Source organism: Globicephala melas, chromosome 12, assembly GCF_963455315.2.
Source record: "Globicephala melas chromosome 12, mGloMel1.2, whole genome shotgun sequence".
Lineage (NCBI taxonomy): Eukaryota > Metazoa > Chordata > Mammalia > Artiodactyla > Delphinidae > Globicephala > Globicephala melas.
In genome coordinates, this window is record NC_083325.1 from 86,119,188 (window position 1) to 86,263,366 (window position 144,179).

Sequence of the window (144,179 nt, forward strand, 5' to 3'; positions counted from 1 at the left end):
AGTTCTTCACAGCAGGCCAACTCTCCACTTTCAGCATTTGATAGAATGAAAGGCCCACCTCTGTTCCTCCACCTAGCTCTGCCCTCACCATATCTGCTCTACTATTTGGGGACTAAACAGGAAATTCCAAATCAGTCTTTTTGGGGCTTAAGATTTCAAAAATGGCTCTTGAGCCACATTCGCTTTTGAGTGCTATTTATTTTGAGCTAAAGTGCTAATGGATTAAATAGCACATTCGGCTTTGAGTGGGGGACTGAATGCTTTAACTTCAAAGCAAAACTCTGAGGTTAAGACTAGGGGCATTCTGGATGAGGGATGAGCTGCCTTAAAAAAATAATAACAATAAAGGAAAAGTAACCTCAAAGCATGCCCTGAATTCAGCCCTGGTTAAACTCAGGAATGCACTTATGCCCACGTTAGGTCACCCTGACTATTCCAAGGATACAAAGCACAGTAAAAAAAAATCAAGGAGGACACCAACATGGATTAGAAATAATGGGTTGGCCTTAAAGTTCGTACAGAAAACCGGAATGAACTTTTTGGCCAACACAATAATAAGTATTTATAGAGCACTTTTGTCCTTTGCACCTTGAAATATCCCGAGGTCCTCTTTGTCAGTGGTCCAGAGGCGGTTCTAGGGTGAAGCCCATTTCCCTCCCAGCAGAGGACAGGGCAGGGCGTGCTGGTGGCATGTGTGGGTGTTTGTGAATGACGATTTACACATGTGGCCACAAGAACCACAGCAGGATCATAGGTAGGTTGAAGAAGACAGTGTGGCTGAAGAATGACCACATTTAAAGATAAGATACAGTTGACCTCAGTGTTTTTCGGAAAACCTCTGGGTCTGCTGTTATCTTAAAGCCATTTGTCTACTGGATGACATGAGTTTGCTCTGCAAGCTTTTTCACACTGTGGTTCCTTACTTAGGAGCTCCTGACATTCAGATGCATATTTGAAATGTATTTCTTTCTCATGCTTTCATCATCAGGGTCTAACCGTATGAGTCTACTTTTCCTCCAAGCTAAGGACATGTTCCCTTCTCTAGGAGGAGAAAAAAGTCGTGAGTCTGTTGGAATGTCAGGGTGAAATCTATTGGTTGGCGTGAGTGGACAAACACAGGGAGAGGTCAGAGCCACATTTGGTAACTGTCTTTACTGTGAAGGATCCAAACATATTTTGATTATTAAAAAGTGTCTTCTGTCTTGTCCTGTTATCATCGCTGGAGAAAAGAGAACACTGACTGTCCCTAATTCCATCAACCTCTTCTTGAGGAGGGATCAGGAGTCAGCAGCCACTTCTAGAAGCACTGTTCAGTTCAGTCAAACAAACCCTTACCTGCTACACAGCTGCCTGCAATCAGGATCTGCCTCCTTTCACCCTGAGGAGCTTCTGTTCCAGAAAAGGCCACCTTCTGATAGAAACCCACTGCCTCTTCTGATAGGCTGGGGCCTAGGGACGGTGGTTGACTTTGAAAGAAAAATGCAAAGTTTTGAAAAATGAATTCAAAACAGGCTTGTAAAAGAATCTTCATCCTTGAGAAATATAATGGATGTTGTTTGATTGCATAGAAAGCCCTGTGACCTGGCAAACACACACCAAGGGAAAGGAGTGGTTCTGGCGACCACAGAAGAGTCAGTTCTGAGGTTGTACAAAGGCGGTTGCACGTGTGCACACATGTCAAGCTTCACGCTGTCAGGAAACTCTCAGGGCTCTGGTCCTATGTTGGTGAGAAACACTGAGAGGGACATTCTGGTGATTTTTACATCCATCTGTTATGACTCTTTAGGTTGTACTCATTTGTGTGGAGTTAGGAGAAGGCTAGCAATGCAGTAAGTGGGGACCACGTGCACAGCTGTCTGGGAAGAGTGTTCAACCTCAGAGCTCAGCCACGTGTGTGCTCAAGAGCCAGTACCACACGGAGAAGAACGACGCTCCCTGCTCTGGCTGATAGGGGCATAAGAGGGGCAACAGGCCTCCTGGACCCTAAGTGGGTCTGCAGGACCTGAGAGCAAGACAATATCTACAACAGAAAGAGGATTCTTTTTTATGAAATAGTATTCATGGTAATAAGATGATACACAAATTGAATTTTTAAAGGATTTTTTCCTTGCTTTTCACTAGTTTTATTTCTTTGCATCCTGAACTGATTATTTAATTATTTTATCCTTTCTTCCCTCTCTCTCTCACTATCTCTCTCTAATTCCCCTTCTCTCAACCTGTGATGGAAAAGTTCCTACACTAGTAACAGCTTATGTGTAAGAATCTTTTAGAAATATGCATGCTGGTTTCTACAGTTATTTTGTAATTAGTGACATTTCTCATTCTGTATAAGATCAATATTTTTTACAGAGTATTTATTTAAAATCACGGTGACTGGCTTTTGTTATAGGCAATATGTGAGAATAGGGACCCATTTCTCCTTAGAGGGGTCAAGATTTACCTTACGAGTAACAGAATCAGTACCAGACTCACCTTGGGAGACCTCCTTTCTCCCAATGTAGAATATTAAAAACAACCATAGATTGACAGTGCCTTACAGTATTCTGTCATAAACTTTCTAAACCCTTCTTGGTGAAATGATGACAAATCTCTAGATAATTAAATGTAACTTGAGATCTGGAATTTATCTGAAACTGGGAAAACATTGCAATAAAGGACATTATCGGGACAAATGACAACATTTGATTATAGATTGTGAATTAGATAGTAGATTTGCAATGTCGTTAAATTTTGTGATTTCAATAATTGTACAGTGATTATGTAAGAGACCATTCTTGTTCTTAAGAAAAACACACTGAAGCATTTAGAGGTAGAGACATGTTGTCTTCAACCTGTTACAAGTGGTTCAGACAAAAAAAAATCTATAAATACACACATATACACACAGAGAGAAAAGTTGAGAATGCAGTGGGCAAAATGTAGATAACTGATGAATATAGGTAAAGGGTACAACATTTCTGAACTGTTCTTGTAACTCTGCTGTATATTGGAATTATATCCAAATTTTTTTTAAGGAAAGAATATAAGAAGAAAGTCTTGTTATTTATTGACTGTTTTTATCATTACCATTTTTCATTTTTTCCAGGACATGCCCTTTCTTTTTAAATCACATTTATAAATTGAATACAAATATAATTAAAGCTGTAAAGATGCTGTTTTTGTAGGTTTTTTTTTTTTAACTCCTTCAAAGCTTGCATTTAAAAATAATATTCCTTTTAGAAACTGCCTTGCTTTGCAGGAATTTCAATAAAAATATTTAGAAAATAGAGGAAAACTAGCATAATATTTTGTTCAAGAATATGCTTTGATTTTGTTCTTTTGCATCCATCTCACTCTCCCTCTGTTGGGTTGAAAACACATGACTTTGGTGTCTAGGCTCTTCATAATCACAAAGGATAAACAGAGTCTGTAATCTCTGGTGTCTTGACTATTCAGGTATTTTCCTATTTTAAGTATTCCAGAAACCCACTCACAATTAAATGAACCTTTAGCCATCCTCCCCTTGTGAAAAAGAAATATAACTTTGTTCCAATTATTACAACCTCTAATAAAATTGTATGTTGCATGTTCGCAATATTTATTAAGCAGGAAATAACCCCGACGTAACAATTTTCCTCTTGCAGGAAATGCTGGGATCAGGGTTCGCTATCTGTGAAGTGACAACACTCGGGTTCAAAATGCAAAATTAGTATCATTTTTTTAAATTGGTCATTGGCATTTAGGGTGGGGCGAGATCCTGGAAGAGAAGAAATAGCTGAAACCTGAAGTGGGGATAATCCTTTGTCGGATCAGATGTGCTTTCCTTATTGACTTCACCCTTCTGCTCACAGGAATCTGAGTTGCTTCATAGATTCCTCACCGATGCGAAGGATCTCTCAGCCCATTTGGTGTGTCAGTTTCAGGCTTTATATATATCTCATGATCTATGTTATTTTGTTCAGAAAAATGAATCAACACCCTCATCGGACCGGCCACAGGGAAAGATCTCCTTTTCCAGTCCTGCCAGTCTCTTGCTTCTGCTGCTTCTTGCTTTATTGTTTGTCTTTAAGTCCTAAATCATATCTTATAAGCAACACAGGCCTCAGTGAACACTATTAATGACAGCGGGGGAGGGGGGGATGGAGTGAGCATTTGAACCTGGAGATCTAGTGGGTTTTTTTGTGTTTTTTTTCCTTTTTCTTTCCTTTCTCTGCCCCTCCCCCTCCTTCCTTTTTTTTTTTTTTTTTTTTAAGAAATCCACCTTCCCTGGTCAAATTCCAAATCCTTTCAAAGCTCAGTGAAGGCTTCTCCTCTCTGGCATACCGTTCTGATTTCAAAGGGAGATCATCTTAAGTGAAAGGGAAAGTTTATTCAGGTGGCAGGAATCAAACAAGCCCCCAGTGATGCGATGGGGGGCTGCAGACAGCAGCCGCAGTCTCTCTCTCTCCCCCTCTGTGTCTCCATCCTAAAGAAGCCTAACAAAACCCCAGAAAAACAGGCCGCCAGTAATCTCCTTGCCTTAGCCCGAAACAGGGGTGACGGCAAGCTGCCCTCTCATTATGGTCTTGGTCTCAAGGTTAGAATTAGACCCTGAGGGTGAGGAGCTGTCAATTAGAGATAACGCCAACCAATGCGCTCTGCAAGCTGGACTCGTCTCCTAGCAACCCCTGCATTCAGGGCGCGGCCTCTACCTCCACCAGCGGCTCAAGAGTCATCCTGAAGACAGTGAAATAACCTTTTCAATTTGAGCAGATGCATGAAGAGTTTTGCTTCCTCCGTCCTCGGTGGAGCCTGGGTGACATTTGACTAGGAATAGATTTGAATCTGGAAAGAATTAAGATTTTCTTGTTTGCCAGTTGCAGATGTTTGAAAGGGAAGATTGAATAGAAGTATCTGGCCCAACAATCAGAAAAATCGAAACGCAGTCTGAGGCTGGATACCTTAGGTTTCCAGAGATGAGTCTGTCATGTTTATGTATCAGCGGACATTGTCTCCCCAGCACTGCCTATTTTATGCTGAGGAGGAATTTGCCAAGAGTTGGGAGTGGAGTGGCCATGGTTACCAGGGGAACTCTGCCTGCCTTTATCCAGCATGGCAGGGCATAGAGAAAGCCGACAGGCATAAATCCTATTAGAATAGCACAGGGTTACGCACCATTGATGTAGGGAACATCGCAGAATTTACTACTAGAATATATACTTGGTACAAAAAAAAAAATCACACACATTCCTTAGAGTTGTCTATTCATTAGGTTTGGGAATCATGTTGTTGATTTTTCTAATCTTGAGCAGAGTGAGGATGACAAAATACTGGGAGATTACTAGGGGGAGGGGGAAAAACCAGCCTTTGATTTTCTATTGGTAACTACAATAACAAAGGGATACCTCAGAAATGTTGTAAAAATAGCAGATGCAAAATAGCCAGCCTGCAGCAGGGTGTAAATTAGGCACTCCTCTCAGAATTAAAGATTTGGTTTAACAAAGCTCTTTTGTGAGACAGCAGCCTCCTGGGCTCCTGGTGCATACCCAAGCACTGGCCACGTGTTTCGAAAGCTCCGCACAGGACTGTCCTCCCAGTGGCCGCTACGGACCAGAGTCCTGCCTCTGCTGTTGTGAACTGGTGGCCTCATTTATGGTGCCATAGTCCCTGAATTTTATATCCACACCTGCATATGCTCTGCAAGTTATCAATGAAGCCATTATCTTTGTGTGTGTGTGTGTGTATTTAAATTACCATCCAGTGTATTTGGGGACAGTAATCAGATAGCCAAGAAGCAAACAAAAGCCATGTCAAGCTGGGTAACGGAGGTGTCTTGGGTGGAGAAGCAAAACTGCATCCTGGGGAAAGTCACTGTTGGGGCAGAAGAATGCAAAATAGCTGTCACGTTGAGGGCTGTGAGTTTATGGACAAGGAGACTGGTTCTGTATTATGCAGCATGATAAATAAGAAATGTTCCCTCTCCCATGTGAACAGCCCTGGGGTGGATGTATTTTCCCCTCCCTACATCTCAGAGTGCAGGTGAGTTGCTCATTAAGCTCAGCTACACTTGTTTTCCTATTACCTCTTGTCAACACAACACACAGAAAAGCTGTTTTTGAAAGAGAGGGGGAAAGGCATGAGGAACTTTGAATGAATCTTTTTTGTGTGTGTCTGTGAATGGGACATGTATGCAATTCTGCTTTATTTTCAAAATCAAATTTCCAGCTTTTAAAAAAAAAACTGGCAAATATAGCACAAAATATCCAATAGCTTAAAATTGAGTTACATGTAATCTGCAGAAATTAACCTTCCCTTATTAGCGAAGAAAAAGATGTTGCAGCTTCATAAATGGTTTCACAAGGTGGGAACGCCTTATGTTATTTTCCTTGTAATTGCACATCAAAAATATTTAAAATAAGCCACTGTAAAAATACACACTGTCAGAGCATTTTTACAAATATTGCTGTAGTTGGTGTTGTCTTTAAATCCCCAGTTTTCTCCATCATGAAGAATATCTCTGTGTTTGTAACATGCTAGTTGGCATCGACTTGAATACAGTAACAAAAAATGGACTTGAAAAGTCATCCATAGCAGTCAACATTTACTTTATTAAACAGCAGATCTGTCATCGCCCCAGCACTCTATGGTGAACTGTCACCACTGGTTCCCTAGGAGATGACTGAACTTAACCTCTTCACTGCTGTATGAATTGAAAACATTCTCTGAGCATCATCCCGGGGCCCATGGCCCACCTGCGGCTCATTAATCTGTGGCCAAGAGCTTCAGTTTCAAAAGGCTTTTGGTCTGTAAAAAAGGTCAAAGATCAGGCTATATCTAGATGTAAATTCGACTCCTCCTGGGCTTTTCGGGTACCTTGTCTTACTAAGTTTTTATTACACAGTGTTGCATGTACAAGAATGCATCTTTAGGGTCTTCCCTGGTGGCGCAGTGGTTGAGAGTCCGCCTGCCGATACAGGGCACACGGGTTCATGCCCCGGTCCGGTAGGATCCCACATGCCACGGAGCGGCTAGGCCCGTGAGCCATGGCCACTGAGCCTGCGCGTCCGGAGCCTGTGCTCTGCAACGGGAGAGGCCACAACAGTGAGAGGCCCGCGTACCGCAAAAAAAAAAAAAAAAGCATCTTTAGTTAACAATGGTCAGGATTAGATAACTCTTTACTCCCCAGTCTTATTGAAGAAATTGATGTCTGCTGACTTCCACGACATATAGGACCAGATCGTATTTCCAGAATTCCAGAATTGGATTTAAGAAATCCAATACTGCTTTTTTGTGTAGGTTTTTATTTAAAAAAATGCCACTTTGAAAAAAAATATGATTTGCTTTCTAACTATACGTTCATATATATAATATTATATATATAAGATTACCGTATAATAGTATTTCTTTATGTACTCAGCCTGCAGTTCTCAGTAGATACCTGTTCAGAGTTACCTGTTGGGGCATGGCATTGTAGAGCATCACTCCAAGAGTGATAAGACCAAATTTTTTTCCTAGTTCTATGTTTGCTAAATGACCTTGAGTAAGTCACAGCTTCTGGAGCCTTAGTTTCTGCATATGAAGAAGGGGCAGCTCCATTGAAGTGAAGTATTTGAAAATGATTATGAGCTTCAAACTTTTCTGCAAATGTAGGTTATTATTTTGATACTTTTTTGTCAGCTTTGCAAGACATTAAAAAAAATTATATCCCAATATTATTCAATAGAATTGCCTATCTTAAAAAAGCACAAAAAGCAGTATTTAGTTGTTTTCATTGCTGACAAGTTTACTTCTGGCTACTTACCCCTAAATGGCCTTCCCGCAATTGGAGAAGCATCCCTTATTGACCACACTTCACTGAAATAATTTGTCAATGCTCGTGTTCTATGTGTTGTTTGATTTTCCTTGTCCAAGGAAGGTAACTAAGATAATTCAGGGAGTGATGCCTTATGGTCCAGGCATGCATTTTATATTTCACCAGCTGACCCAGGAACCCCAGCTTTTTTTTTCCTCTTTCCATTGTCCTTATAGTTGTTCAAGGTTATGTTGACCAGTTTTTTTTAACCTTATAGGATATTCCTAATCTGAAAAACCATTCCTTCAGCCAGAAGCAGCAGTTGGAGACTGAAAAGCTATAATGAACCAGAGAACCATAACAAAGGAAGATATTTATCCCAGGAAAGGATCTGTAATAAGATGCGCACCTCAAACACATGAGCTTCATCTTAAGTGTATTTAAATTAATTTTTTTTCCTGGTTCCAATTCCTAATTTTTAGGAGAGAATTCTGCTGCGGAACAATTTTCCACTAATCAAAGCCACGAAGCCATGGAAAAATACAGTTTAAAGAGTTAGGCCAGGTAAAATGACTGTTCTCTTTTGAAAAGCATACAAAGACTCAGTCACAAAGGCATTGGCTGACTTTTATTCATGATTTTATTCTTTTGCAGACTTCTGTTAGAAAGAGCCTGCAGTTAAAATGTGTGTGTGTGTGTGTGTGTGTACATAAATAAGCAAGTGTGTATGTGCACGTGCATACACACACATACACATACACACACACACACAATAAGAGCCAGCAGATTAACAGAATTCTAGAACAAGGAAACTTCCTTGGAAGTTGAAATCAATTATCTACAACAGATTCTACCATATTTACCTATTTCCACAGAGAGGGCGGTGCATTTTAATTTCTCTTTCCACCATGTGATCAAGCAATAAGCTATTCCTAAGCACGGCCAAAGCAGGGTACCATGTTTCTGTGCTGAAGTGTCACCCATCCCTGTGATAGTGAGCAGGAAAGAGAAATTTAAGGAGATGACTCTTTTCCTTAAACAATACCTAAGCTGATGAACAAAGGCCATTAAGGAAAAGCTTTGCTGGTCATATGTCACCCATGCTTTGAACTTACCATTCCCTTAGATATTTCAGAGACTTATTCATGAAAGGCCATCCTGGATTTGAGTTCAGAATGGACAAGGCGGGGGGCAGGGGGGGCGGGGAGGGGGCTGCTGACTCACGGGGCTGCAGGGACCCCATGGTCCACTGCTAGGCAACAGCCCATCCTCAGCCCAGCAAACAGACAGACTGCAAAAGGAATGACCTCATCTACAAATCAGCTATTTGATATGCAGATCGGACCACAGCCCTCTTCAAAAACAGAGCACTTCTCAGGCAGCAGGTGCAGGGAAGAAGTGAGTGGCCTTCCCTCATTTCAAAAGCTGGGCCGCTTCACTCTCTCCCTCTGGCCCTTAACAATTTCTGAAGCTCTATTATCTTCATTTTTTATTTAGACGGTCCATTTACAGAATCAGGGTCCATCCTCAGCTCTCGGTTCAGAGGCCTAAACTTAAGCCCAGACACGAAGCAGGATTTAGAAGCCACACGAACAACTAAGGGGAAGATACCATCGCCCAGGCTCCTCTTAACAGATAAGAGAACAAAACAAAAGCCCTGGCAAGTCTAGACACAGAGCGTTTCTATACATTCTCCCATACCTCACATTTCTAATGACACAGGTCTCCTTGAAAATAATTATCGATGCCTATAGCAGAAATAGAGTTTGCTTTTCCATTTGTGCTGGAAGTAGCCATGTAAGTTGAGGATGGAATGAAAATACCCACCTCCATTCTTTATGAATAGCTTTCTTTTGTGGTCACAATTGCCTTCAGCACAGTGGTGCCGATGCCTCCTATAAGAATTATGGCTCACTGGGGCATAGGAGGAAGGCGTTTTTTAGCCAACAAGTAAAAAAAATAAACAGTTCATTTCCCCCACCTACCCCCTACTCCCCAGACTTCACACCAGTGGTGAGATCCTGGCTATACTTCATACGGCCGTAAAGTACAATGTAATATAATTTATATTGTCTGTGGTTGCAGGTTATATCCTGAAAGTCATAAACTATTACATTTTTATGGCTCTGCTGCAGCTATTAACTAAATGAAAGAGTTATTCATTTGAAATCTGGAATCTGTGCAATGCCCAAGCTTAAATTCATCAAGATCCACTAGTGTAAAATATGTGGAAATATTAAAGATAAAAGATTATAGACAGTGGGGGCTGAGGGTGGGCGGGGGAGGGGTGTGTGGAAAGCAGCCCTGCAGAACTAGAATGTTATCACACAGCAGTGCTGATACAATTTCTACCTCCATGCTTATTTCTGTGGAATCCAGTGTTCTAGAGTTGAATCACAATCATTGGTTGGGTTTGTGTACGTGTTGTGAATCAAGTAAAAAGATTGTATACTTATTTTGACATATTTCCACAGATCCTGGAGATGTGTGTGTGTTTAGATATAGATACAGAAAGAGAGACATAAGGAGGTGAAATAAAGAATATTTAGCTTTGGAGTAAAAATTTGCACTGCTTTGTAATGACTCAATTATTTTTTTTCAGTTGCTTATAGATTTATTTTCAGGGCCTATGAGTTCATCTTTTTTTAATTAAATATGAACAATTCATACAAAATACAGCCATTCTGCTGACTCTGGAGATATGGGCACATAAGCAGTTTTACACTCAACACATCGATATCAGCTCTACTTAAAAATCTTCCTTAGTTTTGGAGAAATCTTTGCATCGAGAGTCATGGTGAAAACCACAGTTTGAGGGCTTTACTTTAACAAACAAACAAAAAAGACGGAAGCTTGGAAAGAGTGCTGAATGGAGACTGAGATCCTGTGGGTGCTCCTTTTATGCATCAACACAAGAAGTGGTGAAGGGGTTGCTTGAAGCCCCATCCACATTTGGGGTCTATGAGGCTATTTTCAGATAATAACCATTACCCTTTGTTACCAACAGAATGATTCTGTGTCCCACCCCATTCAGATGTCAAAGTCCAACCTCCGGTGGGGCTGTACTTGGAGATGGGACCTCTAAGAAAGTAATGAAGATTAAATGTGGCCATAGGGTGGGGCCCTGATCCAATGGGATTAGTGCCCTTATAAGAGGAGACACTTGAGGGCTCGCTCTGTCTCTCTCTCTCTACACCTGCACAGGAAGAAGGCCATGCAAACACACAGCCAGACAGCAGCCATCTGAAAGGCAGAATCCCTCCCTGCTTGACCTTGATCTTGGACTTCCAGCCTCCAGAACTCTGAGAAAATAAATTTCTGTTGTTTTAGATCCCCAGTCTCTGGTGTTTTGTTATGACAGCTCTAGAAGACTAATACATTCTTCTCATATGGAAACATTTTTTCTATAACATCTGAAAAACAAATGTTTTTTTTTGTTTGTTTGGTTGGTTGTTTTTTTTGTGGTACACGGGCCTCTCACTGTTGTGGCCTCTCCCGTTGTGGAGCACAGGCTCCGGATGCACAGGCTCAGTGGCTCTGCGGCATGTGGGATCTTCCCGTACTGGGGCATGAACCCGTGTCCCCTGCATCGGCAGGCGGACTCTCAACCACTGCACCACAAGGGAATCCCTGAAAAACAAAATTTTAACATGTGTAGAATATGGCACAAGGATACTTCTGAGCAGTTGAAAAATAAAAAAATAAACTAAAATTGTGTTTTGTAGATTTTTTTTAAAAGGCAAAATGTTGAACTGTTCTGATCATATAGGTATTATTTTAAATGCCCTAAAGCCACTTAAAAACAATACTAATAATGGCATATGTACTACATTTACATTGCCTTTTAAAGAATCATTTTAAAATCACTGTGGTATAAAAGAAGGGTAGAGTCTTGGATCACAAGGACCTACTTACTGAGTTGAGTTAAAAAATACAAAAATAAGCCAATATAGATGGGAGGGAAAGAGTTAGAGTAGCATTGAGTGTATGTAGACATTTTAGTGGTATCTTATTTAACCTCACCTCCAGTAACTCTCAGAAATAAGCATCACTCTTCCCATTTTACAGGTGAAGAAAACTGAGGATCAGGGAGAGAAAATAATTCACCCAAAGTTATCAATAAAATTGGGGGATCTGGGATCCACAGCCAGGAGGACTTCCTGGCTTCAGCATCTCACTACATGTCTATTAGCTGGTCCAGTGGTGCAGATGAAGAAAGAGTCTTCTCGATTTGACTATTCTGCACTTCAAGAACTGGGTGGCTCAGGAGGGGTAAAGACAAAGAGGAAGAAAGAGAACATTCTGTGTGAGGAAAAAAGAAATGAACAAAGATGCAGGGTTGGAAAAGCACAGCGTACGTGGAGTGTATGGACTCCATCAATTTGGCTGAATCATAAAAGGAATGCAGAGAACACTTAACCACAGATTGTGAAGGCCCAAACCACCAGGTCACAGAGTTTATTCACCAAAGACTGGTGAGTCATTAGAATCTTTTGGAAATAGAGCTCCCTGGAAGAAGCATTACAACTTGCACTGATAAAAGCAAATTACTTTTCTCAAGGAGACAGGCCATGTGCCTTACAGAATGGTGCATAAGAAAAGCACATGTAGGGGAGCATGCTGAATGTCGGTTCCTTAGCTTTCCCTTTTATTGTACTTTCTATTTGGCTTGATGCCAGTGAGCAGCCATGGGCTATGTGCTGAGCCGAGTCACATCCCACATGTTTGTAAACTGAGACCTGCCATGGTGTGTGCCAGGCTATAAACTAGGTGCTCAGGGCAGAGCTATTAATGGAGAATTACGGAAGCTGGAGCAGGACCAGAGTGCTAGGCACAGAGACAGACTTCCTCTGATTTCAGAAATGGGAGTTCAGACTTGGAAATCTCAGATCAGTGCTCTGAGGACAGTACGGTTGATGAAATGAAGAATTAGCTCTCCCTGGAGAGTGAGAATATAATTGACTTCTTTCAACCAAAAATGGTGCTTATCATTGACAGCACACTGCCAAAGAATGGATGAACATGAATTCTGATCTGAAAGTCAGTTCATATTTAACACAAAATGATATATTCCTGTACATATTTTATTTGAAATAGATTATTGCCCACAGGACCAAAATATTTGGAGAATTACGTTCATTTAAACAAAGCCATTGTCCTGGTTAAAACAAGTGAAAGTGAGGCCCATTCCTACATTCAGGCATAACAGCAGAGTATATGAAAATGAAAAGCGAGACAGTGAACTGAACAAAAAGAATGTGACCATGAGCCCACATTCTAGAAGGATCTCCAAGTCCAAGTTTTTTGCAGAACAGATGGATGCAGGCTCTTATCCCACAGGTATGATATGTCCTACATGCCATGCACACTCCTCACTTGACTCCTGGTGAAGCTTAAGCTGAAACTAAAGGACAAGGTGCCTCCGTCGTGCACGCATTCAGTGGAGTGTTGTGCACTAAGCAGCAATGTGAGGGTCTTGTTTCTAAAGCACGCGAAGCCATCACAAAACGTCAGTGCCCCTTGACTAGGCCCTGCCGAAACACCTGAGCGTTCACTGTGATTTTTACTGATCTACATGCTACATTTCTCCTCTCTCATTTATCCAGGATGATGAGAGAAATCTTTCTATATTTCTCCTAAGCTTAAATTATTTATTCATACATTTTCAAATTTGGCATCACCCCAAAGCACACTTTTTTTTTTTTTTTTTGCCAACAATCTTCTCTTTCTCTTTTCCCTGAGCCCCATGTGTATTTTAAGCAAATTCTCATCCATATGGTCCTGATTTCTGGTCTCTTAATTCATCTATATGTTGTTCTGTTTGCTATTCGATATCTTTTTCTTTAGGTTTATATTAAGGTCTGTATGCTTATTTGGGGAGGGTGTTTCATATTAAGGTTTGTGTACCATTTTTGTTTGTTTCCAAAAATAAAACCTTACTTAGACATGATGGAAACTAGTGATGTATTAATGGATTTGAACATCACTTAATGTGATGCTGGACTCAGGATGCTAAGCTCAATGGAGTAGGTGATGTACTGTATCTCATTTGGTTCTCCCAGAGACCCTGTGAAGAGGTCACCACCCTCATTTATCAGGTGGACCCACAGAAGTGAGCATACCTGAGGCGTAAGGCCATTCATCGGAGGACTCACGATCTAGACCACTCCACCTGCCCATACCCGCACACTTCCCGTTTACCCCACTACCTGGTACCGTATCTAATTTGGAAGTAAGGCAAGTGTTTTATGAATGTATGTTTGTTTACATTCCAAATAAAATGTGCTACATTTTCTCTTTAGGAAGATTCCAGGGAAAATCTTTGCTCCTTTCTGGAGAGCTAAGTTTTTCAATACCCTTTTTGGAAAGTCGGTTCCAGCATCTCCTTTGTTCTTTCTTCCAAGAGACTCTCAGTTTCTCAGCGAAGGACCACCCAACATTTAATACCTGGTTCAATGCATCAGTGGACTCCTGGGGACCCCCTTGGAACTTCAGAAAACCAGGCATACAAATTAGGTCCTTACCTTTCTTGCAATTTTTCTGCCACCTGTTCAAAAAACAACCAACCAACCAAACAACAACAACAAAAACCTAAAAGCAGGAATGATACTAAAGAAATGCTAAAGTAAGAGGTCTCTACAGCAATTGTTGTAGAAATGATGAGACAGCAAGCTTTACACTTTATCCCACGCTCGTGATGTGACAGGTTCTCTTTTCCCTTGTCTCAGTGTCTTTATCTGCTTAATGGGCATAACGATACATGCTAAGGATTCTAGTCACCAATCCCAGTTTGTGGAGGGTGTTTCCACACCACCAAGGAATTCTTGGACACTAACTGGATGTCCTACAATTCAACACAATTCTGACACTACTGACCTGGAGATGATATCAAATCCCACACGTTAAGGGCTCCTTCCTACAAGTCAGCTTCCTCTACCCCTCCACATCAGATGCCAGTTGCAAGTCCAAATTGTCACCTGCACTTCTGACCAACTGACTTTAGATGGGAGATTCCAACAACTCCCTCCTTGGGTTCCATTAATTGCTCACAGAACTCAGAGAAACATTTCCCTTATTGATTACCCATTTATTATCAAAGGATATAACTCAGGAAGAGCCAGATGGAAAAGATGCATAAGGCAAGGTATGGGGAAAGAGTGTGGAGCTCCCATGCTCTCTGAGCTCTCCCTAGATCTCCCCTCATTCACTAACCCAGAAGCTCTCCAAACCCCCTCCTTTGAGGTCTTTATGGAGACTTCATTACATAGGCATGATCGATTAAATCATTGGCCATTGGTCATTGATCCAACCTCCGACTCCTCTCCCCTTTCCAGTGGTCAAGAGAATGGCACTAAAAGTCCCAACCTTTTAATCATGTGGTTGGTTCTCTAGGCAATCAGCCCCCATCCCTAGGTGCTTTCCAAAAGTTACCGCATTAACATAAAAAAAGACACCTTTATCACTTTCTTTACTCAGGAAATCACAAGGGATTTAGGAGCTCTGTGCCAGAAACAGAGACAAAGACCAAAATACATATTTATAAATATGATTTATAGATATATATAAATATAATTTATACATCACCACATCACATGTGGCTTTTTTTTTCTTTTTTGCAAAGTGTGAGATCAACTCAAGTAGAACAAATGCCAACTGCTTGGATGGTTGATAGAATGATGCACATGGGAATGGAGTTGTGGCTGCTTCCTTGGAATTCGTAGCATCCCCTGGGCTTGTGGTTCTATAATGAGGCCTCTCTGAAAAGTCACCTTGGGGTTCTAACTTGTGTGAATTTTCAGAGGGAGAAATATTTTCACAAAACTGTTTTAAGGGCACCCAAGGATATAGCTCTTGTGCACAGAAAGGCTTTGCTATAAGGACCTCTTTTCCAAAGAGCTTCCTATTGTCATCAGAAAAGGCTGAAGGGAGTGTCCATTTTACAAATGAAACCAAGGCTCAAGCCAGGGAAGCAATTTATAGTTTCCTGCCTTCCTGATACCCAGGGCTCATTGTAAAGATAGACACACAGTCATGGCACAGTGGAATGGACATATAAGTTCTAGAAAAGATAATGAGACCATAGTAGCCTCAAAAAAATTATTTTACACATAATTTGGAAGTCATATTTAAGCTGCAGCAGTGAGTAAAATAAGAAGAACCGTATTAAATAGCATTTATTGGGCTTAAGTCGTGTGAAAAGCAGTTTGCTAAATACTTTGCATACGATATCTGAAGAACTCCCCCTACACTACTTGATGGGGAATGTGGGGCTTCCGTGGTAAAAGAAGTGTTTCTGTTCCCAGAGCCAGTGGAGAACCAAGTTTAGACTCAAATCCGGGTCTTTCCTGATTCCAGCATCATTGTATTTTGCTGCTATGCCTCCTGTTCCTTCGGGGATGAGAACTGAAGTTTGGAGGGGAGATTTTATGCTGTTGTCAGGAATCAGGGCAATGCCTACAGTTCTTAGGTTACTGCTGCAGCTGAATACTCCAATTATTCACTTGCTACATTTCAAACTTGAAAATGACTTGTGTAGGTTGCTTTACATAGGAATGACATTCAATAAAGAAAATATATTCCTTGATCTTTGATTTGCTTAACAAGCAGCTTTCAACTTTTAGTTTTATTAATTACTCTGAAAACCTACAGTTTAGGTAAAACTAATTACATTTGACTTTACTCATTTGGTGAGTCCTCTTTTAATATAAGTGGGATTGAAACAATCACTCTCATCTATATGTGTCATATACAAAATGACAATAGGAAATACCAGGAGACATCTATCCACTCCTTCAAAATTAGATCTAACTTGATTTCTAATGAAGGGTTTGCTCTTTCAAGAAATTGCCTTGACACGTCTTTTCTTTCAGAAATCAATTTTTTTGTTTGTTTCTTTTTAAAAACCAATTTCTTAGCCTTCTGGCACCTTTTGTATCTTCTAGGACAAGGAATGACCGATGTTAATTTTACTACGGTGCATGCTCTTGAATTCACACCTTGATCAGGAGAGACACCTGGTATTTGTCACGCCAGGGGGTGGGAAGGCTTGGCAGAGAAGGAGTTAATGGACAGGGGAGGGTCTATGTTCAAAACAAGAGCTCACTGTGAGCTGTCATGCTGGGTCTGAGATTTTGAAGACAGTGAGAGGCAAATGTAGTACTGAACACCCTAATCTCTGTTTAGGTGCAAATCAGAAATCCTAAAGCCAACACCTAAGATATAAAGAAGAAACCAGATATCAAATGGAGAATAGGAGATCAGACACAAGGGTCTCCATGAATTTTACCACCGACATCATCATCCCTGCATGCCCATTAAATGATCACACACTACCTGACATAAATGGAAGATGTTTCCCCAAGCCACACCTGCCTGGGAGCAAGACAAAAATCACATTTCAGGGAAAAAAAGCTTAGATTTATCCATCATCCTAAAAGATGGTGAGAACCCAACCTTTCTCAAAGCTGTGTTACAGGAAGTCTTGAGAAACATGACAAAAGGATACAAAAAGCCTTGATGATCGTTATTGTCAACGTCATGGCACCGCCTTTCCGGCTCTTTCTGCACGATGGGGCACATGACTTTGGCAAGCTGCTTCATCTCTCCCAGATTCATTTACCCCTTATTTAAATGGTGATAAACATCTCCCATGCAAGGCAGATGGAAAGGTTTAAAGATAATAAGGTGTGAGAAGAGCCTGACACATAGCAGATGCAAACATTTGGAGACATTTCTTTCTCTCCCTCTTTCCCTTTGTTGACTTCTACTCTAAAACGTAGCTTAGAATCCACCAGAAATGAAGAGAAGGGCATTTGTCATTTCTGTGCTGCCCTCCTTTACAACACAGAACTTAGGTTATTGCCGCTTGTACTTGAACACCTTCAGCTTCTCAGAGCCTCCGCCGACAGCAGGGAACCAAAACACCCAAACTGGCCAGCAACCATGGGATGAGCTTGCTCTGCCCTTCCCCGTATCAGAGGATCAAGAGATGGAACCTAAATCACAGTTACACGTACTCAAGGTGATTTAATCTCATGTTGGCAGAGAGAACTTTCTGTCTTCATTCTCTGCTAGTGACACACACGTTCCTTCCTTCCTTCCAATAACATGACAGAGGCCCACGTGGCCCAGGGTCTCTGGATAGTAGGACTCTCAGCAGCTCCCGCTGTGGATCCATGTGCTTGTGGGCTACCTTGCACGGGGAGAGGGACCCGAGGGGCAGAGGAAATATGTCACCTTTGATTACTCTCCCTATCCCAGTGCTAAAGAAACAAGATGTGAAGAATGGCCAACCAGCACATTTCCTCCAACCTGTAGAGTCACTGCAACTTGAACCTGAACCCTCCCCTGCTGGGGATCCATGGCAGTCCCGAGAGGCACGGTCAGTGGAATGTCATTTCCTATCAACGGTTGACATGCAGACACGTAAACACTTCAGACTCCACAAGAAAACCAATCTTTATGCAGAAGGAACAGAGGATGGACAGAGCTGTCTCCATGGAATTTGCACTTGGCAACCTGCTGTAGTTAGAACAACATTGGTCTGGGTGGCTGGAAACTTGGTTTCTAAGCTTGGCTTGTATACAACTAGCTGTGTGACCTTGGTTACCCCATCTGTACGGGCAAGAAGTTGGAGAGGGTGGCATCTAAGCACCCTTTGGGATCTGAAATCCCCAACGTCACAGAGCTGCCAAGATCCAGGGCTTGGAGTTGCACAGGCGTGGTTTAACCTTAGCTCCACCATTTACCTCCAAGTCGCCAAAACTCTTTTGAGTTTATAAGCAAAATGGGGAAAATAAGAATGCCTAATACATAGGATTATTGTGAGGATTAAATATGATAACGTAATCGTAGTATTTAGCTCAAAGCTTGGCCTACAGAAAGAACACAACAAATTTAAAAACTATACTTAAATGATTGCTGATAGGAACTGTTGATCTCTGTTGATAAACATATAAATAAGTAGCTATAAAAATAGGTTGTTGAGTGAAGACATTGACATATTGGGGAAGATGTGAGGATGCCCATCTCTGCAAATGCTCTGGCATTGCAGTGTCAGAAAAGGTACAGAGACAAATAAACAAATAGATAAAACAGATAAGCAGGAACCATGGACAGCAGGGCTCCCAGAAAGGATATCTGAGGCCTGGCAGCTCTAGAGTCCTGCGGCTTCCGTGAGGGCACCCTGGCTCTCTGTTCCTTTCAGCGTTATCCTCTGGGGCATCTCTGCTCCAATCACAGCAGCAACTCGTAGAAAACCCCATTTACAGTCAACCGGCATAGAAAAGCCAAAGGAAAGAGTCAATGCAATTAACCCAGAGTGAAGTCCTGCTTGGAAAAAAATTCTCCCACTCTATTCTTGGATTTATAGCTCAAGGTTTTCACTGTAATGGCTCTTGTAAATTAATTGCAGACACAATTGTCTACGGGCATTCTCCGAATAAGTGGCAAGTAGTTAATTGCACCCTGAATTAGCCAATTCGGCCCATAATTAACCATTTGAGGACAATTAATTGCATGCATAATATTTGCACCTGCAACTAATTGGAGACTCATATTGTTCCTGGAAGAAATAAATAAATAAGTAACAAAAACAACAACAAAAGAACCAGGGGCTACTCTTAAAATGGAGTCGTTTATAGAAAAAGGTTCCCTAGAGCTGAGGAAACACTCATCTGTGTCACAGCTGCCTCAGTGGAGAAGCAATTTTAAAACATCCGGGACTAGCTAGGTTTGCAGGACATTATTTTATCCTTTTTTTTTTTTTCTCCCTCCCTATTATTAATGGGAGCGAGGAAAAAAAGGAACTTAATTTCTTCAATTAATGTAATCAAAAAATGTAAGACTATCCAGGTTTGGAAAAATAAAACATCCCACATATTGAAATAACGGTGTCGTTTTAAAAGAAAGGCTAAGTCCTCTTATCTTTGTTATTGTTTCACCCATAGGCTGACTAAATGTGCTTTTAGTCAGGAAGGAAGGAACAAACGTTCCCCCAGACCTCGAGGTCAGGAGAAGAACCGCATATACATCTTATCATGCTTCCACTGGCAGGTGGAGTCTGTGGATTAGCACAATCTCTTTTCAGTCGTTAAAAAAAATAAGCTTCTGTGATTAATAATAACAAGGACAATACTAACAACCATTACAACCATAACTGCAGTCACCACATCGTAAATACTTTAGCCTACACTTTACCTAACCTCACTTAAATTGTTATAACAATTTCAGAAAGACTTTTTTTGCCCATTTTGTAGATGAGAAAATCGTTCAAAAAAACTTCCTAACTTTCCTGATGACAGAGGTACATTAAACTTGTAGAATTTAATCATATCAAGTGCTTAGCAAAGTACCTGAAACATAGTCAATACTCAACTAAGATTAGCAAAGTATTTGCAGCCCTAGTAATTACTAAGTTTATTCTCTTTTCACGGACATGTTGAGGATAGAATTGTAAATCTCAAAGTTGATGTATATTCAGTGTTCATGATGTGCTAGTTAATGTTCTAAGTGCATCAATGAACTCAATCAATGTAAACTCAGTAACAAAGCCATGAGAATTATACCACTGCCATCCCCATTTTACAGATGATGAAACTGAGGCAGGGAAATGTTAAATAGCTTGCTCAAAGAATATACAACTGGCAAGGGGATGAGATGAGGGATTCAAATATCAAAATTCTGGCTCTAAAATGTGTGGATTTAGCTACTGCATGATTTTGCCTCTTATAACCTGGACAGATGGATTTGTCTGTAAAAATGTGTGTGTGTGTGTGTGTGTGTGTGTGTGTGTAAACTTGGATGTGATGGAGCTGTCAAAAACCAAGACGTATAAAAACGGACCTGGGGGCTTCCCTGGTGGCGCAGTAGTTGAGAGTCCACCTGCAGATTTCACCTTCTAGAAGGATGAGTCATCTTAAATAATGTGTACGTTCCCCTGTCTCATCTCCATCAGGAGACCCATCCCATCAAGTCTGGGAAGTAGCTGTAGTACATTTGGTTATTATACACATTTTGGACTGCTTTTATAGATATCTGGATGTCGAAGTTGTAGTCAACCATTATCTTCTGTTTCCTCATCCCTCAGAGATTTTTTTGAACTCATATTATTATACATATTACTTATTGCCTCCCTCCCACGCTGGATTTTAAACCCCAGTTCTGTCTCTGGAGAGAAAGTCAGCACGTAATTCATATGTAAGGGGATCCGTCATGGACTGAACTCTGCAGCAGCCGGTTTACTGTCTGACTTCTCTCTTCCCTAGCATCCTAGCTTCCTGAATAAAATTGGCGAGCACCCTGTGAAGTACATGGCTTAGGAAAGGAGATCAATAGACTGCCATCGCCACCTTCTCTCTCCCCACGTAGATGCAATTCCCCACGGGGAGGGGCTTCTGGGGGAGGGGAGAGGTTGGGGGTCGGGAACAGAGAGAGGATGGAGAGAAAAGGCAAACAAACAAAATAAAAGACTTAGGTCAGACTCCTAGTCTTGTAAGATAGTTACTTTTCCCCCGAGCTCCTCTGCTTCCATATTTATCCTCATTTTAGGTATTACCATCCACAGAAACCTCTAGATTCCAACCTCCTGTCCATCCCCTCCCCCTTCCCTTCCGCTCCCCCTGAAAGGCACACAGCCATGCATCTAGGAGCCTCCGGCCCCCACGTTAGCAGAAGCTCATCCATGCATAATTTATACAGGCCTGCGTCCTCTGACTAATGCCGCAACACGCAGAGCCCTACAAAAGCAATGCAAAGAGCTGCTCCTGGAACAAGAGGCACAAATCAGATGGTGGTGTCCCAGTGGTGTGCAAACACGTGCCTTAATAATGGGAAAATCTCTGCAGCCTCCATGGGCTGAGCTTCAAAGATGCCGGCATCTCCAACCACTGCACCGCTTCAGAGCACGAGTCACAACGGAGCCTCTTCTCACATTATTTGCAAGATGCTCACCTTCCTCGCTCTTCAAACAGTGACCCAATCGCTGCCTGCCAGGCAGTGGCGAGGTGTAAAGTGTGGCCCTATTATGTGGGGAGCTATTATGGAAACAAGGGGATGGGGAGGGGGTCAGGAGAATTAAGAGTTAGCATCTCATTCATTTACCAGTGCCCCCTACCCCACCGTACACGCATTTTAAAACATGGTTGTTTAAAAAAAAATGGACGAGGGCTTCCCTGGTGGCACAGTGGTTGAGAATCTGCCTGCCAATGCAGGGGACACGGGTTCGAGCCCTGGTCTGGGAGGATCCCACATGCCACGGAGCAACTGGGCCCGTGAGCCACAACTACTGAGCCTGCGTGTCTGGAGCCTGTGCTCTGCAACAAGAGAGGCCACGACAGTGAGAGGCCCGTGTGTGGCAAAAAAAAAAAAAAAAAAAAACCCGAGACAAAAAATCAAGACTCTCAGAGAGCCTCTATACTATATTATTGCCCTTGCACAGTGAAAACCAGCAGTATATTAAGGCCACAATTTCTTGTGGAAGTACTCATTCTATGTGGCGTAAAGCAAAATTCCTCCTATAACACTACACCTAGAATCTTGTTTGGCGGCTACATCAGGGGTGTGGAAATATGCCTTTGATTTTTACTGGTCAATATAGAGAATCCTGTGACTTGGGTATGAGTGGGCATGTGGAAACTTGTCAAAGGAAAGAAACAGATATTTCAAATTTGAAAATAAAGTTATGCTCTGAAAAAATAAACCTTTTAAAAATTTCATTTTTTTCAGATTTCTAGTGAAAATATGGCTTTTTAATAAATATTACTGGTGCAGTTGACTATGAACAAAAGTAGTTTATGTCACTACTTTAGGTTAGATTTTAAAGGTCAATTAGAAATTGATTAATGATATAATTGCAAAAAGAAAAAAATAATATCATTAACAAAATATAGAACGATTTGCTTAAGTTCTCAAGGTAGAGGTTTTTATTTTTTGCTTTTTTTCAAAAAGTTTTAATTTTATATTCACCCTTTAAAATTTCTAATTAAACTTGTTTATGATGATTTTCTTCTATATATGGTTTGGAAAATAACTGTGTCTTTATTTTATCAACCAACACATATTTGGCTACATCATATCCGTAATATATCTAAAGTGTGGGTTAAAATAACTAACTGCAAAGAAAGTATAATCTTTTGTGCAGAGAAAGTTTAAATTAATTCAGTGACTGGCATGTGCTGGAATCCTGCTCTGCGCACATTTGAGGAATTATGAAATTCAGGATTTAATTTGTGGGCAATGGTCCTTCATGCCCCCTCACCTACTCTCCTTGTGAAACCATGAGTGGAGAAACAGCCCCACGGCACATGGCATTTCCCTTTCCTTTGCGGTAAAGTCTACGTAAAACATCTGTTGGTTTTACCAAGAGAGAAGCCTCAAGATTATGAAGAGCAGGCATCTAAGCTCTAGTGGTTTTCCAGATGCCTTTGAATTCTACACTCAGGTAAGTGCAAGACCAGTGTCAAACAGGCATGAAGCTGCCCACTGTCCGGATGCTCTGTCCTGTCCAGGGAGGTGCTCTCCTCCAGCCTGTGTCTGCCCACCCTCAGACTTGCAGAGACAAAGTGTTTGCTTGAATTTAACTTTAAGTAATTGTATCTAATTTTTAAGTATTGTAGAATTCAAATCTTGGGGATAGAGTCTTTTTTTGTTATTTCCTTATAATTTATTCAATGTCACAGATAGGAACATTGGAAATTTAAAGCACTTTATCCTGTTCTTAATGGATTTTTAAAAAAACATAGTCATCAAAACGTTATATAATTGAATTTTCCTAAAGCTAGAAATGAGCCAAACCCTACAAACATGGTCTTATATCTAAAGAGCTTCAGTCTCACATAATGCAGGCTGTTTTGCTAACAGAGTTCCAGGAAAAACAATGGAGCTGATGCTTTCAAAAAATTTTCATGTCATGGTGATTACAGGGTAAGTGTAGAATAGGTACATTCTGAGCCTGGAATATCGTTTTATACCAGAAAGTAGTGAAGTGCTCAAAACAAAGGCAAGATGTCAAAGAGAAGCTGGAGCGAGCTTGGGGGCATCAAAATAATTAAACACTAATAGTCATGAGTCTAGAGTTCATGCCAATAATACATAAGAAACTGGGGGCTGAGAGCGGGCAACTGCTTCTGGTAGAACTTTCAATGTCAGCTAGTAAGTGTGAAAAGAATGCAGTAGTTGGAAAATCCATCATTTCTCAAACATCACAGTAAATACTGATTCATGAAAACAATTATCAATTGATTCTAAATCAAGGGGGACATTCTGATGAAGAACAGAGCAGTATTTATTTGCATGGTTTATTGGCTGCAAAATAAAATTCTAAACTACACTGCCAGAGAAATTGGAAAATCCCTTGACCTGGAGATCACGGATGTGGATATGGTGGGCTTCCAGACTGAGTACGCTGAGGAGGACTCAGCATCACCTATATTGTGTTGTGGCCAGAAGATAAGCCGGATGTAGTCATGGAGCAACACCAGGCAAAACCCAACTCAGAAATGCAGCACTAAAATGGAAAGGTGCTCTATTCTCCAAAATGTCCATGTCATAAAAGACAAGGAAAGACTGTAAAATGATCCAGACTAAAAGAGATTAAAGAGACAAAATAAGCAAATGTAATATGAGATTCTAGACTGGATGCTGTACTGTCAAAAAAAAAAAATATATATATATATATATAAAATTAGGTCAGTTGACAAAAACTGCAATAAAATGATAGGTTAGATGAAAGTGTTATATCAATATTAATTTTACTATAGCTTATAACTGTACCATACATATGTATGAAATACACACCAAAGAAAACAATCTCAGAAAACAATCATATGTGTGTAGATGTTTATATGTGTGTGTATATACGTATGTGTATATATATATATATATATATATATAGAGAGAGAGAGAGAGAGAGAGAGCGCACAAATGTGGTATTCAAAATAAATAAATCTAGGTAAAGAGTATGTAGGTGCTTTTTATATTCATTTTTTATTCTTGCAACATTTCTGTAGATTTGAAAGCTTTTCCAAATGCTTCTGGAGAGTTTCAGAATATTATTTATTTCACATAAGAGAAAGCATGAGCTGGATACAGTACACAGTATATCCACAGTCCCGAGAAGCTTCTCGACGGAGCTGGGACTTCAGCCGTGTACCCTCAGCCACTTCACTGAATGACACTCCTCTTCACAAGGCAGTAGAATCTCTCCCCTTTGCACATGAAATCCTCTGAAATCCTCATTTCTCTTCCCTTTCTCCAATGTGGCTTGACTCATGGAAGTGTGGGTGACCACCTTCTGCTGTGTGATGTTTGCAACCTTAGATGTGGAAGCAAAGAATGCCTGCCTGGTGGAAGCTCTGAGCAGCAGGTCCACTGGTGTCCACACGTTTAGACCTGAGAAGTACACTGCCTCACCTGGCATCACTGAGGAGTCTTGAAAAAGAGGAAGCCTTACCACGTGGAGATGTTTGTACTCAGAGACATAAGTAACTAAGGACAGCAGCTCTGGTGAATGTCATCTATGTCTTTAATTATTTTGGAAAGGGTTTTATTAGCTTCAGTTATTTGTTTGCTCTTTTCAATATCTAGTTTTGTGGTTTCTAGTACCAGTGTGGAAAAGTGCAGCTATTGAAAAAAAAAAAAAAAACACCCTTTCACAAATAACAGCTACACAACCTTAGTTAAGTACACAGGTGATTCCCTGCGGGCATAGGAATCTGAAGGAGAACAGGTGATCTTAAAGGGAAGCTGAAGCTTGAATCCAGTAGCCGGTAGGGTGTGTGTCCCACAGTGGTCCCCAGTTTCCCCACCGGGTGGACACACTGGCCGCAGTCGGCTGTGACTCTCACCACGTGCCATGGAACACCTAACACACTGCCCCCTGCAACCCTCACTCGCTCAGAGCATCCACACCCCTTTCCTTTGCAAAAAATCTAACTGATGCTTTAAGAAATGGAATCCGTTCTTGGGACTTTTTCATGTAAGAGAAAGCGATTGTTTACAGGTAACCGTGGAACAATCACCTTTGTCATGAGTACATTAAACCACACACTGGGAGCAATAGCCGCCAACAGCACAGAAGGTTCCAGCTCTTCAGCCTCTTGGTGCCCAGCTTCACGTTCCTCTCATAGTGGCTTCTTCCCATCAAGGTCTGGAAAAGCAACTACAAAGTAGAAGCAAAAACTGTCAGAAAAGCAGGATGATGGGCATGAAAAAGCATGACACTCCTGCACAAACCATTTGCTTCTCCCCCCTCAGGTAGGACGCTGTAACTTGCATACCTGCCACAGGGATGCCAGTGCCTTGCTTTCAAGAACCTTTTCAGGAATAATGGCTTTTTGATTTGTTTAGAAGAAGAAGTGTCTGATGATCAGCTAGGTGAATGTGAGAGGTAGAAAGCCCTTAGCTTAACAAGAAGGGAAAGACCAAATACCTACCAAATAGTGTGGAATATAAAGAAAACCAGACCTGTAATTAAAACCCAAAGGCCCTCTTGCTAATTAATGAATAGAATGGCCTTTCTCGGGTCTAATGCCAGTTTATGCCATCAAAATGTGCTTATCTAGGAAAAAGATGCTCATCTAGGAAAACCCCACACCTCCATGGTAGATGCTGCTATGAATGGAAAGGGGATGAGAACTAAGAGTCTTAAGGGGTCCTAAGAGTTTGTCCCAGACAGATCCGAAAAGCAGATGAAGGGACAAAGCATGAGAAGATCATGGTGCCTCCTTGGGTCCTGGGGAAGTTTACACATAAAAAGTCACGCTTTTGAATGCTTTCACACTCCCTGTTGCCACCCACCACAAGATACTATTATTTTATCTCCTTAGCAAGAACAAGGATTTTAAATCTGCCAGAAAAAAAAAATGGAATAGCTATTGATTGAAGGCTCTAAGAGCCTAATTTCAGTATTACATCAAAATATTCAGGTCCTACCCCACGGACCAACCCCGGCAGTAAACTTTTGGAGAAATAAAGAAAATCAACCATTCTGACTCTAGTTCAGAAAAAATTTAAAAAAACAAATGAGAAGAGTTTTCACTCATTTTTCGTTAAAATCGACAGGCCCCCTGCTACATCACTGGCTGTGGGCTAAGTACTAGAAATGTGCATCGTCAAGTCCAGCCTCTGCCCTCCAGTCACAAAGACCGAAGGCAGAAAGGAGAAGAGGACTTACCTATAGTGTTCTTTCCAAACGAACGTCCTCTATACTTCATTGCTCACGCAGATGCCTACTAGGCCTCATGTTTTCAAAACCACAATTGTCTTTCACTTCATTCTGAATGGTTTTGGGGTAATCTTACAGCACAGTCCTGCCTTTCAGAGAAACACAGGTGGGATTTCTGTGTTCTTTTCAGGTAAGAAGATAATTCACATTTTTGAGACTCTCCTGCCTTTTTCTTCTCTGCCTCAGCTGTGACCGTCCTAACAATTTCTAATTACTTGGCCTTCAGAAGGCTGAGAGGCGGGCGGCTCTGCTCAGAGCACGGCCTCTTTGTTCTGGGTCGCCTCACACGCACCCTTCTCTACTCACATTTATATAGAGAACAGAAAATATTCTAATTAAATCCCATATTTTTCAGATAGCTCAATTCAGTAAACTGACAATGATGTTATCTGTGGGCCTGTTGTCATATTTGATCAAGTTCTTTCTACAGCTATATGATCTCCATAAAACCTCGCTGAATGGTTCAGTTGAGAGGAAATTTCAAACAGAACTATTCTTCTGTTGTTTCCAGGATCTGTGGGGTTAGAAGGGGAGGGGGGAGTGATGTTTGAGAGGCTCGTATTACTCACATGGAGTGATTCTTAAGTGGTTTGTTTTAAAATTTTTTTTTAGAAAACCAACTTCCCCTGATCTTCGACTTTTACTGTTTTGCTACAAAACCCCACTCAGGGCACAAAAGGATGGGTATTTTCATTTACTACTAGAGTGCAAGAATGAGGTGATTTAAGATTGCACCTTCTTCAAGCTGAAATATATCTACTATTTTTCAGGCCCCATAACTGCATCTTCCATGCATTATCTCGTCTGATGCCTAGAACAGACCAAGTTATTAATTGAACTTTGGAGAAGAGGAAACTGAAGCTTTATGCAGACTAAATATCTTGTTAAGGTCACAGCGTAAAGAAAATACCTTGGAGCTTATAGAGAAGAAGGGGAGGAGGAAGTAGTGCTGGGAAATTAAGTTCTGATCTGTGGATCCATATCAGTTAGGGGTCCAAAGGGAAACATACCACAAATAGGAGAATTTAGGAAGTTTTATTAACAAAAGCACTGATGACAGGTCTTTGGGTGGGGTATAGGACTTTGGAGGCTGCTATCAGCTGAGCCATTACTCAGCCCCTCCTCTAAGGACCAGGGTGAGGGGAAGGAAGAGGTACCAGAGCTGCCAGGAGACAAAGATGATGGGGTTACATGCAGCAAGGAGAAAAGAAAGCATCTATGGCTACCTTCACTTGGGAATGGCGACCCCGCAAGGATAGAGCCAAGACCCCCTTCTCTTCCTTCACACTCCAGCGAGGGAAGCCCTCCTGGAGTCCAGAGGGTACAGGAGTCCTGCCGGCAGAGGAGGAGAAGTGGAGAGGGAGTGGTCCTGGAGGGATGGGGAGGAATCCAGGGCGTAGGATCCATTCTCACTTCCCGCCCGTAGCCCTGCTTCTCCCTTCTGCCACCTGCTTCCTGCTAGTGTCTGCTTCCCCCTCTCGGACTCACTTAGAGGGATACAGATGACCCACAATGATGACAAAGAAGGCATCTTCATTTCCAGGGTCAAGCAGAGTGGAGCTAAATCCAGAGGAAAGCCTGTAAACAGGGTGGATGGAGGAAGGCTAGGCTGGGAGCTCACCTCCCTCCTGGGGTCCCTGGCAGTGGCATCACCCTGTTCACCTAGTTGGGTATGGGTCACTTGGCTGAAATCCAGAGCCATTTATTCATGGCTTTGGTCATCAGATTTTATACCTGTCAATTAGAACTCCTGCTGAGGGACATTCCGGAGCTTGCCTTGCCCTCACGGATCACTCCATTTCTGCTGTATTTCATACATTTGTTACAATCATTAAGAAGCACATGCCATGAGTTTGCATTAACTTACTATGTGCTGGAGCAACAGATATAATCAGAACCTGCTCTGTCTTTAAAGAATGTTCAGGCTACTAAGAGAATTTTAAAATTCATATTTAAAAATTCCTACTCCTATAATTCGAATTTACTTTAGGAAGCGTCAAAACCCTGGCTGGTGGGGTAGATCAAATCTATTAATTGTTGAGAGGAGGGGAGATTATTTTTAATCTTTGAATCAGAAGTTCAAGGTTCAGGTTAGTCCCTAGTGCAGAATTCCTTAGAACCACCTTCCTGGAAACCTGGAATAATTCTGTTACAGACTTGGACTCTTGACTCTATCCTCCTCCGGAAAGTGACACTGACCCGTGCTGTCCAATAGCAGATGATGTGTTGCTTGATCCTGTCCATGAATGGGTTCTCGTGTGTAAGTCTGTTCTCGCCAGCAAAATAGCCAACTCCTCAAAGCCCTCCCTCTATTTTCTGAATGCCTGCAGCACTGGAGGTGGTTGCAGCCAATGAGCACTCAGCCATAGATAGATCAGTAGTTTGAAATGTAAAGAAATGAGCAACATCCCCGAGTTACACAGAAGCCAAAGGTAAGGCGAGGCCACCCTGTCTCCAGTACAATGCCCCCTCTCCATCATATCACCCTGGTGTAAAACTCAGTAAGTGGATGCTAATCCCCCCTTGTGTTAAAAGGAGTCCATCATGAAAATGGAAGCCCGCAGGTTTCCAGTACATGTCCTCTCTTCTCTTCAGGCCTCCAGAAAAATAATGCTACCATTTGAGAAATGTTTCTTTGTACGTCTGCATTCCTTACTCTCTTGTAAGCCCCTGAGGAACACAATCCATGTCTTATTTGTCTTAATGTCTCTTGCACAAAACAGTTCCTGATGTGTGAAAGGCATCTGGTACTTGTTCATTGAGAGGATTCTCCCACTGGCTCTTTTCTCTTTTTTATCACTTTTATAAATCTGTAGAGATCTTACAGGTAAGAGATGTTATCAAGGGCCTGTGATATCTTACACATTATTTCTCAGGTGATTCTTACTAAGGCCTTGTCAAAATGTCACATCAATTCCCATTCTACAGATAGGAACTTCGAGGCTATGGCAGGTGGAATAATAGTCCATAACACTTCCTGCTTGAGTCTGTGTCTGGGACGGTTCCAAGTACTTTATACGTTCTCATGACAAATCTGAGACAGGTGAAAGTATGATCTCCATGACTTACTGAGAGAGGAAACTGAAGCACAGAGAAGAGAGGTTAACTATCCGAGGTCACAGAGCTATTAAATGGGGGTGCCACGACTCAAGAATGGTTAGTGCTTAAGTTCTTAATGACCCACTGTCCCTCCTTTGTTTACAGGGAGGCCAAGGGCACAGAGATGGCCAACCACTGTACCTCACTCCTTCTGTGAAGGACTAGCTTTGTGATGTCAAGACCATCTCCTTCTCTCCGACAACAGCATCTCCATCTTTGAGAATTTTACCAACATCCATTTCACTTACACTAACTCTTTCTCCAACATCACCCCCCAGGTCTTGGCTTGTACACTCTGTATAGAAAACATAGATGTAGCCGTCACTCTTTTGCTTTCAAAATGCCAACATCTCTGACTGAATTATCTTCAACCTTTTACATATACCAAGGAAGTAAGTCCATCACCTGTCCGTGCCTGGGCCCCCCAAAAATACATTTCAAATTTTGACATTCAAAGTGATGTTGAGAAAGAGCTCAAAATTTGAGATCTAAGCATGTGCAATGTATCCCTTAATATCCGTGTAACCTTGAATAGTTCATGTTGATTCTACATGTTTCCTCTCTCTCATCTGAAAAACAGTATTATATGATGTAAGACCAATTGCAACAACCATGGTAATTAACAATGTAGTATTATGAAGCCAAATGAGAGTGGTAAACAGGTTCTAAGATTAAGAATGATCAATTAAATGTATGATTGGTATTAATACAAATCCATTTAGTTCCACTCTATCAGAACTCAGACAGAGGCTCCAATGGTGTAACTGTGTCAGTAACCCAGGCAGTAGGATGGCAGTCTTTAGACTCCAATGGTTCATTTATTGGTCAATATATGTATACAGTGGGCTCCCCAACCCCAGAAATAATCCTTCCTGTCAATATGATGTAGGCAAAAGGTCACGTGTTCTGGAATGAAACACAGTTATGTGACCCTGGGCAAGATATTTAACATTGCAACATATCTGTGGATATTTACACTTACAAAATAAGGGTTATAATAACTAGCAGTGTCATCGTGGGAATTAAAGGTGATGCAAAATATATGGTGCCCAGCTCAGGTTAGAGCTGAAGAAATATCTCTTTTTTCCTTCTCTTTGGATAGAAGTATTTTTATGAAATGAAGAGAACACACAAGCAAATTTAAAGTTTCTAGTTATCTAGTGTTATTATTAACAAATAAAATTGCTGGATCTTCTCTCTTCGCCTTTATCAACACTGTGAACATTTTATTGATTTCAAACTCCTTTTGTGAGATGAGAAGACCTCATGAGAAACATCCCCAGCAGGAGGCTTGCATTCTCACAAAATAAAGGAATGCCTGTTTGATTAGAGGAGAGATTATTTATACTAGTTTTCTCAATAGAATACAAAACTCACTCCTTACAAAACACCAAAGTAATTGTGTATCATCTCTTTTCATACCTTATATAAGAGCTACCTATTTACATGAAATAATGGAAGAAAATAGGTTTAGAGAGCTAGATGATTTGGTTTTAAGTTCAGTTCAACAATTTTTACTTCTGATATCATGGGAAAAGCATAATTTTATAAGCCTCAGTCTACTCATCTACAAAAAGGAGATTAAATGAGGTAAAGCGTGCAACAGTTCTGAACACAAATCTCATACATAGTAGGAAAAATTATGACCTACCAGGGCATAATTTGAATTTTAAGAAGCTACATAGACCCTGTAATGAAGAGCAATGTGTTCTGCACAAAATATGCTCTTGGTAAGTGTTTATGTAATTAAACTGAATTAAAAATATATAGATAAAGAAAATTGATAGGAATGCATCAATATATTTTATTATTAAAAAACAAGTGAAGCACATAATATTTGTATATTTTGAATATAGGCATTATAATTGAAGCTTAAAATCTACAATGTTCAAACTTTTTTCTGTTGGTTGATTTATTTTTCACAGATGACCATAAGTGAGATAACCGTTTCATAGAAAGAGTATATAATTTGGAGTCAGAGTTGATTTTAAAGCCACATGAACTTGAGAATTCACCATATTTTATTGACTTGAAGATGTCATTAATTATAAGATGTATTGATATATGTAGCACTGATATGAAAGAAAATACTGCCAGTACACTAAGAAATGATTGCTAATGCATTAATTGCAAGATGAATCCTTGTTTCAAAGATGTTAAGGAAAAATGTAATTCAACAAAATAAATTATTTAACTTCTATGATCCCAAGTTTCTCCAGCAGAAAAATAAGACTGATGATGGCTCAGAGGACATTGAAAGAACCACATGAAAAAAGGAAATGAATGTCCTTTTTAAACTCTAAAACACTCTACAAATATTATTTTTAGACCAAGAGCTCCTTTAATAAGAAAGTTTTGAGATATGAAACATCTTTTGCCCTCCTGGTCTATTTTTATACTAAATGTTTCTTGTTATTTTCTCCCCCTGTGATGCTCTCATTGGTTTTTTATGACATGTCATGACCAAAAAGTAACATATTCTATGTTTATTTCAAAATATAATCATGGAGATCCCCTGAATTTGAATTACTGTGGCTCAGGTGTGGACTTCTCAAAGGATTTATTTAGCCTTTTCAACTTCTAATTGCCGTTAGTATCAATGATTATCCAAATACAAAGTTAGTAGTTTAGTAATTAATGAAGAGAAATTCTATATCCCATTAAGATTATTCATTTAAAACAATTAACATCAAATTTAAACCAAATCCAGAAAACACAAATAAGAAAGCCAAAGTCATAAAACAGCAAGAAAATTATCCAGGACAGGAAAAGAGCTGCACTGTTTAAATAAAAAACTATTTTGGAATTTTTGAATATATCCAGGATATCAGATATGAACACTTTTACAGAACTGTAAAGAGATCCACTTGACTTCAAATTTGGGGACTGCAGAGAGAGAGAAAGAGAGAGAGAGAGAAAGAGAGAGAGAGAGAGTCATGATTTCTGGGATGTCTGCTATACTGAGTGTCAGATGACACATCTAAAGGATTACATGTAATTTGAACGAAAGAAGTTAAATGTTGCATATTCATTGTCTCCTGGGCTTTTGCCAATACTTCTTGGTGTGATAAGCACTAGTGCCAAGAAACATGATGATTAATGTCTTGTGAGTCCCTTCTGTGTTTCTGAGTTTGTACTCCACTCTTGCTGCCACTGGAAGAAATGGTAACCTTTCACTAAATTTGATTCATTTGTGGTAAAGTTCAATGAGCTAATGAAACTCAAATGTTTTGCAAGTTACAAAGAACGTGGAAAGCTATAGAATACCATGATGACAGCATTAAAAAAGTTGTGATATTTAACAGGAATAAATTTTAAAACTAAAGAAAGAGCCGGACGCCTATGCATATTCCGACACGTGTGGATTCTTCCAGGTTTATCTCCTAGATAACTCAGATAATTCAGTCTGCATTAAGATTATATTCCTTCATCCTCAAGCCTCTGATTAGGGTGTTTCCTTCACCTAGAATATTTTCTTCCCCTCTTCTACCCTGTTTGAAGTCTAAATATGTTTCATATTTCAACTCTGTTCTCCCTTCTTCCATAAAATCTTCTCATCTCCATGCAATCTCTCTCCCATAAAGCACTCCAATTACCATATCCTTCATACATCTATAATAGCTCTTATCTCAGTTACTCAGGGATTTAGAGATGTCTGTCTCCCTTATAGATTCGAATTTCAATGTTTTATTCATACTTATAATCCCAGAGTTCGTGCATGTAATTACTCAATATTTGTTGGTTAAATTTGATTTTGAATAATAGAGAAGAAACACCTTTCTAATTGGGATGGGAAATCAGACCATGATTTAATGTCATAAAACAATGATTGTCACAGAATAAATGATACCACATGGTTGCTACACTCTGATGCTCAATGACTGTCCCATTAAAGTTAACTCCACTCCTTCCTTCCCACTAAAGAACAACATAGCTGAATCCAAATCAATGAGAACATTATAAAAGAGAGTATTTAATCTGCAAACCTAGTATTTTGTTTTTAGTAATAAAGTGCTTAAACACACCTCAAATTTTGGCACCCTTGGTTTAGCAATTCTGTAACTGTTGTTCTGTAAGTTGTTCTGACAACTGTTGCCATCCAACAATGCTCATGAATTTCCCTCAGAGATTGCCCCAAACCTCCTCGACTCCTTTCCAGGCACCAGACACTCTCTTGTCTTGATAAAATTATTTTAATCCCTCTTTAATCAATCTATAACAGGTGTTCTCAACTTGGGCACTACTGACATTTTGGATCAGGTAATTCTTGGTTGTCTGGGCTGTCCTGGGCACTGTGGAATGTGTGTAACAGCATCCCTGGCCTCCACCCACTAGGTACCAGTAACAATCTCCAGACCCTGACAATCAAAACTGTCTTCAGACTTCACCAAATCTCCCCTGGGAGAAGGGCGATCTCCCCGGTTTCAGATGACTAACAGAGAGACTCTTCTGGCTAAGCTCCCTTGAATTAGATGACTGAGACTCTTAAAATAACAGAGATGCAAGAAGCCAATGAGACTAACTGGGCAACCACATATTAAAATAAGCCCAGAGCAATTAAGGTCAAGAATAATGTTTCTAAAATATAAACATGGCCACCTCACTCTTGTATTTAAAACTCTCTGTCAGTTCCACATCACTCACAGGAGAACTTCATAAAGCTCCTTGCCATGATTCATAATGTACTCTCTCACAATCTTATCTCTCCAGCTTCATAGCCACATTAAGCTACTTGCAGATATGTGAATGTATGATGTTATTTCATGCCTCCCTCCTTGCAAACATTTCTGTTTCTGAATTTCATATTTTGAAGTTTCTTTGCACGCATGTCTGCTTCCCATCACTAGAATGTACGTTCCATGAGGGTAAACATTTTTTCTCCTTTATTCACCACTTTTTCCCCAGAATCTTACTCAATAAGGTTTGTGGAAGAATGAACAGAAGTCTTTATATTTTGGCTGATACATTGCCTAGGCTGGAATTCCCTTCTCCTCTTCATTGTATTTATTCTTAGAAGTTTAGTCTAACACCAAAATGCATCTGAAGACTTGGATCCTCTTCTTTGATTAGAATGGGCCCTGTGTGTGCCTCGGAAAGATCTTATCATGCTGACTTGTTCACATGTCAATCAGATGCCCTCATCCAACACTATCAACTTCTGAGAGCAAGGACCAAATGGCACCACCCTGGTAATCTCAATGCTTAGAGCTGGTGTGTGGTTCACAGTAAATGTCTCATAAAAAAAAAAAAAAGAATGTCTCTACCACAATTTTAACTTTTCACCTTTGAATACAACTTGATCCATGCCTTGTCTTTCCATGTATTTTTCACGGTGTAAAGCACAGCGACTGGCAAATAGTATAAAGTTAATGAACACAGGATGTTTGCTCACTTTTGAAGCTTTGGCGGAATGTTACACTTGAGATCTTAGTTAAGTGTTCTCAGGAGTAGCAAGGATAGCTTATTGGTTTCAGAGCATTCATTATAGTGAATGCTGTCAGTGTTCCTCTCAGATCCCCTGGGGGCTCCTTCTACTGTTTCAATTTGCCTTTCCCAGCTTCAAGGTGCTTCTATCTCCAAAGGTCTGCACCTGTAGCTGTTCATTGAGGACAGCCCTCAGCCACTGGAGTCTCCTTGATTTTGTGTGCAGAGAGCTGGAAATTCTTGGGAGATCCTCCCCACTGCCAACTCTTGCCCCAAAGCAAAGAGTGTGGGGTTGAAAGCTGGAAGCTCAACAGCCTCACTCAGGTCCAGACACTGTGAGCACAGCTTATCTCCCACACCTCCCAACCTGCAGCCACCCTAGGGGGCTTCCCTGAAATCACACTCTGGCTTGGCTTCTTCCCCTTTCCTGTGCTGGTTCCCCAAATCCTTTACCTGTTTCTCCTTGGAAGCCTTGCTTAATAAATCACTTGCACACAAGCCCTTACCTTAGGGTCTGCTTCTGGGAAGTCAACTTAGAACCACCTCTGTACTAATTGTCTGTCAACGGGAAAGTGATGGAGGAGCATATCAGAATCCCTCGAGGACAGGAGGGGCTGTATGGTATGTGGAGCCCACATTATGTAGCGTCTCTTCTTCAAAAAGTACTAACAGTTTCAAGATCAGCGAGAGCAGATCATTAAACTGAGGCTCACGGGCCCCATGTCCTTAAGTCAGCTCTGCCTAATAACCTTATTCAAATTTCCCATATCCAGCCATCCTTTAACGACCACTAACAACTAACAAGTAACCAGATGTGCTGGGTTTGGATGAATGCTTTCTTTTTTCCGTAAATCCTTTATTTAAAGTATTATCAGTATGAAAATAGCTATAGAAATGAAAGACATATGGGGGAATTTAAAAAATCAGTAGTTTTAACAAAATGATCTATGACACATAAAGGAGTTTTGAAATTCATTGCTCCTGGTGAAATTCTGAGTGCATAGTAGTCACTCAATAAACACTCACTAATTGACTCATTAGATTTCAAAAACTTGACATATTTTATTGGTTTTCTTTGCACTTGGAACTAATAGAAGCACAAAGAATTAAGATATGTGAGAATTAGAAAGGACCAAGGATATCAGTAATCGCAATCCAAAAACGTGATTTTGCAAATGGGAAAACTGAGATTTAATAAATTTGTACGGTCATGATGACAAAGAATTATGTTGCTCATTACTTCTCAAGAACAATTTGGTGTAATATATATATATATATATATATAAAATTATATGTGATATATAATGCAGAAATTGCATTAATATAAACTTAAAGAGGGACAGTGAAACTGTGTCAAAAGACAAGTACACATGTCTTATTTATCTTACTAGCCATGTAACAAGTTATCACAAAATTTAGCATCTTAAAACAAGGTATATTTGGTCTGAAGAGAAGATTTGGACATGACAAGATGGGAGAAATGAGGAATTTCATGTGGAAGGGCAAGACAGATGGAGAAGCTTGGAGTGTATGTGGAGAGCAAATCTTCAGTTCAGATAAAATATTAGACCTTATCTGTAGGCAATTTGGGATAAATTTAAGATATTTGTACATGAAAGTGACATGATCGGTGGTATTATTTTCAGGAGGTGAGTATCAGCTCTGTACATGAGGAACAGAAGAGAAGAGACATGGTGGGTAAATGCTATGAAAACTTTCTTGGTCGGGAGACTTGAGACAAACTAAAGATGTCCCGATGCTAAAATGGAGAGAAACGTGTGGGAAACAAAATGAAGGCAGAATTGACTAGACCTGGTTTATTGTGGGATTGACAGTAAGCATGGCAGGAAGATGGGAAGATCAAATGGGCTGTAGATTGTGCAGTCATCAAATGAAACAGCAACTCAGCACTCAGCTTCAGTGCCATTCACCTTCTCACAAAACCCCATGCAGTTCCTGTACTTCCCCTAAACAAAAACTGGGATGAAGCTCTTTCCAGGAAGTGCAACAAATATAGCAAGGTCCAGTCAAGTTTTCTGAGGTGATCCCTTAGATGCCAATGAGAACACTGGATTCTGGTTCAAGGGCCTGTATACTGGTTTAGGGATTCATGGACCAGGTTGGGCCCATTAATGACCCAGGCAAAAGCAGTCCTGCCAGAGGGCTAGAGAAGTGGTGTGAAAGGATGGGTCCAAGCTTAATCAGTTATATATGGCCTCGTGACAAATAACCCTAATATCCGGCAGCTTAGCACAACACCCCGTGTTTGAGGGTCAGGAATGAGGGTTCAGCTTAGCAGGGTGCTTCTGGCTCATGGTATCCCACAAGGTTGTAGTCCAGCCATCAGCTTGGATTAACTACCCTCTGAAGGCTTGACTGTGAGCTTCCAAGATGCTTCCTCACATGTCTAGAGTCTGGAGACATCAGTTCCTGGGCATGTGAGCCTCTCCACAAAGCAACTAGATTCCCTCAAATCAAGTGATGAGGCAGAGACAGAGACAAAGAGAGACAGAGAGGAGAGAAGGGCACTCAAGAAACTGCTGTGGCTTGTATGACCTAGTCTCAAAGTCAGACACCATCACTTCCTCCTTATCCTACGTGTTAGAAACCAGTCTAGCCCACACTCAAGGGGAAGGGTATTAAGATCCACCTCTTGAAGGGAAGATGGGGGATATTGGAGTCATGGACCCCATGGGGCACCTGGACCAGGGCAGGTGTAAAAGTCCATGTACACATAGTGCGATGCCATCTTGGGCTCATGGTCACAGGCAGGAGAGGGCAGCTCCAGGCTGATAGGCCTTCCCAGGCATGTGAGCCAATAGCTCAGTGCTCTTCTGCCTTTAAGACTAGGTGATATTTCAGTAACTGAATTTTCATTTTTTCCCCTCTAAATTGTCTCCATACCAGACTCTATGATCAGATAGTAAGAAAATGATCCAGGTTTTCCCTTCTCAAGTCTCGTTAAATAGCAGGTGCCAACACAGACAAGGCAACCAGGTGGATCTTCCCCAGGGCGGCCATACCTAGCTGTACTGTGTTCATCCTCATGTTGCTCCCATGCCAGACTCACCACTTCCAGGGACGGCCCCATCTGCATCTACAGCGACATGTTGATTCTGCTCCTCTGGGCCAAGAACAGCTGATGGACATGCAACACACACGGTAGGATGACTCATAAATAACCATATGCAATCTCCTGGCTCCCAAATAAAATCCCATAACTCATTCAAACTTCTGGGATCTGGACGCTGAGCCAAGACAGCATGATCTTATCATCCCCTAACACCCCCAGCCCTCAGGCTGCACACAAGTTGATAACGATTTCAGAGCCTTTAGAGATGAAACATTTCAGATCTCTGGTCTCTATTATCATGGATGAAAACAAAAGAGAAGACAAGTTGGTGTCGTGGAGGAAGCTCTAGACTTTAGTTCAAAGCATCCTGGTCTGAGGACGGGCTCTGTGGCCACTTCATAGACCCTTAGGATGGTGAAGTGTGTGCCCCCCTCTCCTTTACCACTTGTGGGCTCTGGATGCCCGTTCTGTAGCAACCTCCCTCATACCGGCCCTCTCTCTGCATCCAGTCTTGCAACTCCAATCAGTTTTTGACTCTGGCAGCAAGGTGGGGAGGAGTGTCTCCCAACTTAAACCTCTGGGATTTTGTGATTATTATTTTCTGGCTCCCACATATCAACCTGACTCTTAGTTGACAGTATCTTCTGCCAAGAAACCCGAGATTATAAGGACGGCATTTGAGCAACAATCCCCTGTGCCTTTGTTAAAGTCTGTTCTGCCTTGAGTTCACTGGACACCTCTGTCTCAAATACCTCCAGAAGGCTCCCCTGCTCACCTAGACTTCTGGTCAACCTGTCATCCCTACCCTTCTCTTAGGCTGAGTGGATACTCCTGCAAAAAGTGTCCACAGCTCTGGTTCACTCAGTCAACCATCTCCAGATTGTCTCCTGGGACCCCTATGGTGGAGCCACCAAAAAGAGTGGTGAAATATAAATGTAGTTAGTATTTGGCCAGTCTTCATTCCACAAAAGAAAATAAAAATAAAGAAAAAATAGGAGGCACAATGTTCAATTTGCCTCCTGTGTCCTGACACAACATTGCTCTTTCATGCCGGAAGTTTCTTAGGGTGTAGAAAAACATGTTTCAGCAAAGGAAGGCCAATTTTCAAAACCACTCATTTGGCAAATGCACAAGCTCTCAAGCTGGAAAGTCCTGCTTCTGGTTCCTCGCCGTTTACCTAATCCCAAAGCAGTGGCAATCATGTTAAAAAAAAAAATTATCAGCTCTGCCAATAGCCTTGGGCTTTGCTTGCCACGGTAATGTACACAAAAGAAAGAGATGGTGATAAGGGGCTGCTTATGAAATTGAAATGCACTGCCATCTGTGTAGAACGTGAGTGCCTGTTTGAAGAGCTACCGGGCACAAAATTTATGGCACCCTTTATTTTACAACTGCACTGCCCTCACTATAAATGCTTTCATGGGACCAGCCCGTTTATTCCTTGCCTAATAACCCATCCGGTCAAGATGGAATGTCTGAATAAAGGTTTCTACTGCTATAAGATGCAGTATTTGATCAGAGGATAATCAATACATTTCATTTTTCTAACATCATATTAACTTACATGATAAAGTATTCACTGTTGTATGGACCAAGTTTCCTAGAATAACAAATAACTTGGAAGAATGTTAGCACTTTAAAAAATTGGGTTGGCATTCAAAGTCTACAAGAATCTCTATACATCTGCTTTCCAGCACTATAAAACGATGTGCCTTCCGCATATTCTTCTTCTTGATGTTGAATTGCATGCGCTTACCAGAGCAGAATCAATGAGAGATAAAAATGTTACAGGGATATCTTGCCTAAAGTCATTCTCTTCTAAACCATCCATTTACAAGAGATCGACTAATTAAATCATGCCATAGGTCTTCCTTTTAGCAGGAAAAGGCAGTTAGCTAATCTGAGCTCTTAAACTAATACTAGAAATAGGCATTTTCACATAGGACACATTATCTAGAGTACCGAAAAATATTCTTCTTTGTTTGCAGTTGATGCCTAAGGTGAAGCACCGCCATTTTCCAACCTCATGTCAAACACATGCTTAGCATAGGATGGTGCCTTAAGCAAATCTAGGGTCAGTGTAACCCAAAGGGTTCTACTGGCTGCTGGTGGTGGGCTTGGCTGTAGTAACAAAACACCACAGACTGGGAGACTTCAAACAACAGACATTTATTGTTTTACAGTTTTGGAGAGGAGAATTCTAAAATCATGGTGTCAGCAGGACCATCCTCCCTCTGAAACCTGTAGGGAGAGTCCTTCCTCGCCTCTTTCAGCTCTAGTGTTTGCACCAATCCTTGGCCTCCCTTGGTTTGCATGCCCATATTCTTTCCATGTGTCTGTCTTCACATAGGGTTCTCCTCTTTGTGTCTTTCTCCTCTTTTAATAAGGACCCCAGTCATATTGGATTAAGGGCCCACTGTACTCCATCATGACCTCCTCTTAACTAATTACATCTGTAATGACCCTGTTTTCAAATAAGTTGCATTCAGAGATACTGGGAGTTGGGACTTTCACAAATCTTTCTGGGGGAACATAGATCAATTCAATCTATAACAAGTTGCATACATCCCGGTTTGCTTTGGTTCTTGTCTAATGGCTAAGGCTCAGATGTGAGGTATAACAGTCAGGTGGATATCTTTGTAGGTAGTTTGCTGGAAAGAACAATGAGCAAAGATGTCTGTATCAGGTCATATCATGATTAACAAACTCCAAGAACCAAGGTCAATGGAACCAACCCTTCCCACTTATCCCAGTGTTTACAAGACTCCCCTGGGACATCCTGGGGTGACTTCAATGGGTTTCAGGTAGATTTGGGAACTGGCAGTTAACATCATAGCTTAGCCTAGCCTGTCTCAAACATGCTCAGAACACTTAAATTAGCTCACAGTTGGGTAAAATCATCTAACACAAAGCCAATTTTATAATAAAGTGTTGGCTCTCTCATGTAATTGATTGAATATGGTACTGAAACTGTGAAACAGAATGCTTGTCTGGGTACAGAATAGTTGTAAGTGTCTAGGTGTTTTTCCCTTGTGATTGATCACCTGGCTGATGGGGGGGCTGTGACTACCACTGCCCAACGTCAGAAGAGAGTATCTTACAGCATAGCATTAGCCTGGGAAAAGATCAAAATTCAAACTTGATGTACATTTTCTACTAAATGTATATTACTTTCACAACATCACAAGGTCAAAAAAAATAAGTTTGTACCATCCTAAGTCAGAGGTCCTCTCCAGAAAAATTGGTATGTCCTGGAAGCAGGACCAGCAGGGAATGAGACACAGCAAACCGATGAAGATTCTGATGAGGTCCAGAAGGGCACCACCCACCGTACAGGCTGGAGTGAAACTTCCTGACAGTGTTTGGCACTTGCCATTCTGAGGACAGTGAACAATGTACAGTAGTGGTCACAGAGAGGAATTCGGGTTTCCAGAATAGGGAGGTAGAGCTTAGGCTCTGCTAAGCCCTAAATGTCCCTAATAGATTATTTTAAAAGATTATTTAAAAAGGAGAAGAAGATTAACCAAAGAAACTAAAACCTACTCAGAAATGCTATTTTGATGCTGAGTAATATATACGATAGGACCACTTCTGGAATACACATTCCATTCCTCACATAACTGCACAAATGATCATGATGAAGACGTAAAAATGGTGATGCTTTGCATAATTGGAGGGTAGTTAAAGTTAAAGCAATAGCTGCTCTTGACAAAAGGACTGAATGTGAGGAGAAAAAGTGCAGCAAACGTGAAACAGAAGGTCAAGGGCCCTGGCCCAAACCCACCATTAGGAAAGTTTTGGGAGAAGGAGACCTAAATAGGGACCTGGAAATGTGGATGACCTGGAAACCAAGAGGTCAGAAACATCATCAACTGCTGAAGAGAACGGATAATGTTGAATTCAGTAAAACTCATCACTTATGTAGCTCAGTAAAGAAACTTTTGACCAGGTCAATAGGGAGATGTCTGTGAACTTGTAGCAAGCAATCCTGGTACATTCTAAACACTGAGGTCCAGGTCTGAGTGATTAAGTTAAAAACAATGGGTGATTGTAAGAAGATGTAGACACTTCATTTGGGGGACTTGGAAGTGAGGAGATAGAAATACATCATAATAATTAGGAGGGGTAGCAAAGTTAAAATTCTAATATAAACAACGAAGATATTTTACTAACATTTGTTAGAATAGACTCAGTAAACTGCTGGAGCTAAGATTCTCGTATCTACATACTATAATGTGTATATATGTATTATATATATACATATATATATATATATATATATATATACTTCCTTACTAAATCACTTTCATCTAATCCTTCTTTCAGGGTCTGCTTCTGGGAGAGTCATACCTATGATACCCACCTACCTCCTTCCTGTCTGATGATTGGAATCCTTGTGCCCAAAAGTCAACTGGCAAATAGCCCTTGTTGGCTGGACACTCCGTTGACAGTTCAAACTCAGTGTGTCCAGATTTGGCCATGTCATTTCCCTGAGTTCTCCTTCCAGATGCCCCAACTCCCTTAAAGTTCGACAGTCTGTCATGAGAGGACTTGGGGTCCACTTCGACCAATGTCTGCCCTTGTTCCCCTTATCCAGAATGCCAACAAGTGTTGCCGTTTCTTCTTTTGACCCTTTATTTATATGCCCAGTATACTTAACAGGGTTCAGACTTCCATTTCTCCAAACTCCAGCTAATGAGTGCACTATTCTCTCAGGTGACTGTCCCTGACCTCAACTTCTTACCAAGCATAATGCACAGCACATCTAATTTTATGCTCCAAAACACCAGGTCCATGGAGTCACTGCCCTGATAACGGCTCCCCATTGACTCATGTCAGATTCTAACTTTCCATTTACTCATTCATATATGCATTGATTCATTCAAGAAATGTTTTTGAGGTCCTAAAATATACCGGACAATTTTATCTTCAATGGAGTTGATGTGGTTCACAACATAGACAGACCCCTTTGCCCAACAGCAGGAAGCAATACATCCTAGGATGAAAAATGAAGCAGCAATAAGGGTGGAAGAGTGACAAGAGTAGCGAGATTAGACCAATGGTCAAAGAGACGGTATGTAAATGGACCCCAAATGAAGGGCTAAGAGATGTATAGAAACAGTAAGAGCAAAGGTATCTTAAGGTGCCCAAGAAACAACAGCAAACTCAGTTTGTTGGGGATCTAACACCATCAGGACGAGGAAGAAGGATAAAAGTCAAGGCCAGAAGGCAGCCTGGCCCAGGTAGGAGTGGAGGGGATGGCCCTGGAGAGGTGAGAAGTCTCACTTATCTATACCAAGTGTAATGGGAATATAATGAGGGTTTTGCACAAGGTAGACATGATATTTGATTCATGTTTATAAGTAATAATTTAGGCTTCAATTAAATAAAGGTGCTGTATGGCGGTAAGAGTGGAGATAGGGAGAAAAGGAAAAAGCTCTTGCAACACACGAGGCCTCTCTGGGCCAGCGCCATGCGTTAGGGACACAGACTCCAAACAGACTGTCACTGCTAAACCAGCTGGGACACTTCACCAAAAGCCCTGCCCCCTTCCCATCAGAAGAGCAGACCCAAGCTTCTCTGCCCACTCCAGCTACTTTCCTCTGCCAGTGTGCACTGACTCCACCTACAACTGACACTGTAGCACCTCTCAGATATTTTGGGACCAGTACTCCATTCTGGACCAAGGGGTGGTGGCTTACTGGCATTAACATGAGTGTGTGTGTTGAACTGGAGTTTGAATTCTATTTTGTCAGCTGGTGCTACCACAAGAAAAAGACCTAAGAGAGAGACCTCAGCTGTCACTGGCACCTAGTGTTTTGGGGAGGGCTCATTCTTGTCCTCTTTAGGAAACTTCTCTGGTTGTATCAGCTCCAGATTCTCTCTCCTATCTTGGAATGCCCATTGCAGGAACAGGCAATTAAACAATATTTATCACTTAATTATGCTCTGGTTATTTCAAGTCTGCATTATATCTACCTAAGTATTTTTTAAAACCTTAAAGAAGTGAGAAGTATAATTTTTAATATACTCCTCAGAATAATGAAATATATTCATATTTATTTATATTAATACTATTTAAGTATCTATGCCAGATGTTATTCTAAGTATTCTCCATATATGAACTCATTTAATCCTCAAAACAAAACTGTGAGGTAGGTATGATGATTATTCACATTTTTTAATGACAAAGAGGTTGAGTTATGTAAAGATTATGTCACTTGATGTGTACTCTGAACTGAATGTTTGTGTCCTCCCAAAATTCATGTATTGAAGCCTTAACCCCCAATGTGATGGTATTAGAAAGTGGAGCCTTTGAGAGGTGATTAGGTCATGAGGGTGGAGCCCTCAAGAATGGGATTAGCACCCTTATAAATTAGCACCCCTGTGTATCTGAGGGATACACAGAGCTCCCTCAGCCCTTCCTCCATGTGAAGACACAGAAAGAAGGTGTGAACTGTGAACCAAGAAGAAGACCCTCACCAGAAGGATACTATGCAGGTGCCTCGATCTTAGACTTCATGCCAACACAACTGTGAGAAATCAATTTCTGTTGTTTATAATCCACCCAGTCTGTGGAATTTTCTTACAGCATCTGGAACAAAGACACCAGCATACAGACCTAAGCCAATCTCTCCAGGTCATGCTTTTCCACTGAGACACCACTTGGGTTGACCAGCATCTGATGGGCACTAAGCATACAGCAGATGAAAACAGTTTATTTTACCTTTTGGTTGAATAGCCAGTAATCAAATGCCATAACAATGCATCCACGTTTAGGCTGAAGAGAATCAGATTTAGACAGAAGGGGAAATAAGAAGACAGTAGAAGGATACATCCTGACTGTATAATTTCATGACTCAGCTGTTCAAGGACCTAGGCTGCAGCTACACCCACATGAAAATGGGCCTCTGGCCCTCCACACTGCTCAGAGAGCCTCCCTATGAATCACACAGCATCCCTCAGATTCTTGAACCTTGATCTGTTAATTAACTCAGTAAATGTCTGTGGAGTGTGTGGTATGTGCCCGGCATGTTGAGCCCATCACTTACCCTTTCAGCTGTGGCTTCACTCAGGCCTGTAGCTTCCATCTTTTCCACACCCCTAGCTTTCAGGTGGTTCTTTCCTTCTCAGTTACTGTTTGGGTGCTTCCAGTTATTTTTAACCAGCCCACTGCCTTCCTAAGAAAGGAAATGAGATGATAAACGTAAAGTGATTGAGAAATCAGACACAAGTTTGAACTTTCCAGTGTCAACACCTTCTTGATTTTCCATAAATGGTGGTGGATCTTCACATCCCACCTGTACCCAGAAAGACTGTATGTAGAAAAGCTAAGCTTAAGAAAAACAAATGCAAACCAGCCCTACGATTCATAGGGAGATGCTGGATAGCCAGAACAGCCAAATAACCTTTAAAAAGAAAAACAAAGTTGAAAGACTCACACTTTTCAAAAGCTTAAGACAATGTGGTATTGGCATAAGGATAGATCTAGAGATCAATAGAAGAAGATGAGAATCCAGAAGTAAGAACTTGCATTTACGGTCAATCCAGAAGTAAACCCTTGCATTTGACGAGGTGTCAGAAAAACTCAATGGGGGAAAGAATAGTCTTTTCAACCAATGATGCTGATGCTGGAAAACTGAATACTCACAGGTAAATGATGATGATGGACCCCTATTTCACATAATATAAAAAAATTAACTCAACATTTATTATATATTTAACCATAAGAGCTAAAATTATAACACTTCATATTTTATATAAATGTAAAAGTGAAACTTTGTGGTCTTTGTTTAGGTTATGGTTTCTTAACTATGACACCAAAAACTCAAGTGACAAAATAATATATAAATAAATTTGACTTTATCAAAATTAAAAATATTTGTGCTTCAAACTACACCATCAAAAAGTGAAAAGACTATCCATAGAATGGGAGGAAATATTTTCAAATCTCTTATGTGATATGAGACATATCTGGAATATATAAAATATGCTTACAACTCAACAATAAGAATGCAATCCAATTTTTTTTAAATGGGAGAAGGATTTCAATAGACATGTTTCCAAAGAAGACATAAAAATGCCCAATAATTCCATGACAAGATAGACAATAACAAACGTTGACAAGGTTGTAGAGAGACTGGAACGCTTATACATTGCTAGTGGGAAGCAAAATGATATGATCATTTTGTAAAAGAAGTTGGCAGATTCTCAAAATGTTAAACATAGAATTACTATACTACTCAATGTTTCACTCCTAGGTATACACTCATGAGAACTGAAAATATATGTTCATTCAAAATTCTATACACAAATATTCATAGCAACACCATTCCTAACAGTCAAAAAGGAGAAGCAAACCCAAATGTCCATCAACTGATGAATGAATAAATAAAATGTGGTATATCCATACAATGGAAATCTATTCAGCTATGCAAAGGAATGAAGTATTTATACATGCTACAGGTGAATCTCAAAAATATTATGCTCGATGAAAGGAATCAGATAGTCATATGGTATATAATTCAGTTTACACAAAATGTCAAGAATAGCCAAATACATAAAAACAGAAACCATATTGTGGTTTCCAGGGGATTGTGAAGGGAGAAATGGAAAGCAACTATTGATGGGCATGGGATTTCTCTGGGGGGTGATAAAGATGTTCTGAAATTAGACAGTGAACAGCTCTGTGATCATCATTTAAAAAAAGGAGACATTGTGAATGAATTTTGTGGTATATAATTTATATCTCAATAAAGTTCGTATAAAAAACACCCATTTTTTAGCCCATCATTCTGTAAGTCCAGACCTGACATATCTGTGTTCTCTGCTAGAGTGTCACAAGACACAAATCAAGGTTTTGGTGGCTGTGCTCTCTTCTGAGCTTGGGGTCCTCATTCAAACTTATTCTTTGCAAAATTCAGTTCCCTGCAAAGAAATAGGGCTAGATCCCTATGCTCTGCTTGCTGTCAGCTGAGGGCCACTCTAATTTCAAGAGGCCTCACACATTCCCTGACAGGTGGTCCTCTCCATTTTAAAGCCAGAAATAAAGAATCTTCCTTGTGTAAAATCTCACTGCTCATACTTGTTCTTATTTATTTATTTAATTTGCTTATCTTTATTCAGGGTGAGGCTTGTCTCCTGTAGTGCTCATATGATTAGGTCAGTGGTTCCCCAGGACAATCTTTCTCAGAGCCAGCTGTGCTTTGCAACTTAACCTCATCATGGGAGTGATTTCCATTCTATTCAGTCCCAGGGATTATACCAGGAGTGTATACCATGAGGTTATATTCTAGGTGGGCATTTTATAATTTTGTCTACCACGGCCCCATGGCTAGAAATTCCCATGGCTTTATGCTGACCCTGCCCTGTTGTCATCTTCAGGATTATTCTATGGATACTCTTGAATACCATCACATGGCCTAACACAGAGCAGAAACTGAAAAAAAATACATTCAGCTTAAATGCCAAAGGTAATATGTCTATACTGTCAGCTCTCAATGTCGGAGGGTCTGGTATTCAATGTGTTGACATCCCTTTTCAGATGACTTCTAAGAATAGTTATGAATGCTAAAAGCTTCTAGGGATGGTCTTATTATTGTTCTAGAAATCTCTGTCTTATTTCCTATATTTGGAAACTCAACACTCACAAGAATTATGTGTATGAGTGTGTACGTGATGGAGAGAGCTTGTGTGTGGGTGAGAAAGACAGAGATGACTGACAGAAACACTGCTTTATTGCTGCTATTGCTTCAAGCCATTCTTCTCAAAAATGGGAAATAACATGAAAATCAATAGAACATAATAAAAGTCATCACTGAAGTGAAGAAGGCTGTCGAAAAGCAAGCATGTTTTGTGGAATGCTGGCAATCTCCTGCCCTGTTTATTTCTCTCTACCCTCCACCTTTTTACATGGTGTGGATTTATCCACAATATGCCCAGATTCTGAAAATCCCAGGGGAGGGGTGGAACTTAATTGCAGCCATAAGAAGCCTTGGAGGGCTTGGCTTATTGACATGGCCTCCATGCAAGATGTAGAAAGACCGGCCAAATGATGATAATTGACCCAGACAGCAAGCGCAGAACATTTTCACTTTGCAACGTGATTTTACTCACCAGTGATGATATAAGATAAAAATTATGATGCTATGATTTGTCTTTCAAGGAAGGTTCTTACCTATTTAGCAAAAATGTCTTTGGGTTCAGTTTTCCTATCTATCTATATAGGGAGATAATATTTATCTGAGATTTTATGAGCCACATGTTGAGAGATGTACATTGTTCAAAATGTGTGTTTACTTAGATAAGAGTCTGATTTTAATAGTTTTTTCACAGATTAAAAGAAATATTCCTATGTGCCAGTTAGGGGACTTTATGAAAATAAAGTCATCATGCAAACCCTAAAATAATATTTTGAGGTACATTTAATTCCCATTCCTTTATAGATCAGGATACGGAAGCTATCAAAATGGCATTGCTACTTATGGGTGCTGAGAGTTGAGTGAATCCCAGGACTTTAATTTGCACTGACTTCACTTGGACTGTCTGTGGCACTTAGGTCTTTACTGCCCTTTGAGAAAATGACTCACTGCTTTCCCATAAACTTTGATAAGATAATGCTGCATTTTTTCAGAGACACTTTAGAACATTGTACTATTACACATCCTTTGTCCAGAGAAGTCATTTAGAACTAAAGGTGCATTGGGTCATTTTATAATATAGAGTACTAAGTATGTGGATTGAGTAAATTCCTAGAAAAATTATTCATCTATGTATCATGCTAGTAATTGGAAATTTTTTTCTAAAGAACTTCCTCAGAGTCTTTTCAGATCAAAATTTGATATAAATAAATGTAACTGGATATTCATTTTTTCTCATTTGTAGAGTCTTAGCTAAGGCCATTAAACTGAGCACCAAGATGGACAAGTCTCTCACTTTCTAAAAATGGTAGCTAGACTCATCCTTTTCAGGAATTACTAAGAAATAGTCAAAGCTTGTTCTAAGATAATTAATCTATCATCATTCTTTGAACTCTAAGTAAGAGGACACTAGAAAAGAATCACAGCTGGAAGGAGAAAAGAGAAGGCAGGGTGGAGAACGCCCAAGGATTACCACCAGGTCAATGCAAGTGAGGGACCATAGGAAGACAGGGGATGTCTTCCAAAAGAAAAGACCAAAAGCTAACAAGTTTCCCCATCACAGTTTGGAAATAACCAAGCTGCTCACAGAGTCAGGAACAAACTCATGGGGCCACCTGTCTCTCCTAATGGGAACAGGAGGAGGTCTCAGGAGGTGCCTGGATTTTACGTGGGGGTGAGGGGATGCTGCATCACCTTTGAAAGTGGTTTTAACTCCATTGGCAGATGGCTCCACTTCTGTTGGGAGGGTCTGTATTGCTATAGGGATGTGTCTACATTTCCACTGAAGGGGGATTAACTAACACTGGAAAGTGTCTGCATTTTCATTCTAGGCAACCCTATCTCTGTTGGTAGGTTTCTTCATGTCCCTTGGGAGAGGGCCGTATTGCCACTGGGAGGTGTGTACATACCCAGATTTTGGAGAGTAGGAATGCCAGGTATTTCTTATTGACAAGATAAGACTTACACGAAGTCAACTGGAACATCATCCATACCAGAAACAATGTGTATTATCTGACATCTGAGGGGAGAACAGGAGGAGGACAGAGAGCCGATTGTACCTCGGTTAAACCCACAGTATATGCCCCAACATGACTAATCAACATTTTGGAATCTGCACAGAGGTCCTTAATCACATAGGGCCTTGCCCTTGCTTCCTCCTTTAGAGGAAGCACAGGTAAGAAACTATAAGGTATAACATGAGATGAAAAATAAGAGCAGATGACACCCGTTAAATGAACTAAAGGCTGCAGGGCCTTATTCAGACCTGAATCCTGGGATAAGGATTGATGTAGATATAGAAGTGAGATACAAAGGCTGATTTAGACCAGCTTCGAGTTTTAATGACTGAAAATGAGTTTATTCTAATGCATGAATATGACGAAAAAAGGGGATGAAAGCTACCCACTCGGGAATGGAGAAAAGAAGACCAATAAAGTGGGTTCAAAGAGTGCAGAGAGAAAAATACACTGTGTCTTAACTTGCCTCTGTCACGTTCAGCCCATGCAATATGCCACTGACAGTCACGCATGCATGCAAATATATTTAAATGGAGAATGCTGCAATGGAAATATTGTGTGAGGAGTATTGCCTTCAGAAGTTTGGACTTTGTTTAAAAAGCCACCATCATTCATATACACAATCATTGGCAGTATTTCTTCTCTTTGCCTTCCATTCACACCTTCTCTGCTCTTATCCATTTCACTAATCTCTATTCAGTACAGAATAGTATTGAGCTCCTGCTATGTACTCAATACTATATTGTGGAATATACAGGAACACAAAAGCATCTGTCTGCAGCAGATTCAATGAGAGCTTCGCTCAAAATAGAGATTACTTCATAAAAATAAGGGTTAAACTTACCATATTAAATGTCTCCAAAAGTTTATTTATAAGATGAAGAACATCAAATCTTCAAAGTATTTTATACATTCATACACTGAAGACATATGTTTAAGTGCATGGCCAGTTGGGTTCATAATGAGAAAAAAAGTTATTAAAAGACAGGAAAGTAAAAATATGTCATGGTCAATCCAGACTTCTTTAGAGCCATGAATACCATTTTCACTAGAATAACAATTATAATTATTCCAGTTGTGTTGGGAGAAAGGAGTATATGTTGGGTGACATAATTCCAGCTCTGCATGAGCTACCTATTTGATCTTGAGTAAGTCTTTTAACATCATCTGTAACCAACAGCTCTAAATCTCAATGTACATTCCCAGATTTTCAATGTCAAGAAAGCAGTTTAATTTCCTGTTTTGTAATCTACATATTTTAATGCTTATGTTGGGTCTTTTCCATGACAATTCCAGAAGGTAAGCAAATGCACTCATATCCAGCCTCCTACTGCATCTTTTCCAAAAGGTAAACTGAATTTTAGTGTAACAGATGTTTGCTTATTATAGGAAGACAATGCTGTGAAATTCTGGCAGGTTGGTGCATTTGTTTCCAAGCATGAGAGTTTTAGGAATTCTGAACATTTCTAAGGCATCAGTGATTCAGGCTGGACAAGACATGGTCTTGTCCATTATCTCTTCTCCATGGCATGAGATCGCTGCAGCAGTCATCACTGAGGGGAAGGTAAATCTATAGAGGATCCTTGAAAGATACCTACCACAGTCAAAAAATATGGCCGTTTTTAATGAGGCATGATCTTTTCATTTGAAGTTGTGATTTACCAGCAGGGTAAATTTTTCAGCTTGTTATGTTCTGGGTTCTGCAGGTTAGCTAGCTAAGCTCAATGTGATTGGCATGCAAAACCCCTTAAAATTGTCAAGCCACCTTGCAATTAGGCATAATGCCACCCGAACAGATGGCATGAATGATGGTGTGCCAGACAGCCAATACACATATCAGCATTGAGCATTCAGAGAGAATTTCCTCTCTTAGAATGCCAAAATATGAATCTATGGCTTAGCTAGCAATAAGATATTTTACATTGCACACACATTTTAGGAAGAATAATGCTGTTTTTATACAGGTTGATAAAGGACAAGGTAATTATAGACTCATAGATTCTCAGGGTTATGAGACACTTTAAAGTCAATGAGTTTGGGTGACTCCTTTGATGCTCTATACATCCATTCATTCATTCATTCATCCATCCATCCAACAAATATTGAATCCCCATGATGAGTTCGTCATTACATGGCTCTCTGCCCAGCTATTTGGCCTTACCATTGTTTAGCCTGGACTTAACCACATTCATTGACAGGGAACTCACTACTGTTAACTCAATATCTATGTCATCCTCCACTGAATAACTTCAATCTTGACCACATCTTCTTAATGTACAATGTCCAGACCCAAATCCACTACTATATATGCAGTGGGTTCTAAGATGTCCTCAGCTGCTTTACATAGAATTGAAAAACTCATTTGGTACTTTTTCTTGAAATATGAATGAGACCCATTATTCAATGTTATCCCCTCCTAACTTCATTCAGGTTTTATAAAACACAGCCAGCTTTGCAAATCTAGGACAGACAACAAAAAGACTGTGGTTTTGAGAATGTCGTTGTTGTGACCTTGTGAAGTGAAGTGATGTGATGAACAGTGGTTTCAGCATCAGTGTTTTTGTCACCTGCTCACTCTCCGTGAAAATCAGGCATGGGGATCATTGAGGCAAAACAAGGGTCTCTTCCTCAATTGTTCCATAGTCCAGATCTGTGGGCCATGCTCAACTCCCCAGCAAGAGGGATGCGTTAAAGTATAAACACAAGTTGAAGATGCCTCGATGCTTCACTATGATCTCCTGGGAGGGTTGAACATCCAAGATCTGAGCAACATCATGCCAGTGAGAGGATCCACAGGTAACACTACCCTTGGAGAAAATACCCAACATGGAAGTTTTAGTGTGGACATCAGGGGCTTCATCAACAGTAATGATTGTGCTTCCAGCATGGGACATTGGTGGCAGTGCCTTCCCTGTCATGGTGAGCATACCTGCTGCTTTTGGCATTGGACGGTGTTATGGGTTGAAATGTGTCCCTTGGAAATTCGTATGTCAAAGTCCTAAAGCCCAGCACCTGAGTGTGTGAACTTATCTGGAGACAGGACTGTTGTAGGTGTGATTAGTTAAAATGAGCTCATTCTGGAGTAGGGTGGGCCCTCATCCAATTTTTATGAGAAGGAGAAATCTGGACACAGACTTGCATACAAGTAGAACGCCAGGTGAAGATGAGGTGCAGATTGGGGTGATTCATCTATAAGCCAAGGGAGGTCAAAGATGCCAGTAAACCACCAGAAGCTAGGAGAGGGGCCGGGATCAGGCTCTCCCACACAGCCCTCAGAAAAATCAACTGTGCCGACACCTTGATCTTGGACTTCTGGCCTCCAGAACTGTGAAATAATACATTTCTCTCTTTATTGTCTTTGTTTAAGCTACCCAACCTATGATGTTTTGTTACAGCAGCCTGAGAAAACTAATACAGATGGGAATAGGGACATTCGTTTAATTGACAAAGTAGGACCAGAAGAAAGTGATAGTGGCTCCATTGCAACAAAGGAGGCTGCTTCAAGGATGTGATAACTATGTTCATGGAATGGGAAAGTAGAGGTCGGGAAATCCAAAGAGCTGCTGTTTTCATAGTGTGAGTGTCAACAGAGCCAGAAAGACTAAAGTGTAATTTTTAATCCTAATTTTACCAATTTGCTTGTAGGATCCTGACCCAGTTGCATTTACGTATATTTGCTCTGGAATTCTCCTACGAGTCTTCCTGGGCTGTCCCCTCCTCGGCCATATCTAAGCAGCTTCCAAAGCTCATAAAATCTACCATGCTATCAAATCTGTTCCCTGACCTTCCTTCATTCCTGCCTGTACTGCCTGTACTTCCTTCACTACTGCCTTTGGGAGACTGTCACCATTTCTTGTCTTGATCAGTGCATTTGTTTCCTAAATGGTGTCCTGGAAGTCAAGCTCCTACTTCCTCCCAATGCAAATTTTGAAGGCATGTTCAGGGTTTTCTAAGTAGATCAAATAAAGTTCAATATCTTTAGCCTACATATGAGACTGCTGGGGTCTCATCTCTCCAGAATATTTAGTGGTTAAGAGGCAGACTGTCTGACAACACTGCTCCCTACACCTGCTAGCTTGGGACCTTGGCTCCCTACCTCACCTGTGGGCCTTGGTTCCATCATGATAAAGTCCAGCAGTGAGAGTAACTCCTTCTAGGTTTGAAGGGTGGGGTAAGTGAGTTTACACTTAAACAACACCCAGAGATGTTTAATACAAGCTGATGTTTAATTTAACACAAAACTGCCCAAGAAATGTAAGCCATAATTATCTCCTGCTGCAAAACTCTTAACTTTCTGTGTGTTCTAGTCATTCCAAAATACTTCTGTTCCTAGAACATGTCAAGCTGTATTGTTTCTCAGACTTTTCCACATGTTCTTCCCGGATCCTTATTTGCTGTGAAAACATGAACTTTTCTTTAAAGACTGTCTCAGTTGCACTGTCTTTACAAAGCTTGTCCTGAGCCCTACATGTAGAATAGACCACACCCTCTGTTCATCACGTGTATTTCTACAGAATTCACTCTCCCACTGAAAACACAGTCCATAGCAGGGCTTGGCTTGTGTTTATCTCCCCCAGAGATCAGGTCTTTGTATTTTATCAACCTTAGTGTCTTCTCACTACACACATTTTTTTAATCAGTAAAATTTTACATCTAAGTTTTACAAACATTATGGATAAAATTACTACTTCTTTTCCTCCAAAGTGATTATTAGCCCAAAACAAACTTGCTGAATGAATGAATAAATAATGAATCTCGTGAAATATTCTTAAAATCTTTGCCATGTCCACACACAAAGTACCAAACCCAAGACTAACAGCTTGAGCCTTCTGACAGTCAGGCCAGTGCCTCTACCCCTACATCACATGAAGGCCAATAAAAAATACATGCATTAGTACATTTGGTTATAAATAAACATAAAATCAAGCAGGTACAACTATCTTTCTTTTATACCTTTGCTCTCCTTTGTCACATGAAACTCACCATAAGTTAACCTCTTTATTCTCAGAGTTCAAGAAAAACACTCCAAGTTGTGAGTCAATGTTGAATTTTGCAACTCTGTGCTTATATTCCAAGACACTCATGTATCTTTTTCTCAAATGAAGCTAGATTGTGGAAACTTCTGGATACCTGAAGGAGTCATCTTAAAGAGTGACCATCTTATCAAGGACAAAACAAAAGGCTGACACCAGCTAAACTCCACTGTTCAGATATTACTGCCTTTCCCTGTTGCACCAAAGGGGCAGGTAGTAACTTAGGGACCACATCCAGTTCAGGTGCTCAACACAGTAATCTGCATCACTCAGAATGGGTACATCTTCCTGTCACATTCCAGATCAGCATTCACTTCTAATCTGTGGTATTAATCATAATTGTAATTATTTATCAACCTCATTTAAGGTGACAATCTCTCTTCCAGATAATTTTCCAATACCTACAAATAGATCTGAGCCTAACATTATGTAATATAAATATATATATAAAAATATATATATATACACATACATATATACATATATATATGTGTGTGTATACATATCTTAAAATAATGTAAATGAGTGGTTGCATATATGAATCAGCTTCCAGACTGCACCTACCTAGGCATAAGCAATCCTCAAGCCTTCATGCATGTGTAACCCCTTTCTGTATTCTAAGTAAATTCAGGCTGAGATACTGGGCAGGCACCAATTCTAAAAGCAATGTCTTAGATCTTAGGGCTTTCCTCTTCTTCATTCTGATTAACAGCCTCAGCAAACATCATTTTTAAAAACATATCTCAGCGATTTAATGAAAAATTAAGTAACTTCAAAGCATTACAAATACAAGTAAAATTGCATCTAAAAAGACAGAAGTAAGCAGTGCAGCGTCTACCTTGAATGTCCATGTGCTGATCACTGCATGAATGAAGGAAGAGATTCCACACATGCGTATCTTGTCTAATTTCTCACACGTACTGACTCCCAGGCACTGTCACTCTTCTTTACCCTGCAGTAAAGTTCTTGAATTATTCCCACATCTCCCCTCCCCTCTCCTTACGCCTACACATAAGGGTAGAATTCTTGGCTCTTCTGGAGAATAAGTAGCTAAAGCCTTTCAGCTAGTTGGAGGAAGAGCATTTATGTCAAGGCCAAGGACAAAGTCCCACTCTTTGGCAAAGCATCAAGCTTAGTTTCCAGGGATACCTTTAAAAATAGGACAGAGAGAGTAACCCACAGTTAATCTGTATTGAAAGTAATAAGTTCTGATTCAAATACAATGAGACTGAAACCTTTATTCCACCAATGGATATATAGATTTGATGGCCTTGAAGCTCTTTCTGCTAAGGCCGCCTTCGGATCTCAGAGCCAAATCCCAGAGTTTTCAAAGCATCTCCTACTACTCTCTGTAAGTTACTCCTCAATTAAGGAATAGTATCAGTTTGAAGACTGAATAAAAACAAATTCTCCTCTGTGACTATTTTCCCAACACTGATCTGTAAAATATATACATAAAACAATTTTCCAATAAAGACAAATGGGCACCAGCTTTTGTTAAAACTTATGTCTGGCAAGTAGCCTCAGAAATCAAAGCCTCTGATTACACCACGGAGAGATAGAATGCAATTTAAGATGCATTCAGGAATTTAAGTTACATTTACAATAACTACAAGGCCAGTGGAACGAAACGGATAATATTTTTCATGCCCTTGTGCCAAGCCTGTCTGAAAATAGATGAAAAGAATCCTCTTCCTCTCCCAATTTTCTCCATAATAGGGAAATTCCAAACTGGAACATTCAGGCTGCCGCCTGACTTCCTAGGTGCTGCTCCATGAGTCTGTCAGTGTCATGTTCCCCCAACCAAATACTTCTCTTTATATAGCCAGTTACACCCCACAACTCCCAGTTGTGTGTAGAGAGGGAGTTTATGCTACACCCAAGGTAAATAAAAGAAATGGATGCAGAAGGATTGCAGGGGAACTGCTAACATGTAACGGAATATCTGAACACAGCACCGTTTGCCATGTCTGCAAAGGGAGCCATGTGCAGAATCTGGAATCGGGGGTTGGGGGGAGAACCAGGAGCCAAAATGACAAGAAGATGGGGATGGATGTGGTTAGCACATCCAAAAAATGTTTTAGGAGTTTCTGTTAAGGAAATCAAGCTCTCATCCACTCCTTTCTTCTTGCATTCACTTGACAAATATTTATGGTGCAATTGCTACTTTCCAGGCATGTGTCAGGCTGTGGGGAATAACTCAGTGAATAACCCAAAAAGGTCCTGCTCTCCTGCAGTTTCAGCTCCAGAGAAAGTAGGAGAGTGGCCAGGAACAAGCAAACCAGTGGGGAGATAGGGTATTTTCAGATAATGATACATGATTTTTAAAAATATGAAATGGCGAAGTTGAGAAACTCTCTTTAGATCACGTGATCAGGATCTATATATCCTAGGAGGATCCAAGTCCTGAATGCTGAGACAGAGAATAAGCCACAGGAAGATAAACTAATGAGAGCAATTTCCCACAAAGGGCAAAAGACATACAGAGTTCCCAGGCTGGGAATGAAGTGAACAGTGAGAAATGCCGTACCATTTGGGACATCCATGATTTTAGAAATACCTGAGTATGTAAGGTGAGCCCCCCAAATGCTTAGTAGATCCAAACCCAGACTGATTCTGTCAGTCTTTAAATTAGAAGAATAAAGCAGGACTTCCCTGGTGGTCCAGTGTTTAACACTTCACCTTCCAATGCAGGGGATGTGGGTTCAATCCCTGGTCAAGAAGCTAAGATCCCACATGCCTCAGGACCAAAAAACCAAAACATAAAACAGAAGCAATATTGTAACAAAATCAATAAAGACTTTAAAAATGGTCCACATCAAAAAGAACAAAAAACAAAAAAAACTCTTTAAAAAAGAGAAGAAGGAAGCAACATCTTATAAACATCTATTTATCCACTCAGTGTGGGGGTTGTGGACAGGGCTTACCTGCAAAGACACAAAAGGAAGGCTAGTCTCAGACTCCCCATCAGCAGGAAGCAGTAAAGGGCCCTGTACACAGCTCTGGGGATCTAGTCGATTAAACTTGACTTTCAGAAATTGTGCTCAACCAAGCTGACTTATATTGCCATCAGATATAGAAATGCTTTGAAAATATATCAGCCTTGTATCTTTGGGGAATATGACAGTGTTACCTGGGATGATGATGGCCAACTGGGAAAAAAATCAAAATTAATTCTTGAGTATTATGGGAATATAAGGCAATATTTTATGTTATTATTATTTGATGGCATTTGGTCTGTTGATTACCCTCTCGCTAACCAAGACCCAATACCACAAATGTTTTCATAGGACAATTAAAAATCATCTCAGCAAAACCTATCCTATCGAATTGGCCACAGTAAAACCTCTACCCAATGGATTTGGTCCATGATTATATTAGACGTTTAAAAGTAAATAGTTTCAGCATAAAGTGTTTCCCCTTATTATGTGAACATTCTCATAATTAAACCCAAGAAATGTACCTGAACAAGCCTTTCTTTATACACTGAATTAAGATCTGATAAAATACCACCACAGGCGTGTAAGAAAAGCTAGGCCTGTGTTCCAGGGACTGTGGCCATGTGACAAACCACCCCAAACTTAGTGGCTTAAAACGGGATCAACGTTTATTTCTTTTCCTCACAACTCGGCCTCTGAGTTGGGTCTCCATGAGGACAGCATCTCGACTTCACCTGGGGAAGCTTAGGTGGCTCATGGCTGGGAGGTGTGCTCACTCACCCATGGGTGCTGGGACCACAGTGAGCTCCTTGGGTTTTTCAGCATCTAATTGGTGTCTCCAGCCTGGCGGCATCAGAGTGAACAAACACACTGCACAACCGTTCAGGGTTTCCTGGGTCACAACCCCAAGGAAGAGCAGGAACTGGGAAGAAGCCCTGCATGGCTTAGCCTGGGAGAAAGTCAGAGGGCATCCTGTGTTCCTGTCCTGTGTCCTCACTTCCTGAGAAGTGAGTCCTGAAAGCCAGCGCATGGTCAAGGAGAGGGCATGAAACCCCACCTTGATGAGAGCTGTTTCAGGGGCTATAAACAAGTTCTAAAACCACTGGCACCTGAAAGAAAATATTGAAAGATAGGCATTTATTCTGTCACTGTACTTTTCTCAATCTTCTTCAATAAACATACTTTTTCAAAAAATAGTTAAAACTAGGAATGAGACCACTACGTAAGCTTTTCTTCAATGCCTACCTCTAAAGCCTCCCCTCCACCATCTCCCTAATCTCTCTCTTCACAGGTCCTATTTCTTTATCGTCTAAACACATTTGTTTCTTAATAATATACAGTCTCAGGGCAGTTTGATGAGAGCCCATGATTCATTAGGAGTAGGTAAAAACATGTAATAGAAAGACATGTGTCCTCATCCTGTCACTCACTGGGTACGTGAACTTGGGAAGTCCCCCTAACTGCTTTGACCTGCAGACTCATTAAAGGGAATTCAAAATGCCTAACTCACAGAAATATTGTGAGGATGAATCAGATAATATTTGCAAAACTCTTGTGGAATGCACCACACCACCAGAAGTCACTCAGGGAACACTGTCCCTCCTTGAAGCTCTTCCAAGGAACACCTGGGCCAAAGTGACTTTTGCATCCCTCCAGGAGATGGATCAGTAGAGAAGGCTCAGCAGAGCAACACACTGAAAATTAGCACAATTGTTTCTCTGCATTGATAAAACACACACACAACACTTAAAAGAAGGCAAGTATTGTCACTGTGTAGACTGGGCTGGAATTTTCTATTTCAGAGCAAAATGGTGTCCTTCCATCTGCCGAGAGAATGTTCATCTCCTAACCACCTATTTCAAAAGGTGAAAATTAATATGTAGCTTGCAACAAGCTTGAAGAGAGAAAAAGAACCAATCAGTTAGTCTGCATGGTGCCCCAGGTAGTACATGCCAGAAGCCACAGGAAGCAGGGTGTGCAAATTGCTACGGCAGAAGCCGACTCATTCTCACTAATGACAGGGAGCCCATTGTGAGTTAGCAAATTTCACAAATTAGCAAGTAAGAAAAAAAAAAACATAATTAAAAGAATTAGGGACACAGAATTGTGGCATGTGCAGTGTTCATTTATTTTGACAAGCATAATTTAATTTTACTTATTTAGGATAATATTTCATAGTGTACTAATGAATGTACTCTTGTAAAAGTAATGGAATATTAGTAACATGAGACCTCACTGCTGTTCTCTGTTACTCAATCGCTCCTGACAGGTGAGGCGAGACCACCGAGGGGCTTGCATTCCAATGGCTGGATTGGAAGAAACAGCAGTGTGAAAGTCAGTGAGAATTCACCCAGGGATAAAATGAAGGTTTCTCAGTGTTCACTGGTAAGTGAGCACATACACATTTAAAGATGTGTATTAGGTGACGTGTTTCGTCTCCTTCTGGTACAATCTAGACGGATTTTTCTCTGGAATATCAGAATCACCATTAAAAAATAAGGCATTTTTTGGAATTCCCTGGCAGTCCAGTGGTTACGACTCACGGTTTTTTTTGTTTTTTTACTGAGGGCCCAGGTTGAATCTCTGGTAGGGGAACTAAGATCCTGCAAGCCAGGTGGCGTGGCCAAAAAATAAAAATAAATAAATAAATGCATTTTATATTCCAAAAAGCAATACTTCTTCCAGATTTTCCTATTTCTACCAATGAATCTCTCTTCCTTCAAAATAAGAAGTGAGAAAACCTTACTATTAGCCTTTGTCTCTATTTCATTTTTCCCCTCTGTTCATGCATTGACATGGTCCTCACTATTCTCTATCCAATTCTCTTCAATCCTGTATGCTCAGCCCTCATCACTTGAGTTTGTGATTGTCTCCAATCTCTACTTCCTACCTTACCATTCTTTATCTCCCTGCAGCCTCATGCTCATTTATATTAGATGGATCTTCTTCTTAAAGTGTTCTTGTGAACATGACACCATTCAGCTCAAGAATCTTCAGTAGTTCCACATTGAAACTGATGATAGTAATAAACTGAAGTGTATATGCCTTGACTGAAATTCAAGACCCTTCACAAGAGCAGGCTGCCATCTTTCTAAGCATATTTCCTCCAATCCCTCATATGGGTCCAGTCTGACCAGCACTGAAATCATGATGTTTTTTCTTTGCATTCCCTGCTTTAAAGAGTAGCATTGCTACTGAGTCCAAGCTTGCTCTGCTCGCTGCACAACAGGCCAATAAATTGGGAGATGAGGTGTTGAGGCAAGGAATAGGAACATTGGAAATCCAGGTGTCTGAGAAGATGGTGGGCTAACGTCCAAAAGTACCATCTTCTTGGGGTCTGGATGCTAGTTTCTTTTATAGAACAGAGAGAGGAAGGAGGTGAGAAAGTAAAGTAAAAAGGCCATAAGACTTGCAAAATATCTCCTGGTTTTGGCCATCCTTGGGGAGGGGATGTATTATTTTTTCCTTTTCTTCAGCCATTCACAGGTGGGCAGGTTCAGAGTGTTTCCCTGTGGCTAAACAAAGGCTCTTTAGTTTAACATTGAGACAAAGGGACAGGGTTCCCCAAGGCAGACCATTATGTATGCCTATAGCTCTAGACAGAACAAAAGCAATGGAAAGCAAAGGTCAAAGTAAAAGAAACAGATCCAACATGGAGTCAGATTTTGTTCTTCCCTGTTACAGCATCATCTCCACTCAGCGTAGCCAAACTGGGCTCCAGCCATCCTCACTCCAGCTGTGTGCTGAGCCCATCAATAAGCTCTTTCAGTAACTCTCGAATCACTGTCACTGCCTCAGCCCAGAGCCTTGTTGTCTCCTTTACCTTGAAAGAGTTCCCCCAATTTGTCTGATCCCATTTTCTTCCCCATTAGGTCCATCCTTGAACACAGTTGTCAAGGTATGGTTTCAACCTCAAGGTTTCCCTTGGAATTTCCCAGTTGGAATGTTTTCAATAGCCCCTCAAGTCCTTCACCAAAAGCTTGTACTGTGAAATGTGTGGCTGTTTATGATGGTCTAGACTCTGCTTCCTCTCCTACTTCAATTCTCATCCTTCTCTGAACTGATTTTCACACTGTTCAATGTCACCTTCCCTGATTAGACCCCTCTTTAGACAAAGACAAAGGTCTCCTTCTCTCCTCACAGCCCTCAGGACTCCTAAGCAAGCCTCTCTCTCTGTCCTCCCAACATTGTCCTGTAATTGTCCACTTGTCTTTATTTCCCACAAGATCATGTACTTTGAGGGCAAGAATCTTGTCTTATGGATCGTTGGAGCTCCAGTATTTTCTCCAGTGTCTGGCACACAGTAGACACTCAATGTTTTCCATGTGAATAAACAAATAAGTTGATGATAACAAGTTACACTCCCCCGCTGGAATACCAAGCTATAAGAATTTGCTGTCTCTCATCACATATGATCTGGTTCCTGATCTCACATTTGGATAATATCTCTGGCTCTGGGTTGAGCCCAGTAGCATCTCTAACCAGGCAGGCCCTGGCAGGACAGATGGAAAATAGAGCAAAGAAAGGAGGAGAAATCAAACCCGGCTTGGGTCTGATCATCTCCACGTTGACTCCCTTTTGGATTCACCATCCCACCATTTAACACTTGAACTTTCAGCTGCTGAGATGTGGAGTGAAGGAGCTTAATTAGTCAACAAGACATGACAACACTCTGTTACAGTGAGATTACTTCCACCTATAGGGTGTTAAGGGACATAAAGTAAAACCCAGCAACTTCAACGACCTGAAAATGGTGTTATCTTCCAACAGCACATGGGAGAATGTTCCAAGAGATAAAAGGCACAAGACAAATGGTCTCTCTAATTGAAATGCAATGGAAGAGTGGAGCCCATAGAATTCTAAATACATTTTCCATTCCAATGTTCCTATATGGCTATGGTGAACCAGATTAATAAAGAATTGTGAACATCTTTAAATAGGAAAAGAGTGTACATTGCTACAGGAGCATACTCCAGGGACCATAAAAATCTACAGACACCACACCACTGTATTATAATTTCTATTATGTTTATAATTTATTATTTATTGCTTAACATTAACACAAAATGCTTATGTCTTTATTTGTTAAAGGCTGAGAAGGATGTTTAGAAATCACTGGGGGTTCCTTGCCACATAATTATGTTTCTCATTATGATAGTTCTCACGGTGTAACAGAAAAATCGAAGCTCCCTGAATTCTGGCTCAGGTTCCCATGGCCTTGAGAGTGCACAGATAATCCTTGTTCAACCCGATCCACACAGATTTACTCTCTGATCTTCTTATACTTGATGACCTTCATGTCATCACCTCACTTCAAAGATACTCATGGAGTCTGGCTTCCTTCAGGGAGGTCCATGTAAGGTAGCCCTTCTTCTGACCAACAAAGCTTTCTGACTGTGATGTGGTTTCCCTACCTTGGTGCATGAAGCACCCTGTAAGGCATTTTCCTGCCATGGTCCTGGAGGCGAGCAGAGCAAAACACCTTCACATTTTAGCTTTCTCTCATTCACTGACTGCATAAACATGAGGGTGCACCATGTCCAGGCTCTAGTAGATAACGGTGAAGGAAGAAAGGGGTGTTATTGTATGTAAGAAGATCAGGGAAGTTTTCTCTGAGGAAGTGATATTAGAGAAAAGGTACAAGCAAGCAAGCCACACTAATAGCTGAGAAAAGATTGGAGTGATGTGATATTTGTTTGCCAACAGTTCTCCACCCACATCCCCACCCACTCTTCCCAGCACACCCCTCCCCCCTCCTCCCCTTCCAGGGTTTCAGCTTTTTCAGGGCAAGTGGACAGCCCTGACATACCTCCCTCTCAATCTCCTTCTCTCTCCTGCTGTTTCTCTCTCTCTCTCCTCTCATGGACTTATCTGTGGAAAATATTGTGATTGAATCTAAATCTTGATATGCAGAGGGAGAACTTAAAATTAAAAAAATCTTTTCTGTCTCTCCAGAGCATAACTTTCAAAACTAAGTCTGACTAAAGAGATGAAGAAAATAACATTTAAACATGAGGTTCAAGACTTCTCGGTTCTCACACCAGTGTCTGATCTTTCCTGCTCTGGGGCCACAAGCTTCATGGCTCAGCCTTGGAAGTAATAGCCACAAAGGAAAATAATTTCAGGGGGAAATGAGAACACATCAATTTAATATCCTCATACATTTTCCTATGATTCTACATTCTTTATACTGAGAATTCCGCCAGTACGCATACCCTCATCTTTGACTTTCAAGGTGTCTTTCGTTCTCCTCTACAGAGGGGAGGAAAAGCACATCCACGGGAGTCAGGTTTAACTTTTTTTTTTTTTTCCATATGTGTTCCCTGATTGACTCTTATGCATATCTCCATCTCCCACAGGAAGACACTGCTATCTGCAGACAGAGTAAACACAGGGGTTGCTGTGGTCCCTTGGTTGAATGAGCATGCACAGGAAGTCAGGAAAGGCTTCTTGCAGACACTCGCCATGCTTGCCTCAGGGTCCAAAGCATTCAGAGTAGAGTGGGGGTCAGTCCACTCCAAACCACACTAACTTCTGCACTCTGCAAAAGAGCAAGGGCTGCTTGGCCCTTTGGGATGCCCCAACAGGACCTTTCACTCAGGTTGACAAAGTGACCTTCTTGGGTCTTCTCCTACCAATCTCTGCTCCTGAGTGCAGCTGGAAGGTCTACTATTAGACTTCTGTATTTTTTCCTTATGAAGAACCCCGGAGGCAGGACAGGCATAAAGACACCGATGTAGAGGATGGACTTGAGGACACAGGGAGGGGAGCGGGTAAGCTGGGATGAAGTGAGAGAGTGGCATGGACATATATACACTACCAAATGTAAAACAGATAGCTAGTGGGAAGCAGCCGCATAGCACAGGGAGATCAGCTCTGTGCTTTGTGACCACCTAGAGGGGTGGGATAGGGAGGGTGGGAGGGAGACACAAGAGGGAGGAGATATGGGGATGTATGTATATGTATAGCTGAGTCACTTTGTTACACAGCAGAAAGTAACACACCATTGTAAAGCAATTATACTCCAATAAAGATGTTTAAAAATAAAATAATAAAAAATAAAATAACCACCCCCCTCCCCAAAAAAAAGACTTGTGTGTTTTTTTTCCTTTGAGTATGATCTGTCATGTCTCTTTGGTTTATTCTGAGATGGTGTCTTTGTCTTTGGTAGCATGTGATGAGTTCAGGTATGGATTTATTTGAATTTAGCCTTCCTAGGATCCACTGAGATTCCTAAGCTGTAAAACATGCACTTTCACTATTTCTACCAAGATTGTCTCTCCTCTGTTGTTTTCTATTCTCTTCCTTTGGTTCTCCTATTAGAGGTAAGTTATCTCAAACATAAGTAGATGTACCCTCGCAGGTTACATCTGTTTATCTCTTTTGTTCTACATGATTCAAATCTATCTTCCTGTCCATAAATTCTCTTTACTTGTGTGTCTAATTGACTTCATTTCAATGATTACATTTTTTATTTTCAGGAGTTTCTTTTTTTGTTGTTGTTTCCAAAATCTATCTGGTATTTTGTAGTCATTATCTTTTCTAATGATTTCACTTCCTCCTTTGATGTCTTTAAACATTTCTAGCATTCTCATTCCACAGGAAGTTTGCATTTGGGGGTGTTGGGCCCCTCTTTGGAGGAGTTGAGTTTTCTAAAGTGGTTTTGCATTTGCTTTTGCCAGGTGTGTTCAGGCTTCATGATCTTGATTTCCTCTATTTGATTCCCCGTTCCTTACAAGGTAGGCTAACAGCTACACATATTCAGGGAAGTTTGTGCCCCTCCTCTCCTTTTATTTAAACCTCAACCCCCGGTAAGGGTAGCCTGGAAAACTTGTCAACTCACTGAGCTGGTGAGCAGAATTTGTCCAGTGTGCTTTTCACTAAGCTGTAACCCTCCTAGTATGTGGTTTTATCCCATAGGTGGGGCAGGAGGGGCCAGTGAGTTCTGATTCAGGGCTTCACCTTGTGTCTTCTCTGGTCATTACACACAAGCCCCTTGATATACAAAGTGGAGGAACCTCCCTGTCACCCGCACTCCTGTGCCAGCCTGAGTGCATGGACACATTGTTCTCTCTTTTGTTTGTTCCTGATGTTCCTTCCTTTTTTGTAAACTCAGCCATACATTTCAACAATATTTGTAATTGTGTATACAGAATCGTTAGCAGGTTTTAGAGTTACAGTTTTTAGGTATTTGGTCTAACACATTGTGGAAGTTGAAATTTTAAAAATTATTATAATTATTTTCTATAGTAATTCTGCCAACTTTCCACTGATAGAGATTCATTAATAGTATGTATTTCTCAAACTAAATAAACCAACTAAGAAATTCCACAATGGATTATAATATTCTCATTTACATATCATTTTCCTTTTATAAAATATTCACTCTATCACATAAAAAAAATCTTCCATTTTTATGAACACCAACATATGAGAGCTACTTCCATGAATGATTTAATCAATTCATTAATTTAATTGCTTTCATTTAATCCTGATGCCAACACCTTGACATAGGTATTTTTCTTTATTTTCTAAGTGTAAAAAAAAAGAGCAATTCTTCCAAAATTAGAAAGTTGCTGCATGGCAAAGATCAGACCTGAACTCAAGTCTATGTAAATGTAAAGTCAGTGCTCCTACCAGAGACGGTCAGAGTGAGGTTCCTGTTGACTGTTCACATCATTAAGTTGTGCATCTTAGATATATACAATGTTTAATAGTTAATTACATCTCAGTAAACCTTGAAAAGGTAAAGAATCATCTGACATGCCAGGAATCCTGTGATTCAGTCACAATCTCTGGAGATGAGGCCAACTACAGTTTTCAAAAGCCTCCCAGGTTCCTTTCCCACTAAAGTTTGATGAACTTTAAATGTCCATCAACAGAGGAATGGATAAAGATACAGTATATATATATATATATATATATATATATATATATATATATATATACAACAAACTATTAATCAGCCATAAAAAAAGAATGAAATAATGCCATTTATAGCAACATGGATGCACTGAGAGATTACCATACTGAGTAAAGTAAGTCAGGCAGAGAAAGAGAAGTATAGTATGATGTCATTTATTTGGGGAATCTGAAAAAAAAAAAAAGGATACAAGTGAACTTATTTACAAAACAGAAACAGACTCACAGACTTAGAAAACAAACTTAGGGTAACCGGCGGGGAAGGATTGGGGGAGGAATAGTTAGGGAGTTTGGGATTGACACCTACACACGGCTTTATTTGAGATGGATAACCAACAAGGACCTACTGCATAGCACAGGGAACTCTGCTCAATATTATTTAACAACCTAAATGGGAAAAGAAATTGAAAAAGAGTAGTTACATGTATATGTGTAACTGAATCACTTTGCTGTACATCTGAAACTAAGACAACATTGTTAATTAAATGTACCCCAATATAAATGAAAAATCAAAAAAAGTTTGACGAAATTTGCACAATATCATGCTGCATTGACGCTCGTGACTTAAATCAGCCCTCTTAATGAGTGATTTTAAATGAGTGTGGTCAAAAACTCGGTAATATCAACTCTGACTATCATATATTATTTTGGTCAAGATGCCGAAAACCAATGTAAAGTCAACATTATGTAAAAGACATGATGAGTCAGGTGAAGCTGGTCCTACCAGCAGGCATAAAAGTTGAGAGCCTACCAAGAGGATTCTTGGGAGGGGGCTCCCTTCTGGTGGTCCACCCACCTCTATCCACTCCAGCAAAACATTGCTTCCATACCTGTCACTTCCTCAGACTTCTGAGGAAGTTTACATTATCTGGGCCCCTGGAGCACTTTGGAGGAAACCCATGTTATCCTCTGAGGGTGAGGCAAAGGGAGAGAGCTCTGAGTAGTCAGAGAATGAGATGGACGGAAGAATATGAGAGGGAAGAGGGCTGGGGGAAGGAGAGAGACAGAGGAAGGGAGGCAGGTCTCCCACAAGGCGGCCCAAGTCAGGAGAATCTGGGGTTTAACCACGGCCTTGAAAAATGACCTACTCTCTCTGAATCTTTATCCCCTCATTTGTATGGTGGGGATAAAATCCACTGTCCTGAATAGAAAATAAATGGGAAAGTGCTTTGAAAAGAATAAAGTAAAGGTCTAAGTGTGTCATTACAGGTAATAAGCACACAGCCTGCTACTGATGAGTGCAAGGGTGCCAGCTCCCAGGCATATGCTCGGCTCAGCCTGTGATGAATAAGCTAGACCGGGGCTTCACCCCAGGCCCTGAGAGAGCACAGAGGCTCCCAGAACCATCACAGTGTCAGCACCCGCCTGTGTTACCCGTCGCAGACAGGAGGCTGAACATGAGAACGGGCAGAGCCCCCAGCGTGGGAGGCAGATGGGAGAGCTCGATATGAAACTTTTACTTTGATTCACAAGGTCTGATGGCATATTTCATATGACACATGGCATACACCTCATGGCATATACCACATAGCATATACTGTATAGCATATACTCTAAGATGTATGTCAGATAACATATACCACATGGTATATACCACATGGCATACACCAGAGAGCAAATACCATATGCTATATAGCACAGATAGCATTTAAAGAGGCCTTAAAATGTAATTTACCAAGCAAAGGGAGGAAAGGCATCCCTGGTAGAGGAGCACACACAGAGCTGCCAGGCCCTGGGCACAGCCTTTTGGGAACAGGGTGCAGATGTCGAGGGGTCAGAGCAGGCAGGAGCCTACCCAGGTGCATAGTGCAGTTGGGAGCTCTGCTGAAGAGGCTCAAGTGTCAGGTTAAGGAGTTTATTCTCTAAGTGCTGGAAAACAAAAGCTTTCTAGGTGAAAATAAGTCTACAGGCAGGTGGAAGGCAGACTGGAGGGTGAGGAGTGACCTGGAGACAGGAAGCCCATCAGATGCTTTTGCAGCCTTGTGGGCGAGAATGAGGGGAGCCTGAACTCGGGCCGTGGTGGGGGTCATGAGAGGAAAGGGGGTCCAGAGATCTTTCTACAGCAGAGAAGACAGGATTCAGTAAATCAACTAAAGGGGCGTGTGTGTGGAGGAAGGGACGGGATCTCTAGTCTGGGCTAATTACAGGAATGCCACTGGTTCGAGATGGACTCTACAGAGAAGATGCAGGCTGTGAAGGATGAGGTCGGGGCAGAGAGAGCAAAGACATTTGGGGGCTGAGGTGCCCAGCGGGCTTTGAACCTGTCTGTCCAAGATTCAACAGACATGTGAGAGGAATAGAAAGGCTTCGGAATCATGAGCATAAACTGGAAGCTAAGGTCTTAGATGTCAACGAGAATATCGAGGGAAAAGGTACAGCATTAGATGGGTGGCAATAGAAGGCACTGTGAAGAATGGTGAGTCTTAGGAAGGAACAGACAGAGCAGGATTGAAAAGCTGTTTCAGGAAGGGACACCCACAGGGAACGGAGGATACCCCGGAGCCACATTCTCCCCACCTGGCGTGGGAGTGGGGAAGGGATGGGCGGGGGTCGGGCACACTCAAGCTCCTACGGAGGCCCCGCCCACTTGCACGATGCTGAGAGAGCCACGTGGGAGCAGGACGCAGCCTTCTCCCCTGGAGAACATTCTGTTCGGATCCTTCTGACCTGGAAGTGTGTGTCTGCGTTAGCCTGTGGAAACTGTGAAACTGAATTCCTGATTTCAAACCTTTTTCCATCCTGGAATTGCCCAGATCCTTGGCTGGAAAGAGACCCCACCCTAATGGTAGATTCCTCTCTGTCTATTCCTTTCCTCAATTTCCTAAGAAATTACGTGCCATTTGAGAAGCCAGATATATTTGTTTTTTTGAGGGGGGGCAGGCTTTTCTCTCTCTTTTTTCCCCCAGCCACTCTAGGAGACAGTGGACACATTTGCTTGTCTGTAAAAGAGAGATAATGACCATCACCTCACAGTCTCCAAAATAGTTAACAAGTGATGATAATCGCAATCTATTGGAAATGATGAAAATCATCAAGTTTATTCAATCTGCACATTTTCCTGAATACCTTCCATTGAATCATCATTTTGTTTTTAAGGCTGGATTTTTCAAAGTGGAATTGCATTTAATTCTCCATTTTTCTTTAGGCAGTGAAGAGAAATCTGAGCCTAGGAATCTTTTATCTGAATAATTAACAGCATATGAAAAAAATGCCCTCTCAATGTCCAGCTCCGGGGACCCAGTGAGCTCTGGGCTGATCACGGAAGACCGGAACAATGCGGGAACAAGGGCGTCCACGGAGGTCCTGAGCCTGCAGGGCGAGGGCACAGTGAAAGGTGACGTCAAGACATGTCAGGAGGCAGCCAGAGGGGGGCGTGTCCAGAGAGCACGTGAGAGGGGGCGGGGCAGCTCGGGGGAGCGCGTGAGCGCAGAGAACTGGCGCGCCGGAGCAGGTGTCTGATGGATGAGCCCCCCGGGTAGTCTCCCAGCTCCAGGCGGACCACCTCGCACTGCTCCGCTTACAGCTTCTAGGACACAGGCATCTTTCAAGACAGGCAGCCCAGACATGGAGCTCCGACTTGCACTTTCTTTGTATCCTGCAGAAATCAAGGAGGACTTTAGCTTCCATAGCCGTGGGACAGCAGTTCTCCCAGGCGGTGTAAAGGGCAGCGGGGCAGTTTGAGCTGCCGCAGGCAGCGGTGGGACCACGGCTGGGCTGGGTTTGCACCAGCTTCCCATGGTTCTGGAGACAGCAGGCACATATGGAGAGGGAACCAGCCCACGCAGGGCCTCTCCTGAAGATGCAGTAACATCTGTGAGGAGAGGAGGGGAGGGGCACGGGGCGATGCACTAACACAGTTCTGGCAACAGCAAGATTTCCAGGAGGGCAGACAGGCGTATCCTGCTGCCTTCTGGCAGGACGTGGGTTCCTGCCCACCGCAGACCCATGTGAACGGAACCGATTTGCAGAAAGGAGTCAGCACTAAACCACCTGAAAAAAGCAACCACTGCAATGACACCAAGCAGAACGGGGTTGTTCAGAGAATGACGTAAACCCTCGTGTCCTGGGCCCTGATTGTTTATTACATGCTGCCGCAGAAAAGACAATTCTTCTGGGAGAGGGAAATATTTTGTGTCCCAGCTTTCAGGCACAGATGAAGTTTGGGGGTGAAACGGAGATTAGGTCAATTAAGGGAACTCTGGCCTTCACACCTTGCCTAGAAATCTGCTAGTACGTTTGATATTCTCAGAATGAATGCTATTTATGGCCTTCTTCCTTTGATAGATGGAATCCCTTGGCTCACACACTTTTTAATATGGTTTTCATAGACTCTTTCAGAGCAAGGAAAAAAGAGAAAGAGTGAGCGAGTCTGTGGCCACCTCCCGTGAACAATCAGCAAAGGCAGAACTGGGGAAGGGCTTGTGTGAAGTCACGCTCTCGTTTGCTGTTTTGGCCCGCAGATGGGGGGCAGGTGCATTTCTGCCGGATGAGCTGAAGCAGGGGGCTTAATTACAGAGCCTGCGAACGGCGTCCAAAGACCTTGAATTGCCACCGTGCACGCTTGCTTCTCCCCTCCTCGGAATCTTTTTAACTCTTTTCACGGCGGGTCATTGTCCTTGCCGCCGCCCAGAGCAATGAGGCCGGGGCTATTATGCCCCTTGTGGACCAATGGCCTGGCAGAGATGTGGGTTTGGGGCCGACAGGCCCTTCTGTGGCGACTCTGCGATGGAAATGGCTCTCGGGGAGGGGCCTCAGCTGCTGCCTGCCGGCCTGTCTCTAATTGTCACCAGGGATTCAGCCTTCTGGTCGCCTTCCGTTCCCACCATCCACACCGACTGCTTTCCCACCCGGCTCGCGCTGATGGGACTTGCTTTTGTTTCACTCGCGATCCTAATGCTGTGTCCCTACAGATGGAGGAGGCGGTCCTTCTGCTTCTGTGGGTCTGCTGCAGGGCGCACCACCTGGATGACAGGCTCCTGCCAGCCTGGGCCTCCTCGTGCGTTCTCATGGGAAATCGAGGATGCTGTGCTGGGGGAGCCTGGGGTCTGCCCTCACCTGTTAGGGGTACGGAACTTGAGGGTCCAGGAGGTGAGTGAATACGAGGCCCAGCCAGAACGTGAGCTGAGGCATGCTGATTCCCAGCACAGGAAGCGGGAGAGGGGCACTGAAGCTCCGGAGAGGTGGGCCCTCCCTGACCTCCGGAACAGAAGAGCAGAGCCGGGGGAGTGGGAAGGACACGGATGCACCTGCTGGAGGCGGCCTGATGCCAGAGCAGCCGAGGGAGAGGTGGAGGCCCGGCCCACATCTCAGGGCCAGGACGATACCTGCCCGCGCAAGCCTCCAGGAAGTGACACATGAAAAGAAGGGCTTCTGTTTCCAGAGAAGAGCGGGTCTGCAGGGGGCCACTTGCAGAGGTGGAGGGTACAGACCCACACTTTCCTCCAGGGAGTGCCCCCAGAGGCCCCTCCCAAAGGCCGATCTATGACGCACCTCTTGGTTTAGAGCTGAAATCCAGGGAGGTGACATGGTTTGTCTAAGCCTGCATAACTAACTAGCTGATGGCAGAACTAAGACACTATTATATCATCTCCTTATTTAGAGTTTTGCAAATATTTCATGAAAGCACATTTCTGGCATTTTGCAACTTTTCTGTCTTTAATCCAGAATGTTTTTGCTTTAAATAAATATTAAGCACATTATATACTTTGATACACACCCACAAAACAAGTAATAATTCCTATTTATGTATTAAACTTCTGTGCACTGCATATATTTCCTACATAAACTGCATTCAATACTACAACCCAGCAAGGTGGGAATTATTGCCTCTGTTCTGCAGGTAAGAACATTCTCAGGAAGAAGACTATAGTAGCAGAGTAGGTGGCAAAGATCACACCCAAGCAGACATGGACACCAGGATGGGCACCAAATCTGCCTCACTCCAAAGCCAATGCTAATAACTTCCAAATATCCAAGGTCTCTCTGAGTGATGAGGTGTATTTTCAACAGAAGAGAAAACCCACAGAATCATCTCAATATATTTTTCTTTCTTTAATCTAAGGAAAGACAAGGAAAAGTGTGAAACGCTGGAAATGTACAAACAAAGCTGGGGAGTGTTATTAGGCTGAGCTTTGCTTTTAGCCCCGACACAAATCCTGCAGCTGGGTTCCCATGTCTGCAGGTCGCATTGAAATGGAAGAAGAGGGGCTTCCCTGGTGGCTCAGTGGTTGGGAGTCCGCCTGCCGATGTGGGGGACATGGGTTTGTGCCCTGGTCAGGGAAGATCCCACGTGCCGTGGAACGGCTGGGCCCGTGAGCCATAGCCGCTGAGCCTGTGCGTCCGGAGCCTGTGCTCCGCAACAGGAGAGGCCACGGCAGTGAGAGGCCCGCATACCAAAAAAAAAAAAAAAAAAAACGGAAGAGGAGGTAAGTGTGCACAGCCACGGTGGCCAGACTGATTCCAGTTGCAGCACACGGAAGGGGACCCTCTCGCACACACACACACTGGCACACACACACACTGGCACACACACACACTCTTACACCAGGGATTTATTAGGCTACTAGTCCAGCCATCCAGTGAGCCTGACCTTTTAGGAGCACTAAAGGGTGGGCCACAGAACAATCTGATCTGCAGAAAGCAACAGGCATCTGTTGTAGATGTACTTCCTGCATTTCATAACTGTCTCTGTTTTCACTGTTCTCTTCCATTCGGTGCTTCCTATTTATACATGTAAATCAGGTTAGAGGAAAACGTATATCTAAGGCTGTATTATTCGAAATTACCTCCATCATTCCATGGAAGCATTTTGACTCATGACCCTTCCCCCCACCGAGAAGACACAAGGCAGAACCAGGCTGCCCAGGTGGGCTTAACTGTGTGTTTGCACAGTACGTACACATACACACACCCAGAGGCTGGCTGGTCTCCTATTTCGCCCCCAGGAATCAACAATTCCCATGGTGATTTGACAGGAGATGAGACTTTGCATTGCTGTGGTTTTAAAAGGCAGTGCACATTTGCATATGTTGATGACCACCACTTTTTTGAGCAGCAGTGACAATATTGAAGTTTTCATTTATTGTTTAACCTTTATTGAAGATCAACTCTCTGCTTGTAGCCGTTGGATTTTCCATTGCACGTTCCTGCTGTTGCACACATAGGTGTGATATGTGAGCTTCATTCTCTTTCGAGGGTTTTGGCACTAAAAGAATCACTCTGTTGGGAAAATTGTGAAAAAAAAATCCCATTTCCTCTAGACTCAATCCATTGGGAAACAGGAGCAGTTTCCACAGATTCAATTTTACCTTTATTTTAGATGTCCTTTGTGAAATAAATCTCCAAGGACGGACATGAGCTGCCTGTGTCCTGAGAATCTTCCCACCCCTGTTCTTTCAAAGAATTGTCCAGAGCTCTCTGGGACCACCACGATGCAGACAAGCACAGCTGGCTAGCCGCCTGCCTTCTATAGAGGGGCTTACAAAACTTGCTTCCAAGGTTCTGAGGGAGACAATTTTAAGCCTGGGAAAAGGGAGGCCATGGGTGCAGGACTGTTCAGAGCAGCACAGGGACAGTGCTTTTCCAGATGAAGACCCAAGAGCATTGAAAATGCAGATAATTTAAAAATTGTGTTTGTCCAACGGATGGGGGGATGGAAAGGAGGAGAAAAAGGAGGCCAGGGGAGGCATCATAGGAGGATGTTTCCCTCCATCACTTCTCCACTCTGGGGGTCTTCCTAGAAACCCCCTCCTTCATACACCAGGGTGGTGCCCATTGCCAATAACCCTTTATTCCCGGAAAATAAAAACCAAGCAGTTAGCAGATGTCGAGATGAAAAGGAAAATGAGCTGAATAGGCAAGGAGCAGGGAGGTGTCGCCCGATTGGCCTCCACCACGAGCCCCAGGTGCATTCTCCAGCTCTGTAAGACCGCAGGCTCCCTTTCTCTGCTTTGAACAACCCGGCCATGACTTGGAGAGTTGAATCGACCGGAGACCACCTTTTGTGAAAGTGATGCTATCATTGTGGTTGTAATTTATGCAAAGAAATCCTGCGGCACACGATGATTAAATTAGAGCATACAATGCAGGGCTTCAACAGCAGGCTCCCCTCTGGGTTTCTCACTTTTATCTACATTAAGATCAGGTCTGGGAAAATGTGGTGCACATGGTTTTCGATCTGAAAAATAGAACATTTCCACATGTTTCTTTATATTTTTGAAGTGGAGAGAACAAGGCCACCACGTTTACATCTAGCCGAGTCAAGAGGCAAAGGCAACATGATTCCTTCCAAAAAGCAGCCAGAAAGGGTTTTTCCTGAGACGTTCAGGGTGAGGCTGTGCAGCGGACTTTATTTGAAATAAAAGCACTTTGAGTCAGCACCACAGACACTGGAGGCATCGCCATGCAAGGTGACACGTGCTGGAAGGGGACTCAGAGGTTAGGACGGGTTCTCACCCAGACAGCATCTTGCCCTGTCGAGGTACCTGGGACGTGGCTTCCCTGTTTCAGGTCCATCTCTGTGGAACAGACGGGGGCAGCGGGGAAGGAAACCTGGGCTCCTGCACACTGGCTGGGCCCGCCCTTAGCCCCTGTCTCCCTCCTGGAAAGATAATTCTTCACCCTCCTTCAGCTGAGTCAGGAGGAGATGTACAGGAGGATGCGGGAAAGCACACATGACAACAAAGCCTGCTGGACACACAGAGCCGGGATATTGCAGGGGAAGGAAGTTCCTATTCAGAGCATCACAATGTGGGCCTTTAATGAGCTCTTTGCTATCTAGAAGGTTTTTTTTTTATTTTTATTTTTTATTGTATATGCTATCCATGTGGGGCTGATGAATTCCCAAGCTAGCTGCCTTTTCTCCCTCTCTCTCTCCAGATCTATGACTCTCATGAAAAATCTATGGCAGCGTCTGGGGAGCACAGGGCCCTACTGGCAGCCTGCTGTGCGAGCGGAGGGTGGGGAGCTGAGCCCTCCCCTCTCCTCTGAAGCCCCCTTATCTGGCACGCCTGCCCCTGGATCCTTAACGAAAAGGATTGCCTTCTGACTGGATGGGGAGGCTGCGAGCTGGGAAAAGCCTGGGCGACGCTGAGCCAGGGTGCAGGCCCTGCTCTCCTGGGAGCTCGGCAAGAGAACAGCCCCAGACTGATTCCTCCACGTGTTCTGACCTTCCAGGCAGCGGTTGAGCCTGCTCTCCGTCATGTCAGAAAGGAGGAGGAAGCAGGGGCATGGGGTGCACGTGCGCGTGCATGCACGCTTGTGTGCCTAAAGAATATTAGTTCTTTATCACTTAATCACTTATATGTGGAATCTGAAAAAAATGATACAAATGAACTTATTTACAAAACAGAAACAGAGTCACAGACTTTGAAAGCAAACTTATGGTTACCAAAGGGTAAAGGGGGGTGGGGAGGGATTGATATATACACAGTCCTATATATAAAATAGATAAACAACAGGGACCTACTGTAGAGCACAGGGAACTCTGCTTAATATCTTGTAATAACCTATAATGGGAAAGAATCAGAAAAAGAATATATATACATACACACATATATATATCGTCTTATACTGAATCACTGTGCTGTACACCTGAAATTAACACAACATTGTAAATGTTGTAAATCAACTATACTCCAATATAAAATAAAAATTCTAAAAATCTTAATTTAAAAAAATATGTTAATTCACACTGAAATCCTAGGGAACATTTCCCAGCCATAAAGTGTTTATTCCTGACTAGGACCGACTTGGGAATCGATAAAATGCTTATGTAGTTGGGTCTGCCCTCCCCTTTCCTTCCCTCATTCCCTTGTCACACACACACACTCACACACACACGTGTACACAGGCACACACCTAGTACTAAAACTAACCTATAACCCAAGGAAAAGCTGACCTTGAGAAGTGTAATTTCCAATTCAAATTAAAGTTCAAGCCAGTAGGCTATGCCATGTCCTTTCCACAGTCCTCTCAGAATGTCCTTCAGGCCTTAGACTGTCACAGACACTCACCCCACTGCCCTTGGACTTGGATAAGATGCTCTAAGAACAGCAGCTTGCGAGACCTGGGGTGGCCAGGACGACGTCGGTTCAGCTGGCCTGGGGTGTGCACGGCAGTCTCTGCGGGCTTTTATCACGACAACTGCGCTGTGGTTTTCTTTTCACCCACGGCTGCATCTCTAAACACAGACCACCGGGGATGTGAAATGTGCTCTATTCTTTGTTAAGGATCCAGAAGGCAGGCATGCCGGATAAGGGGATTCAGGGGGGCCAGAGGGAGCAGGGAGTGTCTCCAGTGCCTGGTGGAAAAGCCCAGCAGGGCTGAGCGAGTGGAGGTCATGTGGGCAGTGGGACCCGCAAGTAGGTCCACCCTTACCGGCATGTGGAGGGGTGTCCACACTTTCCTTCTTCAGAGCATCTTCTCCACCAGAGGCGCTCAGGGAGAGCACCCCCAGTAAACTGCCTGCTTCTCGCTGTTTCCTTGATTAGGATCCATCAGAGAAAGAAAGGATTCTGAGGGTGTAGACAGCCGACAATAAAGACACTGGTAAAACTAGTAAAATATAAAAGTCTGTCAAAGATAATGCATATACTATGATGCTCTTATAAACAAAAATATACACCTGTGAGACAGACGTCTCAGAAAATACAAGAAGAATGGACACCAACATAAAAGAGATGGTTACCTCTTGGCGGTGTGATCATTAATGAATGAATTCTATTTGATTTTCCACACTTTTCAATATTTTTCTAAACAAAGGACAGGGAAGTTGTGTTGCTTCTATAATCAGAAAAGTATTAACTTAAAGAAAGCAGACAATCTGAATCTTCTATAATCAGAAAAGTATTAACTTAAAGAAAGCAGACAATCTGAACACTGTTATTTGGCAGCTCCCATAAAAATTAACCGATGCATCATTGAAAGTCCCACTCAAGCAACCCTGTTCTCAGTGGGTTTCCTACCTTCATATTTTATTTATTCTAACTTTTAACTTGATCCCTCTTCTGGACTGTAAAAGTACCTATGGTATGGACTGGTAGATGATTCCCAGTATTTGCACTTCTTGTTTATTCTTATAATAGCAGAACCTCCAATATTTAGCTGGACACGCAGCCTATCAGAATAAGACTGCATCCCCCAGTCTCCCTTGATGCTAGGTACAGCCGCTCAACAAAGTTCTGGACAGCAGGATGAGAGCAGAAGTGATGTGTGTGACTTTTGTCAGAAGGGGCATGCCAATAAGACCTTTCCCTTTCCTCTGAAATTCCAGGGTAGCTCTATGCTATTTAAAACATGTCTACACTGCAACGCTGGTGGTCCCCATCCTGGAACATACTAGCCCTGACTCAGGGCCCTGCCATCACCAGATGTGGCTTCCAAGGGAGCATTTGGGCCTCATGGTAAATCACTTCCTGGGTCTTCAGGCCAGACGGGCAAACCTAATCTCTTACAAATCCCACGGGGCTCCACTCTCTAATACTTCGATAGTTTCTTGCCATCACCCAAGAATCCCTTAGCTTTCAGATTAGTACTTACAAATCCTCTTTGTTGGGTCATTCTGTCATAAAAGGCCCAGCTCTGCTTCCCCAGTCCATCCCTCCAAACTACCTACTACCAGCCCCCTATAAAATGTGTGGTGCTGAAGGGTGCACTTTCCAAAGTCCTTAGAGTTTGTCTCTGAGTTGCTTTCCCCACTCAGTATCCAGGCAAGTGTATTTATTTCTGTATTTGCTTTAGCTTCAAGCTTCCTCTCCCAAAACACCCCTCCAGGGTGTGCCTTGACCCACACCGTGGATGCAGAGTACAGGTGTGCAAAGCAACCTAGAGTAGCACATGATCTCTCTGCTGTAGCTGGTGCTCAGAGACCCGCCCATGGATGCCCGCACTTGTTTGTCTGGGATTGGCCCCTCCCTTCCACAGCTAGTGACCTGAGTCAAGACCTCCAGTCTTGCTTCATTTCCTCCTCCTCCCCTCCCTTTGATATCTCCACTGGTTGAGGATATTGACAGAGTTTTGAACCCAGTTGTGCTGTTCGTCAGGTGGAGGGCACCCCCAGCTTGGCTGTAACCATACCCGATCTCTGGAGGCCTAAGCCATCCCTCCTGACATTGCGCCTCCCTGCCCAGAGCCTTGATGTCATGCTTCTGCCCACAGAGCCACCACCCCGTGGGTATTTAGATAGGTGACCTGCTCTGTTTCTCTGATTGTCAACATGCCCGAAGGCTGCTTTAAATTATTCAGGCATTCTTTGCCTCACCGTCATTGAAGATGAAGTCTCCTTGGGTCCACCAACACCTGGTACGCAAACACCAGAGCCCTATGATACCCCCATCAGCTGATGCTTCTCTAGGCCTCAGAGACTGACCATTGATTCAGCTTCTCGGGGGGATGCCAGTTAAAGCTCAAACACCTCCATTGTTAGCCCAGGAGTCTCAGCATTAGAAGATATCATGGGGCTTCTGCTCAGCAAAGGAAACAATCAACAGAATGAAGAGGCAGTCTATGGAATGGGAAAAAAAAATACTTGCAAACCATCTGATAAGGGTTCATATCCGAAAGTATATAAGGAATTGCTACAAATCAATAGCAAAAATAAATTCACACAAATAACCCAGTTAAAAAATGGCAAAGGACACGAATAGACGTTTCTCAAAAGAAGAGGTATAAATGGCCAACAGATATATGAAAAGAAGCTCAATGTCACTAATCATCAGAGAAAGGCAGATCAAAACCACAGTGGGGTAACACATCACACCTGGTAGGGTGGCAATTATCGAAAAGGCAAAAGATAAAAGTTGGTGAGAGTGTGGAGGAAAAGGAACCCTGGTACCTTGTTGTTGGGAATGTAAACTGGTGCAGCCACTGTGGAAAACAGTGTGGAGGTTCCTGAAAAAATTAAAAATAGAACTACTATATGATCCAGCAATCTCTCTTCTTGATATTTACACAAGCAAACTGAAATCTGGATCTCAAAGAGATACCTGCACTCCTGTGTTCATTGCAACATTATTCACAATACCCAAGATATGGAAACAACCTAAGTGTCCTTCGAGGAATGAATGGATAATGGAGTGATTATATTAAATATTCAACCTTTAAAAAGAAGGAAATGCTGTCGTGAAACAACCTGGATGAACCTGGAGAACATTATGCTTAGTGAAATAAACCAGATTCAGAAAGACAAATACCGTGTGATCTCACTTGTATGCGGGATCGAAAATAGTCAGACTCATAGAAACAGAGAGTAGAAGGTCGGTTGGCAACAGCTGGGGGGTGGTGGAAATAAAAAGACGTAGGTCAAAGGTACAAGCTTTCAGTTATGAGATGAATAGGTTCTGGGGATCATATGTACAGCTGGTGACCGTGGTTAACAATACTGTATTATATACTCGAAACATGCTAAGAGGTTGGATATGAAGTGTTCTCACCCCACATGCATGAAAAATGTAACTATGTGAAGTGACAGAGACGTTAATTAGCTCAGTTGTGGTGATTATTTCACCATGTACGTGTAAATCAAAACATCAAGTTGTACACCTTAAATATACACAATTTTTACTTGTCAGTTATACCTCCATAAAGCTGCAAAAAAAAAGGACTGATTTAGGTGAACCAGTCATTTCTGTACTGCTAATGAGATCACAACCTGAATGCACTTTGGCCCCTGTCCTTTGTCCTTGCCCCCAGCACTCTGACAGTGTAGACCCCATGTCATTCCTACTCCAGAAGACAGCTTTCATTTTCCTAGAAGTTAACACTTGGAGACAGGCCATAGCATCACCTTCCACAGCCTTAGCTCTTTCAGGAAATTCATTTCGCCAGCAGACTTTAAGCCCCAGCAGAGCTATCATATGACATTGTTTCTCCAAATTAAATAAAATTTGGTCCAAACGTCTCTTCAGCTGGCTCACTGCAAATGAATCATCCCTCCTAGACTTGAACAAAATTCCAGAAGGTTCTAGATGGCCCAAACATTCAAGGAAGCCTTCTCAATTCTTCAGCCCTGAGTGTCCCACAGATAAACTCTCTGTTCACCCTCATGCTCTCTTTGAGGTGGGCTGTGTCTGAACTGAGTTTGGACACAGGGATTCTTTGTCATTTTCTCCAAGGCCATTTCTCTGTGTTCAGTATCCTCACATCCCCCAGCATCTCTGATGTGAGCAGGGTCCCTGGGACTCACTGGACAGCAGCCACAATGATGTCAACAACAGGAAGTCATCGCACTCTTCACCCCAAGACATCCTCCGCCCTCACCTGGTCTGGTAATTCTCGTCTCTCATTGCTGGACACCCCACGACTCTGTGGTTTCCTCCACTGGCCTGTCCAGCATAATTTCTCTCAGTAAGCCTAGACTTTCCAAAACAAGGCCTTGAATCACCGTCCAGCTGCCTAGATGCTTCCACTTTGGGCCCTGTGGCATGAAACCATTAGCAATCCCAGAGGCAAGAGAGCACACAGTCTTGGCTGTTTTCTCAGGAAGAAAATGTATCCACAAAAGGGGAAAAATACGAAGGAAACCTCAGTAACTTGTCCTGAAAAATTACATTATTAGCATTGTTTCTATATTTAGTCTGTAGGTGAAAATCCAGGACAGAAGCAGCAGACACACCTTTTCTCTCCAGCCCTGACTGCTGATGGAAGTACATGCATCAGCAAGTGTGACCTCAGTGGGTGGACTTGGCCAGTGGGGGGATGGGGGACACCTGGGACCAGTTGGTCATCTCTTGTCTAGTTGTTCATGTGTGAGTAGGTTGCATAATCTTCGTTCTTGTTCTGGCTTCTCAGAGTTTTCTCTTCCTTCTGGAGTCTTGCAGGGGTAAGGCTGCTGGATGAATGAGGCGTGACTCTGCAGGGCTTGCTGGCCCCTAGGGAGATGGACCAACCTCACACTGGGTCTGAGTGCCTGTTATATCCAGACATCAGCAACGTTGGGGACAGTGAGATCCCAGCCTTTAATATCAATTCTTGTCATCAACTCACTTTCCATCATGTGTGAGAATCATCCCCAATATTATAACTAAGATTTCCTTTGGATAGCACATGCTTTTTTTTTACAAGGATAAAGGCCAGCAGGCCCCCTGAGGACATTATGGGCTGCAGTAAGGATGATCAAGTCGTGCTAACATGGTTTTGGGTGGCCTGGTGACTGAAGTGATTCTGGGGGAGGCCTGGAAGGTGTGCCCTTCTGAGACTGGACCTCCTGAGCGGACACCAGAGACATGCATCAGATACAAATGAGACAGCAGGGCTGTCTTCATAAACTGCAGCCCGTGGGCCTTTTAATGTGTCAGTGCAACCCAGCCGTTAACCATATTTAATTGCTATCTACAGTAAGTTCCATAGATTATTACCACACCAGTCATTTTTCAAAGATCCTTGTTAGCACAAGACGAAACAACACAATAAATGGAGGAAGAGGGGACACGGCAGAAAGGGAAGCTGTCCAGTGGGGCTCATGCGGGTCCACTGGCCTGGCGAGGAAACCGGTGCCGCCATGAGATCCACAGGCCAGGCTGCGCCCTCCCTGTGCAGAGCATGAGACGGGAGAGGCCGTCCGCTCTTCCCCGCTTGCTGGCCTCCTTTCCTGCTGTGCACGCCATCTCCTCACACCCTAAGCTGAGGCCCGCCACACCTGGCTGGAACAGAAGCCATCTGGCGGCCACCACCATCCACATCTGAAGATTCTGGAAGTAGCAGCTCACCATGAACACTTAACATGGACGGTCCACCCTTCCAGCAGGTGCATGTGCCTTGTGTGTCCACCCAGTCCAGGGGCCTACGGGAGGCATAAGATTCAATGTCAATGAGACCGGTCCCTGCTCCTAGGATATTACAGTGCGGGAACGGGAACGAACACAACGGAGACCAGGAGACGTTCTGTCCAATCCACTCACTTTCTTTCAATGACTCTATTTTTCATTTTGTGATTACCTTCTTTTTAAGTCCTATTGTTGGAATGCGGGCTATGTTCCTTCATTTCCCCCTTTATGTTGTGTTTCGAATGGTCAGAGGTGCGTTTTCATGCTCCCTTTATCTGTAGGTCCTCGGATGTGAATCCTCCTTTTATTGAGTCTGTTCAGCCTCAAGGTGGTGAGTTTCCACAGGTGCTGTGAGCTCATCTCCCTTCGAAATTGTCCATCCCTGGAGTCCCAGAGATGGCCTGACTCGTGCAGGAGCCTCTCCTGGGGCAATGATCCTTCCTCCGGGGCTGGGGCTTTTGGGGTTGCAGTCAGCTCCAGATCAGCTTTTACATGAAATTCCTGTTCAAAATTTCCAAATAGTGCAGACAGTGTGAATTGCGGCCCCCCTACCAGGCGTGCCTGGGGTCCAGAGCCAACATCAGCTATCACTCTGCTTTCTGGGATATGGAAGGCCAAACACTGCTAGTTTCTATGCAGACATGGTAGCTCCATCCCTATTCCTGGCTTTGCAAACCTGCTACCCCTGATTCTCCCTGCACACAGTACCTGCAAGCTCCCTGGACACCCTCAGGCAGCTGTCCCATCCCCTAAGATGTCTTTCTGGTCCCAATAGCTTCATAAGATGCTAGGTTTCAAGCCCTGCTTATGCTCTCTATCTTTAATCTTCCCTTCTTCTCTGGCACCTGAAAATATACCTTTTTCATGCTTTTTAAGTACACCTATGGCATTTTCAAGATGATTCAGCATTCCTTTGTGTCTGGAACACAGATCTGTGGATGTGAGAGAGGAGGTTGTACACTGCCCACCCATCTTCTTCACACAAATTCATCCCCACTTTACAACAGGGGTCCTAGACCTTCGAGAGAAAGGACAGTGCTGGCTGCAGTGCCAGTGAGAATCCAATTTAAATCAAGTTATTCCTGGTGCTAAAAGCACAGCGGACCCACAGTAGCCTTCAAAGCAAAGACAGAATAACGTGAAAAGAGCTCTGGCATTGGCGTCTGAAACTCTGCTCTGAGACCCTGTTTTGTCCCTCTCTGTGTGACCGTGGACCCTTATTCTCATGGGCTTCAATCTCCTAAGCTGCACCAGGAACACGAGAATTTCTCCTGGCGGGAGTGGGAAGGTTTACGGGAAGTAGTTTCAGGAACACCAAGCACAGCCCTGGCAACAGAAAGGGCGAGGTAAATGCTGGTTCAGCACCCGCCTTGCGGGGCAGAGGCTGGGATGTTTGTTTCCTGGCCTGAAACCGAGCAGGCTGAGCCCCTAAGTGGGCCGTCACTTCAGGGAGCAGAAGGAAGGAGGTGCAGAATTGGAGACGGAGTCTGACCACACAGCCCCTCCCCTTCCCATTGGGAGTCTCAGTCCTTCCCCACCTGATGGAGCAGAACTTGTTCAAGCTTTTGAAAATCCGCTTCACCAGCTCACCTGGTGAAGGGCAAATGTGCGTGTTTGGTGACCACCGACCGGGCTTCCTACGTGGATGTACCGTTTCTCAGGGGCCTCGGGAAAGCCCTAGCACCTGTGCCCCACCCACACAGGGGGCGTGCTGGTGCCCTATCATAGAGGAGGCTGTGTGAGACGATGCACGCTTTGAGCCCCTGGCGCAAAGGGGCTTTGCCACGTGAGTCCCTATTCCAGAACTAGGTTAAGAAAAGCAGGAAGTCCTCTCAGACAAACATAGAGGTGAGGTGACCCAGGTAACCATCACTTCTTTAACTTTGTGTGTGTTGTTCCCGTTTTGAATTCGCATGGGCTGATGCCTCATCCCACACTCATCCCTGCCGCAGAGGCCAAAAGAGGCCAAAATAACGCCTGCCCCAAAACGCACTTCACAGGTGTCACCTCAACCACTGTAACACGGAAAACATGCTCACCATGTTTGCAAAAAAGGAGTGGTCAGGCCCTGCTGACCCTTCTAAGGCCTCCCCTTCTAAGGCCATCCTGAATCCTGGGGGGCCATATGACATAGTGATTAGGGCGGATTCTTCCAGCCAGGCCACCCCCTGGTCACAGTGTCTCAGCTCCACCACCCGGGCCAAGACATTCAGATGCCCTTGTACCCTTGTATGTGAAGTGAAGGTAATAAGAATTACTTCAGCATGTGCTTCTGAGGTTATGCATGGGAAGCATTTATAAGAGTACTTGGCAAAAGAGAAAATGCAGAGAAGATTGTACCCATTAATATTAATATTGTTATAAAATAATATTAATAACAAATAGAATATTCTGAAAATGTCATAATAATACATATTGAAGGATCATCATAATACTTGGTGACTTTCCCACATGCCATTTGTATGACAAGAAAGCATGGACGCTAACATCACTCCGAGCTTCTCTTGAGATGCAGGGAGCATTGCTTAGATGCACTCGGCTCCAGGACCATCCAACTCCAGGGCTGTCCTTCTAAGTTCAAGGAGAGTCCTTGGTGACTTAGGCCCCAGCCCTGAAGACCTACCTGGTCATGGCTTTGCAAGTGTTGCTGTACGTGGGCTGCCTCTGTGCTGCCACCAATGGCACTTTTAGGATGGATTCAATATCACTTACGAACGGTGTTCCACGTGCATTTGCACACAGCCTGCACAGCAGGAAAAGACCTATGATTGCAGGCTGCATCTCCCGACACAACATCAAAGTGTGGGAGTGTTGCCCTGACTGGAATGGGCTGCTAGCTGGCTGTCAGGGGCGAGGATTATTTAGGGAAACACTGTCACCGAGACCCAGCGGAGCCCTTCAGCATCCCCTCCACAGCTGTTTTTGCCCCAGATTTCTTTTATCTGGACCTAGCTCCAGACTTCCTGAGTCAGACTCTCTGAGGTTAGAACCTAGTTACGAGTATTTGGCACAAAGAAACCCGACCGGGCTCCAGGTTGAGAACCGAGAATTCACACAAATCCCTCACTGTGCGCACGGGAAGCCAAAGTCAGAGAACACGGACCCCCAGTCCCCGCTCACGGCGGCAGGGCCGGACTACTCTCTGAGCATTTTCTGACTCCTGGTCTCGAGCGGTGTCCATCAACCCTGCTGAGCTGAACCAGAGAACAGCAGGCAATTCCCCGGGTGGGAGCGAAGGGTACCAAGGCGAGGCCAGGGCTCTGCTCCTCAGTGATGGAAGGGGACCGCCCACCAGAAGTGGGGTGTGTGGCAGTGGCTGGGAGGTGGGGCAGGGTCCCTCAGGACAGCCGCCAGCAGAGTGCAGGCAGGACCGCAGCCTTGTTCACTGTGTCCTGACTGCCTGGGTGTGGGGACCACAGAGCCGCAGCTGCCAGCGCAGACATCGCCCGGACCCCTAATCTCCTGCGCTATTAAGGACCGAAAAGGACCTTCAGGTATTCGAATGCCCTCCGTCCAGGATGAAGAGACAGGCTCCGAGCAGCAAGGCAACATGCTCGAGTTCACCCAGCCCATGGAGGGCAGAGCAGCAACTGGAACTCAAGTCTGAGGACCACTTCTGTGAGCTGTCATCCCACAAAATAGCGAGCACATCCCCACGCAGTGCAGACATGCCCGGAGTCACCAAGTGCAGATGAGGGACAACACCCCTGTCCCTAAGCACTTGACCTGACAGCGTCTTCCAGGAGGCAGTGCCCCCAGAGCAGACCCCACTGCCCCCGCCGTGTTGGATTCAGACTCCTGGGCCTCCTGGACACACTGACTCAGGGCCCTGGGGGTGAAGCCAGCAAGTCTGGCTCAGCAGGTGAAGGCTCTGTACCCAAAGTCCTAGAAACTCTGAGATAAGACCTCAAAGCTCTGGGACAGAAAGTGTAACACATCAGAAAGATCGATTTGAGTACGGCATCTGTTCGTTCCTTGAAGATTTATCCATGAAGTACTCACTGTAACCCAGCCAGTATGCCCTGTGCTGGGAACAGCAGTCAGCGAGACAACCAGGTCCCCCTCAGAGGAGGTGGATCCAGACAGTGTTGGAAGAGCCCAGAAAGCTAGACACCAACCTGGGATACTGGTGCCTGGGGTCGGGGCGAAGGGAGTGGGTGTCAGAGAGGACACGCAACAACATCCAGAAGGGCAGTGGTCCTCAGAGCAGGGGCAGAGTCACGTCACCATGGAAACAGGAAGCCTCTGAGACTTGCAGGGAAGCTGGTGTCAGGACTTTTCTGAAATGCTTCTGTCCTGAAGGTGGACACCTGGCCAGGTCTGACCCTGAGGCTGCAATGGTTAAACTCTTTACTCATATAACCTCTTGGGCTAACACTGGAACCTTAAAAAACATCAAATAAGGAAAAACTATGGGCACAGTAAAGAGATGAGTGCTTACCAGAAACTGGGGGTTCAGAATAAATAGACAGGGCACAGGGGATTTCCAGGGCAGTGAAACCACTCTGTATGACACTATAATCGCGGATTCATGTCATCATACACTTGTCCATCCCATGGGATGTACGTTTCCAGGGGTGAACCCTGATGTAAACTGCGGACTTTAGGTGATGATGGCATGTTAGTGTAGGGTTATCAGTTGTAGCGAAGCCCCCACTCAGGTGAGGGATGCTAATTGGGGGGAGACTGTGTGTGTGTGAGGGCAGGGGGTCTACGGGAACTCTCTGTGCCTTCCCCTCAATTTTGTTGTGAACCTAAAACTCCTCTAAAATAATAGGGTCTTTTTAAATAAAACAAAAAAGAATTAAAATTATCGAACCATTTGTTTTGAAATACATTGTGAAAGCTCTGGCGTTATGAAGGTAGATTTTGAGACATAAAGAGCCCAGACTGCTGAGAAGTCAGGAGCAGAGGCTTGAGTCCTGAGCTGGTCCCTGAACCTGGCAAATTGGGGAGACACCTCCTCTCTGTAAGTCTCTCACCACCTCTAGCAGGACGGATGGGGGGTGGCTAGGGTTCCTCTTCCACCTGCGATGTTCTAGGGCAAGGCTAGAATGCTGATGAGAACAGACCTCAAAATTTCGTAGAGAGCCAGAGCAGTGCAAAGTTTCTGCAAAACCACACAAATGTGCTTTTGGAACGTACAGCAAAGCACATGCAACAGCGCGGGGTCCATAACTCAGCATATGTGAAGTTCATAAATGAATGTCATAGGAGCCGGGGTAACATCTGTTCTGTGGAACCCGACAGAGGGGATTTGGACATTTGAGAAGAGGCTCTGCATATCCTGCAGGCAGCCCTGGAGCATATGGGCGGGATTTACAGTGGAAAGGTTCTGGCTCCACTGTTTCCCTAACTGTACACATCTGATCCCAGACCACTCAGATGGGGGGCCCGGGGGGAGGGGCGGTGGGCGCAGGGTCTGCTGAAATGAAGCCCCTCCCCGGAAGCCGTGAACAAATCAGAGTGAAGCCTCCCCCTGTGAGGCCCCCAGTGTCTGCTCACACCGCCCCTTCCCAGCCTGGTGACAGAGGGAACTGCCCCAGCAGGAGGGGCCACCTGGCCTGGTGTGTGCCCGCCCCAGAGGCCAGAGCCCTGCCAAGTCCCCAGTGGTCCCTGTTCTTGATCAACCCCATGGTGGGCTCATCCAAAGGACATTTGTCTAATTTAAGATCAAAGCAGTGCTTTCTCCTTTTCTTAAAAAAAAAAAAATAATATCTCGAAGAGATGACATGAAGTTAAGTTCATCTCATCACGTATGAGCCTTAAGTAACTGAATATTTACCTCACACCTGAAGGGACTTCCTCGGCCAATGGGTGGTGGTCCTCCCATCCCTGGTGTGTGGTCCCTGGACGGGAGCCATAACAGCATGTGGTGATGGCCCGAGACAGGGGAGGGGGAGATGGTGAGAGCTGCGTCAGGTCTCTGACAGACGGAGGCGAAACACAAGCTGAGGCTCCGACTGCCTTAAAACCAGTGTCCACTGAGACTCCGGAACAGTGCTCAGGATCTGTGACCCCAAAGGCAACTTGCAGGAGTCCCGATTAATCATCAGAACACCTCCCCTCCAGGTCCTGACAATGCCTTCATTTTCCTGGTGGGGAAGCGGAGGTGAGGAGGTCGAGCACAAGGTGCCCGTCAGCGTCGAGGTTGCCCTGTGCACAGAGTGTGCTGCCTTCCGTCCTGCGGCCTGGGGAACAGCAGGGGGAGGCAGCACCGGTGGCAGCTCCTGGGCAATTCCAAGCCTGGTGGTTGTGTCTGTTGGAGGCCAGGACTCTGCTCCCCTGCACACCATAGCGCCTGCCGGTCAGAGGTGCCTACTCTGTGCCAGGAGGGGCATACATGGTTCTAATTTCCTACCAGCCACGCCATGACCATTTACTGAGCATCTACCGAAACCCAGCAAGATAGGGTTCCCTGTTTGAATTTTTCAGAAGGGAAAATCCAAACTTCAAAAAGCTAAGAGAAAAAAAAAAAAAAAAGCTAAGACACTTGCCAGATGAAACCCATCCACCAGATGTGGGAGGGGAAGCCGTGTTCATCCCACCTCCAGACCACACCATCCTCCTGGCATCCTGTGCCTCCAGCAGGGCCCGGAGAGCCAGTCTGTGCACCACGTGGGTGCTACCTCACACCCACTCCTGAGGCCCAGGAAGAGATGGTCTTCCAGGAACCAGTCTGCCCACCCCTGGGGCCAGGCAGCAATTGTGCCCTGCACAGGGCTCTGTGACTACAGTCCTCGTGTCATCAGTAAGATAAATTCCCTGCTGGAGCGTTTGATCCGTGGTTTACTCATTGATTCATTCAATAGACAGTTAACTTGCTACTTAGGACACCACATACGTCTAGGCACTGGGGATTTAGCGGCAGGTAAAACAAACAAGCGTGCCTGCCCTCAGGGAGCTTACAGTCTAAAAGGGGAAACAGACTATAACCAAATAAAGAGCAAAGTATATTGTAAATCAGGCAAGGGCTGCAGGTAAAAACTAAGGGGGAACTGGGGTGGAGTGTGTATTGAGGAAGGCATGGGTTAGTGTTTTAAACAAGGTGCCCAGGAGGCCCAGAGGAGGTGAGGGAGAGACCAGGTAGAAATCTAGGGGGAAGAGCATTTCCCATAGAAGAAATACCAAGTGCAGAGGCTCTGAGCAGGAGAGCACTGATTGTATATAAACAATCAGAAATTAGCAGGAAATTGTAAGTTCTCTCAGACAGAACACGGCATCTCAAACTAATTTACACTAAAGAGTAAAAGTCTGATATCCAGGGACTTTGATGTCATTGTTGTTGTTTTCAATCGTGGTAGGGCTGGGTGAGAAGAGGTTACCTCAAGCCAGAAGGGGTAGAGAGTAAATAAGGGGAATTGGTACAGGATTGGAAAAGTATGTTCCTTTGAGCACAGGCATCCTTGAATTCATCCAGTCATCTTGGAGTGCACGCAAATAAGAAAGGACACGAGCTCTCCCTGAAGGGTCTCTTTGCTCCTTGAAGAGGAGGCTGGCCAACTAGCAACCATGCTATGAAATTACCAGTATTGGACTGCAGGCCTGGAACCGGGCCATGCCATACAGAAGCCTGGGAGGATGTGGTTAGCGGGGGGAGACATGCTCTCTTGAGCTCTGACTTGGCTAAGATTTGGGTAGACCGTCTTCCCTGCATACCGACCAGAGGAAGCTTACTTAGCCTCCTCCTTTTCTCAAGCCTGTTGGCGCTGCAGGAGATGGCTGGGATGTCCCTGGCTGTGTGCACAGCTCTCTCGAGGACACCCTGCGGCTCCCGCCTGGCTGAAGACCATGCAGACCAGTAGCCTGCGTCAGTGCCAGCCCTCCAGTTAGGGCTGGGGAGCCAGCTTGCCTTGCCCCACGCTGGGGAGCAGGCTTTTCTTGCAAAAGGAAAGGAGCAGTCTCACAGCAATCAAGCGGTGGGTACTCTCCAGGGTTCTACTCAGGGGCCATTGGCCCTGCAGACGGTGTACAGCGGAGCTGGCCCATGGGAGGGATGGTTTTAGCACCCTGCCCTGCCAGTGGAAGGGATACAACTTTCTTGTGCAAGTGTCTTTTCGTGGCAGCAGGCTTTCCTGTGAGCCGGACCATTCAGGGGGCAAAATCCTCAGTACCCAAGATGGCAGGACAACCAAGTTCCCAAATAAGGACAAAAATTGGTCCTGGAACTCCTAGTGAAGTTCACTGTCATGGCAAAGCTGTTGACGAATTCCTGCCTGTCCGCAGGGAAGGGAAGCGGGAGGGGGCTGACGGCCATGGGGGCCTGGGGGGATCACCATATGGACCCACCTGGGGCACTAGGGGCAAGATCACATGGAACGCCACCCCAGCTTCTGAGCTGAGGTTTCACGAGTGCAAGGCCTGAGGCTGGGGTTCAGGAGCTGTCCACAGCTCCGGGTCTGCCCCAGCCCCTGCCACTTTGCCTTGTGACACCTTCGGGGCACAAAAGGCACTCCGTGAGGATCTCACATGCTCACCAGCAGAGGATCCGTCCAGGCGGCGGGCGGTGGTCCACAGCTCTTGCTGCCGGAGCCGGGCCACACTGGCTGAGGTGCACACCTTCCAGGAGGCGTCCAAGTGAAAAGATAAGGGGTTTCACACAAAAGCCACACAGTAAACGCAACAGGAGTATTCAGGTTCCATAGGCGTGAATGGGCATCCCTTTTGCAGTGTTGTAAGCTCAGCCTGTCGTAACCGTGCTGACTCTCTGTGCCCAGCTCTGCAGGGAGCCTGTACACACGATCTGAATAAGAAAAGCTTACTGCGTGCACGCTGAGGAACGTGTACTTGGCGTGAATCTCTTACGTGATCACCTTAGTCAGTGAACTACACCTGTATTGGCCTTTGGTTTTCAGTTTTACGACTCAGTTATTTGACTATTGGCCGCTGTCTTCATTAGGGATCATTAACAAGGCAAATAATGGGTTGGAGCTTTCAGAAAAAAACGTTAGTGTTCATCTCTGTGGGTCTTACTCCCGTTTCATTTTTTGTTTGTGTTTTCTTTTTTTTTCTTTGAACACTTTAAAACTCTTGACTTCTGTTAAGTATCCAGGCATTGCTTAGTATCTTAGAGACAATTTTCAAAACTGGAGGTGCTAAAGGGCATGCATCAGATGGAAAAGTCACTTGCCCTCTTCTTACCGTCCCCTCTGCCACTGCCTGAGGCCAGCTCCACCCCCCCTGGGGTTTCTTTAGCTCTGGGTGGCTTCACCACTCCAGCGGCCCGGGAACCTGCATGCTGAAGCCAGCTCCGTCGTTAGGTCAAGACCCAATGCTGCTCCCGCTTTGGAGCCTTTCCTGACCAATTCTCCCGCGCAGAGTGAGGCCTTCCTTTCTCTGCTCCCGTAACAGTTCTCAGATGTCTGTGTTTCAGTCCTGGGGGCATGTTCTCTGTCCCCTTGATGAAAAATGCTGACAGAAAGTCACTGTGCCTTATTCAATGCCATGTGCCCCCATCTTCTAGCAGAATTCTGTGAATGGTAAGTGGGTGGAGACGCCTTGCCTTCAAGAAGCTTTCGGTCTATGGAGAGGTCAAGTCAAGAAGCCAAGAGCAGAGGGGGAGCAGGGCGGTTCTGCTTACCGCCACTAGGGAGAGCGCCAGCCAAGTTCCCTGCCCCGGCTGCGCGCTCATTTCAGATGGAACTGGGGGCCTTCGCTGGACCTGGGTTTGAGTTGAAAGGCCGTCAGCGCCGAGCACGTGGCCTCCAAACCAGGGATGAAAGCAATCTTTCTAGAGGGTCTGGGAAGCAATCACAAGAAACTCACTAGAATTCACAGCACTCTCGGCCTCACACACAGGCACCCAGTTTGCTTCTTCCCCAAGACCTCTGCTTCCTAGAAAGTAAGCACAGAGGAAGGAAACCATTGTGTCAAGACTGCTGGGGAGCGGCGGACACTCAGATCTACCGGAGCTGGTCCATCTGCTGGCCGGGCTGTTGTGCCTGGGCTAAGTTTCTCATCCCTGTAAATGTCACACCCCTCTTGTGTTAATAGGGAAAATGAAAGACCTATTACCTCTAAGGTTCTTGTGGAAATTAGAAAATCCTCATAAATAAAGAGCATCTGGGAAGTACAGTAAGCATTCCAGACCATTAGCTGCCACATCTATTCCTACTATTCTGACCACTACCAACACCACCACCGTTACTGGGACTCCTGGTACCAAAGGCCGAGAACCTGGCGTCGAGCTGGCTGCTCTTCTCCAACCCCGCCTCTCTCTCCGAACAGCTCCCTTCATCCCCTGACGTGCAGTCTGCCCAGAAGTGCTTTGAGTGCGGAGGGAAAGGAAGATCAAGTCCCCCCGCTTCCCCTGAATCATCCTCTTTCTCACCAAGAAGCCCTCCCCATGGAACGGCCCTGTCTCCCTCCCCACTTCCATCCTCAGGACACTGAGGACAGGATGAGGGTGTTGGTGACGGCCAGACAACCAAGGGGACCAGTCACTGCAGCCTAACAATGGTGAATGTCCTCCGACTACCTGGGGACTCAGGTCAGCAGCAAACTTCTCAGCTGCACGGTCCTCCTGTTGGATCTTCCCAGCTCTGCGTTTATTTATTAATCTTATCATGATCGTTCGGACAGATATCTGTTGGGTTTGTCAAACCGGAGATGGACTTCAAGGGGACTGAGGAACTGAAGCCCAGCTCAGCAGCCTGCTTTGGTCAGTTGTCGGGAAGAGCCAGATAGGAGTCAGGTCTCCTGCCCTGCTGCCCTCACCGCCTGCAGGTAATGCTCTCTTTGTTGGAGGAACGGTGGGGATCCAGGCAAAGGGAAATGCTAGAGACACCCACCTTCTCCCCTCTGTGTCCCTGGTGCCTGGAAGGGCAGATGTCAGGCCAGCGTGCGCATGCCCACCCTTCAAAGGAATACCGGGGATCGCTGGATCCCCCCGTCAAAGACCAAGGGGGTGGGGTCCCCGGACACACACAGGGCTCCCAAGAGCAGCCGGTGTGGGCAGCCCAGGCGCGTGTTTGAATATGTCCTCGTGACACATCGGCCTTTCCTTCTTTCCCAGACCAGCAGCCATGCCCCGTGATTATTCCAGACATATAGTTCCTGTTTGTGAATTGTAGACTCCGGGATTCCTGGGGCAACGGTCCACTGATCCCTGGTAGACCTCAAACCACAGGCCGGGCAAGACGTTCCCTTTCCTCCTGAGGGAAGGAGAGGAGGGCATTGACACAGGGGACCCCATGGACATTTCCTGCACAACGTGTGCACAGAGTCCGGGGGTGTCGGGTCTTGATAAAAGCCCGAGCTTTGGAGTCAGCAGAGCTCCCCTTGAGCCTGGGCCCCATCACGTGCCGTCCGTGGTCTTGGATGAGTTACTCCACCCCACGTGCCGACGTTTCACTGCCTATATGTGCAGAAGACCATGTTCCAGACCAGGTGAACTAGTGCAGTGCCACCCGCCTCCTAAATGTTCAAAACTCGGCCTTACAACGACTTCACATCATCCCCAGACTAAACTCCCAGATGGGTAAAATTGTGCAGAGTTTACAGAAAGGAAGCTCAGAGAAACGAGGACATGGGGCAGCCCTGTAGCACAATTGTTAGGTAATAAACACCCGATCTTTCACAATTCCAATTTGTCTCTTGGAAAAAAAGCACATTGGATGTTTAAGAAAACATCATATTCAATAAAGGCGTTCCACAAAGGACCTAGGAAAGCAAGGCAAACCCTCCAGTTTTTGCTAGGATTTTATGTTTTTCAACATGATTTCATGATCATCTCATTAAGCAGACTGGTTCATTACAAGCAACACTAAGGTGCTAATTTAATTCCCGCCAGTGACTTTTTCTTTTTTTTTTTCAAGCTTGTTTACCTGGGAAGCCATGTGTAACTAAAGAAAATTCCCACAGGCGAGAAGGAGGGGCTGCCGGTCGGCTCTTCTGTGTAGTATTTCTCCAAACCGGAGTCCAACATCTCCAGGCCCCAGAGGTTTAATTACCATGTGCAGCCTGGTGTTTGGGGGAGGGGCCGGCGTGGGAGCCCGGGCCCTCCCGGCCCACGCTGCCGCCGCAGACACCGGTGCGTCTGCGGCACCGGGACAAAGACGGGTCAAAGCATCGGGCTGGGAGGCTGCATTCAATTTGGAACTTGAAACGGAACTTTCACCTTTTCCAGAAAATTCTGCGTGTTCGAAAGATTTAACTTTCTCTGCGCCCCTCCCGGCCGAGAAGGAAGAGGAATTGCAGCTCTTATTTTAGCACAGAGTGTGAGGGAGAAACCTTTTGGAACCTAGCAATTGGCTTTTGTTTTGTGACCAGCTCCTGTCACAAAAGGGGACCCACCCCTCCCCAGCATTCAATTAACCCTATGTGAGACGGCCAGGGGATTAGGAAGATGGGATCAGGCCCCATTCAGGAGGTTCGGAGGGGGGCTTTTTCAGAAGATTCTTCGGAACAAAGGTTGCCAAACTAAGTAGCTTTTTTTTTGTTGCTTAGCTCTGCCCTATTGTTACCACAAAAGCGACCTTTTCCACTTAATTGGGGCTTTAGAATTCCACCTCTATTGTGTTTGTCTATAAGAAACCCTCTGCAGAGGGGCTGTGTAAGTTTATGAATATAAGCATTCTGCGTTGGGTGATTCCAAAGCTATTTATGTATTTGGATCCACGGATATAGGTTACTCTAATAAAAATATTCATCATAAAATACTCATGGCAACAATAATTAGTTTCCATATATTGAGTTATTATTATGTATCCAGCAGGCGCTGTAATCGATGCTCGGGGTATTTTGTTTCTAATGTCACAATTAACTGGTTACAGACCAGAATTAGAAAGTTCCAGTGGCAGGGAAGCCAGCCCACACCCCCAGCCAAGGCCGCACTCTTCCGGCCCACAGGACATCATTTATAACATTTTTTGGTTCTGCGTTTTTTGGTTCTGCCCTAGATCTGCAGTGAGGTTGTCAAGCCTGAACAGACAAGGGATTAAAACGTGCATCTATTCGTATACACAGCTAAAAATGCAGATGCCTGTAAGGGGCAGAGAGGAAGCACAAATGTGCACATGGGAGCTGCTGTAAGACAGCAGGGAGTGGTGAGGCCTGAGGAAAACTGGAGATGAAACACCTCTCAAAGACACTTGCATCCAAACTGATTGTATTTATTTATTTCTAAACACTAAGCCAACCTCAGAAAACAGTTCTGGGTCTGAATCTGGGGACTGGGTCTCCCAGTGGGAGAGTTCTCTGCTCTGTCGATGGTACCAAGCAGATGTGATAAATTTGGGACCCTCCAACCACCTCCCACCCACGGACATGGTTAGGTACATGGGGCTCTAAAAGCCAGGAGTCTCCAAGTTCAGGTCCGATCTCTGGCTTCCCTGCAACTCTAGACCAGTTGACCTCGGGTGGGGCAGGTGATCCCTGCTGCAACCGTACCTGGCCCACTTCACCCCTTTGTGCTGGTGGCCTCGCCTGCGTGGCTACTTGCGTTTGTCATCTCTGAGCTGGTGAGAGTGAGCTTCCCAGGGACTACTTTTCTATGCTCAGGTCCAAGGTGACAGGAGCCCTCACCTTCGTCTCCTGTCACAGGAAGAGTCCACACACCTAATTCACACACTGAGGGCTGCAGAGTCTTAAACTCAGTAAAGCGTTGAGAGATTCAAGGGCATCCAAACATTCATTTTATAAATGTTATGTTATGCCAAAAAACAACAAAAAAATCTCCTAGCTACAGGGTGTCGAAGAGCATCTTGCTCACACTCTGCTGTTTGCGTGGATGACCCTGGATATTTTATACCTAAAATATCATACAAATAGGTCAGCAACTGATCGGCCTCTTCAGAGAGTGCCTTACGTCATATATTTAAATTGAACTTAGGAAAATAGAAAGTAGGTCTGCTTTTGCAGAAAGTGTTGAACTATCCAGCAAAGTTCCAGCAAAAAGCCTGGATGGATTCTCTGTCAAGGGAAACAAGGCTTTGTCTAAGATGGGGGGCCGTGAACCCCCTGCCCTTCCTGGGTTCCCTTTGGTGACCCACACACTGTCATTAAGCCCATCGAGGGGCTTAATGCCTGTTAGCAGATCAATCAAGTATTTGAACCATTAAATTGAATCTGGACATTCTACACCATGTTACAGAGTGGAATATTCATGTCGCAGCTGAAATACTTCCAAGAGTTGGAAGTTAGACTTTGAGTGATCTCACCTATTAGTACAATGGCCAACGGATGGCCACAAAAGAAGCAGACAAAACCTCTTTGCATCGATTGACTGAGAAGTTGCAAAGCTCTGTTATAAATGCCCTGTCTTTAGTTCTCTCCAGACAGCTCTGAGTCCTCACTGGAATCCAGCTTGTTCCATATATTTATATACATAAATATATAAAAGTTTATCTTTAACCAGCTCCCTTATTCATATCCCTAGTTCTCTCCAGATTAGAAGAAAAATGTGCACATGGAGAACCACTGCTATTATTATAAGGAAATGTACCAATAGTGGAAGAAATAAGAAGTGACAGTTGACAGGGGGAAAAAAAAAGATGCAACATTGAGAAACATGAGGAACCAACTTGAAAACTCAAGAGATACAGCAGCTTAAGCTTGTTCAAAATAGCAGAAAACCTCCCTGCAGAACCCTGAAAATAGCACTGTACTACATCACAATGTACGATGTTTGCTCTTAAGAAGAAAGAAAGTTGTATCGTTAATGTTAAAGGATTTCTATACAAAATGGTCAAGGCTTTAAAAATGTTCGGCTTTCTGGGGGAACTCACATTTCCACACTGACTCATTTCCTTACCATCTCAGATGCCTGACATCTCTCTGGTTTTAGCCATTAAATCACTTTTTTCTATAAAACTATGAAAATCGTGTAAGAGAAGGCGTGGAATGGAAGCCAGCCTTCCGCACCTCACCACCCTGGACCAGATCTGAGAGATGCAGCCTCTGTGGTCCCTTCCCGGTGCCCACACTGTCTCAGCATGGACTCCACTGATGCTCACTAACTGCTCTAACCCCTCTATTCTGGGGAGGCTACTGCCAAGAAGGCGAGGCACAGACACGTTAGGGGAGAGAGTGCAGCAGTTCAGATGAGTGTGCAGAAAGCCTTGTCCCAGGTGGGTCTGGCGGCTGCGGTGACACCGAGGAAGGAGAGGGCGCAGCAGTTCAGATGAGTGTGCAGAAAGCCTTGTCCCAGGTGGGTCTGGCGGCTGCGGTGACACCGAGGAAGCATGTCCAGCCCAGTCTGGGTCAGGACCAGAGAAAAGCCTTCGTGGGAGGAGTAGTGATGCTTCACGTGTCAGGGCATGAATAGCCATGAACTAGTAGGGTGATAAGGGACACTGCATCTAAGCAGGCAGAGCTGCGTGAAAACAGCCCAAGGGAGAGATTTGGCGTGTGTACGTGCATGTGTGCAGGACTGCATAAAATTTTCTATTATTACGGTAAGAATTTTGAGACAGAGAATGGCAAAAATGAGGCTTGAAAGGCAGAGCCAGGCCCTGGGGGTTTTCATGTCCGCACAAAGGAGCCTTGATTCTGAGAAGCAGAAGCCTCAGCAGGGCCTCTCCCTGGTGCCTCCTGCCGGCCACCGGCTCTGGGAAGGAAGGCCAGTGGATGGCGGGTGGGGAGAGGCGGCAGGAACTCAGGACAAAGCCTGCCCCCCTCAGTGGTGTCATTTTAGAGCTCCCCAGACTTCACCTGGCTTCCAGCACACGGCCTGGGCCCCGGGGCCCCCTTGCAAGCCAGCCCCGGCCGGGCACAACTCCTGAGAAGGTCAGCTCTCGGGCCTGATGCTACACAAAGATGACTCTCGCTGGCTGCTTAACTGGGACGGAAGCTCTTATTTATAAGACATCACCTCGGTTGCCTTTCCTCACCGAGCCCCTCACGGTTGCATTTAGCTGCTTGTTTCAGGGGAACCAAGGTCTGAGGATCAGGAAGGATGACGGCAGCCTCCAGCCTAAGACCATTTAGAACAGGAGGGGCAGGGGCTCCACAAAGACAAGACCCAGCCGCGTGTCGCTCTGCGGAGGAAGGGCAGGGGCTGCAACTCTCCAGGGAGCACAGACTCCACCCCACTGCACGCAGGGACCACACACGGTCCAGAGCCTGTGAGACCTCTCCTGAGCCTTCCTCCACAGGGATACCCCACCACGAGGAGCCCTGAGACCCGTCCCTCCTGTGTGAAAAGGCAGACATCCCCACTCCACGAGATGACAGAACGTCTGAATGAGTGTTGGAGTATTTGCTTATGAATTTCTCCCACTTTCCCACCTTTCCCTCTGGATAAAGCAGCAAACTGGGGGAAGAGACAAGGTGTCGAGTCTTGGTGCGGTCAAGCTGTAGTGATGATCTTTCATTCTTCCCTTTCCCTAAACACACCACCACTCACCACCCCCATCCCCATCCAACCAGCAGGAGTCCTGTGGCCTCCAAAGGCCATCACCCAGCCACTTCTCCCCTGAAACCAGGGCCCGCCATTTCCTGCAGGTCCTTCTCAATAACCTTCCAACCCGTCTCCCTCCTGCCATTCCTGTCTCCCAAATTCATCCTTCCCCAGAAGCCAGGGTGATCTTTCACAACACCAAGCGGAGCATCTTGTCACAATCCAGTTCTAAAGCTTCCCAGCAGCTCCCCTGCACACTTTTCATAAAATGCAGATTCCTTACTTGGCCCTGCGTCTGCCTAGACCACAGCCCCCTCCTTCCTCTGCCTCAGCCACGCTGGCTGGCCTCTTCTGCTCCTCACACAAGCTGCAGGGTCTACCCCAGGACCTTTGCACTGACTCTCCCCTCGCTGGGGTTGCTCCGGCTCCAGATGTTTCATCTCACTCCCGGCTCAACCCAGTGCTTACATCCTAAGTAGCCTATCTTGACAACTTAGTTGTCTAACCTTCTGTCCCACCTCCCCTGCATAGTGTAGGAGCTCCCTGAGAGCACAGCCCTTGTCTTTTCACAGCTTGTCCTCAGTACTTAGACTGGTGCCTGGCACAGAGCAGGTGCACAATAAATATTTGTTCAGTGAATGAAAACAGGGAGTCAGAGACAACATTCGTAACTTTCATCCCCACACACTGTCTTGTGAAAAAGAACATGTGTTTTCAGAATATTCTCCACCTTTACAAAACTTCGACAACTTCGTTTTGCTGCCCCCTTTAGAAACGACCTCCCACCCACCATGCCGGGCAGGACCTTGAAGGACATCTAGGCTCTTCCTTAGAGCTTCAGGCAGCGTCTACTGATGGACAGGAACTTTACTCAGCTCTCAAGCACCTCTCTTTAATATTGATGGTTATCCATCAGTTCTTGTCACCAAAAAAAAAAAATCTAAACCCTTCAGCATCTCTTGCAGATACGTGAAGATAAAGACCTTAGGTAAGTAAGAGGTTAGATAACTAGGATCAAAGCACCTGAAATCACGTCTTCGTGCTGCTGCCAATCTTGGAAAATTGTTTTCCTTCTCTGGGCTTCAATTTCCTCACCTACAAAAGGAAGGAAAATGCTGAAAGAGTTTAGATGAACGTGTATGTTTATTTCTGGGAAGGTCATGCTGCCATTAAAGTATATTATAAGGAAAATTGAAACGATCAAGGAAAATGATCACTATGAAAGTCAGGACTGCAAAATAGAAAATGTTTCAAATTATGTAGAAAACTTTTCAATTATTTGAGGAAAATAATGAATAATGAGAGGTATTATCTATATACATTGGAGGATCATGAAAGGTTCTTATTTTCATCTTTCCTTTTCCTTTATTCTCTAAGTTGTAATCAATAAGTATAATATTTTCACATCCCCTCCTCCCCCCCGAAATTTAATAAACCTAAAATGAAGCCAGCTCACCAGGGAGCTGCTAAATTCCCTGCTTGCCCTGAGAGCCGGCGACTGCGAGCTTGGAATCCATGTGGCTGTAGGATGATCTGTGAGTGCTGCTTGGTGTGAGGGTTGGTGAGAAACCAGACCCAGGAATGGCCCCTCAAAACACTGCATCCCCTGGGCTTCTCTGGTGGCGCAGTGGCTGAGAGTCCGCCTGCCGATGCAGGGGACACGGGTTCGTGCCCCGGTCCGGGAAGATCCCACGTGCCGCGGAGCGGCTGGGCCCGTGAGCCATGGCCGCTGAGCCTGCGCGTCTGGAGCCTGTGCTCCGCAACAGGAGAGGCCACACACAAAAAAAGCACTGCATCCCCTTGCCCCTAGGGCTGCGTTTAGGAATGGGATTGGGAGCCAAATGAGGCCAAACAAAGGACACTGGGATTTTTCTTGAACTCTGGAGAAAGAGGTTGTCTTTTATTATTGAGTTTACTAATTAGAACTGTCAGAGGTACCATCCTCCCTGCCCTACAGGAAGTGTTTGCTTGTGAATAAAATCAACTAAAAATAAATAAATAAAGCAGACCTGAGAGACAGGAAAAATAGAACGAAATGCACATAAATACCCATAGATTTCTGTTGACTTCATTGAACCCCTGGACTCAGCTGGGAACAGAAGCAAAATCATATTTTGACCCTCCTGGCTACCTGGCCCAGTAAATGTCCCTTCACGTCTACACCAGTCTGAGACGTATTTGTCACGAGGCAGATTCTGACTCTTAGACACCACCTGCCACCTGCGTGTTCTAATTGCCTTCCTAGTGAACCCTGTACCAAGTGCGGCAAAGTCCACCTGGGTGGCGCCGGGGGACGAGGGCACCCGCTCAGGTGCCTTTCCTCCTGTGCATGGCTAATGGGGGCAGGGCTGCCTGTGCACCCCTGGCCTGAAGGGCAGGGGTGGCCACCTCACCTTCCAAACCAGAGGGCCTCGGACTTTGATTCGGGGACAAAGTTAGAGTCTCACAGACCTCTCTCTGCATATTTCCCACGTCACAGCTGCAATGCACTGTCACATGAGAGCAAAGCAATGCGGGGAATGAATACTTGAAACAATGCAGCTTATTTCCACTGGAGGCTTGGCCATCACTGCCCTCCCTACTCTTCTTTCCTGGCTTCGGTCTTTAGCTCAGTGCTTCAGTGTCCCCTTTCCAGTCCAGGGCAGACCCAGGCCGGCAGCCATGGAACCCAGAGGGAGGCTTTCAGTGCCCTGGACCTGGTCAAGTTCCCTGCTCAGCCTTCTGAGCCGTAGCCCCCCGGATGCCCCCAGTCCTGTTTTCCAGACACTGTGTTCCTGCTTTTCCCCTGAATATTTTGTTGGTTTCCATTCCTGGGGAAGACGATGAAACACTTGGAGGCTCCGAAGTCTTTCCCAGAGGTGGACACTCTTTCTTTCTACATATGGTCAGACAAGGTTCTCCCTACTGTGTGCCAGACTCTGGGGGTACCAGGATGCTGAACCCACAGCAGGGGCTGGCGGGGGACGCAGGTAATTCCAATGCAATTCTGGCATAGAAACAACATAGGACGCTTTCAGGGCAGGAAGAGAAACACCTATGTGAGCCCCAGAAAGCTTTATGGAAGAAACTGCAACCAAACTTGGTCTTAAACAATGAATACAAGTGGTCAGGTTGCCGGATGGGGTGTTATAGGCTGAGGGTCCAGCAGAAACAGACATGCGATGGTGAGAGCATCAGGGACACAACAGGAAAATACGAGCCCTGAGCAGGTGCTGCGTGAAGCGTGAAGCAGAGAGTCCAGAAACGCGACCAGAAGCGCACAGGCGAGCGCAGAGATCGCAGAGGCTAGGATCAGCCTGGTGGGTCACAGCCCTGAAGGCAGTGAGGAGACATGACGGTGTCAATCAGGAAAGCAGCAGTCATCCCTGCCTTTTCAAGAGTTCAGCTAGAGGTGCCATTTGGAAGCATTTGCTGGCCATTGAAAACAGGTATTTGCTTGATTGCAAACGCTGTTTGCCACAAGGCTTCCTGATGACAGACCCCACCCAGTGGATCGGACATCTTGGAGACTGACCCCAGCGTGGGTATGGCTCAAGGTGGTCAGACCATTTGGCCGTCGTAACTGGGCTTCACCCAGGCTGTTCCCCAAAGCCCCAGGTTCACTCCCATTTCTCTCCGTCCCTGAGACCTGTCACTGGGATCTCACTTCACCCAAAGCACAGGCCACCTGGGCCATGGCACTGACTCAGCACCCACACTCGCCTCACAGCTGCTCCGAGCCCTACTCGGGTTAGCATCGCAACACACGATTTTGCAAATGGTCCGAAAGGCTAAAGGACTTCCCTGAGATGATAACGCAGACGTCATGGCCTTTCCAAGTTTACACCCATATTTTGTTGTGACGCTTTCTGTTCTAAAGCACTGTGAGTCGCTGGGTAACTTTTAGGCACGCAGATCACCAGACCCCATGTCCAGGGCTCAGCACACAAAGGTAAACCGGACACAATTCTGACCCCAAGGACTCAAACCTGTCTCAGCAAATATTTAATCATGTTTTTCCCAAGATCACGTGGCTTCCTGGTAACCCCAGGATGGGTTCTGAGTTAGGACCCAGCACCCCAGACCCCCTGGTATATTCCATTGCCGCCATCCCAGTATTAATCTGAGGGCGCAGTGAGAAATCGCCGCTGGGGACGTGCTAATCCGACTCTGGTCTGCTGCGGACCCTCCTGAGAGCCTGCTCTGGAATCCCCCAGCAGCTAGATTCTCTAGGAAACAAGCTCCCCGGTTTTAGAGGTGGCTTTCTGACCAAAGTGCATCATCAGACTAGCTCACGCTTCTGAAAAAGGAATTAGAGAAAACACGAAAGGCATTCAGCAAACAACCTGCCTGATAGCAGCGTCTAGTCCCAGCAGACTGACTTTCGCTCGTACGAACGGCAGAGACAAGACCCCACAGCCGGAAGCCTCATCTCACCTGAGCAGGATCTCAGCCGGGCTCCCTTTGTCACTGCATCAGTGGGCTCCCAGCTGGGGGAGTTCCGTGATCTAACCCGTGGCTTGTCTGGGAATCACCGATGCAGCTTCTAGTTTCCTTTCGCAAGGCGATTGTCAAAGCATCCTCCAGGCTGCAGAATGAAACCTGGATTTGGAACCCTCTCAAGGGCTGCCCGGGGTGCTTGTTGGCACACGCAGCGACGTCCGAGCCCCAGCCAGACTGCTGACCTCGCACTGGTGCTGCGTGATATAACTCTCTCGCACGGGGAGGCATTAACTCTCTCGTCCCCACGCTCGTATCCCTCATGTCTCTCCAAGATGCAGGCTCCTGCGATGCCACTGTTCTGATGCCCAAGCTTCTCTCTGCCAGGGCTCCAGCCGTGCAGGGGTTCACGATCCATCCCCTGCAAAAGATGCCAGCCAAGAGTTCATCATTTTCAGGAATGATTAATCCCAAGGCTCTGTTAAAGTTCCTCCCCTTTATTAATTAAGCCAATTAAAATATGTTTTCAGCATTAAGATATTTGTAAAGATTTGAGTGTTTTCCCATAAATACCTGTTCATTGAAGCCATTTTATTCTTTAAAAGAAGTCCAGCAACCATTCCTTCGTTCCTGTCTGTCATGTTCTCATTTGATTTACAAGAGTTTAAACTCCATATGGAAAGGATATATGGTTGACTGGGGAGACATGGATATTTTTTAAAAGGTAACCACATAGGAAATTAATAATGCACATTAGAATAGGGACTATGTTATTGGAGGGATGTGAGAGACAGAGAAGAAGGACATAGAACCTGGGTTCCAGTTCCAGATCTAATACTCACTTAACTGTGCAGATTTATGCAAGTGACATGGCTCTCAGGCTGCACCATGCCCCCGGGCTTGCAAGCATTTAGGCTAGTGGGTTGCCAAAGCCCCTTCAGCGTCACCCTTTTAATAGCTTTCCTTTCTTGCGCCAAGAAAAGAAAAGCTCCCTGTTTGTGGCTTTCAGAGACAGCGTGGCCATCAGAGGGGCCGTCACTAGAATCACTGAAGACACAGATGTAGACTCAGCGCCATGTTCCTTCTGAGCTCTGTGACTAGGACAGATCTTGGAAGAGATGGATGCCTCAGCGTCCTCGTTCACAGCACGGGAAAGCACTACCTGTCACCTGGGCTGATACAGGTGCTGTAAGAATTAAGTGAATTGATACTCGCAAAACCACTGAGCACAGGGCTCGGTCCACGGTCAGTGCTCAGTAAATGTGAGCCGTCTTTACTACTGTAGTCCACCGTTGGTCCTGGCTCTTCCTCCGCTATCTTACTAACATGCACATCTCTTGTGGTGCTTATACCCTTAAAAGTCGCAGCCCTGTTGAGATGGGTTCTCGCAGATGTTTACACAGATAAGACCACCTCTCTATGCTTAGGAGGCAGGGTCTTACATTAACAAAAACAAAAAGGAACAAACACACAAAAACAAAAAATGTACTATGTGCTGGGCATTCTGTAAAGCACTTTTTCTATATTATCTACTGTATCCCGGAGCACTATGCAAAGTGTTTCCCTTTCAATAATCATTTACAAGATTCCCAATCGTTAATACTAACATAGAAAAAATTATAAAATTTGCCCAAAGTGATAGATCTAATTAGTTTTGAATCAAGAGAGGAACCCCGGAAGTCTGACGCAAATTCTACCTAAAACATGAAGTCATTCATCATACAAATTACCAGAGGAAGTAAAGGAGATTCCAACTAGAAAGTAGAAACAGAGATGGGGCTTTACACAGGAGAGAGAGGGATTGGCCTTTTCTCTTCAGTCTTTCTTTTTTCATGGATAATAGTGAGCTGTAACTTTTTTTTAAAATTTATTTATTTAATTTATTTTTATTTGTTGCTGTGTTGTGTCTTCGTTGCTGCGCGTGGACTTTCTCTAGTTGTGGCGAGCAGGGGCTACTCTTCATTGTGGTGCACAGGCTTCTCATTGCGGTGACTTCTCTTGTCGCAGAGCATGGGCTTCAATAGTTGTGGCACGTGGGCTCATTAGTTGTGGCGCACGGGCTTAGTTGCTCCGCGGTATGTGGGATCTTCCCGGACCAGGGCTCGAACCCGTGTCCCCTGAACTGGCAGGCGGATTCTTAACCACTGTGCCACCAGGGAAGTCCCGAGCTGTAACTTTTTATTGATGCACAAGCCTTATAGAAAGTTTTTTTAAGTATGGACACCAAAAGATATATATATATATATATATATATATATATATATATATATAAAAATATGATATAGACATATATAGATAGATATCAATGTCTCCACACCACACTGAAGGATAATAATAAATAGTAAGAGCACAGCACCCAGAGCGGAGGACCTGGATCTAGGAGGACAGCGTCTTTAGTCTCCAGCCTTTTTGGGGTCACTTCTCCAGCCTCTGTTTATGAAGTTAACACTCTACCAGCTGCAGAGGAGAAACTTTAACAGGGTCCAGCTGCAGTAGCATAGGGCAGGGCAAAGGAGGGTGGGTTAAGAGCTGAGAGGCAATCCCGTGATCACTGGCAAACTACCCAAAGGAATACATCTGAGGAGGAGAAATGCAGATGAACAGAGAGGAGCAGCCCTCCTTGCAGGAAGACCTGAGCCACAGCTAAGCTCAGAGGTTTTGTGTTTTAGGGAAAAAGAGAGAGAAAGAGAGAGAGAGAGAGGAAGGAAGGAAGGAAGGAAGGAAGGAAGGAAAGAAGGAAGGGAGGGAGGAAGAAAGAGAAAAATCTCTTCTTCACTGGCTTGTCATTCATTAAATCAAAAATTTGCATTGATAAGTCCAATATGCTGGTCTCAGCACTGAAGATCTTTTATAGATATAGGAAGATGTCTTTATGTCCATCTTGAGTTCATTTTCCAATAAAAGGAACCTCAATTTCCTTCTAGTTAGTTCCTACTAGTTCTGAGAATTACTACATTTATACATTCCAGTCTGGGTTTTTCATATGACTTTACCCAAGCTGTCCCCCTTTCAGTGTAACTGTTTTTGATGAGTCCAGCTAACGACATCCCATTCTGTTTCACACACTCTATTATTGTGAGGAAGCACCCTGGTATAAGGACTCGTTCCAATTCTATTTTTCTTGTGGGACCTTTAGGGACAACAGCTGTGCCTTATTCATCTGCGTTCCCCTGAACTCTAGTTTCAGGTCTCCTAACCTCTGAAATATGTGACTGAAATCCTCTCTTTTTTGGGGGTGGGGCTGTTCTTTGCCCTAGGATTTGAGCGGCACCCCTGGCCTCCAACTACTACGTGACAGTAGCACCAACCAGACAACTAGGAATGTCTCCAGACCTGCAGCATGGCTCTCCTCCGAGCCAAACCAGCCCCATTGGAGAACCACCACCCAGTCTGATTACTGGGTTGGAGTTAGTAGTTTAAAAAGTGGTTTCCTATATGGGAAAAGAATCTAAAAAAGAGTGGATATATGTATATGTATAACTGATTCACTTTGCTGTACACCTGAAACTAACACAAGATTGTAGATCAAATAAACTCCAATAAAAACTTTTAAAAAATGAAAGTAAAAAGTGGTTGTTGAACAAATATTAAATTACAAGAGGATCCACTAAATGTGACATAAGATTCAGCCATTTGACAATCAATATCTATCAATTTATTTCTCTCTGAAGGTACATACTTCAAATTCAATCTTTAAGTAGTAAATCAGATGAATATACTGAACCATATGTTGAAGTATGTGTTAACTATATGTTAAATACTTTCCTAAACTTGCATGTAGAGTTGCAAGAAAAATAAATGTCTGTCCTCATTGAGGCTAGCGGACAAATAAAAAGACTTTCAAAAACATTCCCACACAAATATGACATATATGCCCAGGTAACAGAGGCAATCATCACTATACACTGATTAATTACTTTCACAAGTAACTATTGTTCCTGCTCTGTATTAGACACTACCACGTCTAGTGCATGGAGTATGAAACTATATAAAAAACAGTTCCTGGGCTTCCCTGGTGGCGCAGTGGTTGGGAGTCCGCCTGCCGATGCAGGGGACGCGGGTTGGTGACCCGGTCCAGGAAGATCCCACGTGCCGCGGAGCGGCTGGGACCGTGAGCCATGGCTGCTGAGCCTGCGCGTCCGGAACCTGTGCTCCGCAACGGGAGAGGCCACAGCAGTGAGAGGCCCGCGTACCAAAGAAAAAAAAAAAAACAAAAAAAACCCAAAAAAAAAAACAGTTCCTTGATTTGGGCAACGGTAGGATGAGAAAATGTAGTAAATAAGCGAGCGCAATAAAATACTATAATTCATGTAAAAAAATATTTAAGCAGAGTGCTATATATTGGTAATGTGATATTGAGCAAAATTGATATAATCTCATGCAGCTAACAGTCTAGAAAAGATAACACACAAATTGAGAAATAAGTAAGAATATTATAGTGACAGTAAGGAAGACCATTGGGGGTCCAGGTTGGGTGTTCCTGTCTTAGATTGGGGCAATACTTGTGATTTTTTTTTTTCGGTATTGATGTATCGAAAAAATGTATTGATGTATCAGTATCATTTAAGCAAATGTATTGATGTATCATTGGTGTTCCTGTCTTAGATTGGGGCAATACTTGTGATTTTTTTTTTTTTTTCGGTATTGATGTATCGAAAAAATGTATTGATATATCAGTATCATTTAAGCAAAACCACATACATAGATTGAAAACATAAGTTTAAATCCCAGCTCTGCTATAAACTTATCATAGAGCTTTTGACCTATAGCTTAAACTGTGTAAACCTCAGTTTTCTCATTATTAAATTAAAAAAAAAATAATAACACCCAACACTCAGGGCTGTTACCTGAGGACTCATATGCAAAGCCTCCAACCAGTATCTGGCAGAGAACAGACACTTTGGGCCCCGCCCTACACTTCTTTCCCTGATCTGAATCCGTTTCCTTGCTGAAAATTGGAAAGTAACTGTCCTTCTGTCATGCAAATATTATTTCAACTCACTCTCTCACCAACCCTCTCGAGAAGGCAACATGATCCTCTAACATGAATGAAATGAAATCGCCCTGGCAAACAAGCTTTGTAAGATGTGAATCACTATGCAGTGCAAACTGTAAAGATCTTTAGCTGAGTAATTGGAGCACAGAGCATGTTGCCATGCGTGAGCTCTGGTCCCCATTTCCCCTCCACCATCACTTCTTACTGGAATCCATTAGGACAAGACATAAAGAAACCTCAAACCGGCAGCAAAAAGATTTCACTCTGGTAGTTACCAGTTACTCTACTTTTTTTCTAGCTACAAATGATTTCTGCATTGATGAGGCCATCTTTGTGAAGATAGAATCAGCTGATCTAGTATTTTTGAGAAACTGTGGATTTTGCAGGTGGGCTGCAGGAAAAGTCCTGCGTGCTTTCTAGGTATCCCTCCGTGTGACCTCAGAGGCAGGGGCTCCTGGGGCAGCGGGGTGCACGTTCCACCCACACGAGAGCAAGCCCAGCAGATGCTGGGTGTGGGGAGCCCAAGGCAGGCTGCTGGCTGGCGTGGCTCAGAAGCAGAGTTCTGCCCTCGAATTGACCTGCCTTTTTTCCAGCCTCCCTCATTCCTCATTCCGTCATCACCTGCTCTTCAATTGCCCACCAGCGGCATCCAAGCATGTCCCTTAGCTTGGGGTAACTTTTCAAAGGACACAGGACGTGCTTTTTCCTCCAGGGTCCCCAGGCAGATTCAGAGATGAAAAATGCCCATGAATATTTAATGAAGAGATGAATGTGGCAAAGCAAGGAATGCTAGAATCTGGGGGTGAGGTCCCAACCAGCTGATTTTAATTTTCAGTGAGATGTTTTTCTTTCTGGCTTCCCCCAATCTGAAGTCAGATGCAGATAAAAATATTTCATGCAGATCATCTGGCCAGCACTGCACAAAGGATGCTGACGTGGGCTGTACAGTAACATTTTACAAAGAGCCTGTGAGGTATATATATTGCAGATGAGTAAACCAAGCTCCAAAGGGTTGAAGAAAATTGCCTGATGTCGCACAGCTAATGAATAAAAGAACTAGGATGGAAACCCGTGTTTGCTGCCTTGAAAACCAAGCTGTAAGCCTGGAAGTGTACAGACATGTAAGAGATTGCATATTCTGTGCATAACCTATTTAAAAATGGAATTGCTTTTAGTTTGCCCCTTAATTAGTTCATAACCATTGACCTAATGTGCTGTCTCATTTCCTGGTCTGAATTAGCAATGAGAAGAAATTGAAGCAACCCATTATTACTATTCTATCATGGTCCTTGCAAATTTTCAATTACCCAAATCACTTCATTTCTTTAACTGCACAAGCCAATGTCAGAAGGACCTGGGTTATAGGTACACATGTAAAATTATTACCATCCTTTATTGTTTTAGAGAATAGCTCACAAAATGAGATTGCTTCCCTGTGACTTTAAAGACATTATTTTGAATCTTCTCAGACTTCAAGGTCCTTCAAATGAAGTGAAGGTTTTGAATTCCACCCAGGTAGAAAGTGCACCTGTTCACACCTGCAGTGGGTGGGGGTCCTTACTGAATGAGGAGCCCGGGGCCGTCACAAAATGCCTCCTGACTGGTGGGTGAAGCCTTCCCTTGCTCCCATCCAGATTCGAGATGTTTGCTTGTTGCCTATAGTATGAGGTTTGTTTTTACCTCTAGCCTTCTATGCTAGGAATCAAACGTCTCCTCTAGAGAAATGAGAACATTCTATTGATTCCCATCATGTCCCTGTGAAAGGACAATGCTATTTGTCCTTGAAGTTCCATTCATTTCACAGTTGGACAGGGACCCTGACAGCCTCCGCCAGGGGGTTAGCCCCTGGACCCCAGCCTCCCCCTGCAGCATCACCCATGCCACCTCGGGGGACGGCGGGCAGTCAGCAGCATGTGTCCACTGCCCCAGGTTCCTTCGTCCATGACAGCCCACGATCGTTCTTTTCTTTACCTGGGAGTGTAACTGAGCAGAACACGCCGAGTGCCTCTGTGAGCCCAGCTGTCAAGGTGGGAGGAAGAGACCACAGCCATGCCCACGTCACTCTCCCCTTCTGAAAATTCACAAGGTCCCATTCATTCAAGTCTTCCATCTGTCCTGCAAGAGCTACTGTGTGTTTATTCTGTGCGGGGCCTGGTGATGCTTAAATCACATGGTCTCTGTGCTCAGAGGAGCACGGAGGAGTGAGAGGCTAATACAGCTTAAACCTTGTCCCACTGGTGCCCTGGGTGCCAGGCCCACAGCAGAAGGCCTGGCAGCGCCAGCATTTAAGGAGTGGGTGGGCTCTGAGGATGAGTCAAGGACTCGAGAAGCATTCTGGAAGGGGTGGCGCAGAAGAGCATTTCAGAGAGAATTCAGGGTCGGCGCCCTGGGAAATCAGAAAGGTGGGAAGTTCGGGTGGTTGACAGGCAACCTCCTCAATGTCAGGGAAGAGAAGAGAATGTAGGATATTAAAATGATAAAGAGGAAAGTGGTACAATTCCAGCGCTGGGGTGTCTGAGGCAGGATGCTCCTTGTATTGAAAAGATGAAGAGTAACCCAGTTCTAAGGAAGAAGAAGCAATGAGTGTGCTTAACCCTTTCAAGGAGTTTGGATTGAATTGTGTCCCCCAGAAAGGTAGGTTGAAGTCCTAACTCCCCAGTACCTGTGAATGTGATCTGATTTGGAAATAGGGTCTTTGCAGTTGGAATTAAGCTAAGATAAAGCCACTAGGGTGAGCTTCAGCCAATAGGACTCATGTTCTTATTAAGAGGAGGGAAATCTGGACCCAGACACACGGGGAGAAGCCTCTGTGCTGATGGTGTGGGGATCGGAGTGGGAGGCTGCAAACCAGGGGGTGCTCAGGATTGCCGCAGCCTTCAGAGCCAGGCAGAGCCAGGGAAGCAGTCTGCCCGTGTCTGCTCGGGCTGCCAGAATAACGTACAGCAATCTGAGCGGCTTAAATAAGAGACATTTAGCGCCTCACAGTCCTGGAGGGTAGAAGTCTGAAATCAAGGTGTTGGAGGGACCCTGCTCCCTCTGAAGGTTCTCGGGGAGGCTCTGATCCAGCCTCTCTCCCTGCTGCTGGTAGTTTGCCGGCACCCTGTGGTGTTCCTCGACTTGTAGACACATGACCCCAGGATCTGCCTTCCTCCTCACATGCTGTTCTCCTTGGGGTTATGCTGTGTCCCAATACCCTCTTTCATAAAGACTCTGGTCAGATTGCAGTGGGGAGCATGACCCTTCAAACTCCTCAATTTGGGGCTTCTCGCTTCCAAAACTGTGAGAAAATAAATTATTGCTGTTTTAGGTCACGCAGTTTGTAATACATTGTTACGGTAGCCCTAGGAAATTAATACAACTGCTAAAATAAAAGGAAAGATAAAAAGATAATTCACATAGGAAGTCTATTTTGAGGGAAATGATTATTTCAAAGCAGCTAAGCAAGGGAATGGAGGAACTTGAACATGCTGGAGACGGAAAAGCAGGGCCTGTGACCCCAGGACCAACAGGACAATGAATGAATGAATCACAGGCTTGCATGGCATCGGGGGCCAGGATGGAAGGTTAAGGAGGGCGCTTGGGTTGTTTTACTCACGTATTCATTCAGTCACTGGCTTGATTGTCCACAGACAGGAGAAGCTAAGACAGGACAGACATGATGGTAAAACCTGGGGGGCCAGTAGGGGGGAGCACGGGGCCCTCAGAGAAATCAGGACCTTTGGAGGCTGGGGCCAAGGCTGCTTTCACAGGGAGTCACTTGTGCAAGAAACAAGGGCAGTCTTTCTACTTTCTTTCTTTATCCTCCCCAGTCTGGACCTGTCACAGATTTCAACTTTCAACTAAAAACAGTATTTCAAAGAGGAGTGGACCAAGGCAAGTTTCTAATTCAATTTTGAGTTATGCAGTCAGTGTGAGGGATCACTTGCCATCTGGCATATTTCTGTCTCATCCGTGGTAGAGAAGGTTCCAATCCGTTTGCTGAACACCCAGGAGGAGACGCCGCCACTCCTTCGCTTTCCCTCCTCGCCAGCCTGACCCCAGAGCTGCCCCCAAGCTCAGTGGTGCTCCATCAGCCCCACCCCAGGCCTTGGGCCACCCCCTGCCCCCCACCCGGGGCCTGACTCCCCCAGCCCCCGCTGCTCCCCTCCTTCCCCGCCAGAACAGTCTGGCAAGTCCATGGCTGAGTAGTGGTAAGGTCCTATATGGTTTTTCTCTTCTTTAATTATTTTAGTCACACTGCATGTGCTTTGACTCATATTACAAATAAATAATGACCCATCGGTCAGAGACATATTTACATCCCTTCATTAGCTTTCGAAATATATGAAGCCAAGTCACGTTTTTAGAAGACGTCGTTTTGGTATACATTTCAGCTAAAAATCGCTACACGGTTTCAGTTTCAGTGGCTGGTTTTGCAAATTAATATGGTTCAGTTCAGTTTGGGGTTCACCGTTCGGGTCAGGTCACGACCCTTAAAGCATTCCTAGATAAGGTGGATGATATTAATTTCTTATCATAATAATGCTGAAGACAGACATGAAAATAACCCTTTGTCTGTGACCTCATGGTCCTTGCAAAAATATAAATGAAAGATGCCTGAGTGATTTTCTTAAATGAGCACAAGGCCGGAGCTTCCGTGGACGTGAGCTATGATGTAGGTGTGGGTTCCATTTCCAAAATAAGCAGGTTGGTGGTCTTTTAGAGATGACAGTCTTGCAGCTTCCTTTGACAGAAAACTGGCATTTAATATTCAAATGACTCACCTAGACTGACTCACTTTTTGGAAAAGGTAATTCAGGTGCCCATGGGTATTCTGCCACATGGGAGTCCTGAAAACTTGAAACTTTCATTGCAGTTTTGCTAAAACATACTTTGATCAACAGTAGGATTTTGTTTTCATTGTCTTTGTTCTTACAATAACGTTTCATTACCAACGTATGGAATTCTTCCTAAAAACTCTGTACACGGGAGTCAGTTGCAGCATCCACCCCCTTATGAACCTGCAGACCCCTGGGGTTCACGATCAGGCTGTGTCACTGTTACTGAACGTGGGCCCCTAGGCCTGACGCACAGGGAGTCTAAACAAACCAACTCACAGGAGTTTGGAACAGAGAAAATTTTATTGCAGGGCCAAACGAGGAGATGGGTGGCTTACGCCCCAAAATCCCTTAACTCCCCAAAGGGTTTCAGCAGAGCATTTTTAAAGGTCAGGTGAGGAAGGGGAATCCCAGGGGATGTGATCAGCTTGGGCACAATTCTATGATTAGTTGATGGTGATCAACCCTTAGGTGCCAGAAGGTGCAGGGGCTACAGGAGCATGACCATTAAGTAGTTAATGTCTTCCATTTGGTGGCGGCTTTTAGCATCTGAAAAACTCAGGAAACATGCATGAGATATCATTATCTGGGTACTTCAGAGAGGAGCTACAGCAGAGGCTACAGGGGGAGGTGTCCCTGTCCCGGGAAGGCCCCATAGGGTCCTGCTCGGTTACATCATGTTTCAGGGCGAGGGCTGAACAACCAACAATATTAACACAAGAGAACAGTCGGTACCTGAACTTCTCAGACTTGATCCCAAGTCCCCAGTGAGAGCTGAGGTATGTATACAAGGGAATGCTTCTCATCCACACAAAAGATGAAATCTTGCCATTTGCTACAACGTGATAGACCTTGAGGGTGTTGCGCTAAGGGAACTAAATCAGATAGAGGAAGACAAGTACCCTACAATTTCACTTATATGTGGGATATAAAACATAAAATAAAATAAACAAGGCCAAACATGTAGATATAGAGGACAGAGTAGGGGTCACCAGAGGGGACGGGGCCAAGGGGGAGGGCGAAATGGGTGAAAGGGGTCACCTGTACGGTGACGGATAGGAACCAAACTTTTGGCGGTGAGCACCACAGGGTATCCAGAGGTAGAACATATAGATAATGTGGTATGCATGAAACTTATATAATGTTACCTCAAAACATAAGTCTAAAAAGAGTCCTTAAACTTTCCGTTCTTTGACTTTCCTTTATGCTTGTCTAAACCACAGAAACATTCTGGCGACGCCTCCAAAACTTTTCTTCCCGTGTGGCTGAACCTCGGGCGCCCTTCTGTCCCTGCCCGCCCCCTCCAGATGCACATCTTTCGAGCCTCTGGCTCCAGACCCTTCCCTTTCCCACTTGCCTCCATCTCTCTGTTTGTCTACTTCTCATCACAAAATCTCAAAAAACAAAGCAGAAAAAAAAAAAAAACCTCCTGGTGTCAGGAGTTGGTTTATGAGTCTGTCATGAGATGATAGTTCTTGTGACACTGAAAAAGTAAGAGCATCATCTCCTCCTGCCACACACGCACACACATGCACACGCACACACACACGCAAACGCGCGCGTGCACACACACACACACACACACTAATATATGTTCAGACAGGCAGTGCCCACACTAACCACAGGATGGTCCATGAGAGAATTTCTGCCCTGAATCTCGCCACAGGTTTCTCCACGGGGACCCCAGGCCAGGTCACAGAGCCCTCCTGTCACTCTGGCTTCTGAACACAGCTGTTTATAATCCACGCAGCCCCCGCCCAGGACAGCCTGGAAAACCCCTGCAACTTTATACAGGCCATGTCCCCAAGCCATCACTGGCCCTGACCCCGCCCAGCAAGGCGGGGACCATGACTCAGCCCAGCCCGGCGCTGGCGCTGGTCTCTGTGGGCACCCTCACCCGGAGACAGCTGAAGACCTCAGAGCGGGCGGACAGTTGGGAGGACTCCTGATTCTAAACTCTGGGTTCGGAGCCACAGGGGAGGGAGGGAGGATGCTCCTTGGGAACTCTCCAGGCTAAATCAATCCTTTCCCTTTCAGCTTAGAGATAAAAACCTTAAGTGTCATTCCAGCCAGCGGCACCCAGGAATGTCCCCGCACAGCTGACAGGCTTTGGCTTCCATCAGGACGTGTGGGACTGCTGGCTGTCAGACCCGCCCCTGTGGTGCAGTGAATGCCAAGAAAGTCCTGGAAATGAATGAATGAAATAGCCATCGTCCCAGCCTGTAAGCCTCACCCTGCGAGGCACTCGGCGCCCGAGCATAGCAGATCCGGTTGTGTGGGTGACAGTAATCCCTTATATTTATGTGGCACTTTTTAGCATACAAAGAAAGCACTTTCAAGTCCATCCGTGCACGTGATCACGGGGACAGCCCTGCGAAGCAGCAGAGGAGCTATTCTTAGTGCATCCCCACCCTGCTGCCATAATTCTTGCTGCATTCCTCCGTGGAAACACTTCACACTCTGCTCTGTAATTACTTGCTTACACTGTGTTACGGTGGAAAGAACAAGGGTCTTAGAATCAGACCTGTGTGTGACATTTGGCCCTGCCACTACTGACAGCCTGATCTGAGATCGGGTGCTTCCTCTCTCTCAGTCTTAGTTTTCTCATTTGTAAAAGTGGGGCTAAGGAGCCTATGATCTCACCTGCTTGTGGTAAGGATTCAATAGCGGAATGCCTGTGAAAGCACCAAGCCCAGGGTCTAGAAGGTCAGACTTGATAAATACTGGGTTCTCGCCTCCCCAGGGAGAATGCCAGGGGCTGGAAGGCTGGCACCACACTTTATTTTTTTATCCCCTGAGCTTAACACGGGATTTGGTACATGGGTGCATTGTTTAAAAACAAGAAGGAACGTAAGTGCTGCGCGAATGAATGGATCTTATTTCATAAGCAAGTAAACAGAAGCCCAAAGTGGCTACATGTTCTCTCTAAGGGGAAACTGGATTTCTGATTCCTTTACGTGCTTTTCTTCCCACATCCCATCTCTCAAAGCTCCGTTGTTCAGTCTTCTCATTAGTTAATTATATTTCTTCTCCAAACACAGTCTTTGTTCTGACACCTCACTGTGTCTCCTGGCTTTTTCCCAAAGACCTCAACTTTTCAAGAAAATGAAAGAGGCTCTTCTGCACAAAATGGCCGGGAAACCCTTGTTGGTAGCATCCGCTGGGTCTAAGCTATAGTGTGCTAATTAGCCCAGCCACTGATACGTAGAGCAGGCACCTAGCGACGGAGATTTTCTGAGAATTGTCTATTAAGGGAGTGTAAGATAGAGCTGATTCAAAGACCGTTTTGGCTTTCTAGGTAAGTGGATACCAAACTGATGCTTTCAAGTTCAAATCAAATTATGTTAACCTTCGGCCTAAAACTTTTGGTGTCTTCCTCCATCACGTAGGATCAAGAACCAAATCCTCCACCTGGCCTCTGGGTCCCTGAGTAGCTCCTGTACCAGGAAGCTTCCATCACTTCTCTCCCTGCCTCTTTCTCATCTAGCCCACTGGCCTCCATCTAGTTTTTTTTTTTTTTTTTAATGTCACAGTTTTCCCTTGAGCCTACCTGATTCATCTCTCCAGAAATCCATGCCCCCTTTCCCTTGTTAAATTATCTTGCTCCAGGTTTTGGTTCAAATATCACCTCCTCCAAGAACCCTTCCTTGACTGCTCAGTCTGACTCAAGCTGTTCGTTTATGTTTTTTTCCTTCCAACTTCTTATATTCACTCTTAGGTGTACACTTTTTACTGTGGTTATCTGAGTGACATTTGCATTCCTCCTCAAAACTGTCAACTCCATGGGAACAAAGATTATGCCCATTTTTCTCACTTTTGTGTCCTCAGTGCTTACCATAGAGTTCCTGCCTCAGAGCACATACTCAGAATTTGCTTAACAGAAATTTGTTCACTAGAAGAACGCTGATCTGAATGACTCAGAGTGTTGTTCCAGACCAGGTCATCCATCTCAGCAACAGGTTGGAAGTACAACCTGGTTAGTCGTGTTTGCTAGGCTTTTTGAAGCCAGGGACCTTTCAAGGAATGATAGTCTCAGAGATAAAAGAAAATTTAGACATCATCCAACCCAAGATTCTGCTTCTTCACAAACCTACTAGGGCATGTATTCCACTTGGTAAATGATTTTTCAGGCTTTGCTTGGGCTCATTCTGTGCAAGAGATCTCCATTAATAGACGTTAGGATTGCATCACCTGAAAGAGTCCTTTAAGAACTGTGTAAGGACAAGTAGAGAGTAAATACACCCAGAAGAAATGTATCCACAAAGCTACTTTAAATCTGATAAACAAGCAGAAATGTATGTAAGAAATTATAGAAACAAACCATTCTAATTGAGGTGTTTTGGTATTAAGTTTCCATTCCTCCCTTCTGGGGAATGAATCTATCCTTGAACCAGGGTCATCTATACAAATGCCTCACTCTCCAAGTTTGTCTCAGAAACTTCTCGTTGCCCTGGATCGATCCCAGATCTCCATAATCTACTGAGACATGACAAACTGGCCTGATCATTTCTTGCTTTGGGTATAGGTACTCTAACCACCCAAATCTTTCAACATCTCTCTCATTTGCTTAAAACTGAGTACCAAAAGCATAAAATCTTTCTGCTTAAATTACAGAGGGATCTACATGTGCATTTCTATTACTTTTGCAGGACTCCTGTGTTTCATTAATTTCCATATGTCTCGGATCTGGTGCTGGGACACGATTGAGTTTCACTGAACCATTCTATTTCTGGGCCTAATTTCTGAATTTAGACCCAGAAACAGGGAAAATCTGTGTCTCCCAGGCACAGCATTGCAGGAGAAGTAACCTTCCTTCGAGGAGAGCTTCCTTAGCTGTTTGCACATGTCCACAACCACCAAAGTCTTCACAAACAATTATTTTCAGGCTGAATGTAGCCTAGACGGTACTACTTTTCACATTCCCTTTTCTCTATATTTTTTCCTTATTCTTTGCTACACAAGTCCCTTGACAGTGTCCCCGTGTTACAAATACAGGCTTACCCCCAGGCCGTGAGTGAATTCGCTGTCTGTTTAATAGCTACTCCATATGGGATAGATTAACACAAAAAGCTTTAGCCTTGTACAACACTCAGATGCTTTCATGTAATGGCCGTGAGGATGGGGGTGGGACGTGAACACATAAGTGGGTGCATGTACCAAGAACAGAAATCCATTGAGTTCCCCCAGACCAGACGTCTACATTCTCGAGGGCTCTCAGCAGCCAATAAATTTGACTTGAACTTTTTTATTTCATGCATTCTGCTGTTAAAGCAAACCCTTCTTTCTAAACTAAGTATAATTGCAAGATACTATTCCGAGTGCCAAAAATGTCAACTGTAAGTTGCAAACATGGACACATTTAAACAGAACCATATGTTAGATTGAAAGGAAAAATCAGAAACGAACCAATCATTCTACCTTTTGCTTAAAGAGATAAATTGCAGGGAAGCAACCATGTCAGAAAAGAATTATGGAACTGATGATCATTATGCAATACCGTATTAATATATTTTCATCAGAAAATGTTATCAGTGTTCTGTGAACATCATCAGCCATACAAAAACCTAATGCTTTGAAAACAGAGGCATGATTCTAGTGAAGTTTATTCAACATCTAATTAGCTTATTTCATTCCGCACCGAGGTCATTGGATGAGCGTTAGGAAAGTTTGGTTTTATTCATGGTCTGTCAACTACCCTTGTGTCACAGCTACCCTTGTGACCTTGGGTGCTGGTCTCCTATGTCACCCAGAATGTCAGGTCACGTGTCATCTGTCACTATATCACCTCCCACCACTCACTTTCCTCCTTGCTCAGGAATATATTATGAGCTAGGATGCTGATTAAATTCAGGTTCTGCATATGACCAAACTGAGGTGCAGGAATTTTAAGTGACTTTTCCAAAGAGGTACAGGTAAGGAATTGCAGAGTAAAGATTGTAAGACACGTGGGATCCTCCCAGACCGGGGCACGAACCTGTGTCCCCTGCATCGGCAGGCGGACTCTCAACCATTGTGCCACCAGGGAAGCCCAAGACTTAATTTTTTAAGACTCTGATTTTCTATTGGGTCATCGGACAATCTTTTCTTTATTTTAATAAGCTCATTCTGCTTTCACTAGCTCATATGTACCAAGAGAAGTCTGTATTATGTCTCTACACTTCAGCTTGTAGAATGTTTTTAGAGAGGGACATGAAGCATTTTTAGGTCGTCAAGATAAACTTTAGAAAAAAATAGTTACACATGCATATGTAACTAAAACATAAAACGTAAAACTAGTTTATTAAATCCAGGATTTAATGGATGCTGTTGCTTAAGATGAGACTAAATTTATTTAATATTAAAAGTGAACTGGGGGCTTCTCTGGTGGCGCAGTGGTTGGGGGTCCGCCTGCCGACGCAGGGGACACGGGTTCATGCCCCGGTCCGGGAAGATCCCACATGCCGCGGAGCGGCTGGGCCTGTGAGCCATAGCCGCTGAGCCTGCATGTCTGGAGCCTGTGCTCTGCAACGGGAGAGGCCACAACAGTGAGAGGCCCGCGTACTGCAAAAAAAAAAAAAAAAAAAAAAAAGTGAACTGATGTTAAGTAATATTTAGAAATAATTGTATATGAGAAATGAAGACATAGCAAATATACATATATTTGAAGCTAATGCCCAAATACTTGAAAAATTGTAAAACGATGAAGTGGATGATGTCAAATTCTTCTTCCAGCTGTAATAATTCAGGAATCAGTGATTTTCCTTCACCAGAAAGAAAATGTGTATATGTTTTGAAGTAACCCCAAATGTAGAACAACTGAATGATGGAAATGCAGGAAACCACTCATATGTAATCACCAAAATAATAATACAGCGGGGATTAACACTGAGCTTTAGGGAATTTCTAGCAACTTATTTTGTAAAATAAACTCATCTTGTCACTGTGACCACTTCTCTCCATGTGAGTGCCTTTAAGCTGCACATCAGCTGTCACGCAACTGTCTTCAGACCACGTCAACCTTCGTCACTGTACGACTCAGGCCCAAAGTCCACTGACAGCGTATCTGGGATGAACTTGAGTCTGGGTGACGCCTGAGTTGGTGGCAGATGAGGCATCTTTTTCACTGAGGATTAACTGGTTCTGAGGCGTGAAGTTATGATAAAGAGAAGTCAGAAGAAGGTTATTGACAAGTATACTACCTTTTCGGGAAAAAATGGCTTTCTAATCTCTTTTAAAGTATTCACATAAATCATTTTAACTCCATTTAATGAAGTATGCAAACTAATCTTAGTGCATCTCATAAAAATTAGGTGCTTTACAGCATTCAGGTTCTCTATTAATCATTGGTTGGAAACGTTCTCTCTAGATAGGACGTGAATGAGCAGAAGGAGAGTGAGTTTGCAGAAAAATAGTGGTCCAGCCACTCAACATACGGTAGAAGGTTTCTTCCCCATCCCCAAGATGCATTTCCTTCACTAAAATTTCTCTGTATCTGCCATTATCATCACCATCACCATCACCATCATCATCATCTATTTCTGTGTATCAAGCAACTATCATCTATCTATCATGTATTTATCTATCTACCCATCTACCTTCCTAGCTACACATACATACAAGATCACTACATAATTTGTAGGACCCCAGCACAAAATGAAAATATTGAGCTTTTTTTCGAAAATTATTGAGAATTTCAAGGTGCTGATGGCAGAGCATTAAACCGTAGGGCCTGGTGTGACAACACAGGCTGCAAGTATGTGAAGCTGGCTCTGTACATATACTTGTGTTTTATGATCCTCATTGTTCCTGTAAAGTTCCATAAGCTCAAAAACCCTAACTTCCTGTGTTTGGGGTAGTATTTTATCCCACACATGTGAATAAAAGACTGAGTCAAACCATTTTGTGAAAGAGGCAGTCAAAGGAACTCCCCACATAGAAAGTCTTTTTTTTTTTTTTTTTGAGTCCAGATTATAATAGACAAAATAGTTTTATATCCAAAGGTTCACATTACATTTTTATTTTGCCACAGAACCATACAAATTGCTTATAATATATGACAGTAAATGCATTTCACTGAGTTATTTGCCAAAGTGCCTTCATATTGGCTGGTCTGAGCTTCTGCTGAGTTGGTTTGCCTCCAAACCATTGTAGGTAACTTGGGACCTTTAAGTTTCTCTGAGGCATAAGTGGAAACGTCTATGGAAAACGGTGAGGAATACAAACCCATGGACATACAACCAGCCAGCCACACTAGTTCTACTGGGTCCCCTTGGGACTCTTTTTATCCTCCCTGGGCCCAGCCGTGTTGACTTCAGCGTTCCAGATCTTTCCCTGTTCTGCCAGCCCATACCTACACCGCCTGCTCTGGGGTTCTGGCTTCTGCTTCTGGCTCCTTTTCAGAACTCCTTGCCCTTCTCAATGTGAAGTCAACTCAGCTCTGGTTCTGGGTCCTTGTTTCTGACTCAGCTCTGCCCTTCCTCTGCAGACAATCACATCTCTGAGTGGCTGTAAAGTGTGCTTGGTTCTCTTCAACTAGTTATCTTATGTGTTTATAAAGTCCCGAGGTAGAGAATTGTCTTCAAGATGGTTAGGAAAGGGTGGAAGGTGGCCAAAATGGGTGAAGGGGGTCAAAGGGTACAAACCTCCAGTTATAAAATCTATGAGTCCCGGGGACATGATGTACAGCATGGTGACTATTGTTATTAATACTGTGCTGCATACTTGAAAGTTGCTGAGAGAATAAATCTTAAATTGTCTCATCACAGGAAAAAAAATATTTGTAAATATGTTGGTGATGAATAGTAACTAGACTCTTTGTGGTGATCATTTCTAAGTGTATACAAACTGAGAATCATTATGTTGACACGTGAAACTGATATCAAGTTATATGGAAATTATACCTCATTAAAAAAAAAGAGAAAAGAAACAAATAAAAAGATAGTTAGGAAAGGAAGCTGAATGAGTAAGCCAAAGTGATAATTGCAGTTATTTCTTACCCTGGGCTCCAAGGAGGCCGACCCAGTGAGGCGAACACTTTCCAAAGTGCCTGCCTTCAAAGTGGAATAAGCCAGCCCTGCCCTGGTTCATAGAGAATAGATCATAAAGAGACCTTAGGGATCACCTAGGAATCTAACCTCTTGACTTCATATGTGAAGAACTGAGGCTTGGGGAGATTATTTCTATCTTTATAACATATATGCAAGATTGAATTGCCCACAGGATATATTCATAAACATCTTAGCCTGGCCCATAGATGTGTCCATAAAGTCTCAGCCTGACCTTCAAAGCTTCTTCTAATTTCCTCTCAACCTCACTTTCTAACATTCCTGAGCCATATTGAACTAATTACAGTTCTTAATCACAAAAAGCACATTACCTTCTTTTTATATTTATTCATACTTGCCCTTTTCTAATGTTATTTCATCTCCTCTATTTCTTTCCAGGCCTGGTCAATTCATTTCCCATTTGTCATACACATTTCTGGGAATCCTTTTGCATTGTTATTTAGTCTGTCAGTATTATTTAAGGCTTTTGTTAATAAATTTTATCTAAACTTACTTTTCATACACTGACTATGATTTCTATAACGTGCTACCTGTTAGGCTGTGTGTTGGGCATACAGAGAGGAACACGGCATTCTCTGTCTTCAAGGAATTCAACGTGTAGAAAATTGATCTAATTTAAAGGACCTTAAACACAGTGGCACGTAGGGTACAATTGTTGGTATGCACTAGCGGGACACAGAGAAGGGGTGTCTAACCAAGGCTTGGGGATACCCGTGAAGGCCTCCTAGAGTAGGTCGGGCCTGAACAGAGGTTCCATAAGTCACTAGAAATTCTCTAGATTGGAAAGTTTGAGTTAAAGTATCAGAAAACAGAAAGAAGAACCCCTAATAATTCATTACTTTTCCAAGAGTTTATCCTAATACTTGCACAATTCTTTGTGATTTAACGGTAAGGAGAGCTCTATTTCTTCTTGCACGTGATTGCACTTCTTGCTTTCCACAAGAAAGAGAGCTTTAGACAAGCCTATGTTCCAGTTAACAACTGAGCAAAGTAACCTGAAAGAAAAAGGTGTTGCCAAATAAAGCAAGACATTCTGAGAGTTCTCCAAGTAAAGTTCACTGCATTCCATGCCATGCTCTCAGAGAAAAGCACTACAGAATTAGAAAATATTAACATTATCACAATTCTTATAGACTATACCAATTTCTTTTCTTTGACAAGCCTGTGTGGTGAAGGAAAAAAAAAATGATTTTTCACAAGTCACCAAAATCTATGAGCCCAGAGTCAGAAGCAGCCTATTGTCCTAGCACACACCATGCTGCTTTATTCCTCTTCCTGGAAGGACACTTTGAAGGTGAAATTCAAGAGCATTATTACCTAATGGTAAAAAGCCCTACTAAGGCCAAGTAATGACAAAGGTGCCAATAACTTATAGAAAAACAGAAGCAGCATGTGTAGGCATTACTGACCAGGGCAAGAAATGATTGATAAAAGTCTAATACAGTCTTTCCTTCCGGTTAGGGTGGGGAAAGGATGATTGTGAAAATTGTGATAAAGCATAAATATGTGGACAGTGGTAGTGAACTCACTCACTTGGTCAAGAACCAGGAGTGAAAAATGATGACTCTGCTCTATTGATTACACGCACATGGGACCCATGAACCAGGTTTTGTCCTGTGTAGGAACAAGTGAGGGGTTCAGCAAACATCTGTGGTCCAATGGAAGCACTCACCCTGTGTGGATGGCTAATTTGCTGGTATGTGTTAATCATGGTGGGGGTGGATTTTCTGAAACAGAGTAGAAATACTGTAATAATTCAGCTGGTAGCATTTTTATAAGGCTTTGGAAGGCACTTTCAGGAATTGCTATTTCTTTTCTTCTAAAACCCTTAAAGGTTATCTTTTCATCAATAGAATACTCATACTTCATTTTTCAAAGGTCTCCAATGCCCATAGAAGGATTGAAATAATATAAGCCTGGGAAAATACGCCTTAAAAACCATGGTGACATTTTTTGGCAAACAACTGACAATTTCCTACATTTGGTTTCCCTCTGATGGTAATTAGTTAACAGTGTTTAACTTGGTTCAACCTTTGAGGAGGTTGTCAAGATAACGTAGCTCTATTGCCTTTTAATTATTTTAAGCATTGAAACATTGCACTGATACATTCTCATTCTGTGGGAGTCAAAGCTTGTAAACACAGAGAGGGAAGCCGATCTGAAGCTAATGGAGGGAGAGCAGTAAACTTGTTGGTTAACTGCACAAACCCTCATCGAGCCCCTCCCATGTGCCAGGCTCTGTGCTTAAAGATGGGGAGTGAGAAAGAGGAATTAGCCATGGTTAATGCCCTCCAGAGGCTTAGAGACACATATAACTAACTATAAACCATTTGATAAGTGATCCAATAGTGCCATAAACCAAGCATTTTGAAGATGCAGAGAAGGGAGCTATCCATTCTGCCTGGTAGGGTTGGCAAAGTGGCCCAGTTTATGCGCTTTCGATGGAAAATGGCCAAAAACACAGCTCAAATTGGCTTAAAGAATAAGAGAATATTTATGGAGTAGTGATGCTAATTCTTGGTCAGCGGTAGGATGGGGTTGACTTCACAGACCCTGCTTTTCTTATTCTCTGTTGGGTCCATTCAGCAGGTGGGAGAGGACTTCATTTTCAGATCATGTGTTGGGGCATAATGGCTGTGTCAGCTCCAATACTACATTTCCACCAGGTTCATGTACAGTAGGCATGACACCTACACATTTCATGAAGATCCAGCAGAGTCTTTTGTATCTTATTGCCTCTGAATTAATTAGGGGGGATGTATTATTTTGATTGTGCCAATCAGAGTTCACCCACCACACTGCTTGGGAGTGAAGTCAGCTCCATCCAATACTCATAGGTTAAGAGCCTTGAAGAAAGAACTTCCCTCAAAAAAAAAAAAAATTTTGTTTTAGCAGAAGAAATTTGAATGGAGGTTGGGCGGCAAAAACAAGTGATATGTGAGCTGGATGTAGAAGCTGGAAGATAGGAAGTGAAGTTAGGTGTGGACAGCAGTCTGCTAGGCAGACAGCACTCACAGAGGGATGCCAACACAAAAGTGTGAAGACGGGGGTTTTTCAGGAAACAGCAAACACTTGGTAAATGAATGGTGAGTGATCAAAAATGACCTAAATGCCAACTACATGATTAACAGCTGTATTACTGTCTATCTATCTTAATTGCTTATTTCTAAGGGTTTATTTTTAGGGTATGCAAGTTGTCTCTTAAGAGAAACGTACATCTCACTTGGTGATTTGGATCTGAGAGACACATCCCAGGAAACATGTGTCCTGGAGAGCTGGAAAGGAAGGTAGGAAAATAGGAAGTCCTCTGCCTGTTTCTATGTACAAATCCCAAAGCAACCTAAAAAGGTGTGCTACATTCATCTTCCTTCTCTCTGCCCATTCATCACAAGATAAGAGTACTGATGAATTAGAAAGGGTGAAATCAGTATGCGTTGATAATTATTGCATCCACAATGGAAAATTGTTTCTTGCCCACATAAACTCTATTCCGCTTCCAGACTTTATGACACAGAAATCACTGGAAAAATAATGATTGTGTCACCATCTCTATGGTCAAGACCCACTGAATAAATTACCTGGACTCATAATTTTAAGGTCTAGTCTAATTGGTCACAGCAATCGCTGTTACTTTCTCCTTATTTGAAGGCAAACTGTGGTTTTGGGAATTTTGATAAAAAACGTGGTTAATGTAGTATTATGCTAAGAAAAATATGTATGGAAACAGACTAAGTTTTAAGTCTGACTCTGCTATTTTCCAGAAGGGGACACATCATTTTTCCTTCCTGAGTCCTATCATCCACAGGGTTCAAACAGGGATGACTACTGAGGATCACGTGTATTTCCAGCGAGGCGAAGCATCCTCTTGTGTTGTTGAAAAAAATCAGACTAGGTAAGGCACTTGGTCCTTCTTGTGTGCTATTTACTTTGCCCAGGGCATTATTCTTTTCTCCCTAAATCTTCATGCTTTATCTTTGCCTGGATAATTCGTACCTATGAGAACTGACCTTGGAAATGCCACCTAGCGTTTCTCTGACCCTTCTAGGAGTTCCCTCCCTTCTTTGAACACCACAGCAGCTCACTGCCCTTCCCTTGTTATGGCCCCTCAACTGGTCTAATTCCTAGACCACTAGTCTAGTTTCCTCTTGACTCCATGAGGGTGGGAAACATATCGATGCTTTGCACTATTGCATTATCCCCAGGGACCAGCACAGAGCCTCACCTGTCATAGGCGATCATGTGTTGAATGAATGAATGAATCAGTGAGTACTTTAATGGGACATCGAAGTCGTGTGCTTAATGACTGAGGTTCTAGGGTAACAGCCTGCTGAGAAGCAGATCTGTAGTCAGTCTGAAGTTACCTTGACCCACATGGGCAAAAAAGTCTTCATGGTCCTTAAAGTATATGTGCACACCATTATATCTCCATTTTTGTCAACCAACAACTTAGCTTATTGAATGGCAACTTAGTTTATTGAATGGGAGTTTCAACACAGAGAAAAGAGCACCAGACTTTGAAAATACAGGGACAAATTCCAGCTCTGCCCTTCCTAAGCTATTTAATATCATTATTTCACCTGTCTGAGCCTGTTTGCTAATTGACAGATGAAGAATAATAATCATTGTGCATATATGCAAACATAAGTAAAATTCAACTTATTTAATTTCTATATGTTAATTATTAATATATATTAAATTAAGAGTTAATAATATGTAACTTCATATATATGCATACATCATATGTATATGTGTGTGTATATCTATAGGTGTGTGTGTGTATATATATATATATATATATATATATATATATATATATATGAGCCTGGTTAAGGTATTACACAAGTTAAATAAGAAAATAGAAAGCTTTATAAAATGGAAAGTGATATTTAAACAAAAGTAGCACTACAAGACCAAATCTGCCCCTGGAATGCATGCAGGATCTGACCCAGGAGAGTTCAGGTCAACCTTGGTAAGAGAAACTTTCCAGCCCTCTCTCTCTCTTCTCCCCTTTCATTGGTCAGTAGTCAATGGACTTTAGTTGGCAAAATGAATGACATGTGCATGGTATTCTTTCTTTTTGGGTAAAGTGAGATGCCGTGGACAGTGGCCCCCTAGAGAATTCTGTACCGGCAACAGAGACCCATCTCACCACAGCTCTTTTCCTTCATTTGTAAACGTGCACATAGCTTAAGGAAAATTCATTCAACATCTTCTGATTCATTACTCTTTGATCACTAAAACATTGTTTTGCTAAATTAATTTCATATACAGAAGGCTCACAACTTCACTGTATAGGTCTTTTTAATGTTTTTGCTCTAGAAGCAGAGGGAACAGAACCATATTGTGAACCCCACCCAGTCTTGCATACATGTAAACACAACCCTTACAAGTTTGAGATTGGTTTAACATTTAGAATTTAGCATTCATGCTGGTTCTAAATACAGTCAAAAGCACCCAACTCTCTTTCAGTAAGTGAACTTTCAATTTACCAATAAGAAAAACACAGTATCGGACTGTGCTAAACCTGACTCAACATTGAATTTGTTGTATAATTAATATTAATTGAATATGCATTGATTTTGTTCTTTTGGCTAATGGAGTAATTTTCAAAGAAAAGCTTGTTTCAGTAATTAAGCAGATTAAAATAGATAAATATACTTCTTGTTTAATCAGTCCAATAATTGAGTTCCACTAGTTTAAATTCACATCTATTCCCTATGTAATCAAAGTTAAATGCTATGTTTGTCCTAAAACTAAAAAATATATGGATAGCACATTTAACCCAGAGAATCACATTTCAAAAATCACCATGAGTAAAGATGTGTTATTCTTACTTAATGTTCATCAGGGAATAGGCTTTCCCTGAAAGTGTTGTATGTACTGAGGTTGTTTCTGAAGCCACACTAATGAGAACAACATCCCTGGGATGACACAGGCATATCACATTGCAGGCTTTATAGTACTGTGGGCCCCCACATGTAAATAAAGCGACCACAGCAACATCAACAATGACCCAAACACAGGAGCATGTTAGCAACTGTACAACAGAGCTCACTGTGGTGCAGTAGATCAAAACAACAGCACAGCTGGGACAGAAACCTGATGTATGCAATTTTCATTCTTAAGGACCTAGAAGGGATTTAAAACTCATAGGCTGAGGGAATGGGAGAGATTCCATGAGCTTCCAGCAGCAAAATTCTTTCATGCATAGAGGAAGCTATGACCCACAATATTCAACATAATATTGGAGGAGAAGAACAAAGTTAGAAAACTGATATTATCTGACTTCAAGACTTACTATAAAGCTACAGTAATCAAGACAGCCTGATAGTGGTGAAAGAATAGAAAAAATAGATCAATGGGATGGAAGAGAGAGTCTAAAAATAGAATCACATAAATATAGTCAACTGATCTTTGACAAAGGAGCAAAGGCAATACAATGGAGCAAAGGTAGTCTTTTCAACAATGGTAATGTAACAGCTAGACATTCAACTGCAAAAAAAATATATATATATATATATAGACACATACCTTACACTCTTTAAAAAAAAAATTAACTCAAAATAGATCACAGACCCAAATGTAAAACACAAAACTATAAAAATCCTAGAAGATAACATAGGAGAAAACCTAGATGATGTTGGGTAAGGGAATGGCTTTTTAGATACAACACCAAAGGCACCATCCATGAAATAAATAATTGATAAGCTGGACTTCGTGAAAATTAAAAGCTTCTGTTCTGAAAAAGACAATACCAAGAGATTTAGAGGACAAGCCACCAACTGGGAGCAAATATTTGCAAAAGACACATCTAATAAAGGACTGTTATATAAAATACACAAAGTACTCTTACAACTCAACAATCAGAAAGGGAGCAACCCTTTAGGGAACAATTTAAAATATGGGCCAAAGACTTCAACAGATACATCATTTAAAGATGATATAAAGATGGCAAATATGCATAAGAAAAGGAGGCATATCATATCAGGAAAATGCAAATTAAAACAACAGTAAGATACCACTACACCCCATTAGAATGGCCGTAATCCAGAACACTGACAGCACCAAATGCTGGTGACAACGTGGAACTCCCTTTCATTGCTGGTGGGAATTGGGTGCAGCCACTTTGGAGACAGCTTGGTAATTTCCTACAAAACTAAATGTACTCATCACGTGACCCAGCAATTGTGCTCCCACAATCATGCTTCTTGGTATTTACCCAAAGGAAATGAAGATGTATGTCCACAAAGAAATCTTCACATGGGTGTTTATAGCAGTTTTCATCATAATTGCCAAAACTTGTCAAAATTTGAAAGCAACCAAGATATAGTAGATGAGTGGATAAATGGTAGTACATACAGACAATAGAATATTAGTTAGCTATAAAAAGCAATGAGCTGTCAAGCCATAAAAAGACATGGAAGGAACTTAAATGCATATTACCACATGAAAGAAGCCAATCTGAAAAGGCTATGTACTCTATGATTCCAACTATGTGGAAAAGGCAAAACTATGGAGAGAGTTAAAAGAACATTGGTTGAGAGGATTAAGGGGAGGGCAAGGGAGGGATGAATTGTCAGAGCACAGAGGACTTCAGGGCCATGAAACTACTCTGCATGATGCAGTACTGCTGGATACCTGTCATTATACACTTGTCCAAACCTACAGAATGTACAAAACCAAGAGTGAACAATAATGTAAGGAGATATATGTATACGTAGAGCTGATTCACTTTGCTGTACAGCAGAAACTAACACAACATTGTAAAGCAGCTATCCTCCAATAAATATTAATTAAAATAAATAATGTAAACTATGGACTTTGAGTTATATGTTGTCAATGTAAGTACGTCATTCATAACAAATGTACCATCTGATGGGGTATGTGATAATGGGGGATGCTCTGCATGTGGGGGAGCAGGGGGTAGAGGGGAATTTCTGTACCTTCCCTCAACTTTACCGTGAACCTAAAGCTGTTCTAAAAAAATGAAGTCTACTAAAACAAGCAAAATGTAGCCACCATGCTGTGAAGAGGTAATGAGGTCCCTGGATACATCCCTGCCTGAACCCCCAGGAATAGCCACGACCCACCTGCCTGCTTTGTGAGGGGAGCCCTCCTGAAAGCAGATCCCACCCCCGTGCCACCCAAGGAAACCAACACAACTGACTCTGCATGGAACAGGCCAGCCCAAACTAGTTGAAAACAAAAATGATTACTATTCTTTTGAGCCACTGAATTTGGGGGGTGATTTATTATACAGTAGTAGACAACAGAAGCAGGGAATCAAGAGATAAGGACCTTAATTTCAAATCAGCCAACAATTTATCATGGGAGCTTGGAAAATTATTTAGTTGCTTTGGCTTTCAGCTGAATTTTGCACTAAGCCACAGACTCCTTTGGCCCTCAGATCATCGAAATAACTTCCAAATGTCTTCCTTACAAATACAAGGCTGCCTTTCAGAGATGCTCCTACCTAAAATATTTTCCTCTTCTCCATGGATATATATATGAAGTACAGGCTTAAATAAAGAAATACGGGAACAGATTTCTTATTCAGGAAATTCAGAGCTTTACATAGTAATAAACTTTTTGCTTCCTGCTTAAAATGCTTCCCGGGGAAACTCATGGAAATCGTGCATGTGTGCATTCAACTCAATTGTTCTTAAACTCATACTGCTGTGCACAAGTGACAGATTGGCATCTGGAGTCACCTTCTCAAGGGAGCCTCCACTTTCCTGAAGTTGCGTAAGTGCGAAGTCTGGCTGGGTACATCCACAATCTCCGAGCCGTCTGGGGAGACCCGAAGCCTTTTCCCACGGCTGGGTCTCACCTCAGAGTCACTGAGCTTGTCATAAAGGACACAGCTCCGCTCCCAAAGCAGGGAAGCTATGGTGGCAACTTACTGGGAGAGGATAAGACATTTAGGTGAGAGGTTAGTCCCCTGAGGTATTTAGTGAAAGGAGGATGCCAAGGTCTACCTTTATGATGATACTCAAGGAGAGACATAAAACTAAGGGATTAGAAGTCCTTCAACTTTGCTCCCCTGGATCCCCAATTTTATGAGTTTACTGTGAAATCAAGTCATTCTCAGATTTTCTCAAAGGGACTGTTTGGCCATTGACCTTTAAAGATCTTGCTGTGAGGGGTCATTTGGATATCCGTACAATCTGAGGTACAGCCTTAAGTGCTTGGGTGCCTTCCAGCAGAAGACGACAATAGCAGCAGTGTAAGACTCAACCTTGTAAAGACTGGGCTGTGGGAATTATCTTTAATGCTGGTCATCCAGAGGTCTGACTGAAAAAAAATTATCCTGTTTCTTCTGCAAAAATAAAGCTGATTGTTCCATTATTCCAGCAGCACTGTGTGATCAAGAGCCTTTCTCATCATGGGAACAGGAAGAAACTGCAGCATCAGGTAATACTTGCCCTTTTAGCCTACCTGGAAGGACCAGCAGCCTCTCTGACCATTTAGACACACCCTCTGCTGGACTGGTGTTAAAAGAAAATTACCTGATATGCGCAAGGCCATTTATGTGAGTGGCAAACCTCCCCAAAGGGAAGACAGACTGAGCCCCTGTGCGGGGGTCTCTCCTCCAGCTTGTGCAGACCACCGAGTGGCCCCCATGTGATGCTCCCCTTTGTGATTACCCTGCCCCCACGCAAGATGAACGTGCTGAAATAGCGCTAATCCCATCACTCTCCTGTTCAAAATGTGTCCCTCCTTCCCTTTTTGCCTCCAGAACACAGGTCTCCTCTCCTGCTGGCCTCCTGGCCCACCTACCATCGCAATGATATTTCCCAGCAGCCCACTGTACCTGCACCTCCTTTGTCCTATCAGCGACTTATGGTTGCTGGCACGTATTTCTATGCATTCCCATCTCCTTTACGTGGCTTCTACTGTTCTCCCCACCTGGACTGCCTTTGTTTCTATCCACTTGTCCAGAACTTTTAAGATGAGATCAGTTGCCACTTTCCCCATTATACCATCTCTGACCCTTCTCACATGAAAGGACTCTCTAGCGATTGTGAATTCACCAAAAGTCTTCTAACTTTTCTTATACAAGGCAAGACCACCTGGCCATGTCAGTATTGAGAGCCACATCTTCCTCTAGACTATAAGTTGCTTAAGAGCAAGGTTATACACAATGCAACTAATGCATTTTGTGTTGAAGAACAGAATAAATCACGTTTTTTGTTCTCATCCAACCTGGAAGTACAAAATGGATGGCTTGATTCAATATAGTAAAACTTCTATTAACAGCAATCAGATGAATTGAGATTTAAATTTCATTGAATCTTCACAAAACCCTTTGAGGAAAACTAGCTAGGTGTGTGATCACTAGCTCCTATGGTACCATGGGTTAAATTGTGTCCCCTAAAAAGATGTTGATGTTCTAACCTCCAGTACCCGTGGATGTGACCTATCTGGAAATCAGGTTTTTGTAGGTGATCAAATTAAGATGAGAACTTTAGGGTGAGCCCTAATGTAATAAGACTGAGTTGTTAGAAAAAGGGGAAATTTGGACACAGACACACACAGGGAGAACACAGGTAAAGATGAAGGTAGACATGGGGGCGATGTATCTCTGAGCCAAGGAACAGAGAAGATCACAAGCAAAACACCAGAAGCTAGTAAGGAGGCCTGGAACAGTTTATGCCTCACAGCCAACACCTTGATTTCAGACTTGTAGCTTCTGGAACAGTGAGCTAATACATTTCTCTTGTTGAAGCCACCCAGTCTGTGTTACTTTGCTGTGGCAGCCCTAATACACTAATATGCGTAGTCTATATATTTTAACTTTATAGGAAACCACCAAACCCATAGCCAAAGTGGACACATCACATTGTATGACAACCAGAAACATGAGTATCCAATTGCTTTCATCCTTGCAGACACGTGGTATTTTTAATTTTATTCCTTCAAGCCAGTATGCCATGATATCACATTGTGTTTATAATTTTCATTTCCCTGATGACTATTGACTATGACCATGCTTATTTACCACCTTCATATATTTTTTAGTAGAGTATCTATTCACATATTTTCTCCGTTTTTTAATGTGATTACCTCATTATTGAATCAAAAGTTATATTCTCTATACAAGTTTTTATCAAGTGTGTATTCAGCAAATGTTTACTCTCAATATGTGACTTGTCTTTTCACTTCTTTATCAATGTCTTTTGAACAGAAAAAGAAATTTCAAATTTGATGAATTTCAGTCGATCAATATTTTTCTTTTCTGGTTCATTCTTTTTGTGTAATGTCAAAGAAATATTTGCCTAACTCAAGGTCTCAAAAATTTTCTGCATTCTTCTAAAATTTTACAGTATCTTTTATATCTAGTTCTGTATTTCATGTTGACTTAAATTTTTGTATACAGTTCAAAGGAAGATTTGAAATTCATTGTTTTGCATATGCATGTTACCTGGGTCCAGTGTCATTTGTTGAGAAAAAAAAAATGTCTTTTTCACATTAGGTTACTTTGGGCCATGTGTTAAAAATCAATTAATCTTACATGTGGATCTATTTTTAGACTCTGTGTTGTGTTTCATTGATCTACATGTCCATCCTCACACCTTACACTTTCTTTATTATTGTAGCTATATAGAAAATCTTGACATCAAACATTGAGCATAGCATTTTAGAATTCTAGTTTGACTTTTTCTTTTCTTTCAGTACTTTAAAGATGTCGCTGTCTGGTTTCTGGTTTCCATTATTTCTGATAAGGAATTGACTGTCATCTTTATCTTTTTTTCTCCATATGCAATATATCTTTGTAATCTGAACTTTTTAAAATTTTTCTATTTGTCACTGTTTTAAACAATTTGACTATAGTGCATTTTTTTTTTTCATTTTTCTTGTGTTTGGGGTTTCTTGAACTTCTTGACTCTGTGAGTTCTCATGAAATTTGGAAATTTTTCAACCATTATTTATTTTTTCTAGTGATTTTCTCTGCTTTCCCCTCCTTGCATTTCCTTCGGAACTCCAATTACATGTATATTATGCCACTTTATGTTTTCCCAAAGCTCACTCAGTACTGTTCACTTTTTCCAGTCATTCCTTTCCCCACGTTTCATTTTGGTTAGAGCCTATTGTTATGTCTTCAAGTTACTAATAATTTCCTCTACCTTATCTAATCTGCTGTTAATCCTATTCAATGTGTTTTTTGAATCTCAGGAGATACAGTTTTCATGGATAGGAGTTCAGTTTGGACCATGTTTATATCTTCCATGTCTCTTCTTAAAATATACAATCTTTCCTCTGCCTTTTTCAGGTACCACACACCTCAGTGCCAGGGTCCCAGACCTACTGTGGTCTTGATTCACTGACACAAACACTCAAGTTGTGTGCACCGCTGTGTGGACGCACATCTGCTTCCCGAATTGTCCTGTGTTATCAACCCAAAGGGAGCCACTTGGTCAATCCTTGAGCTGAAAACCTAGTTTAGTTTGGAGTTCTGATCAAGGCAATAGGAAGCATTTGTGAATGAACTAGATTGGTGACATGTGACAAAATATTTTCCACAAAAAAGCCGTCTTTCATGGAAACCGCTAGTCTCTGAAAATAATAAGCTCATACATTTTTACAGAAGATTGCGATTTTCCTCACCCTTCCCTGTGTATTTCAAGTGCTATCCTTAAGAGCACTGCACTGCATGAATATTACACCTAAGCTCAGGTAGAATCAGTAACTCCACCAAGGTCATGTGTCTGATAAATGAAAAAGTCAAAACTGGCACTCAGGGGCTTCCCTGGTGGTGCAGTGGTTGAGAGTCCGCCTGCTGATGCAGGGGACACGGGTTCGTGCCCCGGTCCGGGAAGATCCCACATGCTGTGGACTGGCTGGGCCCGTGAGCCATGGCCGCTGAGCCTGCGCATCCGGAGCCTGTGCTCCACAACGGGAGAGGCCACAACAGTGAGAGGCCCACGTACCGCAAAAAAAAAAAAAAAAAACTGGCACTCAGGTTCTCAAACTCCCAGTTACTGTGGCTTCCATTTACAGCCAACAGCATCAGAGTCACCCTCAAGCCTTTCAAAAGTTCCTGGGCAGATCTCACCCAAGAACCACTCTGTCAAAATCCCCAGAATTGAGACTTGGCCGTGTCCATTTCTCAAAAGTTCTAATGTATAACAGAGTGGGTTTTTAGATGTAAAGCTTATGATCTTTCTATGACAGCATTTCTAATTCAATTCAGACACCACACTCAATATTAACTGACATCTTTACAAACCCAGATTTAGAAGAATGGCTTTTTTTTTCTCTCCTACTCTCTGTTCTGCTGGTTTGTTTTCTATAGATTGATGTGGGTAATTTATATTAAGCCTCTAAGGCAATGGATACTCTTTCTTTATGTATAGAACACAGTCGAAACTCAATAAGTACTCAGAACATACCCACCGTTAACCTAAAGTGCTAATACCATATGCAATAGCATGCTGGAGAATTCTGAATTTTATATTATCTCAAAGAATTTTTAAAAGGATGCAGGCTTACCTGTCTCTGAGGCAAAAGTCTTTTACTGCTAACTTGTGCATAAGAAAAATTGCTGCCTGATTTCCTAGTTGAGGCAAGGAGGTTGTTCAAAGCAAAAGTCACCAATTCTTTGGGTACATAAGACAGTTAAAGTTGGGAACAATATAAATGCATGCAACTTTATTGCTTCTAAAGAACATACAAAACAAAAAATTGACAATAAAACCCTCAAAGTGGCTGAAAGTCCACATACTCAAGAGGATCTTGAGGGAGCTTGCTTAAATACATAGACTGGAGCGACCTGCAAATAAGTGTGTCTCACAGTGCTAAAAATAGCTCAGCCTATTAACTTGCTTAAAAAGTGACCCCAAAATCATTTTTACTCTTTTGTCTTAAAAGAAGAATTTCAAACTCACTTCTCTAAGAGATACTACAACTTTGGAGTTAGGAAGGTCCGGTTGATTGTGGTTGTTTTCTACAGCAAAATCTCTATAAACATTTGGGAAGGTCGGAGACAGTAGCTGTGCAGCTCACTGTCAATCCTAGTGATGTGAAGTGTGCACCTTCCAGGGAGTTTTTATTGTAGAGGCGAGTGTTTGCCTTTGTAGATGGGCTTTGCAAATGTTTTGAAGTGTGTAATGTCCACAGAGTAAATATTGCCCTAATTTACTGACACTCTTTTTGCCGATTTTCCAACACTACCACTCACCTGTAAAAAGCTAACTTTAACACTCAGGCCATATGACCAATAGTAGTCATGAGTATGGTTTGGTGATAATTTACTTGGTAATGTCTTCACATACCAGCTGCAGTATCCTGTGACAATCATCTGTTTTGCTGGCAAGAATTTTTAAGCAGAATATTTTCAGAACTTCAAGGAGGTAAATATTTGATTTTAAAGAGTTAAGATTGGCCAAGAATTTTTCAAATGTCTCCTTGGGTCACCTAGTGTTTATTTTGGCCACTCAAAAAAGAATTATCAACCAGAAAACTCTTGAGCCATTTTTGTGTTTCCAATTTATTTATTTATTTACTTTTGGTTCCCAACTTTTCTTTTTATTTTCATGTAAAATCATTTTATGTTAAATATAGCAGTATGTACATGTCAATCCCAAACTCCTAATCTATGCCTTCCCCTCCACCCTTCCCCCTGGTAACCATACATTCGTTCTCTAAGTCTGTGAGTCTGTTTCTGCTTTGTAAATAAGTTCATTTGTATTGATATCATTTTTTTTAGATTCCGCCTATAAGTGATATCAAATGATATTTGTTTTTCTCTGTCTGACTTACTTCACTTAGTATGATAATCTCTAGATCCATCCATGTTGCTGCAAATGGCATTATTTCATTCTTCTTTATGACTGAGTAATATTCCATTGTATATATGTACCACATCTTCTTTATCCATTCCTCTGTTGATGGGCATTTAGGTTGCTTCCATGTCCTGACTATTGTTAACAGTGCTACAATGAATATTGGAGTACATGTAGCTAATTTAAAATTAGTTACAGAAAACTGTTTTGTTATATATATATATATATATATATATATAGAGAGAGAGAGAGAGAGAGAGAGAGAGAGAGAGTGAGAGAGAGAGAGAGAGAGAGAGAGAGAGACTTATAGAACAAAAACAAAAAGCCTACATTTCCAGGACAAAGGCTAGCACTTTCTACAGCTGTTGCTCTGTTCATGTTGCTCCCCTTTCCACTCCTCTCCCCTCTGCACACCTGGAATCCTTCCACCTTTCAGAAAAGGACTCCGCAAAGACTCCCACCTCCTCCAGGGCACCGTGTTGTTCCCTCTCCTGGAAGCCCCACTTCCCTCTACACATTTCACGCATCCTGAAGTCCCCTGCAGCCTAGAGACATCACTTTTCAGGTTAAATGTTGGTTTTATGCAACTGTGCACACATTTGCCTTGTGTCCTCTCCTGGGTGTCCAGTGTACCTGTGGCAGGGAGCTTGCCTTTGCTGCTTTATGTTTCCTCTCATGAGATCCCCCAAAATGACCTTTGCCAAATAGCATTTCAATGCACATGAACCAATTATAAAGTCATGTCTATGTTGGTGCATTCAAAGGTGACATGGTTAAAGAGTATATTCCATATTGACAAGTACATTTAGGAAGGAGTCTGCTTCTATATATTTCTCTTCAAAACTCTGAGGAAAAATGTTCTAGCTTTTGCTCTTGGCATCATTATTTTTCCACTGCTACCTTTTCCATTTTCCATTAAAAGCAGAAGAACCCCTGTTGGCAAGAGTCAGATGATGAGTGAAGTAAACATCTGAGTGGACCAGGCTGTAATTCTTGCACATTGGCAAGGAGGTGGAAAAGACTGAACACATACTAATCACACATGTAGAGCCCACCACATGTGTAAGTGTCATAATTTTGCAGGCAGGCTGGGCACAGAAGTGCACTTCTGGACACTTGCTTCATTAAGCAGAATCATCTCTCCTAAGCACAGTCAATGTCTTCCCCACACGCTGATTGCATTTTACAGCCAAACATTGAAGGGCAGAATGAAAAGTGAGTTTGACTCACAGACATAGAAAACAAATTTATGGGTACCGAAAGGGAAAGGAGGGGGGAAAAATTAGGTGTTTGGGATTAACAGATACACACTACTATATATAAAATAGATATCCAGCAAGGACCTAGTGTATAGCACATGGAATTATACTCAATATTTTGTAACAACCTAAATGGGAAAAAAATAAAAGGAATGGATATATGTAGCTTTTATTTCTTTTTCTTCTATGACTCCAGGGCATATACTCAGAGAAAACCCCCCATAGTTCAAAAAGATACATGCACCCCAATGTTCATTGCAGCACTATTTACAACAGTCAGGACATGGAAGCAACCTAAATGTCCATCAACAGATAAATGGATGAAGAAGATATGGTACATATATACAATGGAATATTAGCCATAAATAGGAACGAAACAGTGCCATTTGCAGAGACGTGGGTAGACCTAGAGACTGTCATACAGAATGAAGTCAGAAAGAGAAAAAAAATATCGTATAATATTGCTTATATGTGGGATCTAGAAAAATGGTACAGATGAACTTATTTGCAAAGCAGAAATAGAGACAGATGTAGAGAACAAACTTATGGATACAAAGGGGGGAAGGGGTCAGGGATGAGTTGGGAGATTGGGATTGACATATATACACTACTGATATTATGTATAAAATAGATAACTAATGAGAACATACTGTCTAGCACAGGGAACTCTGCTCAGTTCTCTGTGATGACCTAAATGGGAAGGAAATCAAAAAAAGAGGGGGTGTATGTATCCATATAGCTGCTTCACTTTGTTGTACAGTAGAAACTAACACAGCACTGTAAAGCAACTATACTCCAATAAAAATTTTAAAAATTAAATAAAACTAAGTAGGAAAACAGAAAAGCCAGAGCCATAGATTTTGATAGTGGGAAGAGAAGAAGAAAATCAGAGGAAGAATGGATAATAGTTAAATTATTTCCACTTGTGTTAAAAAAAAAAAAAAAAACTAGTATGCACTTTTCCTGTGTTTGGATGTCTGTAGCTCTCTCCTTATTTTGGGCTTATAGACGGCAGGTTTTTTAATGCCTTTCTGTTTGCTTATTTTGTCTCACTTTTAAAGCAGCTCTGAGGTAGTGGCATTGCCTTTTTTTTAAAATAAATGAAGAGGCTGCAGTAACTTGTGCAAACAGCTGCTGTGTGCTGAGCTATGACTTATGACAGTGCCCCCCTCCCCACCCCACCAACCTCTTTCCACTTTCAGATGTGCGTGTGCACAGGAAGGACCTGCGAGTCTTGTTAAACCACAGACTCTGATTCAGTAGATATGAGTCTGGTGCAATACCTGAGAATCTACGGGTCCACCAATCTCTCAGGCAGCACTGCTGACCTCAGATCACGCTTTATGTAGCAAGGTACTATGTGCATTACTAAAGAAAACTTTTCTGAAATTTAAGTATATATCTCTTCATTCTTAATTTTCTGGTGGTCATTTCTGACCCTCTAAAATATTCTTTAGAATTTCAGGGAGCCATTATTGTACCCATTTTATTGTTTAGGCAACTGAGGTCCCTCCAGTGAAAGTGAATTTTCTAAGTTCCCACAACCAGTAGAAGGTGATAGCATAGAAAGTCAAATACAATTATTGAATTCCCTAGGTTCAAACTATTTGCTTCAAATTACCGCAGGTGTACCAGACAGTGCTACTCTGAGAATTAATTGAGATCATGCAAATAAAGAATATGGAAGTCTTAGAACTTTTCCTACCGTGTAGGAATCAGTTAATAAATGTCAGCATTTATTATTGAGACTGTGATAAACTAGAAACAATGGGCTGAAGTTAGTGAAATTGACACTGTTCAAGTTGTAGAGGATGATGGAGCATAAGCTGTGTAAAGAACTCAATATTTCATTGACAAATAACTCTACACAAGTCAATGGTGCAGTGCCGCTGCCCAGACACAAAAGCAACCTTGGATTCCATTAAAAGAAGCACATCACTCTGGACACGGTTAGGAGGCAAATCACAAAGTTGTTACATGTTAACAAAGTTGACACAAGAAACTTGCTTTCTATGGCCCCAAGGGGTTCATCTTAGCATATTTATCTTTCAAATAATATAAGAAAACCTTACTGTAACTATTCCAGTTAGTTGAATTATGATACTAAAAAACACCCATTGGAATAAATTCTGTCAATAAAGAAGAGTCTAAACACACAGTGACAACCAGTGTTAATTTGTTTGGCCAACAGTGTTGATACTTTCCTATTTAAGGGAGAATTTTAATAGTTTAGATTATCCAGCAATGACTGTTTTTGAAGCAATGTGTTGTTTCCTGTCACTGAGAATTGTCCAAGAGCCCTCACATTGCAAGGAGATAATGGGATTGATTTTGGTGTTGGAAATTAATGCACGGAAGTGTCCTTTTAGGTCTAAGATTCCTAATACATTCTTTTTATTAGAGCTACCAGTGAAAGGCATTCTACAGAGCCTAAAGCTAAGGAAATCTACCAAACCATTGCCCGCAGGTGTTTGAAAAGGAATGGGAGATGTTTGGGAAAGTCTCTTGAAGTTCCTGGGGGCTTGGCAGGGATTTTGAGGCTGAGAAATACTAAAATATGTAGAAAGGTTTTCTTTGTTTTGTTTTGCTTTTTGTTTTTGTTTTTTGCGGTACGAGGGCCTCTCGTTGTGGCCTCTCCGGTTGCAGAGCACAGGTTCCGGACGCACAGGCTCAGTAGCCATGGCTCACAGGCCCAGCCGCTCCGCGGCATGTGGAATCTTCCCGGACCGGGGCACGAACCTGTGTCCCCTGCATCGGCAGGCGGACTCTCAACCACTGCGCCACCAGGGAAGTCCTAGAAAGGGTTTTATAGTGATTCCCAACAACTCAAGCCCTAAATTTGAAAATCTGTTTGTAGGTAATGTCTCAGTTGTCATGATTAGTTTTGAATGAAAACAGAAATTAAAACTACTTGGAAATATGTTTTGAAGTAGGATCACTTCTGTCAGGTGGTTATCACAAATAGCTATCAGGTGAGGCATGAGTTAATGATGTTTTGTTCTTGTATATTTTGCTATATTCTTTCAAATCCTTCTTGTGTAACAGAGAAGAGAGGGAAACATTATCTAGCTTTCAATCTCCCAAAACACTGTGTTTAAAATTTACTCTTACCCTTAGTAATGAACAGCCAAACACTTCATTGTAGAGCCCTTTGCATTTATTTTTGTCAGTTTCAAATGAATATTTGTCATGTGCCTAAAAGAACATGTTTAAATGGTTGTTAAAATTTTCTTCTTTTCAATTAAAAAAAAAGAACAAAGAACTGGAAATAAGTGTGATTACCGCTGCATTTAATGTTCATTAGTACTAAATAGCCTTAATAAGAACATGCACTAAAAATGTGTCATTCCTAATATTTGTGAAGTCAACGTCTTGAATTGTATCTAAAGGCTTTTTAAGTAATACAGAGCTATTTAGTATTCACGGCATGGTATTTTATTGTTGACGAGGACAAAAGTAACTATATTTAAGCCCGCACAGTAGAATACCTTTTACATGCTCCATATGCAGTTCTCTCCAATTTATAGCTCTACCCCACCAAACACTAAATTTAATACTCTGCTATGTGGTGAAATACAGACCCTTGGATCTGATTCATTTCAATTGCTTTTGAAAATTGATCATTCAAAAATAAATTATGAGTAAAACGACTTTCACCTTGCATTATAGAATTGTGAAAAAAAGACAAGGGATTTCGTTTGTTTGTTGGAGTTTCAAATGTTTAGCACCGGATGAAACATTTTGGGATTTGCTCTACAGGACTTTCAGGAAGATGCCTGCTTTTTGACAATTCTGAAAGTGTGTACTTTATGCATTTCACACATGTGACTTCCTTTGGCTAATTTACAATCCTCTGTTGATGATTGTCTTTATGACTTGCATCCTAAGTGCATAGCTTAGTATAATGCTGACATACTTTTAAACATCCCTGAGCATGTAGTAAGTCTTGAAATTCACAGTGATAAAGTCAAGTCTTGCAATGTCATTGACTTGAAGCATGCAACTTGGTCAGTGGTGTTAAGTTACAAAATGTGGCCCTTGGGCTTCCCTGGTGGCGCAGTGGTTGAGAGTCCGCCTGCTGATTCAGGGGACACGGGTTCGTGCCCCGGTCTGGGAAGATCCCACATGCCGTGGAGCGGCTGGGCCCGTGAGCCATGGCCTCTGAGCCTGTGCTCCGCAACAGGAGAGGCCACAGCAGTGAGAGGCCCACATACCGCAAAAAAAAAAAAAAAAAAAAAGTGGCCCTTAATGTGTTGACCAAGACCGTCTCTCTCATCCATCCCTGTGTCCTCCAGCTGCACTCACCCATTCTCTTACCTGCTCCTTCTCACTCTTGCCTCTTTATCTTGCACTTTTTCATTCCCCTCTTCACGTCTCCTCTTTCACATCTCAGTTCCAGAGTTGTCTGTAAGAATCCCAGAAACCAGCTTCCGTAATACCACACCATTTTCTCTGCTGGTGTCCTCCCTTTCTTCCTACAGGGTCTGTGCATCCTGTGACCTCATTATACGGGACACACTGAAATCACCAAATACTAGGTTTTCTCCCTACTGGTCTGAGAGCAGCTGGAGGACAGGTGCAAGTCCAATTCTTACCTCCAGGGACTGCTAGCTACATAGTTTGGGGCTTTGCTTTAAAATATATAGAATTAAAAACCTTCTGGCCATGTTTCCTCATTTGCAAAATTATCAGTTTTGCCAGTATTCTACTAGGATGTCACAAGAATGAAATTGTTGACTTTGTTTGAGATCTCGTTTAAAAATGCCTTTAATCATGGTCTTGGTGTCTTCACAAGCTCTTTGATGTGAATTGAAGACATTTCTTTTAATACCTTGTTGTTCATAATTCACAATTCTTTAAAAACTGAAATAAATATAAGATGTTTTTAAACACTATTTAGTAAGTCTTGACTATAGATTGGGAATTTTTCCTCCAACAAAAAAAAAATATATATATATATATGTATACGTATATATCCATTCATTCATCTATTGAATCTCTAATAGGTGCTAAGAAATGAGTGACATGCCTGTGGGCCTACACATCCCTGTAGAAGAGGAAATTAGAGAACCCACCCAAGCCCTTCCTCCCCAAACTCTTGTCTTGCTCCACACCCAGTCTCTCTAATTGTTCAAGCATGATACAGCATGTCACCTCAGAGCCCCTCTTCCCAGGGACTATTCAACTGGATGCCAGGTTGCTATTCAACTGGTTCAATAACGTTTGGTGAAAACAAACTCTCCTTTCCCTTTACAAAGTAGCAGAGTACAGTTTTTGACTGTTCACATAGTGTATTTTTTGAATTGCTCTTTGTAAATGAGACAAATGTCATGAAATAAGTTGCTCTGTGTGTGTGTGTGTGTGTGTGTGTGTGTGTGTGTAAAAAATAAGAAAGAACTTCTATACGGAAAACTGTACCTTTGGCTGATACCATCATGATACATTTTGCTACACATGTTAGAAAATGTTTTTCCTTTCAAGTTATTCCTTGTTCTTATAAAGAAAAGGACCCCCATTGATGCATAAGGGCTTCAGGCAAAAAATGAACCAATTGTGAAGATGCTTGAAGATCCATAAACTATAAGACAAATGAAGCCAATCACGGATGCCAGATGCTGACCACTAACTGGCTGGCAGGTG

At 43.2% G+C, this 144,179-nt stretch overlaps 1 long non-coding RNA gene across 3 annotated transcripts; it reads right to left on the reverse strand.

The window, feature by feature from the left end:
* Positions 1–24,721: 24,721 nt before the first annotated feature.
* On the reverse strand, positions 24,722–103,936 carry LOC132598244 (uncharacterized). Of its 3 annotated transcripts, none has more exons than XR_009566251.1 (6): positions 103,635–103,936; positions 100,242–100,313; positions 77,496–77,632; positions 77,132–77,298; positions 76,585–76,624; positions 73,574–75,294 (listed from the first exon to the last, which is right to left on the reverse strand). It is a non-coding gene; the product is annotated as an uncharacterized lncRNA (long non-coding RNA). The 3 variants fall into 3 exon arrangements; XR_009566252.1 differs by having other exon boundaries at positions 77,496–77,672; XR_009566250.1 differs by lacking the exons at positions 73,574–75,294; positions 76,585–76,624; positions 77,132–77,298; positions 77,496–77,632; positions 100,242–100,313 and adding exons at positions 24,722–25,907; positions 45,621–45,749.
* Between the last annotated feature and the right edge of the window lie 40,243 nt (positions 103,937–144,179).